General features: G+C 36.0%; 1 pseudogene; it reads right to left on the bottom strand.

Moving 5' to 3' along the window:
• Positions 1 to 2077: 2077 nt before the first annotated feature.
• On the bottom strand, positions 2078 to 2782 carry LOC131748292 (dnaJ homolog subfamily B member 6-like; annotated as a pseudogene).
• Between the last annotated feature and the right edge of the window lie 141397 nt (positions 2783 to 144179).

The following is a 144179-nucleotide window of genomic DNA, read 5'->3' as shown; positions in this document are numbered from 1 at the left end:
AAAAAGTTAGAGGCACCACACTCCCTGACTTTAGACTATACTACAAAGCTAAAGTAATCAAAACAGTATGGTACTGACTCAAAAATAAACACATAGATCAATGAAACAAAATAGAGATCGCAGAAATAAACCCATGTACCTATGGCCAACTACTCTACAACAGAGGAGGCACCAAAATACAATGGGAAAATACAGTCTCTTTAATAAATGGTGTTGGGAAAACTGGACAGCTACATGTAAAAGAATGAAATTAAAACATTTTTATCACACCATATACAAAAATAAACTAAAAATGGATTAAAGACCTAAATGGATTAGAAACCATAAAACTTCTAAAAGAAAACATAGGTAGTACAATCTTTTACATAGGTCTCAGCAATATCTTTTGGATCTGTCTCCTCAGGCAAGGGAAGCAAAAGCAAAAATAAACAAGTGGAACCTAATCAAAGTTAAAAGCTTTTGCACATTGAAGGAAACCATCAACAAAACAAAAGGGCAACCCACCTAATGGGAAAAGATATTTGCTAATGATATGTCTGATAAGGGGTTAACATCCAAAATACATAAATAACTCATATAGTTCAATATTTTTTTAAAAGCTATTTTAAAAGTGGGCAGAGGACCTGAATAGCCATTTTTCCAAAGAAGACATACTGATGGCCAGTAGTCATATTAAAAAATGCTCAGCATCACTAATCATTAGGGAAATGCAAATAAAAACCACAATGAGCTATCACCTCATACCTGTGAGAAGGGCCATCATCAAAAAGATGAGAAATAACAAGTGGTGGCGAGTATGTGGAGAAAAGAAAACCCTAGGACACTGTTGGTGGGAATGTAAATTGCTATAGCCACTATGGAAAACAGTATGGAGGTTCCTCATAAAACTAAAAATATAACTACCATATGACCCAGCAATTCCACTCCTGGGTATATAGCCAAAGAAAATGAAAACCCTCATTTGAAAAGATATACGCACCCTAATATTCATAGCTGAGTTATTTATAATAGCCAAGATGTGGAAGCAACCTAAATGTCCATCAACAGATGAATGGATAAAGAAGGTGTGATATATGCATATATCATCTATATCTATATATAGATTATGTATATACACAATGGAATATTACTCACCCATTAAAAAATGAAAAGTTGCCCTTTGCAACATGGATGGACCTGGAGGGTATTATGCTTAGTGAAATAAGTCAGAGGAAGACAAATACTGCATGTTTTCACTTATATGTGGATTTTAAAAAATAAAACAAAACAAATTTATATAATAAGACAGAAGCAGTCTTATAGATACAGAGAACAAATTAGTGGCTATCAGTGGGGGGAAGGGTAGGGAGAGGGGCAAAAAAGTTGAAGGGGATTAAGAGGTACAAACTAGTAGGTATAAAATACATAAGATACAAGGATGTAATGTATAGTACAAGGTATATAGGCAATATTTTATAATAAATTTATACAAAATATAATTTATAAAATATCAAATCACTATATTTTACATATGAAACATATAATATTGTAAGTCAATTATACTTCAGTAAAATAAACAATTGTCAAAACTTACTAAGTTGCCAGCATTCATGCACACTAGAAAATATCCTCAATTTATATTAATTAAACCAGAAATGCATTACTATTAATGCATTAATATTTTCCACTACTAAATACCGAAAAAATTGAGATTTTTTTGTGGAAGATTCATCCTGGCAATGTTAACTTCACAGCAGGCTGACACTACTTAGCTCACATTTCAAACACAATAGAAAGGCAGGTCTATGCTAGTGTTGGTGTAGGAAAGAGCCACAGGCACACTGGGTTACATTCAATAGAAAACAAAGTGCATGCAGAGATTTACAACAATTTTAAAGACCAAAAAACGGTCCTATTATGTGGTCCCAACAATAAACTCAAAGTTTATGACCAATAGTGGTTTAGATGAGCTGTTTACATATACTTTAGGTACAGTTATACTAAAAGATAGTTCATTTGGCATTTTAAAAAAAAGTTGCTATCAATCTTCAGATGGAGCTTGTTATAGTTAACATTTCTGTTAAGTGCATGCATTGAATTACTTGTTATCCAAGCATAGCAGCTGTTCCTTACCATTTAGCCTTAAGGACTTTAATTGCTCATCTTCAACATCTACTCTTTCTTAATTCTCGACAATTCTCTTTGTAGTGATTTTTCTGCCATTAACAATTTTAGAAGTTGATATAGATTTGAAGTTGCCTATTCCACTACCGCCAAGTGATGTGGAAGAGAATGAAGTGAGGCCCTCGTGATTTAGGGAGGCAAAAGAAGTAAATCCGGTATCAAAAGAACACCCCCCCTCCAAAATATGGAAAGCCACTGAAGGCAGAGAAAAGACTCTGTGCCTCAACTTCTGCTTCCTAGATCCCCCGAAAAGGCCTCAAATGGGTCTTTGAAGAAGTCCAATGAAAACGGACCCCTTCCACCAAAAAATTCCCTGAAGATGTCATCTGGGTTATGGAATGTGAAGCCAAACTGAAAGAGACTGCTAAAATGACTTCCACCTGCACCTTCACCATTTAACCCTTCCTTGCCATATTTGTCATAGATATCCCGTTGTTAAGCATCTGATAACACCTCATAAGCCTCAGCTACTTGTTTGGATTTTCTCTCTGCTTATTCTTTATTCTCAGGATTTTTATCTGGATGCCACTTTAGTGCTAGTTTCCAACATGCCTTTTTTATATCCTTAAAAGGCTGAGTGACGTCTCTGCACGCCTAGAACTTCATAGGAGTCCACCATGTTTTGAAAGACTGTTGAAAGGAGCATGTTTTTCTGTTTTTAAGGTCATCTACATGGGACCTAGGATGTGGGAGCTGGTGGCAGGAAGACAAAGCAATGGGGAGTGGCCCGGGTGTCCCCTCTGTTCATGCACCGCTGAGCTGGTAATGATGGCAGCCTGCTGTTTCTCAGGATTTAGTCTTATATGCCTCTTTGTCTCTGTGCATGATATCCATTCTAGCTGAAAATTGCATCCTCTGAATTTCCCAAACCTCTTAGCCTGGTGTGGTAACCAGACTCTGTGCTGGCCTCCAATAAATCATGACTCCCGAGTATTTATTGATACATACTTGTGTGTTTCCACCCACAGTGACCCATGTGTAACCAATAAATTGTGTTGGACGTTATACTGCCTGATTTGCAAGGCTAAGCTATAAAAAGCCTTGCAGCCTTCACCTTGATCTCTTAGAGCACTCGTTCTTGGAGCCCAGAGTCACCTTGTAAGGATCCACCTACCCTGTTTGATAGATCTTATGGAGAAGCTCTGAAACTTCACAGAGAGAGAGGGAGGGTTCTAGCTGAGACCTGTCTTTAAAGCCATCTCCTCCAAGGTACCAGGCATGTGAGTGAAACTGTCTTGCAGACTACCAACCAGCCCAGCTACTAAGTAGGTACCTAAATTATGAAATAATAAAATATCTGTTGTTTTAAGTTTTAGAGATAGTTTGTTACATTGCAATAGATAAGTGGAACACCTGGTTAATTTTTGCTCTTCCTTCAAGGGTTCGTTTAGGTATTACCTCTAAGAAACGCCCAATTTACCTTTCTAATTCCCCTTCCCAGTTTGAGTTAGGTGTAGGTCTTCTTTGCTCCCATGCCATATGAACACTGATTACACTTCATTCTACATTTCTGGGTTTGTGCTAACTGCCCCACTAGACTGTGTCCTCCTTGACGGTGTGTCTTAATTCTCTCTGTGAAAGGAGCTTGTCCTAGTACTAGGCACATAGTGGCTATTCAAAATAAGTTGACTAAATCACAGAATCTCAGGGTTGGTGGGACTTTAGAAGCCATATAAAACAACCCAAATTGATCTGCCAAGTGTTTGTCCATCCAGCCTGTGTTGGAAGCCTCTCCCATGATGAGAATTTACTACTCCCTGAAGCAGGTTATCACATCTTTAAATAGCTCAGACTGGTAGCACTTGCTTGTCAGCTTAACTCTTGCTCTAATCACTTTTTCATCCCAGCTCTTCTCAGGGCTCATGCACTTGTTAATATGTTTATTTGTGCTCACTTGTGCACTGTCAACATTTTTTCAGCCTTTTAAATGTTTGTGTCATGTGTATCTAATTGTATTACAAGCTTGAAAAAAAGGGGTGTCGTCTTAAATGTATTTAATTGTCCCCTGCTGGAATGTGCTGCATTCAGAAGTAACTCGGTTTATGTTCTTAATGTCCTAGTTAAGGGTATGGGCTCTGGAGTTAGAAGTTGGGTTCAAATACTGACACTACCATGTATTAGTGATTATGTGAAAATAGATAAGTCACTTGATCTAAATAAGTCTGTTTTCCCATCTTAAAAAATAACGTCCTTGAATATTTGTTGTGAAAATTGGTGCACATAAATGGTTCTTAGCTAGAACCTAAAACTATCAGAAGCTCAATAAGTATTTATGACTCATAACTATTATAGAAACACAGTGCCAGTTGACCAAATTAAGCATTCTTTCTCATATTGCGCATTGGATAACTTCATGGTTTTCATTTGTCTTACATGTTTATCTCACCTTTGCCTGGCTTCTTTCCCTATAAAAACTTTACTATAGTGGCATTCAATTTTTAAAGCTTATCTACTCATATGGCAGAAGATTCAAATTTGCAAATAAGCCCGTCTATGCACAAGATGATAGGTGCTTTTGTCAAAACCTTAGCTGAGCTTTGATTGCAAATGGTTTTATGACTGTGTTTCACTTGCAAAAGAAAAAATGTAGCATTGTATAGACAAGTCCATGATCTAATTTCATTGGTAACAACATCCAAACTCATACCATAAAGAATTGAGATGTTATTCTCTTGATTTCAACCTAGTTATGTGACTCCTCTAGATATCAGATTCCTGTTATGTAAAACATGTAAAATAATCATTTCTTATTTACCTAGAGGGCAGATTTTTCCTTCCAGGTGGGAAGACGTCAATTAGTATAACACACATGGCCACACTATTCCTTACTCATCCTTAACTGGGGATGGAAGAGGAATGAATTACTTGATTGGTAACTTTGGATGCAGAAATTATGCACGCATAGTGTAGCACTTTCCTGTCCCCTGCTTCTTGGGAGCAGCTGCCTGCAGGGAGCATGTAGCCTGTTCTGTTCTCCATGGACTGGCTCCATTTTTTTCAGGTCTAATCCTGCTAAATGGTTAAGTCTATAATTACTTCTGGGATTCAGATTATGAAATTCACTTGGCCTTAGAAGTATCATATTCTTGAATATCAGTTTTATGAGGTATGAAGCTAATATTTTGTTATCTAACTTGCTACTATGTGATACATCTCAACTGGCTCAGAACTTGAAAAGAGATTATTTTATTTATGGGGCTGCCTCAAAGACTCCAAAAGCAAGGGACTAGGTTTTTGTCATTTTTCTAGTTCTAGCACTTAGTACAGTGTCTGACACATAGCAGGTACTTAAATTAATGCCTTATAGTTGAAACTCTTGAATAATATAAAGTGCTACATAAATAAATGGTAATATTTATTATTTAATTTATTAAGAAAAACAGAGCTGTGCTAGTAGATTTGTAAATTTCAAATTTCCAAGAGAAGCTATTACCACAACATAGTTGATGCCCCACGAAATTTATATACCATTGTCTTAGTTAGTTCCAGCTGTTATAACAAAATATCACAAACTGGGTGACTTTTAAACAGCAAACATTTCTCATGGTTCTCAAGACTGGAAGACCCAGATCAGAGTGCCAGAATGGTTGGGTGGAGGCCCTCTTCTGGGCTGCAAATTTCTTGTTGTACTCTCACATGGTGGAAGGGGCAAGCTAGCTTTCTGGGGCCTCTTTTATAAGGGAACTAATCCTATTCATGAAGACTTGGCTTGCATGACTTAATCACCTCCCCCAAATCCCTCCTCTTAGTACCATCACCTTGAGCATTAGGTTTTCAACATATGAATTCTGGGTGGGGGGACACAAACGTTCAGACAGCAACCATGAACTATGCTCCAAAAGACTTTTTTTTTTTTTGCGGTACGCGGGCCTCTCACCACTGTGGCCTCTCCCGTTGCGGAGCACAGGCTCTGGACGCGCAGGCTCAGCGGCCATGGCTCACGGAGCCAGCCGCTCCGCGGCATGTGGGATCTTCCCGGACCGGGGCACAAACTCGTGTCCCCTGCATCGGCAGGCGGAATCTCAACCACTGTGCCACCAGGGAAGCCCGCTCCAAAAGATTTTTTTAGGTAGAATGGAGAGCCCAGTCTTCCTGCACATATTACAGACTGGAAATTTTAGGTACATAGCAGCTATACAATTTGCTTACACTCTCGCAGCAAGCTTATAGCCATGTTTGGAGTAGACCTTTATTAGCTAGTCTGGGTTCTTATTTTGAAACTCGATGGAATATACTGAGACCACATCTGTAAGCTTTCAAATCACTATGTGGACACCAGACTTACAAGTCCATTTGAGGATAATAAATAGTTGGATACATTCTGGAATCTTTGGATCACAGTCATTGAAACAGTTTCAATGGAAAAGAGATTATCACAATTAAAGAGAGGTGTGAAATTTTCGATTGTTATCAGGAGAGTAATTACCAGCAAATTGCTACATTTATAGAGACAGCAACAGATGTGTGACAGCTGGGTTAATGGAACGTCTGGTAGGCCTTTTACTTTATAATTCCATGTGCATAGTATGGAAAAGACAGCAGGTGTGACCAGTCAATTGTCAAATGAAAAGAATAAATAGCACCTGGAGAGTGTACTAATCTAAACTTAATGGTTTATTTTTCTTAGCTTGCAAGATAATCTAGCAATCAATTTTTGACAGTGTGGTAGTGAATTTTATACCTAGAGAGCACATGCTATTATAAAAGTATATGGCAAAATTTGCTATAGCATTTCCTATTTTTAGCTTTTATGTGAAGGCTTTGCAAAATAAACATTGAGGGCTTCCCTGGTGGCGCAGTGGTTGAGAATCCGCCTGCCAATGCAGGGGAAATGGGTTCGTGCCCGGTCCGGGAAGATCCCACATGCCGCAGAACCGCTGGGCCCGTGAGCCATGGCCGCTGAGCCTGCGCGTCCGGAGCCTGTGCTCCACAACGGGAGAGGCCACAACAGTGAGAGGCCGACGTACCACAATAAATAAATAAATAAATAAATAAACATTGATATCAATTTCTGAAGCCACACCCCATCACAGCATTACTGTGTATAGAAGTAAGTGGAACTGAAGTCAACCACTGACTTGGGCTGCTAAAATATTCACTAAATCTTTTGTTTTTTGAATTTTATTTTATCTATTTTTTTAATGCAGGTTCTTATTAGTTATCCTTTTAATACATATTAGTGTATACATGTCAATCCCAATCTCCCAGTTCATCACACCCCCACTCCCATCCACACCCCCACCACTTTCCCCCCTTGGTGTCCATCGTTTGTTCTCTACATCTGTGTCTCTATTTCTGCCCTGCAAACCGGTTCATCTGTACCATTTTTCTAGGTTCCACATATATGCGTTAATATACAGTATTTGTTTTTCCTTTCTGACTTACTTCACTCTGTATGACAGTCTCTAGGTCCACCCACATCACAACAAATAACTCAATTTCATTTTTTTATGGCTAAATAATATTCTGTTGTATATATGTACCACATCTTCTTTATCCATTCATCTGTCGATGGACACTTAGGTTGCTTCCATGTCCTGGCTATTGTAAATAGAGTTGCAATGAACATTGTGGTACATGACTCTTTTTGAATTATGATTTTCTCAGGGTATATGCCCAGTAGTGGGATTTCTGGGTCCTACTGTAGTTCTATTTTTAGTTTTTTAAGGAACCTCCATACTGTTCCCCATAGTGGCTGTATCAATTTACATTCCCACCAACAGTGCAAGAGGGTCCCCTTTCCTCCACACCCTCTCCAGCATTTAAAGTTTGTAGATTTTTTGATGATGGCCATTCTGACTGGTGTGAGGAGATACCTCATTGTAGTTTTGATTTGCATTTCTCTAATGATTAGTGATGTTGAGCATTCTTTCATGTGTTTGTTGGCAATCTGTATATCTTCTTTGGAGAAATGTCTATTTAGGTTTTCTGCCCATTTTCGGATTGCGTTGTTTGTTTTATTGATATTGAGCTGCATGAGCTGCTTGTAAATTTTGGAGATTAATCCTTTGTCAGTTGCTTCATTTGAAAATATTTTCTCCCATTCTGAGGGTTGTCTTTTGGTCTTGTTTATGGTTTCCTTTGCTGTGCAAAAGGTTTTAAGTTTCATTAGGTCCCATTTGTTTATTTTTGTTTTTTTTCCATTACTCTAGGAGGTGGATCAAAGATCTTGCTGTGATTGATGTCAAAGAGTGTTCTTCCTTTGTTTTCCTCTAAGAGTTTTATAGTCTCTGGCCTTACATTTAGGTCTTTAATCCATTTTGAGTTTATTTTTGTGTATGGTGTTACAGAGTGTTCTAATTTCATTCTTTTACATGTAGCTGTCCAGCTTCCCCAGCACCACTTATTGAAGAGACTGTCTTTTCTCCATTATATATTCTTGCCTCCTTTGTCAGATTAGTTGACCATAGGTGGGTGGGTTTATCTCTGGGCTTTCTCTTTTATCCCATTGATCTATATTTCTGTTTTTGTGCCAGTACCATATTGTCTTGATTACTGTAGCTTTGTAGGGTAGTCTGAAGTCAGGGAGGCTGATTCCTCCAGCTCCGTTTTTCATTCTCAAGATTGCTTTGGCTATTCAGGGTCTTTTGTGTTTTCATACAAATCGTGAAATTTTTTGTTCTAGTTCTGTGAAAAATGCCACTGGTAATTTGATAGGGATCACATTGAATCTGTTCATTGCTTTGGGTAGTATAGTCATTTTCACAATATTGATTCCTCCAATCCAAGAACATGGTATATGTCTCCACATGTTTGTATCAACTTTAATTTCTTTCATCAGTGTCTATAGTTTTCTGCATTCAGGTCTTTTGTCTCCTTAAGTAGGTTTATTCCTATGTATATTATTCTTTTCATTGCAATGGTAAATGGGAGTGTTTCCTTAATTTCTCTCTTAGATTTTTCATCATTAGTATATAGGAATGCAAGAGATTTCTGTACATTAATTTTGTAGCCTGCAACTTTACGAAATTCATTGATTAGCTCTAGTAGTATTCTGGTGGCATTTTTAGGAGTCTCTACATATAGTATCATGTCATCTGCACACAGTGACACTTTTACTTCTTCTTTTCCAATTTGTATTCCTTTTCTTTTCCTTCTCTGACTGCTGTGGCTAGGACTTCCAAAACTATGTTCAATAACAGTGATGAGAGTGGACATCCTTGTCTTGTCCCTTACCTTGGAGGAAATGCTTTCAATTTTTCACCATTGAGAATGAGGTTTCCTGTGGGTTTGTCATATATGGCCTTTATTATGTTGAAGTAGGTTCTCTCCATGTCCACTTTCTGGAGAGTTTTTATCATAAATGGGTGTTGAATTTTGTCAAAAGATTTTTCTGCATCTATTGAGATGATCATATGGTTTATCTTCTTCAATTTGTTAATATGGTATATCACATTGTTGATTTGTGTATATTGAAGAATCCTTGCATCCGTGGGATAAATCCCACTTGATCATGGTGTATGATCCTTTTAATGTGTTGTCAGATTCTGTTTGCTAGTATTTTGTTGAGGATTTTTGAATCTACGTTCATCAGTGATATTGGTCTGTAATTTTCTTTTTTTGTAGTATCTTTGTTTGGCTTTGGTATATGGGTGATAGTGGCCTCTTAGAATTAGTTTGGGAGTGTTCCTTCCTCTGCAATTTTTTGGAAGAATTCAAGAAGGATGGGTGTTAGCTCTTCTCTAAATGTTTGATAGAATTCACCTGTGAAGCCATCGCATCCTGGACTTATGATTGTGGGAATATTTTAAATCACAGTTTCAATTTCCTTACTTGTGATTGTCCTGTTCATATTTTCTACTTTTTCCTGGTTCAATCTTGGAAGGTTATACCTTTCTACGAATTTGTCTGTTTCTTCCAGGTTGTCCATTTTATTGGCATAGAGTTGCTTGTAGTAGTCTCTTAGGATGCTTTGTATTTCTGTGGTGTCTGTTGTAACTTCTCCTTTTTCATTTCTAATTTTATTGATTTGCGTCCCCTCCCTCTTTTTCTTGATGAGTCTGGCTAATGGTTTATCAATTTTGGTTATCTTCTCAAAGACCCAGTTTTTAGTTTTATTGATCTTTGCTATTGTTTTCTTTGTTTCTATTTCATTTATTTCTGCTTTGATCATTATTATTTCTTTACTTCCAGCTTTGGGTTTTGTTTCTTCTTTTTCTAGTTCCTTTAGGTGTAAGGTTAGATTGTTTATTTGACATTTTTCTTGTTCCTTGAGGTAGGCTTGTATTACTTTAAACTTCCCTCTTAGAACTGCTTTTGCTGCATCCCATAGGTTTTGGATCATCGTGTTTTCATTGTCATTTGTCTCTGATATTTTTTATTTCCTCTGTGATCCTTTGGTTCTTTAGTAATATATTGTTTAGCCTCCATGTGTTTGTGTTTTTTACATTTTCTTCCATGTAATTCATTTCTAATCTAATACTGTTGTGGTCAGAAAAGATGCTTGACATGATTTCAATTTTCTTAAATTTACTGAGGCTTGATTTGTGACCCAGGATGTGATGTATCCTGGAGTATGTTCTGTGTGCACTTGAAAAGAAAGTGTAATCTGCTGTTTTTGGATGGAATGTCCTATAAATATCATTTAAATCTATGTGGTCTGTTTTGTCATTTAAACCTTGTGTTTCGGGCTTCCCTGGTGGTGCAGTGGTTGAGAGTCCGCCTGCTGATGCAGGGGATACGGGTTTGTGCCCCAGTCCGGGAAGATCCTACATGCCGTGGAGCGGCTGGGCCCGTGAGCCATTGCTGCTGAGTCTGCATGTCTGGAGCCTGTGCTCTGCAATGGGAGAGGCCACAGCAGTGAGAGGCCCGTGTACTGCAAAAACAACAACAACAACAACAAACAAACAAGCAAACAAAACACCATGTGTTTCCTTATTAATTTTCCATTTGGATGATCTGTCCATTGGTGCAAGTGAGGTGTTAAAGTCCCCAACTATTATTGTGTTACTGTCCATTTCCTCTTTTATAGCTGTTAGCAGTTGCCTTATGTATTGAGTTCTCCTATGTTGGGTGCATATATGTTTATAATTGTTATATCTTCTTCCTGGATTGATCCTTTGATCATTATGTAGTGTCCTTTCTTGTCTCTTGTAACATTCTTTATTTTACAGTCTATTTTATCTGATGTGAGTATTGCTACTCCAGCTTTCTTTTGATTTCCATTTGCATGGAATATCTTTTTCTATCACCTCACTTTCAGTCTGTATGTATGTGTAGGTCTGAAATGTGTCTCTTGTAGGCAGCATATGGGTCTTGTTTTTGTATCCATTCAACCAATCTATGTCTTTTGCCTGGAGCATTTAATCCATTTATATTTAAGGTAATTATCAATAAGTATGTTCCTATTACCATTTTCTTAATGTTTTGGGTTTGTTTTTGTAGGTCTTTTCCTTCTCCTCTGTTTCCTGCCTGGAGAAGGTCCTTTAGTATTTGTTGTAAAGCTGGTTTTGTTGTGCTGAATTCTCTTAGCTTTTGCTTGTCTGTAAAGGTTTTAATTTCTCCATTGAATGTGAATAAGATCCTTGCTGGGTAGAGTAATCTTGGTTGTGGGTTTTTCCCTTTCATCACTTTAAATATATCATGCCACTCCCTTCTGGCTTGTAGAGTTTCTGCTGAGAAATCAGCTGTTAACCTTATGGGAGTACCCTTGTATGTTATGTGTCATTTTTCTCTTGTTGCTTTCAATACTTGTTTTGTCTTTAATTTTTGTCAATTTGATTACTGTGTGTCTCAGCACATTTCTCCTCGGGTTTATCCTGCCAGGGACTCTCTGCACATCCTCGACTTGGGTGGCTATTTCCTTTCCCTTGTTAGGGAAGTTTTTGACTATAATATCTTCAAATATTTTCTCGGGTCTTTCCTCTCTCTCTTCTCCTTCTGGGACCCGTATATTGCGAATGTTGTTGCGTTTAATGTTGTCCCAGAGGTCTCTTAGGTTGTCTTCCTTTCTTTTCATTCTTTTTCTTTATTGTGTTCTGCAGCAGTGAATTCCACCATTCTGTCTTCCAGGTCACTTATCTGTTCTTCTGCCTCAGTTATTCTGCTATTGATTCCTTCTAGTGTATTTTTCATTTCAGTTATTGTATTGTTCATCTCTGTTCGTTCTTTAATTCTTGTAGTTATTCTTTAATTCTTCTAGGTCTTTGTTTAACATTTCTTGCATCTTCTCGATATTTGCCTCCAGTCTTTTTCTGAAGTCCTGGATCATCTTCACTATCATTTATTCTGAATTCTTTTTTTGGGAAGGTTTCCTATCTCCATGGCATTTAGTTGTTTTTCTGGGGTTTATCTTTTTCCTTCATCTAGTACATAGCCCTCTGCCTTTTCATCTTGTCTATCTTTCTGTTAATGTGGTTTTTGTTCCACATGCTGCAGGATTGTAGTTCTTCTTGCTTCTGCTGTCTGCCTTCTGGTGGATGAGTCTAACTAAGAGGATTGTGCAAGTTTCCTGATGGGAGGGACTGGTGGTGGGTATAGCCGGGTGTTGCCCTGGTGGGCAGAGCTTATTAAAACTTGAATCCACTTGTCTGCTGATGGCTGTGGCTGGCTTCCCTCCCTGTTGGTTGTTTGACCTGAGGCAACCCAATACTGGAGCCTACTAGGCTCTTTGGTGGGGCTAATGGCAGACTCTGGGAGGGCTCACACAAAGGAGTACTTCCCAGAACTTCTGCTGCCAGGGTCCTTGTCCTCACAGTGAGCCACAGCTACCCCCGCCTCTGCAGGAGACCCTCCAACACTAGCAGGTAGGTCTGGTTCAGTCTCCTATGGGGTCACTGCTCCTTCCTGTGGATCCTGATGTGCACACTACTTTGTGTGTGCCCTCCAAGAGTGGAGTCTGTTTCCCCCAGTCCCGCCGAAATCCTGTAATCAAATCCCACTAGCCTTCAAATTCTGTTTCTCTATGGTTCTTCCTCCCATTGCCGGACCCCCAGGTTGGGATGCCTGACGTGGGGCTCAGAACCTTCACTCCAGTGGGTGGACTTCTGTGGTATAAGCATTCTCCAGTTTGTGAGTCACCCACCCAGCACTTATAGGATTTGATTTTATTGTGATTTGCCCCTCCTACTGTCTCATTGTGGCTTCTCCTTTGTATTTGGATGTGGAGTATCATTTTCAGTGAGTTCCAGTGTCTTCCTTTCGATGATTGTTAGTTGTGACTCCGGTGCTCTTGCAAGAGGGAGTGAACACACGTCCTTCTACTCTGCCATCTTGAACCGAAATATTAACTAAATCTTGACACATGTAAGAAAGAGCACAAGACTGACAGGAGACCAGAAATATAGTCACTGGTTGTGTCACTCAATAGTTTAGGGACTAGGAACAAATTAATTGTTGATCTCTCTGGGCTTCATTCATTTCCATGTGTCTAAAATTAGATGATTGGATTAAATCATCATTAAGTTCCATCTGTGGTTCTCTCATTACAGAAAAAAAATTTGTCTTAGCAATTTTTTCATTAATTGTAAGAGATATTTAAGACAACAAATTATAAACACCATTATCCTGTGGTGGCAAATACATCAGAAGTATTAAGTATTTGTTGATGTGCTGGCTGATTATCTTATGTAAACTGTTGAAGATGAAAAGTAAAGTGCCTAATACCAGTCTTTGGGTCCTTTTTGTTTTTCCAAATGTGTATCATCTGTTTTTATATATTTTCTACTGGCTGCTGAATGGGAGGAGGCTACAAGGATTTGTCCAAGTTTAGATAATCACCACATATACATTTCCAGAGTAGTGGATCAGTAGTTTTTATTTATTTATTTTTAACCTGTTTATTGGAGAATAATTGCTTTACAATGGTGTATTAATTTCTGCTTTATAACAAAGGGAATCAGCTATACATATACATATATACCCATAACTCCTCCCTCTTGTTTCTTTCTCCCACCTTCCCTATCCCTCCCCTCTCTTAATCTTTACCAAAATCATCTGGAGAGCTTGCAAGAAATGCAAATTTTGATTAGTAAGACAGGTACCATACTTAGGAAAACTACCATAGATGTTAAAGAAGTTCTTGAGTTCAACCTCTAACTCTGTCACTTATTAGCTCCACATTTAACCTCAACCCTCTTGGATGCCACTGCTAACTACCTGATCTAACTCCTCTGTGTTGTTCATCCCCCATCATAGGCTCAAGATCAACTGAGTTGGTTACCTATTTTGTTCTCCTCTTGGGTAAGGAAAGGCCCCTCAGTGAATGTTATTATCCATTTTCCTTAATACGCAGTTTAAGTTATCCAATGTGCAGCCATTTTGTCTCCTTTTCTCCTCCATTTTCCTCTCCTGTGCAGGCGTGCCTACCATACCTCTGCCTCAAATATAGCTATTATATATGAAAAGATTCAGTGTTAAATAAGTTTTAAATTTACCCTCCTTAGAGCTCTTTTAATTTCCCATTCATGTGCACAAACTCAAGTCTATAACCTCTGTGTACAGAACCCAGAGCCAATCCTACATCTCCATCACTACTGTCCCACTGCCCTATCCCACATAATTCGACATTTCCCTGTATTCTGTCTGTTGTTTGTGGTAATTATGAAATCAGGGGAGACTGCTTGAAAGGAAGCTGTATTTGGGCTGGGCTTTGAGGAAGGGGACAGGATTTCTGCAGAGATGGAGAGAAAGGGCATTCCAGAAAAAAGCAATAGCATAAGAGAATAAAGCATTGGTTCTCAAAGTTTAGTGTGCACAAGAAATGCCTAGGGATTTTGTTAAGAATGCAGATTCCTGGGCCACACCAAGAGAGATTCTGATTAGATTGGTCTGGAATGGAACCCAGGGAGCTGTATTTTAAATAATTACTTAAGGTGATTTTTACATAGTTATTCATGAGCAAGACATTGAGAAATAGTAAACTGATAAAAATATAGTCTATCCAGGGACTCCCCTGGCAGTCCAGTGGTCAAGACTCTGTGCTTCCACTGCAGGGAGGGTGGGTTTGATTCCTGGTCAGGGACCCACATGCCACGCAGTGTGGCCCAAAATTTAAAAAATATATATAGTCTATCCTTATACATATTGGAACATACTGTGGGTTCTATACCCAAAAAACACCATTTGACTCAATTAAGTTGATCAAGTATTTATCAAACCTCTATTATGAGCTGTTTCTCTATATTAAAACAATGGTTCTCAAAGTGTAATCTCTGGACCAGCACCATCAGCATCACTTGAGAATCTGTCAGAAATGCAAATTATGGGGCTTTACCTCAGACCTACTGAGTCAGAAACTCTGAAGTAGGGGTTCAGTGATCTGGTTTAAGCAAGCCTTCTATATGATTTTGATGCCTGAGGAGTTTGAGAACCAGTCCTCTAGACTAGTATGAGCTTTGTGTAACATAGTTGACCTTCACATTTGCTATTATATCCTCTTAGTCCAAACCAGTATTTTAAAAACAGAAGTGGAGACTTACCTCATAATTTAATTTAGCACAATAAAAATAGAGAGCCAATGTGTGTAAAAAGCTGGTGATTTCTTTTTCCACACTGGTTAAAAATAGTAAAGAATTTTGAAATGGTTTTCTTAGAGGACATTACCTAATTTAGTTGTTTAAACCAATGGATATGATGGCATGATTTCATTTTCATATGAATATGTAAATTATACATGTTTGTTACTATTCTTTCAACATAATTGTAATCAACATATAGAAATGCAATTTTATTCTAGCCTAGAGCAGGGTTTTTCACCTTTTGTTGCACAACAGAACCACCTGGGAAACTTAAAAAGTAGATGCCTAGATGTGCCTCCTCCCACCATTCTGATTGAATTGATCTATATTGGTGCATCAGCACTGGATATCTTTTAAGAACTCTCCTGGGGATTGTTATGCGAAGCCAGGTTTGAGAACCACTGGCCTAGACTTTTCTACGTGGCTCTTATCTTGCTTTAGCCTCTAAGCTCTCTGTTTAACAGCAAATGTATCCTTAAAAAATGCAACAATGAAAGATTTCAGATAAAAATAGAATTTTGAAAAAGCAATAATGGTTATCAGGTCAAGAAACTATAATTCAGACCTCTTCCACTGGATGATCAGTGGATTATTTAATATTCTTTGTTGATTGAAATCTGGACTGTAGCTTCCTTGAAATCGGGGAATGTATTTTGTCTTTTTTATATCCTTACTGTCAGGCATACAGAATAGACACTCAAAAGGGTGTGTGGACATGGTGGGGGAAGGGGAGGGTGGGATGAATTGGGAGATTAGGTTTGACATAAATACACTACCATTTGTAAAATAGGTAGTGGGAACCTGCTATATAGTTCAGGGAGCTCAGCTTGGTGCTCTGTGGTGACTTAGGTGGGTGGGATGGGGGTGGGGAGGGAGGTCCAAGAGGGAAGGGATATATGTATACATATAGCTGATTCACTTCATTGTACAGCAGAAACTAATACAACATTGTAAAGCAATTATACTACAATAAAAAGAAGTATTTGTTGAATAAATGAAAGGGAGGGAAGGAGTAAAATGTGAGCGAGCCAATTAACTAGCAATTGTTATCTGTCTTCTCATCTACTGTTTTCAAATATTATTCTAGGATTGTGTTTTTATCTATTTTTTTCACGTATTATTCTAGAATTGTGGGCAAAGAAGCAAATAAATAACAAGTGTGGTTCTTACAGTCTGAGTTTATAATTTCAAGATGTATAGATATGTTTATATTTTAAAATGCAAGGTAGGTTAAAATTTTTATCAAAAATATAAAACTTAAATGATACTGCATTTCATAAGATGAACAGCTTACAATGGGTTGGAGTAACCAGGAAAGATTTCATGGAGGAAGTGGAACTTGAGCAGATGGAAGAAATAGGGAGAATAATCCAATAAGGAAGAACATTATGAGCATAGATGCAGAGGAATTTTGGGAGCTAAACTTGAAAAATTAGGTTTGAGCAAGAGTTTGGAGAGTTTTTGATGCAAATTAAAGTGTTTGAAATTAGAGTGTTTGACCTTTTGAATTTTATCTTATGGATGAAAGAGGCATTTGTGTGTTTTGTGGTTTGCTGGTTTTTAGCAGGGGAGAGACATGACAAAAATAACATTTTAGACATATTATTCTGGTAATAGACTAGCTATCAACAGGCAGATGGAGGTTGGCATTGATGATGGCTGAGTAAATTATGAGGGTGTTGAAAATACAGGCCACTGAGAGTCATGCATGGAATTGTGCCATGACAGTGGGAACATACAGGAAAGGACAGATAGTGAACTTGTAGTCCACAGATGGTTAACTACAACATCCAATTATGTATATATATGTATATATTACTATGTATGTATTAATTATATATATATATATATAATGCCAAATATGTGCCAGGCAATGTACTAGGCATTGAAGGTACATCTAGGGCTGATATACAAGATATTTAAGAATTGGTACAACATGGGCATCCTAGGTTTCCACCAGTCGGAACTCATGAAGTCCATTAGGTTTTACCAGTATTTACTGACTGACTATCAGTCTCAGATAAAGCAGTGAACAAAACAGTCTGTGCCTTCATGGAGCTCTTAAATTTGTAAAGGATATGTTTGGTGCCAGGGTGTCATGAGGGAAAAGACAGCCTGCATAAAGTTGTGACACTAAAAATGTTCTCCTGGACAATAAATATGTGGAATTAATTGGGCCACCTCTTGATTATTTTCTGAATTTCTAATTTTTTTCCTTTCATTCTGTATTAAACTATCCCTTTTGGCATGTCCTCCATGGCTCTTGTGGCCTGCTGTAAAACCTATTCTCTCTGTAAATTGAACCTATTTACTTCTTGTTACTTTCAGTTACAAGCTTTGCATGCTCTAGTTTTAAACACTTCCCAAATCTAAGTTGTGCCACATGTGACAGATCCATCAAAATTTAGTGATATTTGAGGCCATGTCATGGTAATCACTGTATCAAGGTTTTGAGCTTGGTTAAAAGGAGAGAGAGGGAGGGATGGAAAGAGAGGGAAAGAGACTGTTAAAAGCATGCAAAGTTGGTCCAAGTTTACTGGTTGCTAGAGAAGTTTTTTTAGGTCAAGTTGTTTTTTCCAGACCTCTTAATGATTGCACTTTTGCATAATCAATGGGATCACCTTTGCAGTAAATCCTTTCTGCTTGTTAAAATGTCTGAAAACAAGAGACTGACTATTTTTTCAGGCTGTTTCTTAATTACCTTTAATCAGGTATAATTTTTCAAATCATTCATGAAAAGTGCTATCTTTTACACAAAGGACATTCTTTTTTTTTTTTTTTTTTTTTTTAAAGAAGTGGTGTCTTTTTTTATTTTTATTTTTTTTTTTCGGTACGCGGGCCTCTCACTGCTATGGCCTCTTCCTTTGCGGAGCACAGGCTCCGGACGCGCAGGCTCAGCGGCCATGGCTCACGGGCCCAGCCGCTCCGCGGCATGTGGGATCCTCCCGGACCGGGGCACAAACCCGCGTCCCCTGCATCGGCAGGCGGACTGTCAACCACTGCGCCACCAGGGAAGCCCACAAAGGACATTCTTAATCATTAAACACTGGCAAAATGAAGTGTGTTATTGAAACACTAGGGGAGGTCAGTTTTTCAGAGTACCAATATATATATATTTTTGAAGGATCAATTTTTTTAATGTATTTATTTATTTGCCTGCATTGGGTCTTCGTTGCTGCACACGGGCTTTTTCTAGTTTCAGCAAGCTGGGGGCTAATCTTCATTGCGGTACACAGGCCTCTCATTGCAGTAGGTTCTCGCTGCATAGCACTGGTTCTAGGCGCGCGGGCTTCAGTAGTTGTGGCTCTCAGGCTCTAGAGTGCAGGCTCAGTAGTTGTGGCACACAGGCTTAGTTGCTCCGCGGCATGTGGGAGTCTTCCCAGACCAGGGCTCAAACCCATGTCCCACGCATTGGCAGGCAGATTCTTAACCACTGCGCCACCAGCGAAGTCCAGGAGTACCAATATTTAACTTAAGACCATTCTATTGTCTAAGGCTTCTGTTTAAAAATGAAGAAAAAGAACAAAGAAAAAGAACACCTTTATTTTTCTTTTATAAATATAATAGTTTATTGTAAAAAGTACTTTGAAGATACAGAAAAAAATTTAATGTTAACTAGAAGCACTCATATTTGTACAACAAAGACACCAAAAAGGTCTAGTAATTACTTCATTTCAACACTTTTTTCTATGCATAGTACAATACTTTGTATATAATTTTGTATCCTAATAATTTATACACTATTATAGGGTAAGCTTTTCCACGTGTCCCTATATATTTTTCTAAAATATGGTTATAATTGCTATATAATGTTATATCATATGGATGTGTACCATGCTTTAACCCCATAAACAAAACTCACTTTTCTGCACTTCTGATCATATCCCTAGGATAAAAACCTATATTTGTAGTTATTATGCCCCAATATATGAATATCTATAAAGGCCTTTATATATTTTATTATCCAGAAAGATTATACCCATCTACACAACCAGCAGTATATATATATAAGAATATCTTTCTCACTGTATTCTCACCAGAATTGAACAGTATCACATGAAAAAAAAAGCAATCATTTTTGGTTCTAGTAAACTGGCAAACTAGATGCCCATGTTGACTCTCCCATGAAAAACAAACCAAAATGAATAAAAACACTTTATAAATCTTTTTTAATACATCTATAAGCTGAAAAGAAAAGAAGAAATTATTATTCAGTGACCAAATGAAGGCAGAGATCCAAAAGGGCTAAGCAGCTCTCCAAAGCCAACTTTTACTTTAAGAGCATATGCTGAGCCTAACAAACTTTGTTTTTCACAGTCCTGTGGAGTTCAGGGAATAGGAGACAAAGCCCATAATCTACCTAAGATGGAGAATCTAACAGGAGATCCTTCCACAAATCTTGGTCCCCGAAGAGCCATACCTACAGTTTAAGGGTTAACTAGAAATAAATCTGTTATCCAGGAGACTGCAAGGAAAACTGTACTACTTGCTTTGAACCTTGGTAGGAATGTGAGGTAATCTCCTCTTGAGATTTTGAAATAGCAAGCTAGTCTTTACATAGGTTTACAGCCCAAATACCACCTACATAGCCTGGAAAACCTAAAGCTGAGTATTTAGTTTAAAGCAAATCCAGACTGGTGGTTTCTCCAAGTGCCTAACAGAACCAAACTCAAATCCTTTTTTGAGTGAACTCACCTTTATCCCAAGCTCAAAATAATTGCCATAGATAGATATCAAAGGAAAATGAGAAAAAAATAAACTTATGAAGAAGTAACCATGAGTGAGAGCCAGTAGGAACAAAAGAAAATAGAATAAGATCTGATAGGTATTTTTGTACCTATCAGACTCAGGGTATAAAATAAGTTTGTTTTCTATATTTCAATGAATTAAAGAGAGAATTTAAAATATAAGTAGAGGGACTTCCCTGGTGGTGTAAGTAGCTATTAAAATAAATCATACAGAACCCATTGTAATGGAATATATTAAAATTGAAATTGAAAACTTTATGGATGTGTTTAACAATGATTACATACAATTAGAGTTTTAGAGTGCTATAATAAAGAACTGAAATAAATATACAGAACACAACCCAAAGAGATGGGAAATATGAAAGAGGGGTTAACAGACTTGTAAGATAGATTGAGAAGATCTAACACACGTTTATCAGAGATCCAAAAGCAAAAGGAATTGAGATTGAAACAGGGGAAATATTTAAGTTATAATGATTGAACTTTCTGTAAAACTATTAGAAGACATCAATACATGGATTCAAGAAGCCTAACTAATCCCAAACAAGATTTAAAAAAATAAATCATCACCTAGAGACATTATGTTGAAACTCTAGAATACCAAAGACAAAGCGATCTGAAAACACCTGGCAAACTAGAGTTCTATAACCAACAAAAATATCTTTGAGGCAGAAAATATTATCCAAGAAGGAAGATTTGAAAAGCAGGAAGGTGTGCTGAAGAAATAAAATCACAAGTACATGGGTAAACATAAACATACACAGAATATTTAAAATAATAATGATGATGTCTTGAGGGATAAGAAAGATAAAACTAAATACTAGATAATGATAATATATAAGTCAAGAGGAGGTTTGTTAAAATGGATCAGGCTTAGCGTTCTAAGGCTCTTATATTATTCACTTGGAGGGTAAGTATACTGATTAACTTTGAATTTCAAGTGATTGTTATCATATAGGCAACAGTATCTGACCACAAAGTGACTAAGTTAGAAATCAGCAGGTAACTACAAAAGGCCCACATACCTCAAAATGAAGATACACTCTTCAGTAATTACCAAATCAAAGGAGAAACAAAAATGGACCTTATGAAATATTTGGAAATTTAAAAAATGTAACATAAAATTTAGATCCAGCTAAATCAGTAGAGGGAAATTATAATAGCCTTAAATGTGTGTATTTAAAGAAAAGAAAAGTCTGGAAGTTAATGACAAGCATATATATCAAGAATTGCAGAAAAAGAATAGAAAAATAAATGTAAAGAAGTGATAAGTAAGGAAAGAACAAAACTAGAGATTAGTGAAATACAAAATAGAATAGAGAGGAGATCAACACAGCCAACAGTTTTTTAGGAAGAAAAATAAAATGGACAAATCACTGTCAAAAAGTGAGCAAGGGTTAGAAAAGTGAAAGGCATGGTACAAATGTACAGTATTTAGGGAAGCAGAAGGATATATATAAAAAAACTGCACCTGTTCTTAAAAAGATAAGAGGGTATAATGAACAATTTTATGTCAGTACATTTGATACCTTACGTACTTGGAAAGATCTCTAGAAAAACATAGCATATGAAGTGTCTCAAGAAGAAATATAAACTCCTAACTTATCTGTCTATATATATGTATATATATACCACATCTTCTTTATCCATTCATCTGTCGATGGACATTTAGGTTGCTTCCATGTCTTGGCTATTGTAAATAGTGCTGCTATGAACATTGGGGTGAATGTATCTTTTCAAATTAGAATTTTCTCTGGATATATGCCCAGGGGTGGGATTGCTGGATCATATGGCAACTTTAGTTTTAGTTTTCTAAGGAACCTGCATACTGTTTTCCATAGTGGCTGCACCAATTTATGTTCCCTCCAACAATGTAGAAGGATTCCCTTTTCTGCACACCCTCTCCAGCATTTATTATTTGTAGACTTTTTAATGATGGCCATTCTGACTTGTGTGAAGTGATACCTCACTGTAGTTTTGATTTGCATTTCTCTAATAATTGGTGAAGCTGAGCATCATTTCATGTGCCTATTGGCCATCTGTATGTCTTCTTTGGAGAAATGTCTATTTAGGTCTTCTTAATAATCCAAAGAGGATTATTCTTGAGCATTAAAAATCTAGTGGAATTTGCTTTGCTGGTGGAATTTAGACTAGCTTGGAACCATCACCTCTTTCTTCTGTCCTAGTTTTCCCTTTTGTAATGGGAGTGTCTATCCTATAGCCATCCCAACCATTGCATTTTGAAAGTAGATAAGTTGTCTGGGTTCACAGGGCTCCAGATGAAGAAGAATTTTGCATCAGGATGAATCATACCTCAAGTTTCACCCATACCTCATTTAGATGATTATTTAGATGAAACTTTGGACTAAGAGTTGATGCTGGAATGGATTAAGACTTTTGGGCATGTTGGGATAGGGGTGAATGTATTTTGCATGTGGCAAGGACATGAATTTTGAGGATCCAGATGGTGGAGTGTTATGGACTGAAATGGGCCCCCTCCCCAATTCATACGTTGAAGCCCTTATCCCCAGTGTAATTATATTTGGACATAGAACCTTTACAGTGGTAATTAAGGTTAAATGAGGTCATAAGGTTGGGGCCCTAATCCAATATGACTGGTGTCCTTATAAGAACAGGAAGAGATACCATGGATGCCTGTGCATAGATAAAAGGTCATGTTGAGGACACAGTGAGAAGGTGACCTTCTTCAAGGCAAGGAGAGAGGCCTTATGAGAAACCAACTGCCAATACTTAAGTCTTGGACTTAGCCTCCAGAACTGTAGGAAAATTAATTTCTGTTGTTTAAGTCACCCAGTCTGTTGCATTTTATCATGGTAGCCCTAGCAAACTAACATGTTGAGGATGTGGGGAAAATGAAACCCTCATATATTGCTGGTAGGAATGTAAAATGTTGCAGTTATTATGGCAGATAGTTTGGGGGGTTCCTCAAAAAGCCAAGTATAGGAGGATTACTATGTAAATTTGCAGTTCCAATCTAGGGATATATGTAAAGGAACTGAAAGCATGGATCCAAACAAATATTTGTATGTCAGTGTTACTTGCAGCTTTATTTACAATAGCCAAAAGGGATAAACCACCCAAGTGCCCATCAACAGATACATGGAGAAAATAAATTTATATTTATATATTAAATATAAATATCTATTTATATTGTTTAATCCACTCTGTGGTATTTTGTTACAGCAGCACTATCAGACAAAGATATATATTTTTACCTAGCAAGAGAGTCCTAAGATACATGAAGAAAATACTGAAAGAATTGAAGATTTACCAATGATAGTTTTCGACTTTAATACCTCATTTTCAGTAGTAGATAGAACAGTTATGCAGAAGATCAACAAGGAAATAGAGGACATGAATAATACTATAAATCAACTAGACCTAAAAGGTATCTATAGAATATTCTACCTTTCAAACAGTAGAATACACATTCTTCAGTGCACATGGAAGATTGCCCAGGATAGACTGCATGCTATGCCTTAAAATAAGCATCAATACATTAAAAATATTAAAATCATGCAACATATGTTTGTTAATTGCAATGAAATAATATTGGAAACAAGTAAAAGCAATTTTGGAAATTCACAAATATGGGGAAATTTAAAAATATAGTTGTAAATAACCAGTGAGTCAAAAAAATTACAAAGAAAATTAGAAAATCCTTTTGGGAGGAATGAAATTAAGAACACAATGTACAAAAACTTATGGGTTATAGCTAGTGCTCAGGGAAATTTATAATTTTAAATGTCCATATTAAAACACAATAAAGCTCTCAAATCAGTAACCATACCTTCCATCTAAGACACTGGAAAAAAATGTAATCAAACTAAATCCAAAGCAATAAGAATGAAGAAAATAATGGAGATTAGGGAAGAAACTAATGAAATAATAAACAGAAAACTAATAGAGATAATTAAGGTAACCAAAAGTTGGTTCTTTGAAAAAATAAGCAAAATTGACAAACATCTCTAGACTGATCAAAAAAATTTTTGAGAGAAGAATCAAAATCAGAAATAAAAGGGGAGACATCACTATTGGCTTTAGAGAGATAAAAAGGATTATAAGGGAATATGGTAAACAATTTTATGCTAACAAGTAGATAACTAAGATAAAATGTAAAAGTTCCTAGCCAATAAAAATGATTACTTTTGCTTCCTGGTTCAGTAAGGAGCTTGGAAGTCAGCACTCTCATCTTCAAAATAAGAAAAAAGCTGAACAAACAAAATCAGCAACTCTTTTTTAATCCATCAGAGAATTGAGATCATAGATCAAACTGCTGCCCCTCCAAATTGGAGAGAGAGGTGAATACAGAGAGTCACAGTTTACTGGAACAGTAGCCCAGGAGCAGAAATCTCAATCAAAAAATTTCTGGAGGCTTAATGTGAACAAATTTGAGAGTTAAGAACTCCAGGGAATATAAGCATTGGCAGAGTGTGAAGGTTCATATTTTGTGAGTTTTACCTCCAGGAGCCTTACCAGGTTCTCACAGTGAAAACTAGGTAAAAATTCCCTCATGCTTCTGGTAGAAAGAGGGGGAAAAGTAGCCATTTTGAAATATACCCAGAGCATTCTGTTCTTGTTAACAAGGCCTGCCTTCAAGGGGAAACTATCTCCAGAGCTTAATTTACTGGGGTTTTTACCAACCTGGAGAAAGGGAAATCACCAACTCCACCCCATCTAGCCTTCCACCTAGAGGAAGGATAATACCGATACAGCATTCTCTAGCCTTCTGTTTACCTAACCGGGGGAAAAAACTGAGAAGCACTTGTGAAGGTTAAGCCCAGAGGCACAGGTTTATTAAAAGTCTGAAACCTAATTGTCGGACTATAGTACCCTTTCCCTCTCCCCACACATTACCACCATATCAATAGGGCTCCTGTATAACAGAGAAATACAATGGAAAAACTCAACATTTCAGACCTTATTAAGAAGTCTCTATGGAAGTCCAAAGACAACAGAGGAGACAAAAACAAGTAAACCAGAGGAAATTTTAGTCTCTGACATATACAGCTATAGCAAACAGTAAACACAGCCTAACTCCTAGCCAGATAAATATAAAACTTCACATTAAAGGCCTGTTGAGCTCAGTTCCTTTTACCCAGCACATTATGTCTACCAGTCAACAAGATATTAAAAGGCATGCTAAAAGACAGAAACATATAGTTTAGAGAGACAGAGCTACCATCATAACCTAAACTCAGATATCATAGAAATGTTGGAATTATCAGACAAGTAAATTTAAAACAACTATGATGAATTAGCTAAGGGCTCTAATGGGAAAAGTGGAAACATGCAAGAAGAGATGGATAATGTAAGCAGAGAGATGGAAACTCTAAGAATCAAAAGGAAATGCTAGAAATACAGTTGATATACTGAGAGGACAAAAATTAAAATCATATAAAATGCTCAATTAAAACTATATAAGGCAGAAAATAATAGAGACAAAAAAGAAGCAAATGGGAATTCCCTGGTGGTCCAGTGGTTAGGACTCCACTCTCACTGCTGAGAGCCTGGGTTCAATACCTGGTCATCAGGGAACTATTGATAAAATCCCACAAGCTGTATGGTGTGGCAAAATAAATAAATAAATAAATATATAAATTAAAAAACAGGTAAGGAAAAGAAATGAAGAACAAGGGCAAGAAATAAAAACAGTAGCAAATAAAAACAGTTGATTAAGATTTTAGTCTGAGTATGTCAATAATCACTTTAAACATCAATAGTCTAAATACACAAATTAAAAGACAGAGATTACCCGAGTGGATATGAAAACAAGTCTTTATATATTTTCTATAAGAAACTATATGTTGGACTTCCCTGGTGGTGCAGTGGTTAAGAATCTACCTGCCAATGCAGGGGACATGGGTTCAATCCCTGGTCCAGGAAGATCCACATGCCATGGAACAACTAAGCTTGTGTGCCACAACTACTGAAGCCTGCATGCTCTAGAGTCCATACACTGCAACTACTGAAGCCCACGTGCTCTAGGGCCCATGTGATGCAACTACTGAGCCCGCATACCTAGAGCCCAGGCTCTGCAGCAAGAGAAGCCACCACAATGAGAAGCCTGTGCACCACAACGATGAATAGCCCCCACTCACTGCAACTAGAGAAAGCCTGTGTGCAGCAATAGAGACCCAACACAGCCAAAAAAACAAAACAAAACTATACGCTGTCTACAAGAAACCTCCATTAAATATACATACACAGAAAAAAAGTGTAGTGATGGAGAAAGGTAAACTTTTTTTTTTTTTTTTTTTTTTTTTGCTGTACATGGGCCTCTCACTGTTGTGGCCTTTCCTGTTGCGGAGCACAGGCTCTGGACATGCAGGCTCAGCAGCCATGGCTTACGGGCCCAGCCACTCCGCAGCATGTGGGATCTTCCCAGACCGGGGCATGAACCCACATCCCCTGCATTGGCAGGCAGACTCTCAACCACTGCGCCACCAGGGAAGCCCAAACCATTTTAATAATAATCAAAAGAAAAGTAGGGTAGTTAAATTAATATTTATATTATATCCAGACAAAGCAGACTTCAGAGCAAGGAAAAGTGTCAGGGAAACAGAGGGGCATTACATAATGATAAAGGGGTCAATTCTCTGAGAAGGCATAATGATCCTGAATGTGTGTGCACCTAACAACAGAGTATCAACATATGTGAGGCCAAAACAAATAGAACTGCAAGGAGAAATAAATGGATCCACTATTATAGTTGGAGACTTCAACACCCCTCTATCAGTAATTGACTGATCCTGCCAGTACAAAAATAAAAAGGGCATAGTTGAACTGAACAACACCATAAATCAACTGGATCTAATTGACATTTACAAAACACTTCATCCATTGGGAGACTGGGATTGACATATATACACTAATATGTATAAAATAGATAACTAATAAGAACATGCTCTATAAAAAATAAAATAAAATTTTTTAAAAACCCCACTTCATCCAATAGCAACAGAATGAATGTTCTTATCAAGCTCATAGAGCATTTACCAAGATAAACCATGTTCTGGACCATAAAACACAACTTAATAAATTAAAAGATTATTAATCACACAAAATATGCTCTCAGAACACAATGGAATTGAATAAGAAATCAATAATGAAAAGATAGTTGAAAAACGCTAATCCTGGATGTTAAACAACACACTTCTAAATAACACATGGGTCAAAGAAGCCTCAAGAGAAATTTAAAAATATTTTGAGGTAAGTGAAAATGAAAATACAACTTAGCAACTTTGTGGGATGCAGCAAAAACAATGCTTAAAGGTAATTCTGTAACATTTCATGCATATACTAGAAAGGAGGAAAAATCTAAAATTAATAATCTAAGCTTCTACCTTAAGAAACTGGAAAAAGAAGAGCAAATTAAATCTAAGTAAGCAGAAGAAAAGGAATATAAAAATTAGAGAATATCTTTTAGAAGATAACAGAGGGAATACTTCCTAACTCATTCTGTGAAACTAGTAGTACCAAAATCAGGTAAAGTCATTACAGGAAAGGAAAACTATACACCAATATCTGTTATAAACATAAGTACAGAAATATTAGCAAATGAAATCAACAATGTTAAAAAATTGCATAACATGAATAAGTGAGATTAATTCTGTATATGCAGGATGGTTCATCATTTGAAATTAGACTAATATAATCCTTCACATCAGCAGATTAAGGAAGAAAAATCATACATCAATAGATACAGAAAAAATGACAAAATCCAACACCAATTCATAATTTTAAAAATTCTCAGTAAATTATTAATAAAGGGGATCTTCCCCACAGTATCTACAGAAAGCCTTCAGCTAATATCATACTTGGTAAGAAGCCAGATGATTTCCTGCTAATATCAGGAAAAAGGCAATGTTGTCCTCTCTCACCACTCTTAGTCAGCATTGTTCTGGAAGTCTTCACTAATGCAATAAGACAAGAAAAGGAAATTAAAGGTATACGGATTGGGAAGGAAGAAATAAAGCTGTTTTTGTTTGAAAATGACATGATTGTCTATGTAGAAAATTCCAAAGGATTAACAAAAAGACCCTCCTGGAACTAATAAGCATTATAACAAGGTTGTAGTATAAAAGGTTAATATACAATGATAAATTGCTTTACTATATTGCAGCAATGAAAATTGGAATTTGGAATTAAAAACACAACACCATTTACGTATTGCTAGGTTTTCTTTGCTCACATTTTGTTGAGGGTTTTGTGTCTATATTCATAAGAGATATTGGCTGGGAGTTTATTTTCTTGGCATAATTTTGTCTAGTTTTGTCAGAGCATTATAGAATGATGTGAGATGTGTTCTATTTTTGGAAGACTATGTGAGGGATTGGTATTAATTCTGCTTTAAGTATTTGAGATAATTCATCAGTGATGCTATTGAATCTGGATTTTTCTTTCTGGGAAGGTTTTAAATGAACAATTTCATGTTTTTGTTTGTTATAGGTCTATTCAGATTTTCTGTGTCTTACTGAGTCAGTTTCAGAAGTTTTTTAAAAAATTAATATGCTTTATGTTTTAGAACAAATTTAGGTTAACAGAAAGATTGAGTGGATAGTACAGTTTCTATAACCCCGTCACATCCCCTCCTACACAATTTCTCCTATTATTAACACCTTACATTAATATGGTATATTTGTTACAATGATGCACTAATACTGATACATTATTGTTAACTAAAGACCATAGTTTACATTAGGGTTCACTCTCTGTGTTGTATATTCTATGAGTTTTGACAAATGTATAATGACATATATCCACAATTATAGTATCATACATAGTATTTTCATTGCCCTAGAATCTTCTGCACTCTGCCTTGCCATCCATCCCTATTCCCTAGCCCCTGGAAACCACTGATCTTTTTACTATCTCCATAGTTTTGTCTTTTCCAGAATGTCATATGGTTGGAATCATACAGTATGTAGCCTTTTCAGGTTGGCTTCTTTCACTTAAGAATATACATTTAAAATTCCTCCATATCTTTTGTGGCTTAATAACTCATTTCTTTTTTTAATCATTGAATAATATTCCTTTGTATGGATGTTTGACTATTTATCCATTCACTTGGTGAAGTACACCTTGGTTGTTTCCAAGTTTGGGCAATTATGAATAAAGTTGCTTTAAACATTCGTGTGCAGGTTTTATGTAGATATGTTTTCAATTCATTTGGGTAAATATCAGGGAACAAAATTGCTGGATCATGTGATGTCTATGTTTAGTTTTGAAGGAAACTACCAAAGTGTCCTACAAAGTGGCTGTATCATTTTTGCATTCCCACCAGTAATGAATGAGAGTCCCTATTACTCCACATCCTCACCAGCATTTGGTGTTGTCAGTTTTTTTTAATCTTAGCCATTCTAATAGGTGTGTAGTGATGTTTAACTTTTTTAACAGATATTTGTTAGTCATTTACATTTCTTATTCGATGAATCATCTAGCCAGAACCTAAGATTTCACAGGAGACACACATAAAAGCTGGATGTCTGACATTAAGTAAAATTCCTTAATAATGTTTTATTTACAAAAACAAATGTAAAACAGGGCATTTTTTGGACAGAATACATTCTTGGGTGAAAAATATTATCAGCACAGAAAATTTGAAATTAAGAGAAATTCATTTCACCAGGAAAAATACCTTTCAAGTCTTTAGAAAATGATGGGCATTTATTTAAACAAGTTTTATTGAGTAATTCCCCTGGAACTTTGTCTCTTAGTAAGAAGGCACACAACTATAAACACATTCTGTGACTTTATGACCTTAAGTTTATTTCGTCCTTGGTATATGAGTAAAAGAATCTGGTCTGTGTCTAACCCCAGCTGTGTTATACTGATCAAAAGCAATAGATTTGACTAACATTCAATCAAGTATAACAGAATTTTGATTTTCGTTAAAAATTTTGTCAACTCTGTTATCATCCCTGGACCAAGAAATTGCAAATGCATTTACCATTAGTAGGAGTCAAAAGTAGTCACTCCACACTTGGCATCATCTCATTATAAGCAGTTATCAGGAATATACTCCCCAGTATCTATATATTTACATTTACAAGAAGAGTTATCTTCTTTCTGTTACAGTACTGTTCAATCTTTTATTTGCTTTTAACACTGAACTTATCCCTTTTGAAAAATGTAAGGTAAGCCTCATGAACATTTCCATGCACAAGATCTATAAAAGTGAACTACAGTCTTAATTGGCAGCTTTGTAAAAACCATTGATTTGCATAAAGGATAGTAATGGTTCCTGAAAGCTAAAAATGATCTGTAGACAATCTAGCCTACACCTTGCAGGATTACATTTGAATAATTCTCCCACAAGCAGCCCTAACTCATTACCTATCATGCTTTATAGATCTCTGGAGAAGGCTTTTGGGACAACCTTGCAGTGTTAATGTTCCATAAACTATTGTCAGGATAAAATTCTCTTTTCTACCTAACCTGCAGTTTTATCCTTTTTCCATTTAAATTCTCCCCGAAGGTGGCTATTGCTCATCGAGTTCATTTACATTCTGACAACTGTTATTAATAAAGGGCATGGGGCATATGTTTTCAATTCCAATGGTAAATTTTTAGCTGTTATTTACTTGACCTCTCAGCAGCACTGGCACAGATGACTACTACTTCCAAGCTGATATCCTTTATTCACTTGGCTTTCAGTAAACTACATTAATCTATTTTTCCCCTTTTTTCTGTTACCTCATTAGCTGTTCTGTCTTATTTTGTAGATTCTCTTTCTCTACTCCCACCTCCCTAAAATGCTGGAGCACCCTAGGGCTTATCCTTGCTCCTATTTTCTTCTCTATCTACATTTGTTCCATAGGTGATATCATCCCTTGATTTTTAAACATTGTCTGCACACTAATGGCTCCTAAATTTGTATATTCATTCTAGACCTGTTCCGTCGGCTCCAGATTGATACATTCCACTACCCACTTGGCAGCTTAAACCTAACACACTAAAAATTGAGCTCCTGATTCTACCCCCTCCACCCAAACTGTCTTTTCCCAGTGTTTCCCATTGTAGTAAATGACACCAATATTCACCAGTTGTCCAGGCCAGAATCCTTGGAGTCATTCTTGAGTATTTCCTCTCATAACCCACATAAAATTTATTAGCAAATCCTGTGAGCTCTACCTTTAAAATATGTCTAAAATATCACTACCTTTCACCACTACCAACACTTCTACTCATGTCCAAGCCACTATTATCTCTTACCTAGATTATTGCAATAGATTTCTGGCTAGTTCTCTTGTTTCCACTCTTGTTCCCTGAGAGTCTATTCTTCACACAACATCCAGATTAAGCTTTCTGCTATTAACTGTATTGTGTCCTCCTAAAATCCATGTGTTGAAACCCTAACCCCCAATGTGATACTTTAGGAGGTGATCAGGCTTAGATGAGGTCATGAGGATGGGGCCCATATAATGGGATAAGAACTTATAAAAACTGACACCAGAGAGCTTGATTCTTCTTCTTCTTCTTCTCCTTCTCCTTCTCCTTCTTCTTCTTCTTCTTCTTCTTCTTCTTCTTCTCCTTCTCCTTCTCCTTCTCCTTCTCCTTCTCCTTCTCCTTCTCCTTCTCCTTCTCCTTCTCCTTCTCCTTCTCTTTCTTCTTTCTTCTTTCTTCTTTCTTCTTCTTTCTTCTTTCTTCTTTCTTCTTTCTTCTTTCTTCTCCCTCTTCTCCCTCCTTCCTCCTCCTTCCTCCTCCTCCTTCTTCTTCCTCCTTCTTCTTCCTCCTTCTTCTTCCTCCTTCTTCTTCCTCCTTCTTCTTCCCCCTTCTTCTTCCCCCTTCTTCTTCCTTCTTCTTTCTTCTTCCCTCTCTCTCTCTCTCCCTCTACCTGCATGCATTGAGGAAAGGCCATATAAAGACACAATAAGAAGGTGGCTGTCTGAAATCCAAGGAGAGAGCTCTCACTAGACACCTACCCTACTGGCAACTTAATCTTGGATTTCCCATCTCCAGAACTGTGAGAAATAGATTCCTGTTGTTTAAGCCACCCAGTCTATGGTATTTTGTTATGGCAGCCTGAGATAACTAAGATAGTTTCCAAAAATATGTAAATTCTAGAATAAAGTCCAAAGATTTTACCATGACCTATAAGATTCGATATGATCTGGATCCCTGCTACTTCTCTGATATCTCTTACCAGTCTCTCCCTGGCTCACTGCATTCCAGCCGCTCTGGATACTTTGCTGTTACTAGGTTACCACACGTTCTTCCCCCATCCTCAGATTTTGCACTTGCTGACCCTGGCCCTCTTCTTCCCAATAGTGGCATTACTCACTTTCTACCTTTAGATTTTTCTCAAATATAAACTTATTAAAGATGCCTTTTTATCTAAAATAGCCACATCTTTACCCCATTATATTTTAAACTCTTATCTTGATGATTTTTCTTTATAAACTTATTAACTGATATTATCTATCTACCTCTAATTTATTATCTTTTCCTTCACTAGATGATAAGTTTCATGAGGGTAGGGGGGGACTATGTCTGTTTTCCTCACTATTGTAGATTTGTATGTAGCAGATATTTGATAAATAGTCAATGAATAAATAAATGAGTTTGATCTCACAATCACTGCTCACTATCTGGCTCTTTTGTTTAACTCTGAAAGTTAAAGCAAGGAAAGGATGACTTGGAGTGATTTTAAAGGTCAAACAAGAGAAATATATTTGGGAACTCACTTTTAGTATAACAGAATAACAACCATTTAAATTTGCTGTTTCCACACTCAGCTAACAGGTCTGCTCTTTTACCATGTCAAAGTACATGCTAGTGGTTAGGAAGTCCTCATGGTTTATGATGAAGTAACCATCTGATACCCATAGAAATGAATTTGGATCTTGTTTAATTTTCTATTTAGGCTAACCTTGTGCTTTATTCATTTAACAAATACTAAATATTTAGGGGAAACAGGCTTGAAATAAAGACAAATAAGGTCCAGTCCATGCCACTGAGAAACTCATTCTTATGGGGATGGGCACATAATAGGATAATTTCAATACAATGTGATATGTGAAGATGTAATTCAGGTGCAGTGTGGAACCCTAGGGGAAAAGTGTCTACAGCTACCTGAAAAAGTCAGAGAGTGCTTCATAGAGGAGGTAGCATTTGATATGATAGATGAAGGATGAATAAGTCACATTGCCAGACAAAATATGCAGAGAAGTTTTATTGAAGGATGTGGTGCATGAGCTGGGCCATAGAAAAAGGTACGATTGTATAAAAAGGAATCTAGGGAGGAGGACATAGCATGGACAAAGACACAGAGAGACGTGATTTAAAAAAAAAACATGGTTTGTTTGAATGATTGCAAATAATGTGAGTATATTGGGAGAAGTGGAAGATAAGACTAATCTAGCCAATCCAAGCTGATTCTGAGATTACCAGAGTGACTAATTAAAAGAATACATCATTACAAACAGATGGTGGAGTCAAGATGGCTGTGTGGGAAGATCCCGAGTTAGCATCTCCCCACAATTAGGGTGCCTGCTGACCACTGGTGGGGGACGCTGATGCCCAAGGAGACAGGAGGAATCCCCAAGTGAACTGGTAGGACGTGGGGATAACAGAGGGGGGAGGAAAAGTGGAGGCCAGACAGGATGGGCGTCCCTGAGGCCAGGGAGATCAGGAGAGGTAGGTGGGAGGGGCCCTTCAGGAAGAACAGAAGAGGAGTGGAGGGAGATCACCTGGTCCACTCAACCCAGGGAGCCTGCGGAGCTCCCAGGCCAGTACCTGCCCAAACAAAAGCCCAGTACCAGATGGCTTCACAGGCGAATTCTATCAAACATTTAGACAAGAGCTAACACCTATCTTTCTCAAACTCTTCCAAAATATAGCAGAGGGAGGGACACTCCCAAACTCACTCTATGAGGCCACCATCATCCTGATACCAAAACCAGACAAATATGTCACAAAAATGAAAACTACAGGCCAATATCACTGATGAAAATAGATGCAAAATTCCTCAAAAAACCACTAGCAAACAGAATCCAACAGCACATTAAAAGGATCATACACCATGATCAAGTGGGGTTTATCCCAGGAATGCAAGTATTCTTCAATATACACAAATCAATCAATGTGATATACCACATTAACAAATTAAGGAATAAAAACCACATGATAATCTCAATAGATGCAGAAAACTCTTGACAAAATTCAATACCTGTTTATGATAAAAACTCTACAGAAAATGGGCAGAGAGGGAAGCTACCTCAACATAAAGGCCATATAAGACACACCCACAACAAACATCATACTCAATGGTGAAAAACTGAAAGCATTTCCACTAAGATCAGGAACAAGACAAGGATGTCCACTCTTACCACTCTTATTCAACATAGTTTTGGGAGTCCTAGCCATGGCAATCAGAGAAGAAAAAGAAACAAAAGGGGTCCAAATTGGAAAAGAAGAAGTAGAAATGTCACTGTTTGCAGATGACATGATACTATACATAGAAAATACTAAATATGCCACCAGAAAACTATTAGAAGTAATAAATGAATTTGGTAAGGTTTCATGATACAAAATTAATGCACAGAAATCTCTGGCATTCTTATACACCAACAATGAAAAATCTGAAAGAGAAATTAAGAAAACACTCCCATTTACCACTGCAACAAAAAGAATAAAATACCTAGGAATAAGCCTGCCTAAGGTAGTGAAATACTTGTACTCAGAAAACTATAAAACACTGATGAAAGAAATCAAAGATGACATACACAGATGTAGAGATATACCATGTTCTTGGATTGGAAGAATCAATATTGTGAAAATGACTATACTACCTGAAGTGATCTACAGATTCAATGCAATCCCTATCAAACTACCATGGCATTCTTCACAGAATTAGAAAAAAAAAATTTACAATTCATATGGAAACTTAAAAGACCCTGAATAGCCAAAGCAGTCTTTTTTGTTGTTTTTAATTTATTTATTTTATTTATTTTTGTCTGCGTTTGGTCTTTGTTGCTGCTCACAGGCTACTCTTCATTGTGGTGCGTGGGCTTCTCATTGTGGTGGCTTCTCTCATTGTGGAGCATGGGGGCTTCAGTAGTTGTGACTCAAGGACTCTAGAGTGCAGGCTCAGTAGTTGTGGCACACTGGCTTAGTTGCTTTGTGGCACGTGGGATCTTCCTGGATCAGGGATTGAACCTGTGTCCTCTGCATTAGCAGGCAGATTCCTAACCACTGTGCCACTGGGGACACCCACCAAAGCAATCCGGAGAAAGAAAAATGGAGTTGGAGGAATCAGGCTCCCAACTTCAAACTATACCACAAAGCTACAGTAATCAAGACAGTATGGTACTGGCACAAAACCAGAAATATAGATCAATGGTACAGGATAGAATGCAGAGAGATAAAACCACCTACATATGGTCACCTAATTTACAACAAGGGAGGCAAGAACATACAATGGAGAGAGGACAGTCTCTTCAATAAGTGGTGCTGGGAAAACTGGACAGCTACATGTAAAAGAATGAAATTAGAACACCACCTAACACCATGAACAAAAATAAACTCAAAATGGATTAAAGACCTAAATGTAAGGCCAGACACTATAAAACTCTTAGAGGAAAACATAGGAAGAACACTGACATAAACTACAGCAAGATCGTTTTTGACCCACCTCCTAGAGTAACAGAAATAAAAACAAAAGTAAAAAAATGGGATTTAATTAAACTTAAAAGCTTTTGCACAGCAAAGGAAACCATAAACAAGACGAAAAGACAACCCTCAGAATGGGAGAAAATATTTGCAAATGAAACAACAGGCAAAGGATTAATCTCCAAATTATACAAACAGTTCATGGAGCTCAATATCAAAAAAACAAACAATCCAATTAAAAAATGGGTGGAAGACCTAAATAGACATTTCACCAAGGAAGGCATACACATGGCCCAGAGGCACATGAAAAATGCTCAACATCACTAATTATTAGAGTAATGAAAATCAAAACTACAGTGAGGTATCCCCTCACGCCAGTCAGAAGGGCTATTATCAAAAAATCTTGAAACAATAAATGCTGGAAAGGGTGTGGTGAAAAGGGAACCCTCCTGCACTGTTGGTGGGAATGTAAATTGATATAACCACTATGGAAAGCAGTATGGAGGTTTCTTAAAAAACTAAAAATAGAATTACCATATGACCCAGCAATCCCACTACTGGCCATATACCCTGAGAATACCATAATTCAAAAAGAGACATGTACCACAATGTTCATTGCAGCAGTATTTACAATAGCTAGGAAATGGAACCAACCTAAATGCCCATCAACAGAAGAATGGATAAAGAAGATGTGGCATATATATACAATGGAATATTAGCCAAAGAAAGAAACAAAATTGAGTTATTTGTAGTGAGGTGGATGGACCTAGAGTCTGTCATACAAAGAGAAATTAGTCAGAAAGGGAAAAACAAATACCATATTCTAACACATATATATGGAATGTAAAAAAATAAAATGGTAATGATGAACCCAGTTGCAGTGCAGAAATAAAGATATAAACATAGAAAATGGACTTGGCACAGGGAGAGAGGGGGAAGCTGGGGCTAAGTGAGAGTAGCATCGACATATATACACTACCGAATGTAAAATAGTTAGGTAGTGGGAAGCGGCAGCATAGCACAGGGAGATCAGCTAGGTGCTTTGCAATGACCTAGAGGGGTGAGATAGGCAGGATGGGAGGGAGGCTCAAGAGGGAGAGGATATGGGGACATATGTATGCATATGGCTGATAACACTTTGGTGTACAACAGAAACTAACACAGTATTGTGAAGCAGTTATACTCCCAATAAAGATCTATTTAAAAAAAAGGAGAATACAACATTACAAATTCCATTCCCACAATGACAGCTAACTAAGGGAAATTTGATAAACCATTCTAAATTATAGTGTGCATGACTCCTTTGTTATTGCTCTCAGAGACATTTAAATTTTATAGGAGGCTGCCTAGAGAGGAAAATGCATTAGCTAGCAGAATTTTGGCATGGGCAAATAGATCAGACTTCAACTGAAGAGTTCCTAGAAAGCTTTCCTGCCCTTAATATTCATACCATCATGGTCTCTGTCTGCCATGTCTACTCACTGCCCTAGCGGATTTTAAATTCTCCCTGCAGCACTTTGTCTAAAAGGGGCAAGAAAATGAATGAATTTAGTTTTTAAGAATATAAAATAATCATTCCTCCGATTGGAATTCCAAATACCCAGAAGAGATAAAAGAAGTAGTGTGATTTAGAAAATAGTTTAAAAAACAAGAATTGAAGCAGCTGTTCTTTACCTGTCTAAGTAAAGAATAATACATAAAGGGAAAAATGTCCATCTGTTTTGAGTCATGAAATCATCCTCCAGGCTCCAAGAAGAGTTTATATCCAATTGGGAGAGAAAGTCATTCTCCCTATTGAAACTCAATTCTAAAGAACAAAATATTTTCCTCAAGGCTTCTTGGTGGATAGATATTCCTCTTCCATCAGTCCAGATTACTGAGCTACTGATCTTCCTCTTTCATCAGTCCAGGTTACTGACCAAGATATGTGTAAAGGTTAAATTACAGTACCTCAATTGGAGCATTTAAAGCCTGATGGTTGTTCATGCCATATTGAAAAACAGAGCTTTAAAAATAGAACATTAAGAACAGGTTCTTTTTAAAAAGGAAGTAAAATGAAAATGAGTTCAATTTAGAAAAATGAAGCAAGTAAGAGGATCTGGGCATTTAAAAATGGCTATATAACTATGGAAAGGAAAGAAAGTTCTAACAAGCCTGCATTCCCATGTCAAATTAACACTAAATTGACTAAAAAAACCACAGGCTTCTATTTATTGATTATTAATATTAAAATACATATATATCTTGAGCACTGTGTTAAGGGATGTTGGTGATGACAAAAAGATCCTTTGTTCTCTGATTTGAATCTAATTATGGAAGCAAGTCATATACTGAGGGTATAAAGGTATGTGGAAGTCACTTGATACAAATGTACATATCATGCTATAGGCATTTCAAGTAAGGGAATGGTCACTGAGGGATGGGGTTAGACTGGGCAGCTCTATAGAGAAGATTATTCTTTAACTTAGAGCTTTGAGAAAATTGAATTTTGGGTTTTGAATGGTGGAGAGATAAGAGAAGGCATTTTAGATATAGGGAAGAGGAATGAGTGAAGGTATGGAGGCAGGAATGTGCTACGTGATTTTAAGGAGGCCAGTTTGACAGAATTGGGGCCAGTGATCATGTGGGGGATTAGCTGGGGGCTGGATGAATAGGTAGGGTGGAGCCAGTTAATGGAAGATCTGGAATGTCAGGTTGATTAGTTTTGACTTGATCCTACAGGCAAGTGGATGCCCTTGTAGGGAAATGACATGCTGAAAGCAGCACCTTAAGAAGATTAATACAGCCACAGTTTTTTCAGGAAGGATTTGTTTGTCTGTGTGTGGCAAGTGATGGATGGGTGTGGGATCAGTGAAAGAGTTAACTCTTAGTTATTGTATTACGTCTTATCAGAAGCAACTCTTTAAATTCTCTGCTAAGTGATTGGAATAGGGAACAAAGCCACGCTGTTTTCCTTTTTGTTTTTTTTTTGCAATTTCTTTGTTGGCCTTATCATAATTTATTTTAATTCTCCCCTTTTCTAATTCAGCATGCTGCTCAGGGGGAGTTGGAAAGGAGAGACTTTCAGGGTGTTTGTACTGCTCCCCCTACCTTCTTGCCTCCCCCCCGCCCCCCACCCCGCGCCCCATCCATGCTCAGTGGTCAGGAGAGATCTTTAAAACAGACTTGTGATTCATTCTTCCATTCCCTGGGGAAAATGTGAGTCATTCAGCCTGTAATCATCAAAAGCCCCTAAGTCTGGGCTTGGTGCCTTGCTTCAGTCCTCAGCACGAGTGTAAACTGGGTTTCTTTCCATTTTCTTCAAAATCACCTCTTCTTAGTTTGACTTCATTATCTGAAATTATGCAAAGTCCTAATATCTGAGACAGATCCTTATTGAAATGGAAATACAAACACACATCAAAAATGCCAAATAGGGATGAACTGGGGATTATATCGGTTACTGTCTCCTCAATTCAATTGAGATCAGTTCAATGATTATTTATTGAACACACCCATCAGGGATTTATGGTCTGCATAGGCACAAAGCCTTATCCATATGACATAAACATATAAACACAATAAATGAACAAACCATATTGAGCTGTTAAATGAAATATGGGATGTGTATGATTAGGTGCTAAAATAGGTGGCCCAGACAATTGTAAGAATTGACTGAAATAATTACTCAACATTATAAAAGAGAACCCAAAGCCCCATGGTAGTGTGCATGTATGGACATTAAATCAACTTTCTGTATCTTATCTATGAGTTTCTCAGATCTGGTATGAGCACAAATGAGAACTGACAGTTAATGGATTCAATATCAAAATATCATTCCCAAATGGGCTTTTTCTTCCTATTTTTGAGGTCTGCCTTTATGACATTTTTTCCAAGTAGCTGAGCTGTCCTTTCATTAAGTGCCATTTTTTTCCTTACAATTAAGGGGATTTGTTTTTCACTGAAAAATATTATCTGAGTGCATACATACAGCAACTTCATTTTGGTTTGAAGACTAGACTGTAGGGTTATGCAAGAAGTGAATGTGCTTACTCCATCTGTAGATTAATGAGACAGAATTGGAATCTCTCATGGTGCTGCAGTCATATCTGGCGATGAAGTTTGCTTTCTGTGCCAATAAATATGTGCCTATGTTCACAAAAATATCTTGAGGATGCTGAGTTTTTGTTGGCAGATTTGAGAATGGGTGGGATAAATTGGAATAACTTTGTAAAGGGAAACTGTGCTTTGGAATCATTTTTCTGACAGTGAAGGAAATGTGCTGGGATAGAAAGAAGAGCTGGTTCATGAATAGTGTTAAAATACATTAGGTTGTCTGGCCTATCAACCTATAAGTACCCATTAAGATTAGCTCAGTGTATTCTGTGTATGTTTTCTGGCTGAGAGCAAGGGCCTGAGGGAAGAAGATCTAGGGGATGATGAGACTTACAAGACAAGAAAAGGAAATAAAAGAAGAGAGAGAGACAGAGAAAGGAATAATATGAATTAATGACAGAATGGGAGAGAGAGTTGTACATACTTGGGTTTGGATCATTGACAAGGCAATAGAACAATGTATTCTTGGTGTTTCAGGAGAATGATTGTTCAAAGGACAGAGAGTGTGGGTAGAGGACATGAATGACAAATAAAACTGGCTCATCTAGACATAAAATGTTGTTTGATTCTTCAAAGACCTTTCCTCCTTTTCCATGTCTGCCACATATAATTCATTGAAATCACAGGAAAGGAGACTCTTCCAGAGCTGTATTCATTCTTGCTATTGCAAGATTGGAGTAGTTGGATCTACTCAAGGTATGAAAATAGTGTAATCCAAAAACAATTGAATATTTTTGAAAATGTATTGCTTAGTAACTATTATCTATAATGACATAGGCAATTCCTATACTTTCTCTGTAGCAAGATACCTTTAAGGGTAGCTAGGCAATTTGATGCATAAAACACATTCACTTATAACCTAGTTATTAAGTAATAATATTTTGAAAGTATTCTAATTTTGAATAGTTCTGAATACTCTTCCCCCAAACTGTCATTTTCTACCACACCAAATCAAGGCCCCGTCCACATCCTAACGGTAAGCTCTTTTACTGCTTCCTCCAACCATGCTTTGTATGCCAAGTAGACATAGAGAGACTCCATATCGTTAGACTGGCCATCTTGATCTATTTGATAACATTCTTAGCTGTGGCATCATCCTAGAGTGGTTATTTGGAAGCCCCAAATTAAAAACCCTTAGAGTCATATCAGCAGAAATGAGGCCTAGGAGGTCATGCAGGGCACCTGAGGGATATGCAAGGGTAAGTTGTTGATATTGAAAGACTTTCACTTAAATGAATGTGGTAGATCTAAGTAATTTTCTGTCAGCTTTAAAAACTCTTATTTTTCAACATTTCATCATCTCTAGAAAAGAGCTTTCTGCATCTTCCTGTTTTTCCTTTTCTTAATAGTTGTAGTAGGATTGCCAGGATTCACATAGAACTCTGGAACCTCCAGGGACTCTGAAGGCAACCTGGCTATGTGTTTCTCTGTCTTCATAAGAAATCTTCTACACAGCTGAATGTAATGATTTTTGTTACTTCTAAGATGATTTTCCCAAGGATTTAATGAGACATATGGGAGAAATAACATTTTTCAGAGTAGCAGAGGTAAGAGGCTATTCCTATATAACTGTTTCAATAAGACTCAAAATGAAGGAAAAGTTCTGATTTAACCCCAGAAGGAGAGAAGTAACTGACTCCTTGTTGATCGCATTTCATCAGCTGTAATTCTACCTCCTTTACTTCTCAAAGCAGCATTTGTTTAAGGAAGTGTAATAGGTGGTTGTTTGGGGGAGGGAGGGGGCATTGAGTAAATGTAAGCCTCTATTATGAAGAGAGCTTCAGTGTTCCCAGAATTTCAAAGGAATAAGTTTATCTCAGGAAAGGTTTCATTCATTTATCGAGGAAACTATAGTAGAAGTTAAAAAAATTCACAAAAGTACTATGTGTAACACTCTACTTGCCATAGTGAATACTCTCTCAAAAATTCTCACTTGGTGGAATAATATTGAATCAGATTTTGTTAATGGGAATATTCTTTGAAGAATTAAGCAAACTAGAAGAGAATAAAATCTCTTCATTATTCACTGTCCCTTGTAGAACCTGGTAAGAAACTGATTTAACTCTCTTTTCAGGATACCAAGGTGCCTTCAGTGTGATGTTCTACTGGATAATACCTCAGTGATCCGGAAGTGTCAATGAAGTTTGAGGTCAGTTCTCAATCACATAGGTGAGGTTGGCAAAGCTCATCTTTAGAGTTCCCTTACCTTTTCTTTTAATGCTTTTTCCCCATTGTGATACCTTTATGTTAAAGTGTGACTAATATGCATGCAATATTTTTACAATCAATTTAAGTTCACATTCTGATGAGTTTGGTAGTTGTATATGATTCTGTGAGCACCACCACAATCAATGTGTAGAATAGTCAGTCCATCGCCTTAAAAATTTTCTTCATGTCCCTTTATCTTGACCCCCTCTCCCCATCCCTGGCCCCAGGTAACCATTTATCTCTTTTATGTCATTTATAGTTTTCCTTTTCTAGAATTTCATATGAGTAGAATCATACAGTATGTGATATTTTGTGTTTGACTTTTTTTCTCTTAGCACAGGGTTTCTCAACCTTGACGCTATTGGCATTTGGGCTGTATAGTTCTCTGTTGTGGGGTGCTATCTTGTGATTTTTAGTATGCTGAGCAACACTGCTGATCTCTACCTACTAGATGCCAGTTCCATCCCCAGTTGTGACAATCAAAATGTTTCCAGATGTAACCAATTATTCCCTAGGGAACAAAACTCTTTCCTGGTTGACAACTATAGACTTCCCAGAATGTTTCTGAGATTTATTCATGTTGTTATATGTACCAATAGTTCACTCTCTTTTATTGATGAATAGTATTCCAATTTATGGATATTCCACAGTTTATTTTTTATTCAAATGTTGATGAGCATTGGGTTATTTCAAGTTTGGGGATATTACAAATAAACTACTATGAACATTCACGTATATATTTTGTGTGGATAAATGTTTCCCTTTCTCTTGGGTAAATAAGTGGAATTGCTAGGTTATATGGTAACTCTGTGCTTAACCTTTTGAGGAAAAGCCAGACCGTTTTCCAAAGTGGATACACCATTTTACATTCCCACCAGTAATGCTCCAAGTACTCACCAGCACTTGGTATTGACCATCACTTCGATTATAGCCATCCTTGTGGGTGCAGAGTGGTATCTCATTGCAGTTTTGATTTACATTTCCCTAATGACTAATAATGCTGAGTATTTTCATGTACTTATTGGCCATCTGTATATCTTCTTTGGAGAAATGTTTATTGAAATCCTTTGCCTCTTTTTACATTGAGTTATTTGTATTTTTGTTGTTGAGTTGTAAGAGTTCTTTATATAGTCTTGATGCAAGAGTGTTTTGTGAGATACATGTTTTGCAAATACTTACTCTCAGTCTGTGGCTTATTTTTTGGCTTTCTTAATTATGTTTTTCAGAGAGAAAACTTTCTTAATATTAATGAAGTCCATTTCCTCACTGTTTTCTTCTATACTTTGTGTTTTGGTATCCTGTTTAAGAAATTTTACCTAACTTAATGTCACAAAAATTTTCTCCTATGTTTTTCTCTAGGAGTTTAGCAGTTTTGGCTCTTACATTTAGATATATGATCCATTTTGAGTTAATTTTTGTGTTTGGTGTGCAATGAGTCAAGGTTCTTTTTTCCTATACAGTTATATAGTTGTTCCAACATCATTTGTTGAAAAGAGTATCTTTCCTCCATGAAATTACCTTAACACATTTGTCAAATAGCAATTGAATAAAAGTATGGAAAGGTACTATGTGACCTTGAAAGAAATGTGTATTCTGCCATTTTTGTGTGTGTTCTATAAATATCAATTAAATTGAAGTGATGATAGTTTTGTTCACATCTAATTTTTTGCTGAGTTTTTGTCTGGTGGTTCTATCAATTTCTGAGAGAAGAGTGTTAAGATCCCCAACTATGATTGAGGAATGGTCTGTTTTTCCTGTAATTTTGCCATTTTTGTTCATGTATTTTGAAGCTTTGTTATTGGGGGAACACACTTGTGATTGTTTTGTCCTATTGAATTGACACATATTATTATGGTAATAATATTATCATCTCTAGTAATTGTAATACATTTTGTTTTAAAATGTATTTTATTGGATATTAGTATAGGTACTCTAGGCTTCTTAAGCTCACTGTTTGCATGAATCCCACTTCCTAGCTTAATCATATGGCTGTTGGCTAAGGCTCCAGTTCCTTACCATGTGGACCTCTCTATAGGGCTGCTCATGATATGCCAGTTGCCTTCCCCCAGAGTGAGTGATCCAAGAGAAAAAGAGTATGATTGACCAAGATAGATTTCAAAAACCTAAGCTGAAGTGTGACATAACCATAATTTCTGCTATGTTCTGTTGGTCAACCAAATGAACCCTGGTATAATTTGAGACTCTACACGTATGAATGCTAGGAGGTGGTGGTAATTGGGGCTAGCTTGGAGGCTGGATCCTACAAATAATCTTAGAATAACCATCTGAAAAATGAAGTTTATACTTGGAAGTTTTAATTTAAAGAATAGTTTCTTTTCTGCCCAGTGTTCCTCAGGAACCCGGAGTTGTCACGCTCAGTTACATCTCAGAAGATATTTAATGAACAATGAATAATAAAAAAAAAAAACTTCAGGGGCTTCCCTGGTGGCGCAGTGGTTGAGAGTCCGCCTGCCGATGCAGGGGACACGGGTTCGTGCCCCGGTCCGGGAAGACCCCACATGCCGCGGAGCCGCTTGGCCCGTGAGCCATGGCCCCTGAGCCTGCGCGTCCGGAGCCTGTGCTCCGCAGCGGGAGAGGCCACAACAGTGAGAGGCCCGCGTACCACACACACACACAAAAAAAACTTCAGACACTTCTGACATTCTCTGCATTGTGCTAGATCCTATGGTTGGCAGAGAGGGGTGTAAGAAAAGTAACATTCAACATAGTGTTAATTTTCAAATAAATCACTATCAGTTGAGACAATACCAACATTTCTGTCATTACTATTAATCCAGTGTAGGCCTCCATCTTATTTTCCATTGCAATAATGTCTCAACTGATATCCTTGGTTCCAGACATTGTTCCCTTGAATCCATTCTTTATTTTGCTTCCTGAAGTATCCTTTTATAGGTCTGATTATACAACTCCCTTTCATAAAATATTTGATGTTTCTTTATTTCCTATAGAAAAAAAAGTCTAATACCTTTAGAAAGTTTAAGATCTTCAAAATCTCACTGTAGTCTCTGTGACTTACACCCTCACCCCCTTCACAATACAAATTATGTTGTAATCTAATTTTTTTGCAAAGAATTTTCTATAGAACTTTAATTCCATTAGCTCTGGGGAAAATATTTCCATCGTTATATAATTCTGGGAAGTACTGTATAATATATTCTTTTCTTAGAAATGCATGCAATATATTAATATGTTAAAAGCTCTGAAAAAATAATGTAATGAAGAGGGCTATTTAACATTAATCAGTTGTTTCCCAATTTATTTGACGATGGAACCAATTTTGAAGAGCACTTCTTAAAAAGCCTAAAACTCTCTCATAATACAGGTTTTGAGAAATGCTGCTCTGTCATGTGGGACTATTTGCAGTTTCCTGAATAACCACATTTTTCAATTTTTAGCATGGGATGGGGGAGAGTATTCTGGAAGTGGAAACCCTACAAGGCCTTTTCTTTTCTTAGCAACACAGAAATCTTACTTATCCTTCAAACCCAGCTCATGTTTAATCTCCTATAATGCCTTCTCTGTCACACCATTCACTTTTCCCGAAGGCAAAATTAATTGCTTATCTATGTCAGCATAAAACTTTGCTTGTATTACCCTTTAATATTCCTTCTCACATTTTGTGTGTCTGCCTCTTCTCCTGGTAAACTAGGAGCTTCCTTAGGGAAGGGGCCACATCTTATGCACTTTCCTATCATGAATGCCTAGCATAATGCCAGGCATTTTAGGGGTGTATTCAGTTAATGTTCATTGCATTAATACACATGAAATCATTATGCCAATACAAGCTAATATATAAATAAAGCCTGAATTATATATTGCATACTAAGTGCTATAAGATTTCAAAAAATGGTATCAAAGAGGACTGGAATAATAAAGGGAAATTTCATAGAGAAGGTAGGTCTTGAACTAGAATTTGAAAGATAAGTAACATTTGTATAAGGTAAACACTTTAAATGAAGACAGAGCTAAGCATTATCCTGGCATGTTAATGAAATGGTCAGGGGAAATAATGGATGCTGAGGATTAGAAATAACTAAAGTTGGTAGTTAGTGTGGTATCTGATTACAAAAATCTTTGAATGCCAAGTATAATAGTTTAAAGGCTGTTGATTAAAGGATTAAATTAGGATAAAAGCAGGATTTAACAAAGAGTAACAGAAACATACAAAACATATATCGATTTAAATTAAGGTCTCTGTTCATTATTAGAGTCACCAATGTCTGTCAATATTTATTAAATGACCTGTGCAATTCACATTATTAAGGCTCATGTTTGAATTGTATTGACTTTATATTTCCTAACAGAAATTTAGTAATTTATAGATTAAGTATTGTCATGAAAGCAGAATCTTCCTCCTTTCCCCAGTTTTTTTTTCTGATAAAATATTTCTCCATAGAACTGTAAACATGGTCTTCTTAAATTCAAATACTAGAGGTGACCCCTGTTCTTGGCCATTAATCCACGTTTTCTAGTCCTTACATTTCAAAATGTAGAGGGAATACCTTGAACTCATTGGAGGAAAGGTATTCCTCAACAGAGAAGCAAAACTTTTCTTAAATTGACATTCATCTTTCTTTAGCTCTAACTCATTAAAATAGTGTAAAATTAGTTTGTAGGCCATCATATTGGGTTTTTAATGTACCTATTATCAAAAAAGGTTTTTTCTCTTAATGAGATTGTAAACTCCAAGAGAATATTTCAAATCTAATAATTGGATTTTGGATTGTCTTATTCCAGGAATATATTTTCTAAATTTTTTCTGAATGCTATTAAATGAAGGTTCTTAAACTTTTTTGATCTAAGTTTTACTTCATTGGAAGTGATGAATCCAAATCTGCTTTCTTAGTTCTAATTCAAACCTCTACTTTTGATATGATGTATTTAAGGAATATTATTAAGATATATTTTTTAATTTTTATTTTTATTGAGATATAATTAACATATAACATTATATTAGTTTCAGGTGTACAACATAATGATTCAATATTTGTATTTATTGCTAAATGGTCACCACAATAAGTCTAGTTAACATACCTACCCACACGTAGTTACAATTTTTTTCTTGTAATGAGAACTTTTAAGATCTACTCTTGTAACAACTTTCAAATACACAATAGAGGATTATTAATTATAGTTATCATGATTCATTACCTGACCAATTTATTTTTAGTAGTACCTTACCAGTCCTCTCTCTCCCTTTACCCTGGTTTATTTTTCTTCACATCACTTATTACAACCTGGCATATTATATATTTATTTCTTTATTTTTGCCTCTCCTCACTAAAGTTTAACATCTATGAGAGCAAGGACTTTGTTTTGCTTACTGCCACATTCAGAGTTCCTAAAACATTGCCCAGAACATAACAGGTACTTAATAAATACTAGTTGAATGAATGAATGAATAAGTGGATGAATGAATGAAATTATACGCTAAATGCTTTTAGGCCTAAAATGAGTTATTTGAAAGCAGAGCATTTCTTCTTTCAATGAGCAAAAACTTATTGAGCTGTTTCTATATGTAAGATATTGTACTAAGCACCTGGGGCATACAAAATAAATCGTATGTAGCCATGTCATGTCTGCCCTCAAGCAACCATTTAGTGGGGAAGATAATATATGCATAAAAATAACTTTAATACAAGGTAAAAATAAAAAATTCAGAAAAAGGATACATATAAAGTACTATGAGCATTAAAAGGGGGAAAACATTTTTGGCTGATGGCATGAGAGTAGACATCATAGGCAAGAGAGTGTTTGACACATGGTGGGTAAATATTTGGATATGGTTTAGAAGTAAATATATTTCAGACAGGAAAAAGGGTAAACAAAATATGGAGCGTAAAAGTATAGGATATTAGCTCATTGCTATTTTATTTCAATATTCATATGCTGACATTTTACAAAGTGATGGTTGGGTAAGTATGAGTGATAAAATATTGAATTCACAATATATTAAGCTATTTATCACTTTTCTGTCACTTTTACCACAGGTAAACCAAATCATCTCATTTAGTGGTCTCATGGATAGACAGGAGGTGACTAACCAAATATCCTGACATATGACACAAGGTCTTATGTATGAAATATCGCTTCATGCTTTCTCCTCTTTGATCACACACAAAACATCTATGATGGGCATCTTGAAAATTCAAGCAGTGATTTTTGGCAGCTTGATAGATGAAAAGGCTAGAGGACCACTGAAAAAGAGACAGAGATAGTTATCCAGCTTAAATTGTGTTTTTTAAAAAAAGACATATATCTGTCATAACAACAAACTGTAAATTAATAATCTAGAGAATATTTTTAAAAAACAAAAAAGTGAAACATTTTAATTGCAGAATGAAATTTTTATTGCTTCATTGTCTCATCAGTGAATAATTATTGAGGACGTACTATGTGTAAAGCACTGAGCTAGACACTGTGGGATAAAACATTATTAATAGGTATTATTTATCAAAAAAATTTAAAATCCAGTAGGGAGAAAAAGGCATCTCTCCAAAGTGTCATAATACATTAGCTAGAAAGTATAAGTGCCAAAAAAGACGTTGAAGCACATTCATGGAGCTTCAGAGGAAGAGGAATGCATATCTACTGGTGGGGAGATCATTGAGATGATTGCATTGAACCTGGAACTTGAAGGAAGAATAGGATTCAATCTGCAAAAATGAGAGAGGGGATTTAATAAAAATGGCATGCCATGAGCAAAGATATAGTGATGAGGATGTGAGAAGTCTTTTTTATTTTTTATCTTTTTTGAATCTGTGTAATGGTATCTGGATCCAGTAATTAGAAGACAAATGCTTGACATGAATATGACCCATAGCCTGCAAATATTAAGTGAGATTATTATTTTTCTTTCATTAAAGAGGTCCAATAAAATTTCATGAGTGACATATTTAAATCTACTCTTAGTACACTAATAATGCATAATAGTTGAGCATTCAGTTTTAAATGAAGGCTGTGAATTAAGAAAAATGAAATAGCTCATTTCAGATGTGTCCGATGGTCTATGTGATAACAAATAACTGGCTTGACTGAATTTTTGTTTGTCAGTTGATGCTTTCTCATTGCATATGTAGATATGAGAAAGGAGTAAGTGCATGTTTGGAGTACATTTTTTGGACTTTTATACTGATTCCATATTCTTGTTGTCATGACTACCTGTCAGGCATAAAACAGAGCAGATGTTCCTTTATTTGAATACCTACATCAGCTCTCTCTGCACATAACATGTACTAGTCATTAAGTCAAGGGAAGTAGTAGGAGTAACTGAATTTTTATTACTAAAAACTGTCTTTTCCTGTCTACATCCATTCTTTCTCTTCTGAAAAGCTGTTATTACTCTGAAGATAAAAGATCAACTCTCCTTCTAAGTGCAAGCATGTGTCTTTTAAGTGCCTAGACACTGCTTCTATGATGAATGTATATGAGTACAGCTAAATGGTTAAATTCAAGATGATTTTAATTATAAATTCACATTAATAGAATTATGATATGATAATGTTCACATGTGTGAGTAACTCTGAGGAAGAATTGAAAATAATTTCTGCTTGGTTCAAAGGGAAGAAGAAATTTATGACAGAGAGTCATGTTTTCTTTCTCTCATTTAATTTCCTGTTTTTATGCAATGTAATAGGTCGAAAATTCTGGCCATATTAAAATAATACTCATCTACGTGTTTGAAGTCAATAGTTGATACCGATGTTTTATGATATGAGGCTAAATTGTATAATTTAAGCAACCATACAGATGATTCACTCAACACCTCACTCAGTTTGCAGTTAACCACCTTTACTCCACTGAAGCAACCCAATTTAAAGGTCACACCCATCTTTGCCTCCTAAAACAATACTTACAATAATCTTTATAATGAGGGTGGTGGAGGGATAAATTAGGAGCTTGGGACTAACAGATACACACTACTATATATAAAATAGATAAAAAACAAGGTCCTACTGTATAGCACAGGGAACTAGATCTAATATCCTGTGATAAACCATAATGGAAAAGAATATAAAAAGAATATGAAAAAGAATGTATATTTATGTATAACTGAATCACTTTGCTGTACACCAGAAACAGAGCATTGTAAACTATACTTCAACAAAACATAATCTGTAACATTTTAGCAATTATAATAATTTAAAAATAATACTATGTACCAGGTACTGTATTAAGCAATTTATATAACTCATGTATTCTTTCTGATAACACTTGGAGTAAATACTAGTATTATCACTGTCTTCCAAATGTGGAAACTGATGCTAGAGAGGTCAAATAAATTTACCCAAAAGTAACACAGACATGTAGATGAAGAAACTAAAGACATGAACCAAGATTTGACTGATTCCAAAGTCTGTACACTTTAACCACTCTGCTCCAACTCTGCAATTTTAAATTATGACTCCTTGCTTCAATCTTTCTACCTCTTCATCTAAACAGATCCTTAGCTTCACTGAGCACTCCAATCCTTGCTATTCCATATTCTGCCAAAAGATCAGTTACTTTCGATTTCACATTATTCTTTACCTAGTGTTGATACTCCCACCAGCACCCTGTCACTGTGTCTTTTTATCGTTTTCCTCAGCTACCCTACACATTCTCACACCTAGATCAGTCCAATTATCTATTTATTTTGCCTCTCCTCTCAAATTCCCCAGTCTTGGTTGAGTTGCTTTTGATGACTACATTGCATAACAATTTGGCACTATTAAATATGTATTTTTCTCACCTTGATGCAGCTGTCAGTATTGGTTACCAATCTTTTATGATCCCTAGTGACCTTCCTTTTCCAGTCTCCACTGTTGCTGTTTCAAACCATATCACTTTTTTCAGACCCTCCTTTTCTTCCATACATACCACTTCAATATATGCAAATTATTTTAACTCCTGTGCCATAGAAGACAAAGTACCTCAACAATTCTTTCTTCTCTCTTCCAAATTTATATATAGCTTTACCTGTTTATACCTGATTCTTTTCCAAGGCCAATCTATGCCCTTGATTTTATCTTCTCTCCACCATCCAGTCACCCTATCCCTTCTCCAGAATCTTGATCCATCAATTGTCAAATCTCTTTACTTCTCCACCTACTCCCCCTTATTGGCTGCTTTCTTTCAACCAACAAAGAAGTTCAACTTGGCTCGCTCTCCAGGCTCCAACAGCTAAAAGAAACAAACAAAAAAGAAAGATTGGCTTGGCCCAACTTCTTCTATAGACTGCAGCCTTCCCTTCTCTAACATATTTCTTGAGAGAGCATTCTATTCTCACTTCCTCCATTTTATTACCTTTGGTTCATCCCCTAACTTGCTGAAATTTCTTCACTTTGCTACATAGTCTGAAATCATACCAGACTGAGATTTATCTAAATTGCCAAGTGCAAATACTCCTGGTGAGACTGGGAAAATGGGTATTAGATTATTTATTCCCACTTTTAGGTGAATAATTTCAATTGAATCAATTTACTTATAATACTGAGCAGCTGTTTTGAGAACATGGCATTCTTTAATCAGAGATAAGGGATAATTTTGGTAGTGGAGTACTTAGGGAAGGGAGAAAATGTAAGTGAAATTCTGCACTGGTAGTGATGAGATGTCTTTAAAGCACTTAGAATGCAATATGAGGGCAGGAAGTCCTGTATGGTGATTCAAAATGGTCATCAAGAAACGAGAAAGGGACAAATGAAGGCAGATGGGAAGGCCTTAAAGACAAGTTGTTTCCATTTAGCAGTATGCCTCAATCCAATCCAATCCCAATGGACAGGTAAACCAGTGTAGTGTCATAGGATTAAAGGTACTAGGTTTCCGTGCATTTTGTGAGAAATTTTCCCCACGGATTTCTGATGTACTAGGTATAGCAGAGAGGAAAAAGGCAATTGGAGATTAAGGAATAGTTGTCCTGATTCTGTACTTCTGCTCAAAGGTCATGACACTGAATGTTTTTCTTTAGGTAAATTATAAAATACTAGATATGCATGATCAAGAATGTTCTGTTGAGTCTATTTAGGAAAGTTCCCCCAGATAGGGATTTAACACACTTGAACTATAATATTAAATCTTTGCATTAGCAAACAGTAATTGAATTAACACCCAAACTCATTATTTTTGACAGATAGTTAACCATTTATTAGAGATTTTAGAAAAATCCTAAAATGTATAATTCAGCATGAAAGATTAAAATAAGGAATTTAGCATGTCATTTTGATGTATTAAAGTTCTGGCCAAAGTTTGGGCCTCCTTCAATGTTCTTTTTTGCTTTGCTTTGTTTTTAGAAGAGGTGGTAAGAGAGAAGGTAATAGATACAGTAGTTAGAAATGCAGCTAGGTGTATAGAAACAGGTTGAATTAACTCTTTGTGTTGGCTGAGTGCCAGGCCACTGGGCAGAGCATGAGATTATAGAAGCTCCTAGGATATACAGTAAGTCTCCTCTATACGAATGAGTTCCATTCCGAGAGCACGTTTATAAGTCCGATTTGTTCATAAGTCCAACAAAGTTAGCCTAGGTACCCAACTAACACAATCAGCTATATAGTACTGTACTGTAAGAGATTTATAATACTTTTCAGAAAAATAATACATAAAAAACAAACAAACACAAAAATAAACATTTTTAATTTTACAGTACAGTACCTTGAAAAGTACAGTAGTACAGTACAACAGCTGGCATACAGGGGCTGGCACCCAGTGAACAGGCAAGAAGAGTTACTGACTGGAGAAGGGAGAGGAGTTGGGAGATGGTAGAGCTGAAGGATCGTCAGCAACAGGAGACGGAGGGCAAGCTGCAATTTCACTCACACCTGACGTGGATGGCACAGGTTCTGGTTCCTTGCTGGATTCAGTTCTATCTATCCTCTTGAAAAACCGATCCAGTGATGCACGTTTGCATTTTTGAAAGTTCGCAACTTGAAGGTTCATATGTAGGGGACTTACTGTAAATCAAAGGGAAGATTTTTCTTGGGTGAAACTTTGAAATGAATTATTTCATCCCTTTAGAATTTTGAAACTCTTCTTTTGAGAACTCAGAGCATTTCTATGGATGTCAAAGACTTCCTTCTCCTCCTTTGTTCATTCACCTTTTCCTTCTTTCTCTGTAGAGGACCATAGTTATTCACAAAAGCATGATTATCTGAATATACAATAGTGCCCCTTTATCTGTAGTTTCACTTTCTGCAGTTTCAGTTACCTGTGGTCAACTGCAGTCCAAAAATATTAAATGGAAAATTCCAGAAATAAACAATTTATAAGTTTTAAATTGCATGACATTCTGAGTAGTGTGATGAAATCTCACGCTGTCCCATTCTGTTCTGCCCAGGATGTGAATTATCTCTTAGTCCAGCACCCCTTTCCCCCAGTTAGTCACTTAGTAGCCATCTTGGTTATCAGGTTGACTGTTGTGGCATCACAGCACTTAATGTTCAAATAACCCTTGTTTTATTTAATATTGGCCCAAAGCACAGTAGTAGTGATGTTGGCAATTCGGATATTCTCTTACTGTGCCTAATTTAGAAATTATAATAGGTGGGTATGTATAGTAAAAAAAAACAGTATATATAGGCTTCAGTACTATCTGTGGTTTCAGACGTTTACTGGAGGGCTGGGAGTGTATTCTCTGAGGATAAGGGGAGACTATGTATATTGTTTGATATTGTTTAGCATTGTTTCATAAAAAGAATTGCTGTAGTAGTTCATCATTGAATGTCAATAGCTGAGCTAAATTTACAGTTTGACTTTACCCTCTGATCAAAATAGTGTCAATGAACTGAGCTGACTATTAACACTGTGAATGCTTTGCTAAGATATTCCAGTCAATTTCCTTAGTTTTGCTCCTGCCCGCAAGATCATTCAAGCCTCTTGTGTTTCCTATCCTAGGTAATGGATTGGTACTTGTCTTTTTTTCATTGAATATAGTTTGTCTTTTTCCTTCATTTCAGCTTTTTGAGTCAGTAGCAGATGAAGCTTATCTAAGCTAGAGTTTTTTTTTTTAATCTAATAAGAGATTTATTTATTTATCCTTGGTTCACACTTTTCTTAGACTTTTTTTTGACATCTTTATTGGAGTGTAATTGCTTTACAATGTTCTGTTAGTTTCTGCTGTATAGCAAAGTGAATCAGCTATATGTACACATATATCCCCATACCAAGTATAACAACAACAGTAACAAAGATCCACAGATGCAAGAGATTTCTCATTTCTCTGAGAGCTTTCACTTGAGTGAGTTTTTTTACTCTTTAACCAGATCAATTTGTTGGATGCTGTATTTAGGGATTGGTGGGAGGTCTCCCTTGGCTTTTATCATTTAAGAAAGGCCAATGAATGTTCTTCAAATTCGCATGTTTTGTCGATTTAAATTAAAAACGTGTATATATGAAAAATATATTGGATGGAGCAATAGTAAATCAGGGAAAGGTAATATAGAATAGTAATTAAGAGTGTAGATCTGGGTTCATAACCCACTCATTTACTTATCAACTCTGACTGGGCAAATTATCTACTCTAAGTTTTAGTATTTCTATCTTTAGATGAAAACAATGATTATGCCTATGTCATAAGATTGTTATGAGATTTGAGGAGAAAATATTTAAAACACTTAACATATTGTAAATGATCTATGTTTATTGTTGTTTTGTGTTGCTATTAGTTAAAAGATCTTTCTTATCTCAATATATTATGTTTTCTCTTATATTTTTATATTTTCTTTCTTTTTTTAACAATTTCAACCTTTTTAACTCAATGATTCTCAAATCTTTTGATCTCAGGACACCTTTACACTCTTAAAAATTATTGAGGATGCCTAAAATCTTTCATTTATATAGGTTACACCTATAAATATTTACCATATTAGAGATTTTTATTATTATTAAAACTGAGAAATTTAAAAAACTTTTATCTATTCATTTAAAAATAATATTAGTATATAAATTTAATGGAAAAGTACTATCTTTTCTGAAATGAAAATAAACTTAATGAGAAGGATATTATTATTTTACACTTTTGCAAATCTTTATAATGTCCAGCTTAATAGAAGACACATTAGGTAGCCTCTGGAAAACTCCACCATACAGATGAGAGAAAAAGAGTAAAATTGGCAAATAGTGCCTTGGTGTATTTAAGGAAATTGTTTTTAATTTCGTGGACCCTCTGCAATGCTCTCAGTAACCTCCAGTGGTCCTAACCCAATTGTTGTACAACATAAAATATCTATTTTCTAAATAACCTAGATCTATTTATTGATACTCTTTCCTTTTTCCTACCCCAGATTTGAAATGCCACCATTATTTGTTCACAGTAAAACAAAATATTCATATCTGGTCTGTTTCTAAGCTCTCTGTTCTCTTTCATAGTTTTATGTTTTGGTACTAGCACTTTTCTATTTTATATTTATATTTATATTATTTTAATATCAGCAATATAAATTCCACTTTTCATTCTCACTTTAAGTAATTCTAGTAGGATTTTTTTCTCCAGAACTCCACTGAAACAGTTCTTATCAAGGACAGCAATGACTTACATATTGCCACAGCTGGTGGCCAATTCTCTGTCATTTTTTAAATTTTTCTTTTTTATTTATATTTATTTTGGCTTCACCATGCAGCTTGCAGGATCTTAGTCCCCAACCAGAGATCAAACCCAGGCCCCAGCAGTGAGAGTGCCGAGTCCTAACCATTGGCTCACCAGGGAATTCCCTTAACTTTTCAAACGTATTTGCCATTATTGACCATTTCCTCCTTTTTGGAGCATTTTCTTTTCTTGGCTTCCATGACACTACACTTACCTGGTTTCTTTCTACTTCATTAGCTGCATCTTCTGAAGCTGATTCTGGATTATCCTCTCTTATATGACTTCTAACTGTTGAAATGCTTAAGTTATATCTGGGGCCTTCTTCTCTTCTGTATCTACACTCTCTCTTTGGACATTGAAAATAATCATAGAGCATAAAATATCATTTAATGGCCAGTGACTCAAATTTACAATTCCAAGGAATAGCCATGACAATCATAAAAAACAGAAAACAAAGCTAGAGAATTATACTAACTGGATACTAAAACCTATTATAAAGCTGTAGTAATTAAAACAGGTGAAAGGGTAGACAAACCGACTAATGGAAAAGAATGGAGTAGAATAGTCACACACACACACTCTAAGTCATCTGATTCATGGCAAATTTATACCATGGTGCATTAGATGCTTTTTTGAATAAATGGTGCTGGCTCAATCAGATATTCAAGTAGGGAAAATTGTATCTTGACCCTTACCTCACACCATATACAAAAATCAATTCCAGATGTATTGTATGTGAAAGCTAAATTGATAAAAGCTTTTAGAGGAAAACATGGGAAAATATATTTTTACCTTGGAGTAGGCAAAGATTTCATTTTTTTGTTTGTTTTTTGTTTTTTTTAAATTTCTTTATTAATTTTATTCATTGGCTGCAGTTGTCTTGTTACATTCATGCATTCACCAACTTATAGAAATGTGTTAAAATAATCAATAGGTTAGGATGATGGGATAATGACAACTTTTCAGAATCGTCTTTAAGATTATTTTTCAACAGATATTCCAAAAAATAAAATAAAATAAAATGTAAAGAATTTGGGACTTTGTAGATTTTATAACTTAAGAATAGAAAATATGTGCTCTTACATATCTCTCCTTTTAAACTCTGGTTCTAATGTTCTTTTTAACCTTATTTTAAATTCAATAAAATAAGATTAGAGAAGTATTGTCAACTGAATTCCATAAATGTTCCATACACAATGACTAGATATTTTCTCTAATACTTGAGTGTTGTCATCAATTTTAGATACTTAATGAAAATAACAACACATAATTCTATCCCTGAAACTGCATCAAATAAACACTCTTTTATTAAAGGAAAGTCTTGGTCTAGGCTTGGGGGTTGTTGAGGGTCGAGTCCTCTTTTTGGCCTGTGCTTCTTTTTATTAAAGGCTGTAAACTGTGCATGGGGATGTGTTTCTTGCTTTGGCTCCTTCTCTTTATTGTGTACTGCATGGCTCTGAGTCCTTCTGGGGGGTGGTTCTGAGACCACTTTATTTTTAGTTATTTTTTTAACATTATTTTATTTATTTTTTATATAGCATGTTCTTGTTAGTTATCTATTTTATACATATTAGTGTATATATGTCAATCCCAATCTCCCAATTCATCCTACCACCACCACCACCCTGCCCCCCACCCCATTCCCCCCCTTGGTGTCCATACGTTTGTTCTTTACATCTGTGTCTCTATTTCTGCCTTGCAAACCAGTTCATCTGCACCATCTTTCTAGATTCCACATAAATGTGTTAATATATGATATTTGTTCTTCTCTTTCTGACTTACTTCACTCTGTATGACACTCTCTAGGTCCATCCATGTCTCTACAAATGACCCAATTTTGTTCCATTTTATGGCTGAGTAATATTCCATCGTATATATGTACCACATCTTCTTTATCCATTCATCTGTCGATGGGCATTTAGGTTGCTTCCATGACCTGGCTATTGTAAATAGTGCTGCAATGAACATTGGGGTGCATGTGTCATTTTGAATTATGGTTTTCTCTGGGTATATGCCCAGTAGTGGAATTGCTATGTCATATGGTAATTTTACTTTTAGTTTTTAAGGAACCTCCATACTGTTCTCCATAGTGGCTGTATCAATTTACATTCCCACCAACAGTGCAAGAAGGTTCCCTTTTCTACACACCCTCGCTAGCATTTGTTGTTTGTGGATTTTCTGATGATGCACATTCTAACCGGTGAGAGGTGATACCTCATTGCAGTTTTGGTTTGCATTTCTCTAATAATTAGTGATGTTGAGCAGCTTTTCATGTGCCTCTTTGCCATCTGTATGTCTTCTTTGGAGAAATGTCTATTTAGGTCTTCTGCCCATTTTTGTATTGGGTTGTTTGTTTTTTTAATATTGAGCTGCATTGAACTATTTATATATTTTGGAGATTAATCCTTTGTCTGTTGATTCATTTGCAAATATTTTCTCCCATCCTGCAGGTTTTTTCATCTTGTTTAGAGTTTCCTTTGCTGTGCAATAGCTTTAGAGTTTCATTAGGTCACATTTGTTTGTTTTTATTTCCATAACTCTAGGAGACTGACAAAAATATTGCTGAAATTTATGTCAAAAAATGTTCTTCCTATGTTTTCCTCTAAGAGTTTTATAGAGTCAGGTCTTACATGTGGGTCTTTAATCCATTTTTGAGTTTATTTTTGTGTATGGTGTTAAAGAATGTTCTAATTTCATTCTTTTACATGTAGCTGTCCAGTTTTCCCAGCACCATTTATTGAAGAGACTGTCTTTTCTCCATTGTAGAATCTTGCCTCCTTTGTCATAGCTTAATTGACCATAGGTGTGTGGGTTTACAAAGCAAAAAGACAACCCACAGAATGGGAGAAAATATTTGCAAACCATGAGACTGACAAGGGATTAATCTCCAAAATATACAAACAGCTCATACAGCTCAATATATATATATAAAAAGAACCCAATCAAGATATGGGCAGAAGATCTTAATAGACATTTGTCCAAAGAAGACATACAGATGGCCAAGAGGCACATGAAAATATGCTCAACATCACTGATTATTAGAGAAATACAAATCAAAGCTACAATGAGATGTCACCTCACACTGGTCAGAATGGCCATCAACAAAAAGTGTACAAACAATAAATGCTGGAGATGGTGTGGAGAAAAGGGAACTGTCCTACACTACTGGTGGGAATGTAAATTGGTACAACCACTATGGAGAAGAGGATGGAGGTTCCTTAAAAAACTAAAAACAGAGCTACAATATTATCCAGCAATCCCACTCCTGGGCATATATCCAGAGAAAACCATACCTAGAAAGGATACATGCACCACAATGTTCATTGAAGTGCTGTTTGCAATAGCCAAGACATGGAAGCAACCTAAATGTCCATCAACAGAGGAATGGATAAAGATGTGGTACATATATACAAGGGAATATTACTCAGCCATTAGAAAGAATGAAATAATGCCATTTGTAGCAACATGGATTGACCTAGGAATTATCATACTAAGTGAAGTAAGTCAGACAGAGAGAGGCAGATATCATATTATATTGCTTATATGCAGAATCTTAAAAAAATGATACAAATGAACTTATCTAAAAGACAGAAACAGACTCACAGACTTAGAAAACAAACTTACGGTTACCAAAGGGGAAAGGTTGGGGAGAGGGATCAATAGGGAGTTTGGGATTGACATATACACACTACTATATTTAAAATAGATAACAAGCAAGGGCCTACTGTATAGCACAGGGAACTCTGCTAGATATTCTGTAATAACCTAAATGGGAAAATAATTTTAAAAGGAATAGATTACATGTATATGTATAACTGAATCCCTTTGCTGTACACCTGAAACTAACACAACATTGTAAATCAACTCTACTCCAATATAAAACAAAACTTTTTTGAAAAGCAAAAATAAACAAATGGGACCTAATTAAACTTAAAAGCTTTTGTATAACAAAGAAAACCATTGATAAAATGAAAAGACAACCTACTGAATGGAGAAAATATTGCAAATAATATGACTGATAAGGGATTAATATCCAAAATATATAAAAAGTTCATACAACTCAATATCAAAAAACAAAGAGTACAATTAAAAAATGAGCCAAAGACATGACTAAACATTTTTCCAAAGAAGACATACAGATGACCAACAGGCACATGAAAAGGTGCTCAAAATCACTAATCAACAGATAAATGCCAATCAAAACCACAATGAGATATCACCTCATACTTGTCAGAATGGCTATCATCAAATTGTTTACAAATAACAAATGCTGGAGAGGGTGTGGAGAAAAGGGAACCCTCCTACACTGTTGGTGGGAATGTAAATTGGTAAAGCCACTATGAAAAATAGTATGGAGGTTCCTCACAAAATTAAAAATAGAACTACCATATGATCCAGCAATTCCACTCCTGGGTATATATCTGAAGAAAAGGAAAACACTAATTCAAAAAGATTAATGCACCCCAAAGTTCACAGCAGCATTATTTATAATAGCCAAGATATGGAAGCAACCTAAGTGTCCATCAACAGATGAATGGATAAGGAAGATATATACATATACATACATACACACACACACACACAAAATGGAATATTATGCAGATATGCAAGATATCCTAAGTAATGTGGAAACTATGGAAGCAACCTAAGTGTCTATCAATATATGAATGGGTAAAGAAGATGTGGTACACACACCCCACTCCCCCCCCGCAATGGAATATTACTCAGCTGTAAAAAAGAATGAAATTTTCCCATTTTAAACAACATGGATGGACCTGGAGGGTATTGTGCTTAGTGAAATAAGTTAGACAGAGAAAAAAAATACTGGTATGTTATCACATATGTGGAATCTAAAAACTAAAATGAATAAATATAACAAAATAGAAACAGACTCACAGATATAGAGAACAAACTAGTGGTTACCAGAGAGGAGAGAGGAGGGAGGCAGTGGCAAGATAAGGGTAGAGGATTAAGTGGTACAAACTACTATGTATAAAATAAATAAGCTACAAGGATATATTGTACAGCTTAAGAAATGTAGCCAATATTTTTAATAACTTTAAATGGTATATAATCTATAAAAATATTGAATCACTATGTTGTACACCTGAAACTAATATAATATTATAAATAAACTGTACTTCAATTTTAAAATATTCATTATTTTCAGAGATGCATACTAAATTATGTATATACTGGTGAAATAACATGAAGTTTAGAATTTGCTTTAAGTACTTAAGCAAAGAAAAAGAAATAGGACAGATGAAGAAAATATGGCAAAATTTTGATAATTAAATTTGAGTCATGGCCACCTAGAGGGGTGGGATAGGGAGGGTGGGAGGGAGGGAGATGCAAGAGTGAAGAGATATGGGGATATATGTATATGTATAGCTGATTCACTTTGTTATAAAGCAGAAACTTACACACCATTGTAAAGCAATTATACTCCAATAAAGATGTTAAAAAAATTTGAGTCATGGTTAAATGGAGTTTATCATATCATTCTCTCTATTGTATATATGTTTGGAATTTTTCATTAAAAAGCAAACAAATCTCCAATGGCTCCTAAAATCACATATAATAAAATCCAAACCCCTTATAGAGACCTTACAAGATTTACATGATTTGTCTACTTCTCTGACTCATCTCTCTCTACCCTTTCCCCCATTCACTTCCAGCTACTCTGCTGACTGTTTTGTTTTTGAACACACACAGAGCTCTTTTCATTTTCAGAGTATTTGAATTTTTTTTCTTCTGTTTGGAATGCTCTGCCTCCAAATAGTTCCCCTTTTCAACATTGGGGATCCTACTCAAATATTACCTCCTTGGAGCATTTGTCCCCAGCCATCCTAACAAAAGAAGCCTCCATAGTCATACTCTACTGTAATATCCTATGCAGAAGATCAGATGATGGTTCAGCAAACACTTTCTACCACTTCTCTTCCACTGGAGGAGTATATTTTCTTTCTCCAATGTTGTTGGGCTTGGCTAGGTGAATTGTTATGACTAATTTGTCCAGTTGGTTATAAGCAGATATAATCAAGAGGACTTAAAATATGTTTGCACAGTCAGGCACTTTTGCCCTTCCTGATAGAGCCGTGGAAAGAGCTTTCCCCAGGTAGGTGCTGCCCCTTTGTTATTGATCTTGTTACTATTAGCTCTAAAGTACCATACAGATATTTGTTGTAATTGTGAAAATCTATCACAGTGACTGGCAAATACTAGGCGTTCAATAACATTTTATTGAGAAATGAATGAGAGTCAGGCCACGGAGATTTGGAAAAGGCTTGATTTAGGATCCTTTGGCCACCTCTTTTGTCCTCCAATATTAGTGCAGAATCCTATGTTTTGGGAGGTAGGATAATGAAACCTTGTCAACCAAGGGGAAATGTTAGATTTCATGACTTGTCACAGTTTACATTATGAATTTTATTTTCCCTCTAAAAACCTTCCCAAAGCCTTGCTGTGGAGAAATATGCTGTTTCCTTCAACTAAGGCAATTCCTGACCATGCTAGAAAATGGTTGGAAGAGAAAAGATAATGTAGGTATAGTAAGAGTAGGTCTTTCCATGAGATCGTTCTCTTATGATTTGTTTGTATTTTCTATGTTAATGAAAAATTTTGTGACGGTCACAGAACAAATAGCACCATGTGACTTATTTCACAGTTTGCAAAGCTTTCATTTACTTTTGACTTTTTTTTCCTTCTGTAATGTTGAGATATTATATTAAGAAGTCATAGGACCCATGACTTTTGATGCCACTTTTATTTTTGACTCTTAGGATAGTTATATCCAGGAATCAGGTTGTTATTCCACATAGGAATGAATGATGAGAAATTTCCTGCACATCCCATGAATCTCTGGTCATCCCAGAAGGATCCCCTGGGACAGTCAGAGGAGAAAATGGATAATGAGGTTTTACTGCTCTGGTTGAATTGCTTATTAAATCTCACACACCATGGGTAAGTGTGAAAGACAAAGCTTATACCTCACATGTGCTAAATATCAGTTGATCTAGAACAGTTACTATTATGATTATTTAAAAATATAATCCTTAGGGATCGTGCTTTACTTTGAAGTTCAGATTACTATAACCTGTGATTGTGTACATTGACCTATTTCAACCAATTACTAGTAATCATTATTATGCTTTCATGGCATCATAAATCTAGTTTATTAGTTGATTCTAAATGCCATTCAAGAGAAGTCCTCAGTTCTATTTATTCAATATAACTGATGCTTCTCTTACCATTTTACCTTTATACCCTACTCCTTACAAACTCTTTCTCTCCTGAGTCATTATAACTCCAAAATCTAGTGTATACTCCAATCCAACATCCCTGTAGACATGGCTCACTAGAGTCTATTCATTCTAAAAATATTTATTGGGCACCTGTTACGTGCAGAGCACAGTGCTTGATGCTGGATCCTGAGAAAAGAGCATGAGTTTTGGTCTTCCATTACTGAGTCTTTTTCAATATGGCTTTTGGGTCAACACTTTAATGCTTTTCTGGACCAATCACTCATACAGATCTTCTTTTAGCTACTAGAAATTTCCTTGCCGATATTTCTTTTTCAATATGTATATGGTATATGCCAATAATTAATCAACAACCATGAGTCAGGAAAAGAGTTTTAGAGTGTCAGCAGTGTGTCAATTCAGGCCTGCATTGGGGGCTGCAAGGGGGAGGAAGCACAGCTTATTTAAAAATGACCTATAGAAACTGATGAGTATGTAGGTGTGTCCTATGGAGTCTACTACTGGGCTCAGCTGTAGACCTATCCCAAGAACTGTTTCATGGTGTCTTGGCACTGGCAGAAGATCAGCCTTAAGTTGGCTTCAAGGTTTTTAGAGTTTTGAAGAGCTTATAACCATTGATGATGTGTAGGAGAACTATGGCGGTGCTTTCTACGTTGCCAACACTTTCAATTTAACCACCCTCTTTAAAAACAAACCAAAAAATATACTCTAGATTAACTCATATCAAGAGACATTAATTCCATTTCTGACTCTGTCAATAGCTACTTATCTCCTCTTTGGCTATTTCTTCTATAAAATGGGGGATAGTCTCCAATATGTCCTCAAACAATGATATTCTCTGATCCTATGAGTATATATTTAGTGCTAGAAAGATACTAGTTTTTTAATATATTTTCATGGCATTTACAATTAGAACTAAAGAAAACTGAAAATGGAAACCTATGGCTGAAGAAGTAGGACATCATAAGAAGTCAGAAACTTATCATTGTCCTTTGTAGTCATTTCAGTAAATGTCTATCTTCAGTACATGCATATCTCTTTAGTTATACTGCTGCTTTAATAATCAGGCATAAATGCCCTGTGGTAATTAGAGAGCATGCCTCCTACTGCAAAGTTGTAAGGTATGAGAATTGGGATAATTAATTATTGCTAAGGTAATTGAAGAAAGGAATACCCTGATCAGCCTCTTATAATTGTGTCTTATTTTCCTCTTTAAGAAAACAATGAAGAAGAGCTATTATTACAGATAGAAGAGAATGCATATTGAATTTTCAAATCATTCAAAAGGCTTTTAATAAGTGTTATATAACCTTAGAAATGGCAGAAAAAACTTGGTCACAAGGAAATTGAGGTTTTGAATGCTCTAATTACTTAAAAAAATCATCACAATGAAACAGAACTGATCTAAAGTCTGAATGACCAAGCAAAGTGGAAGCTAGGACTGTCTCCCTCAACAAGGGATAAGCAAGTTTCTATGCCAAAAGCTGAAACATTGCCCCTTCCCTTTTCCCTAGCAAAGCATCTGAGGTCCAGAAACATATTTAGTGTTCTCTAGAAGTCCTGCATTGACATTTAGTTTACATAGGATAAAACATACTTTTTCATGCAATTTTTGTGCTTTCAAAAAGACTTAGAGCACAGAAAAATTAAGCTTACTCAACCTATTCTTTAAGGCTCAATTCAAGTCCTATATCCTCTGTGGTGAAACTCTTTCTGATGAATTCTCCCTTCTTTACTCTTTTTTTTTTTTTGCATTTATTGTATATGTTACAAATAAGACCTTATTGTTTAGTTTTGATATCACAGACTTTAGCACTTTATACTTATACATTCTTTATATAGTTTATGAGTGTAAGCCTTGTCTCCTTAGCTGGTTTTCAAGTGCTTCAATAACAGGATTCTCTTTCTCAACTTCCTATGATTCCCCACAATATCTAGCATGCTTCTGGGCATGTAGAAAGTGTTTGATTAAATGATTGATTAATAATGTGGTTTGATGAAAAATGATTCAGAGCGACATGGACCTTATACAAATTTGAGAAAACAAATGTAACACTTGGATGCCTTGAAGAATGTGCCATTCAGATGTCTGATTAATGGATAAACTTTAATTCATCATGTTCTCATCGTTGATAAGCAGACATACAGCATCAATGTTAGTGCAATAGAAAATTTTATTTTCAGAACATAGAAGTGTCAGTAATATATATTTATATTTATATATATTTACATTTATTTATTTATAAAATAAAATGTGATCAAACCTTATCAAACTGAATTTTTTATTGTTAGGATAGGTTTTATTCATTTTTATTTTTATAAAATTTCAAATATCTGTATATTTTTAGTTTCAATATAAGTTCATTTGATCCATTTTAATAATCATTTCTATACAGATATAACAAAACTATCACCTTATGATTATTATCTTACAGATTCTGATAGGGTCTATGATGGTTAATTTTATGTGTCAGCCCTGACTAATATAGGGTATCAGGTATGTTTGGCCTTTATCAGACTTATGTCTGTCCCCGACTTTGCTTCAGGCTGGCTTAGCACAGTATCACATCAGAAGTAGGTAACCCTATTAGAGCCTAATTTGATCTAAATTTCATATACCAGTTCTCACACCCCAGTTCTTTTTTGCTTTCCTGAGACTGACTCACGATTACTGCCTATTTAGTGGTACATATTTTTAACTGCATTAAAGCACTAGGATGAGGGGGGAAATGGAGTCTGGAATGGAGCTCTATTGATTTAAAGGAATTGGAGCTTTTAAATAATTTGCACAAAAGCACTATATGGGCCAGCAGTGGCCCTGGCCTGACTATGGCTCCGTTTTCATGTTTGGTTTAGTTTTGACCTTGGTCACTGTCTATAAACTAAAACTTTCTGTCCCCTTTCAAACTGGCCTCACTTTGCCCATTTAGACAAATCCCCTTTGTTTCACTAACCTCACAGGTTCTTCCTCTATTAGAGGTAAATCTCTTTGGTGCTGGGTGCAGATAAGGTTATGCCACTCTTCAAAAAATGCCCTGTGATTTGGTTTGCTGCCTTCAAATGATATGTATGCTAACAGTTAGTGATTTCCCTAAAACTGAAAATAATTGTTCTGGATTTGAAGTCTCAAGCATAGACTTTTTACATTCATTATACATAAAAAGTAGATCTTTTGAACCAAAATGGTAAGTCTCTGCAAACAGTAAATAAATGTTCAAAAATATAATACTTTTAAAGTGAACTTTTCTTCAAAGTAATGAAATCTTAAGATAAAGGAATATATCTGGGAAAAAGAAAAAATAGCTTTTACTACTACCATCACAGACTGTGAATTTTTATAATTTTAACATAAAATAATATATGTTCCTTGAAAAAATTTAAACAATACATCAGTGTAGATAATAAAAAGTTAAGACCCTTCTTATCCCACTGACTGAGCCAGTCCCATGTTCAAAGTGTAACAACTATAACAAGATTCATGTATTTTCTTCCAGATTTTTTTCAATGCATATTTAAATATATATGTCAATATCTTTTTTTAAAAAAGAGGGTATTTTTATTACAAAAATATGGTTTGTGGTATATGTACTGTTCTACAAATGCCTCTTTTTTATATAACATACTATCAAGGACATACCTTCATATTAGTACCTAGAGAACTTAACTCTGTTAATGACATCATGGCATTTCATTGTCCAAATATACCTAGATTTATTTGACAAATTATTATGTTGCATGTCACATTATTTCTTATCTTTCACTCTTACAAATAATGTTGTCATCAACATTCTTGTATTATACAAATACTTTGTATTAGTTTTCTATTCCTGAATAACAAATTATCACAAACTTAGCAGCTTAAAGCAAGACAAATTCATTATTTTGTGGTTTCCATGGAGTTTTGACTAGGGAAGGATCTGAATCCAAGCCTTTTCAGGTTGATGGCTGAATGACTTTCCTTGTGGCTATATGAATAAGGTTCTTGCTTTTTTACTGGCTGTTGGCCAGGGACCACTCTTAGCACTCTCTGGTCCTTGCCACATGGTGCCCTCCATTGGCCCTTTCACCCTCTGAATCTCTCTGCTGTTGGGAAGGACTCAATCTCTTGGTGGGGCTCACTTAATCAGGACAGAACCATCAGGATAATCTTCATTTTGAGTAACTCCTAAGTCACCTGATTGATAACATAATCACAGGAATGATTCCCATTATATTCACAGGTCCTGCCCACACTCCAGAGAATTATAGAAAGCATGTACACCATGGAGTGGGAATCTTGGAGGTTATCTTAGAATTTTGCTTATCACATACCCTTAGACCGTTTATAGGTTTATATGTAGGAAAGTGTCACAAGTAGAATTGCTAGGCCAAAAGATATGGCTATTAGAAATTTTGATTCACACATAACTTTCTTTTTTCAATAGAAATATAGTTGACTTACAATATTATATTAGTTTCAGGTGTACAACATAGTTGATTTGATATTTTTAAACATTACAAAATGATCACCACTATGAGTCTAGTTACCATCTGTCAACATAAAATGTGTTACAGTATTATTGACTATATTCCTTCTGCTGTACATTACATCCTTGTGACTTATTTATTTTATAACTGGAAGTTTGTACCTCTTAATCCTCTTCACCTATTTCATCCATGCCCCACACCCCTCTCCTCTGGCAAACACTAGTTTGTTCTCTGTGTCTATGAGTCTGTTTCTGTTTTGTCATGTTTGTTATTTTGTTTTGTTTTATTAGATACCACATGCAGGTAAAATCATACAGTATTTGTCTTTCTCTGTCTGATTATTTCACTTAGAATAATAGGTCCATCTGTGTTATTGCAAATGGCAGGGTTTTTACGGATGAGTAATATTCCATTGTATGTATATATATATATATATATATATATATACACACATCATATTTTTTTTATCCATTCATCTTTTGGTTGGCACTTAGGTCGCTTCCATATCTTGGCTATTGTGAATAATGCTGTTATGAACATTGGGGTGCATGTATCTTTTTGAACTAGTGTTTTTGTTTTCTTAGGATAAATACCAAGAAGTAGAGTTGCTGGATCATGTGGTAGTGTATTTTTAATTTTTTGAGGAGCCTCCACATAGTTTTCCATAGTGGCTGTACAAATTTATATTTCCACCAACAGTGTATATGGGTTCCCTTTTCTTCACATCCTCACCAACACTTGCTGTTTCTTGTCTTTTTGATAATTACCATTCGGACAGGTGTGAGATGATATCTCACTGTGGTTTTAATTTGTGCTTTCCTGATGATTAGTGGTGTTGAGCATTTTTTTCATGTGCATGTTCACTATCTATATGTCATCTTTAGAAAAAATGCCTATTCAGACCCTCTGCCCACATAGAGTTGTATGAGTTCTTTATATATTTTGAATATTAACTCCTTATTAGACATATCATTTGCAAATATCTTCTCCCATTCATTAGGTTGCCTTTACATTTTGTTGATGGTTTCCTTTGCTGTACAAAAGCTTTATAGTTTAATGTAGTCCCATTTATTTATTTTTACTTTTTTTTCCCTTGCCTGAGACAGATCCAAAAAAATATTGCTAAGACTGATGTCAAAGTGGTAACTGCCTATCTTCCCTTCTAGGAATTTTGTGATTTCAGGTCTTATATTTCACTCTTTAATCCATTTTGAGTTTATTTTTGTATATGGTACTAGAAAATGGTCTAGTTTATTTTTTTACACATAGCTGTCCAGTTTTCCCAACACCATTTATTAAGAGACTGTTTTTCCTTATTGTACATTCTCATGTCCTTTGTCATAGAGTAATTGACCATGTAGGTATGGGTTTATTTCTGGGCTCTGTATTCTGTTCCCTTGATTGCTGTGCCTGTTTTTCTTTTTTTGGTGTACCATACTGTTTTGATTACTGTAGCTTTGTAGTATAGTCTGAAGTCAGAGACTGTGATACTTCCATCTGTTTTCTTCTTTCCCAAGATTGCTTTGGCTATCTGGGGTCAGTTGTGATTCTTACAATTTTTAGGATTACTTGTTCCAGTTCTGTGAAAAAAGCCATGGGTATTTGGTAGGGATTCTACATATTCTACATATTCACTGAATATGTAGCTTGCTTTGGGTAGTATATTTAAGAATATTAATAATTCTAATTCATGAGCATGGTATATCTTTCCATTTATTTCTGTTACTTTCAATTTCTTTTTTTTTTTTTTTTTTTTTTTTTTTGTGGTACGTGGGCCTCTCACTGTTGTGGCCTCTCCCATTGCAGAGCACAGGCTCCGGACGCGCAGGCTCAGCGGCCACGGCTCACGGGCCCAGCCGCTCTGCGGCATGTGGGATCTTCCCGGACCAGGGCACGAACCCGTGTTTCCTGCATCGGCAGGCGGATTCTCAACCACTGCGCCACCAGGGAAGCCCCATTATCTTCTTTAATAAACTAAGGAAATGAAAATAAAATTATTATTGCCTCTCTAGAATATATCCCACATATCATTGTTTGTGATCTTTTTAATGTAGAGTTGAAGTAAGATTGCTAATATTTTGTTGAAGATTTTTGCATCAATGTTCATCAGGGTTATTAACCTGAATTTTTTTTTTGTAGTGTATTTGCCTCATTTGGGTATCAGTGTAATGCTGTCATCATAGAATTATTTTGGATGTGTTTCTTCCTCTTCCACATTTTGTAACAGTTTGATGATAGTTATTAACTTTTTTTTAGTGATTGGTAGAATTCCCCTGTGAAGCCATCTGGTCCTAGACTTTTGTTTATTGGGAGTTTTTTTTATTACAGATTTAATTTCATTACTGGTGATCAGTTTGTCCAGGTTTTCTATTTCTTCCTGATTCACTCTTGGAAGACTGAATGTCTTTAGGAATTTATGCATTTCTTCTAGGTTGTCCAATTTGTTGACATATAATTGTTCATAGTAGTCCCTTATGATTGTATTTCTGTGTTATCTGTTGTAACTTCTCCTCTTTCATTCCTGATTTTATTCATTTGGGACCTTTATCTTTTTTTGTCTTGGTGAGTCTGCCTAAAGTTTTGTCAATTTTGTTATTTTTTTCAAAGAAGCATCTCTTAGTTTTATCGATCTTTTCTATGACTGTTTAAGACTCTACTTCATTTATTTCCACTCTGGTCTTTATTATTTCCTTCCTTGTGCTAACTTTGGGCTTTGTTTGTTCTTCTTTTTCTAGTTCCTTTAGGTGTAGGGTTAGATTGTTTATTTGAGATTTTTCTTATTTTTTGAGGTAGGCTTCTATTACTATGACTGTCCCTCTTAGACGTGCTTTTGCTGCATCTCATAGATTTGGGATTTATGTGTTCCCACTTTCATTTGTCTCAAGGTATTTTTTGATTTCTTCTTTGATTTCTCCATTAACTCATTGGTTGTTTAGTAGCATGTTGTTTAGCCTCCATGTGTCTGTGTTTTTTCCAGTTTTCTTCCTGTAATTGACTTCCAGTTTTATACCACTGTTGTCAGAAAAAATGCTTGATACAATTCAAACTTCTTAAATTTATTAAGACTATCTTGTGGCCTACCATGTGATCCATCCTGGAGAATGTTTTACGAGCACATGAAAAGAATGTATGTTCTGCTGTTTTGGGATGAAAGGTTCTTTATATATCTATTAATCCTATCTGGTATAATGTGTCATTTAAGGCTGATGTTTCCTTACAGTAAGTCCCCTATATACGAACCTTCAAGTTGCAAAGTTTCAAAGGTGTGAATGTGCATTCGCATGTCCAATCATGTAAGTTAGTTCATGTGACTGGTGTACATAGTCACGTGTGTGCATCCTCTACAAGTGGTTGTGCCTTTGTGTACTTTACTTTATAGTACTGTATAGATAAAATAGTACAGTATTTTTATTTGAAGCCCAGGATGTCTGGAAGCAAGAATAAAAGCAGCGGTGATGTAGCTGGTACTGCTAAGAAGCACCAAGAGATAATGATGGAAACAAAAGTGAAAATAATTGAGAGAGTGGAACAAGAAGAAGAAGAAGAAGAAGAAGAAGAAATAACTGAAGAACTGAAGAGATTCACAATGCAGGAAATGGCAAGAGGATTTTCTTTATTTGAGGAAGAACTGTTAGTTTTTGAGGCAGAGGACCTGAACGTATAACAGTACATGAAGGTTGCAGCAGCTGTTCAGATTGCAATCTAGTGCTACCATGTCATTTATGATGAGAAGAAGAGAGCTGCTACCCAGCCATCACTGGATCATTTTTTCAAGAGGGTAGATAGAATTGAATCCAGCAAGGAACCAGAACCTGTGCCATCAATGTCAGGCATGAGTGAAATTGCAGCTTGCCCTCCATCTCCTACTGATGACAGTCCTTCAGCTCTACCATGTCCCACCTCCTCTCCCTCCTCCAGTCATTAACTCTCCTTGCCTGTTCACTCATTGCCAGCCCCTGTATGCCAGCTGTTGTACTGTACTATAAATTTAAAATGTTTTCTTTATTCCTGTGTTTTTTTTTTTTTTTTTTTTTGTGGTATGCGGGCCTCTCACTGTTGTGGCCTCTCCCGTTGCGGGGCACAGGCTCCGGATGCGCAGGCTCAGCGGCCATGGCTCACGGGCCCAGCTGCTCCGCGGCATGTGGGATCTTCCCGGACCAGGGCACGAACCCGTATCCCCTGCATCGGCAGGCGGATTCTCAACCACTGCGCCACCAGGGAAGCCCTATTCCTGTGTTTTTTAATGTATTATTTGTGTGAAAAGTATTATAAACCTATTATAACACAGTACTATATAGCCGATTGTGTTAGTTGGGTACCTAGGCTAACTTTGTTGGACTTATGAATGCACTCTTGGAATGGAACTCTTTCATATGTAGGGGACTTGCTGTATTGATTTTCTGTCTGGATGACTTATCCATTGGTGTAAGTAGGATATTAAAAGTCCCCTGATATTATTGTATTACTGTCAATTTCTCCCTTTATATTGGTAATATTTGCTTTATATATTTAGGTATTCCTATGTAGATGCACAAATATTTAAGAAGGCCATATATCCTTGTTGGATTGACCCCTTTATCATTATGTAATTCCCTTCTTTGTCTTTTGTTGTAGTCTTTGTTTAAGGTCTGTTTTGTCTGACAGGAGTATTGTTGACCCAGCATTCTTTTTGTTCCCATTTGCATGTAATATCTTTTTCCATCCTTTCATTTTCAGTCTGTGTGAGTCTTTAGATCTAAAGTGAGTCTCTTGTAGGCAGCATATATGTGGGTCTTATTTTTTTAAATCCTTTCAGCCACTCGATGTCTTTTGATTGGAACATTTATTCCATTTACATTTAAAGGGTTTATTGATGAGTATGTATTTATTGCCATTTTGTTAATTGTTTTCTGGTTATTTTTGTAGTTCTTCTCTGTTTGTTTATTCTCTTTGTCTCTTCCCTTGTGTTAGATGATTTCTTTAGCCTTATACTTGTGTTTCTGGGTTCCTTTCCCTCTCTCTCTTGCTCTCTCTTTTTCTTGGCTGCACCATTCAGCCTGTGGAATCTTAGTTCCCTGACCAGGGATTGAACCTGTGCCCTCAGCAGTGAAGGCATAGAGTCCTAACCACTGGACCACCAGGGAATTCCCTCCTTTCTCTTTTCTTTTGTGTGTGTCTATTGCAGGTTTTTGGTTTGTGATTGCCATGAGCTTCAAATATATCACTATATGTGTGTGTGTGTGTGTGTGTGTGTATGTGTGTATGCACCTGTTTAAGCTGATAGCTGCTTAAGTTTGAATGCATTTTAAAAACACTACATTTTACTCCCCCACTCACATTTCTGTTTTTGGTATCACATTTTACGACTTTTTACTTTATGTACCTCTTAACTACTTATTGTAGTTAATGTTGATTTTATGAATTTTGTCTTTTAACATATTTAAGTGGTTGATATACAGACTTTACTATATATTTGCCTTTACCAGTGAGATTTCTTTCTTTCATTATTTTCTTATTTTTAGTTATGTCCTTTTGTTTTTCACTTAAGGAAGACCTATTAATATTTTTTGTAAGGATTGTTCAGTGGTGATGAACTCTTATTTTTTGCTTATCTGGAAAACTCTAGTTATACTTACATTCTGAATGACAGCCTTGCTAGGTAGAGTATTCTTGGTTGTGAATTTTTTCCTTTCAGCACTTTAAATACATCTTACCACTGCCTTCTGACCTGCAATGTTTCTGATAAAAAAAAATTACTCATAGCCTTATGGGGGGGTCCCGTTTTATGTGACTTGTTTTTCTCTTGCTGCCTTTAAAATTCTTTTTATTTTTAACCTTTGCCATTTAAATTATGATATGCCTTTGGGTTCATCTTGCTTGGGACTCTATGCTTCTTTGACCTGGATATTTGTTTCCTTCCACAGGTTAGGAAAGTTTTCAGCCATTATTTCTTCATATAAGTTTTATATCACTTTCTCTTCTGCTTCTGGGACCCCTATAATGCAACTTATTGGTTGAATAAATAAGAAACATGGGTGGAAGGCTATATATATAGCCTTGGAAGGCTTATAATATAAGAGCTACAATTTAGATAGACTCAAGTGCCTCTCCCATGTGTAACTGATACTCACAGTATGTAGAATTGTGTTGATGTGGCCTATTAACATTTTTTCATCAATAGGGACAGCTACACATGCAGGCAAAGTAGGCCACTGCTTTTGTCATATGATATAGGTGTTAAGGGTAGAGAGTCCTGTTGTCTCCTTAAATACTTCTCTTACCCTCCCATTGTTTGATAACTGAAATTCAGTAGTAGAGCTGAAAGCTTTGATTCTTTTTAAAATGTAAATATAGATGATCCCCAATTTTCTGATAATTTGTGTTTCTGGAAACTGTGGTAAAGCCGATCACATCTAGCAGCTGCTTTCCCCTTTAGCATTTTGATTCCCTAATTTGTGGCACGCTATTTGGAAAGTATGTGCCAAGTATTTATTTGTTGGTTGGTTTATTTAACTACTAATAAAATACTGGCACATTGAATAATTTTACTTAATTTTTTCATTACAGATTCAAACTTTAGGTAATCAGTCCCTCTATCACTCACCTTATTAGGGTAAATTTAAAGCTGCTTTAGTAAAGGGACTGCCCCAATTCAGTGGCTTACAGAAAAAAGAAAATTATCATATAACAACAAATCCAGATACCAGTGGTCCAGACTGACTGGTGGACATTCAAGGACTTTGAGGTTCCTTTCATCTTGTTGCTCTACCATCGCGTAGAGCAGGGATCAGGAAATTATAGCCAGTGGGTCAAATCTGGCCTGCCAGCCATCTGGTTGTGCTCATTTGTGTATGTATCATCTACTGTTCCTTTGATGCTACAATTAACAGAGTGGAGTAGTTGCAACAAAGGCCCTATGTGGCCCACCAAACCTAAAATATTTACTGTTTGACCCTTTACAGTAAAAGTTTGCCTGCCTTTACCCAAAATAATCGTCCTGATAAGCATGATCAAGACTGCGTCTCAAGCATTTCATGTTCAACTTTAAGGGAAAGTGAAAGTTTAAGGTTGTTGATGTTGCTGTTTAATCTATTTGAGATCACACAAAAGTTACATATATTACATTAATTCACATCCTATTGACCAGAATTACCATATGGCCCCAGATAACTGCAAGACAGTTTTGGAAATGTAATGTCTAGCTGTTCTTCTTCTTCCTATTCCTCTGGAAAAATAGGGTGATCTTATTGGACAACTAGCAGACCCTGTCATACTTGTATTTCTGAACACTTTCTTATGTAAGAAAGAAAGAGGTGAAATAACAGGTCCTGAATCACAGTGTCAATGGGAGTGTGGCCATTTGTGAACTTGATCTATTGGGTGATTTACAATGGAAAAGAAAAGGGTTGAAAAAGTTTTGTGTACAATATACATTGCTTTGTTTTATACCTGCAGTTACACTGGCTGTTGAGTGGTGTTGTGTTGAATATGTACACTGATAGGAGGTGGGGAAGGAATAAACCCCAAAGAATAAGCAAAGCTCTTGAGAAGTGCAGGGCAGGTTTACTGTGAATAGCAGGATAAAATGTAGGGGATTAGAAAATGGATCCAGGAATCTGAAAGACCTCATCTTGATTCTGGCTTTACCAGTTACTAGCTGTGGCAAGCTCCGAGTTTCAGTTTCCTCATCTGTAAAATGGGGATAATGATAATAAGACCCAGTTTGTATGGTGGTTGTGATAATTAAATAAGGTAATGCATATATAAATATGCTAATCAGGAGGGCTGGCAAGAGTTAGCATTCTTTAACAGTATGAGTTAATATTATTAGGCAGACTTGACTTTCAAGGAAGGTAAATCAAAGCTGCCAAAAGGAAAATCTGCAATTATTAATCACCTACTTTATGTCAGGAATTGTGATAGGCAGTTTACATGTGTTATATCAATGAATATACTATCCCCTGGGAATATATGTGTGTGTATCACTTTTAAATTCTTTTCAGTCATTTATGTCTCAGTGTGAATGAGCATCAGAAAATATTTTAATGGGACAAGTGTGGAAATTAGAGCACACAGTAAGAGAACAAGCATGGGGGAAGTGAAGAAGAGCGATCAGATGGGGAGGGGAGAGTCAATTACATTATTTTACCAAAGGCCACAACCGATCTATTACTTTAAAAATGTGGATGGGGCTTCCCTGGTGGCGCAGTGGTTTAGAGTCTGCCTGCCGATGCAGGGGACACGGTTTCGTGCGCTGGTCCAGGAAGATCCCACATGCCGTGGAGTGGCTGGGCCCGTGAGCCATGGCCGCTGAGCCTGTGCATCCTGAGCCTGTGCTCCGCAACCGGAGAGGCCACAAGAGTGAGAGGCCCACATACCGCAAAAAAAATAATAATAATAAAAATAAAATAAAAATAAAAATGTGGACGAACTCAGGAACAAATTTGAAATATGCAATGGTTAATACTGAAGACAAAATAAACTTTACATTAAAATAAAAGTCAAACTTAAAAAATAAGTACCAGCATTTTCTTAAATTAGATGGCATCTTGGAAATAAGAGAGGGTTTTTTGTTTGTTTTATAAGGAAAGTATTGATCTTCTCACTTGATTTTAGTTATTCTCATTATCATTATCTGAGTAAGGAACTTCATTTTTATATTATGATTAAAATCATCCTTTGCAATTATTTTAATATATTGTGGTAGTTCATCAAAAACTTGGCATTAAGAATATTGACATTTCACATTTTACTTTCATCATCTATGAAAATGTTTATGCTAATAAAAATTCCTAATTGATTTTTACTTTTGAAGGCTTAACCCTATATAACTGTCTGATTGTATTTCCAGAAAGGGAAGGCTGCCATCAAACATTCATTCTTAGACTATAATAAAGTATAGCTAGAGGAAATAATTTTTCTATAGAAAGAGTCAAATATTATGTAGTGGAAAACATAGAGCTATATTTAAAATATTTTACTGAAGTTTAATTTTTTGAAAGATAACACTCTAAGACTATGCAAAATTTTTCTAATAGCTAAATATAATTTATTAAGTAAGTTGGTGTGATGCATCATTAACAAAATCGATGACTCCTCAAATTTGTATTAATGCTAACTCAGACAGTGAGTGATAATTACTTATGCTTGGAAAAATATCATATTTACATTAAAACTTACCTGAAGAGTGTGAACATTTAATAAATATTGTGATAGCCAGCTTAAAAATGTCCCCCAACAATGATCGCTGCTTCCTGCTATTCACACACTTGTGTAGTCTCCTCTCATACTGCACAACAGTTAGACTTTGTGACCAACAGCTTATGGCAGATGTGATGTTACGCCACTTCAGGGATTAAGTTATACAAAACTGTGGCTTCTATTTTTGGTGTTCTCTCTGTCTGTCTCTATCTTGGATCACGTGCTCTGGGGAAAGCCATGTCATGAGCAGGCCTGTGTAGAAGCCCACATGGCAAGGAACTGATGTTTCCTGCCCACAGTTACATAAATGTGATTGTTAAGTGGATACTTTAACCCATTTAGAACTTGTATTCCTAGTCATAGCTTAACTGCCACTTTAAGGGAAACCCTGAGTCAGAACTACCCAGCTACACAGATCCCAGGTTCCTGATTCTCAAAAACTGTGTGAGATAATAAATGTTTGTTGTTTTAAGCTGTTGAATTTTAGAGTAATTTGTTACATAGCAATAAATGATTAATACAAATGATGGCGTCACACATTTCAAAGACTTTCTCTGGAAAAGGAAGAAAGCATTTGACACATATTTGAACACATGACATTTATATCTCATATTTTCCTCGTCTACCAGGCAAACCTTATATGTTGGCAATTATTAAAGTAATAATAGTACCTGACATTTATTTCTTACTATGTGTCAAACAATATACTAAACATTTCTATACATTATCCCACTTAATTATTATACAAATCTTATGCATTACCATATTCAATTTATTGATAAGGTAAATGTGGCTAAGAGAGTTTAAGCAACTTACCAATAATCACATGCCTGAATGGTACAGCTGGAACTCAAAACCTGTTCTCTTTGACTCCAAAGTCTGCTCCTAACAAATATACAAAAGAAGACTACTATATTGGGTGGCTACAATATTATTGGGGAAGAACCTCCTGTACTCCAAATCCTTACCTAATCATCTACTCCAGTGTTTTTGAAGCTTGTTTTTACTAAGGGCCCTGGTAAAATACAGTTTATATCATGTGCAACACACACACACACATGTACACACATGCACATCTGAAATAAACACTTGACAGAATAATACCCTTATGTAGTCTGATCTGTTCTATTCTAGTCTATTTTAATTAGCTTAATTATAGCATTGCTGGTCACAATTTCCTAAATATCAAACTCTCATTTTGAAAAGCCCATTTCTGGCTGATTCTTGGAAACTTTCCTTCAAGTATAAAATTCTTATGTTTAAGAATTGCTTTTTGTAAAAGTGCAAGTATGACACAAGCCTACATAAAGGCTATCCTTGTATTACAAGTTAAATTCATTCATTTGTTCATTAGAAAAGTAAGTACATTTGCTGATACAATGTGGAAAAATTTTTAAAAATATAAATACCTTAAGGTTAAAATACTTTTACTATAAAACCTCAAGGTGAGGTCTGTATTCTCTAGTTTATCACAGGCTCCACAAAACCTATTGCTTAGCATCAATACATTACCCACATTTCTATGATTTCTTATGTACCCAAAGGAACTTAATGTTGTAGCCCTGATTATCTTCTTTCGGAGCAGTGGTTATCCAAGTGGGCAGTACCATTCCTAGGGGGTGTTTTAGAAATGGAGGGGGTGGCATTTTCTTTTGGTTGTCACAATGCATGGAGGTAGTACTGGCATTTAATCGGTGGGGGCCAGGGATACTATATGACCTGCAATACATGGGACAAGCACATGGGGTGAAGATTTTCCCTGTATTCTATATGGCTTTATATATATATTTTAATTTTGACATTAAAAAAATTAAAGTAGAGTTGATTTAAAATATTATGATAGGGCTTCCCTGGTGGCGCAGTGGTTGAGAGTCTGCCTGCCGATGCAGGGAACATGGGTTTGTGCCCCCGTCCGGGAGGATCCCACATGCCGCGGAGTGGCTGGGCCCGTGAGCCATGGCCGCTGAGCCTATGCGTCTGGAGCCTGTGCCGCACAAAGGGAGAGGCCACAACAGTGAGAGGCCCGTGTACCACACACACACACAAAAATTATGATAGTTTCAGGTGTATAGCATAGTGATTTAATATTTTTATAGATTATACTCAAAGTCATTATAAAACATTGGCTTTATTCCCTGTTCTGTACAATATATCCTTGTAACTTACTGACTTTATACATAATACTTTGTAACTTTTAATCCCCTACCCCTATCTTGCCCCTCCTCCTTCCTTCTCCCCACTGCTAATAACTAGTTTGGTCTCTATATCTGTCAGTCTGTTTCTGTTTTGTTATATTCATTCATTTGTTTTATAGATTCCACATATAAGTGATAACATATGTTGTCTTTCTCTATCTCACTAAGCATAGTACCATCTAGGTCCATCCATGATGCTGCAAATGGCAAAATTTCATTTTTTTATGGCTGAGTAATAATTCATCTTTTTGAGTTAGTGTTTTCATTTTCTTCAGATATATATCCAGGAGTGGAATTGCTAGATCATATTACCATATGATAGTTCTATTTTTAGTTTTTTGAGAAACTCCCATAATGTTTTCCACAGTAGCTGCACCAATTTACACTTTCACCAATGGTGTACAAGGGTTCCCTTTCTCCACATCCTCATCAGTATTTGTTATTTGTGTTCTTTTTGATGATAGCCATTCTGACAGGTGTGAGGTGATATTGTGGTTTTGCTTTGCATTACTCTGAAGACTAGTGATGTTGGTATCTTTTCATGTGCCTGTTGGTCATCTGTATATTTTCTTTGGAAACAGGTCTTCTGCCCATTTTTTAATTGAGTTGTTCTTTTTTTAACATGTTGAGTTGTATGAGCTGTTTATATATTTTGGATATTAACCCCTTATTGGTTATATCATTTGTAAATATTTTCTCCCACTCAGTGCATTGTATTTTCGTTTTGTTGATAGTTTTCTTTGCTGTGCACAAACTTTTAAGTTTAATTAGGTCTCTTTTGTTTATTATTGCTTTTGTTTCCTTTGCCTTAGGAGACAGATCCAAAAAATATGGCTACAACTTATGTCAGAGTGTTCTGCCTGTGTTTTCTTCTAGACGTTTTATGTTTCAGGTCTAACATTAAGTCTTTAATCCATTTTGAGTCTATTTTTGTATATGGTCTAAGAAAATGTTCTATTTTCATTCTTTTATGTGTAACTGTCCAGATTTTCCAGCACCACTTATTGAAGAGACTGTCCTTTCCTCACTGTATATTCTTGCCCCATTTGTCCTAGATTAATTGACCATATGTGTGTGGGATTATTTCTGGGCTCTTTATTCTGTTCCATTGGTCTATGTGTCTCTTTTTGTGGCATTACCATACTGCTTTGATTACTGTAGCTTTGTAGTATAGTCTGAAGTCAGGGAAGTGTGATAATTCCAGCATTGTTCTTTTTTGTCAAGATTGCTTTGGCTATTCAGGGTCTTTTGTGGCTCCCCATATGGCTTTCAAATGCCTCCCTCAGAAATTCATGTAGGCAAAAACTAAAATTATCTGGGCCTAGAATATAATTCTATTATTCATATAAATACAAATTACATTTGTATAATTTTATTAAAAATTTTTTTAGCATCTTTACTGGAGTATCATTGCTTTACAATGTTGTGTTAGTTTCTGCTGTATAACAAAGTGAATCAGCTATATATATATATATACATATTTCATATATTCCCATAACCCCTCCCTCTTGCATCTCCCTCCCAACCTCCCTATCCACCCCTCTAGGTGGTCACAAAGCACCGAGCGGATCTCCCTGTGCTATACAGCTGCTTCCCACAAGTATCTATTTTAGATTTGGTAGTGTATATATGTAAATGCCACTCTCTCACTTCGTCCCAGCTTACCTTCCCACTCCCTGTGTCCTCAAGTCCATTCTTTACATCTGTGTCTTTATTCCTGTCTTGTCCATAGGTTCATCAGAACCATTTTTTTTAGATTCCATATATATGTGTTAGCGTACGGTATTTGTTTTTCTCCTTCTGACTTATTTCACTCTGTATGACAGACTCTAAGTCCATCCACCTCACTACAAATAATTCAATTTCATTTCTTTTTATGGCTGAGTAATATTCCATTGTATATATGTGCCACATCTTCTTTATCTACTGCAATTTGAAAAACTGTATCTATAAAAATACCTATGGCATTGATTTTGTACACTGCTACTTTATCAAATTCATTGATTAGCTCTAGTAGTTTTCTGGTAGCACCTTTAGGATACTCTATGTATAGTATCATTTCCTCTGCAGACAGTGACAGTTTTACTTCTTCTTTTCCAGTACGTATTCCTTTTATTTCTTTTATTCTCTGGTTACTGTGAATAAGACTTCCAAAACTATGTTGAATAATAGTGGTGAGAGTGGGCAACCTTGTCTTGTTTCTGATCTTAGAGGAAATGGTTTCAGTTTTTCACCATTGAGAACGATGTTGGCTGTGGGTTTGTCATATATGGTCTTTATTATGTTGAGGTAGTTTCCCTCTGTGCTTACTTTCTGGAGAGTTTTTCTCATAAATGGGTGTTGAATTTTGTCAAAAGCTGTTTCTGCATCTATTGAGATGATCATATGGTTTTCATCCTTCAATTTGTTAATATGGTGTATCACATTGATTGATTTGCATATATTGAAGAATCCTTGCATTCCTGGGATAAACCGCATTTGATCATGTTGTATGATCCTTTTAAAGTGCTGCTGGATTCTGTTTGCTAGTATTTTGTTGAGGATTTTTGCATCGATGTTCATCATTGTTATTGGCCTGTAGTTTTCTTTCTTTGTGACATCTTGGTCTAGTTTTCGTATCAAGGTGCTGGTGGCCTCGTAGAATGAGTTTGGGAGTGTTCCTCCCTCTGCTATATTTTGGAAGAGTTTGAGAAGATTAGGTCTTAGCTCTTCTCTAAATATTTGATAGAATTCACCTGTGAAGCAATCTGGTCCTGGGCTTTTGTTTGTTGGAAGATTTTAAATCACAGTTTCAATTTCAGTGCTGTGATTGGTTTGTTTATATTTTCTATTTCTTCCTGGTTCAGTCTCAGAAGGTTGTTTTATCTAAGAATTTGTCCATTTCTTCCAGGTTGACCATTTTGTTGGCATATAGTTGCTTGTAGTGACCTCCCATGATCCTTTGTATTTCCACAGTGTCAGTTGTTACTTCTTTTTCATTTCTAATTCTGTTGATTTGACTGTTCTCCCTTTTTTCCTTGATGAGTCTCACTAATGGTTTCTCAAATTTATTTATTTTTTCAAAGAACCAGCTCTTAGTTTTATTGTTCTTTGCTATTGTTTGCTCCATTTCTTTTTCATTTACTTTTTTTCAAGAGATTTATTGGAGTATAATTGCTTTACAATGGTGAGTTAGTTTCTGCTGTATAACAGAGTGAATCAGCTATATGTGTACATATATATCCATATATCTTCCCTCTTGCATCTCCCTCCCACACTCCCTATCCCACCCCTCTAGGTGGAAAAAAAGCACTGAGCTGATCTCCCTGTGATTTGATCTTTATGATTTCTTTCCTTCTACTCGCTTTGGGGATTTTTTGTTCTTTCTCTAATTGCTTTAGGTGTAAGTTTTGGCTGTTTATTTGAGATGTTTCTTGTTTCTTGAGGTAGGATTGTATTGCTACAAACTTCCCTCTTAGAACTGTTTTGTTGCATCCCATAGGTTTTGGGTTATTGTGTTTTCACTGTCATTTGTTTCCAGGTATTTTTAAATTTCCTCTTTGATTTCTTCAGTGATCTCTTGGTTGTTTAGTAGTGTAATGTTTAGCCTCCATGTGTTTGTATCTTTTACAGATTTTTTTCCTGTAATGGATATCTAGTCTCATAGTGTTGTGGTAGGGAAAGATACTTTATACGATTTCAGTTTTCTTAAATTTACCAAGGCTTGATTTGTGACCCAAGATATGATCTATCCTGGAGAATGTTCCATGAGCACTTGAGAAGAAAGGGTATTCTGTTGTTTTTGGGTGGAATGTCCTATAAATATCAATTAAGTCCATCTTGTTTAATGTATCATTTAAAGCTTATGTTTCCTTATTTATTTTCATTTTGGATGATCTTTCCATTGGTGAAAGTGGGGTGTTAGAGTCCCCTACTATGATTGTGTTACTGTCAATTTCCCCTTTTATGGCTGTTAGCATTTGCCTTATATATTGAGGGGCTCCTATGTTGGGTGCATATATATTTAAAATTGTTATATCTTCTTCTTGGATTGATCCCTTGATCATTATGTAGTGTCATTCTTTGTCTCTTGTAATAGTCGTTATTTTAAAGTCAATTTTGTCTGATATGAGAATTGCTACTCCAGCTTTCTTTTGGTTTCCATTTGCATGGAATATCTTTTTCCATCCCCTCACTTTAGGTCTGTATGTGTCCCTAGGTCTGAAGTGGGTCTCTTGTAGACAGCATATATATGGGTCTTGTTTTTGTATCCATTCAGCCAGTCTATGTCTTTTGGTTGGAGCATTTAATCCATTTATAGTTAAGGTAATTATCAATATGTATCTTCCTATTACCATTTTCTTAATTGTTTTGGATTTGTTTTTGTAGGTCTTTTCCTTCTCTTGTGTTTCCTGCCTAGAGAAACTCCTTTAACATTTGTTTGTAAAGCTGGTTTGGTGGTGCTGAATTCTCTTAACTTTTGCTTGTCTGTAAATGTTTTAATTTCTCTGTCATATCTGAATGAGATCCTTGCACATTGCAGTTATCTTTGTTATAAGTTTTTCCCTTTCATCACTTTAAATGTGTCCTGCCACTCCCTCTGGCTTGCAGAGTTTCTGCTGAAAGATCAGCTGTTAATCTTATGGAGATTCCCTTGTGTGTTATTTGTTCTTTTTCCCTTGATGCTTTTAATATCTTTTCTTTGTATTTAATTTTTGATAGTTTGATTAATATGTGTCTCAGTGTGTTTCTCCTTGGATTTATCCTGCATGGGATTTTCTGCATTTCCTGGACTTGATTGACTATGTCCTTTCCCATGTTAGGGAAGTTTTTGACTCTAATCTCTTCAAATATTTTCTCAGATCTTTCTTTTTATCTTATTCTGGGACCCCTACAATTTGCATGTTGCTCCATTTAATATTGTCCCAGAAATCTCTGAGACTGTCCTCAATTCTTTTCATTCTTTTTTCTTTATTCTGCTCTGCAGTAGATTTTTCCACTATTTTATCTTCCAGATCACTTATCCGTTCTGGCTCAGTTATTCTGCCACTGATTCCTTCTAGAGAATTTTTAATGTCATCTATTGTGTTGTTTATCATTGTTTTCTCTTTAGTTATTTTGGTTCTTGAAAAACATTTCTTGTTTTTTCTCCATTCTATTTCCAAGATTTTGGATCATCTTTACTATCATTACTCTGAATTCTTTTTCAGGTAGACTGCCTATTTCCTCTTCATTTGTTTGGTCTGGTGGGTTTTTACCTTGCTCCTTCATCTGCTGCATATATCGGTGCCTTCTCAATTTGTTTAACTTACTGTGTTTGGGGTCTCTTTTTCTCAGGCTGCATGTTTGCAGTTCCCGTTGTTTTTGGTGTCTACCTCCAGTGTGTGAGGTTGGTTCAGTGGCTTGTGTAGGCTTCCTGGTGGAGGAGACTGGTGCCTGTGTTCTGGTGGGTGGGTCTGGATTTTCTTTCTGGTGGGCAGGACCACGTCTGGTGGTGTGTTTTGGGGTGTCTGTGAACTTAGTATGACTTTAGGCAGCCTCTCCTGCTAATGGGTGTGGTTGTGTTCCTGTCTTGCTAGTTGTTTGGCATGGGGCATCCATCACTGGAGCTTGCTGGCCGTTGGGTAGAGCTGGGTCTTAGCGTTGAGATGGGTATCTCTGGGAGAGCTCTTGCTGATTGATATTATGTGCAGCTGGGAGGTCTCTGGTGGTCCCATGTCCTGAACTTGGCTCTCCCACCTCAGAGGTTCAGGGCTGACACCAGGCCAGAACACCAAGAACCTGTCAGCCACATGGCTCAGAAGAAAAGGGAGAAAAAAGAAAAGAAAAATAAATTTAAAAAATAATAAATAAAAATTATTAAAATAAAAAAATAATAATAATAAAAAGAGGAGGGCAGCCAAACCAGTAAACAAATCCACCAATGATAAGTGCTAAATATTAAACTCAGAGAAACATAAAAATCAGAAAAAAGTCAGTCTGAGACAGCAAACCCTAAGTCTACAGTTGCTCCCAAAATCCACCACCTCAATTTTGAGGTGATTCATTGTCTATTCAGGTATTCCACAGATGCAGGGTACAAATTGATTGTTGGGATTTAATCCACTGCTCCTGAGGCTGCATGGAGAGATTTCCCTTTCTTCCCTTTGTTCGCACAGCTACTGGGGTTCAGCTTTGGTTTGGGCCTGACTTCTGGGTGTAGACGCCCTCAGGTATCTGATTTCTGCCCAGACAGGAAGGGGTTAAAACAGTGGCTGATTAGGGTGCTCTTGCTCACTCAGCCTGGGGGGAGGAAGGGGTACGGTAGTCATAATTGGAATAGAGGGCGAGCCTGCGGTGGCAGATGTTGGCATGACTTTCCCATGGCCTGAGGCGCACCGTGTGTTCTCCTGGGGAAATTGTCCCTGGATCACGAGACCCTGGCAGTCATGGGCTGCATAGGCTCCCAGGAGGGCAGGTGTGTAGAGTGACCTGTGCTTGCACACAGCATTCTTGTTGGCTGCAGCAGCAGCGTTAGTGTTTCATGCCTATCTCTGTGGTCCGAGCTGATAGCCATGGCTCATGCCCATCTCTGGAACTCATTTAGTTGGTGCTCTGCCTTCTGTGGGCAGATCAGGAAGGAATCCCCTCTCCTCGTGCACTCCAAATCAATGGTCTCTTGCCTTTTCATCAGGTCCAGACTCCCTTCCAGCTAGCTGTATCTCACTAGCCCCCTCAGGCTGTCTTCACTAGCCAACCCCAGTCCTCTCCCTGGGATCTGACCTCCAAAGCCCAAACCTCAGCTCCCAGCCCCCACCTGCCCCAGCAGGTGAGCAGAGAAGTCTCCCAGGCTGGTGAGTGCTGGTCAGCACCTATCCCCTGTGCGAGAATCTCTATGCTTTGCCCTCTGCACCCCTGTTGCTGTGCCTTCCTCCTTGGCTTTGAAGCTTCCCACCCTCCCAACCCCTGTTTCCACCTGTGAAGGGACCTCCTAGTGTTTGGAAAATTTTCCTCCTTCACAGCTCCCTCCCAGAAGTGCATGTCCCTCCTCTATTCTTTTGTCTCTGTTTTTTCTTTTGCCCTACCCAGGTATGTGGGGATTTTCTTGCCTTTTGGGAAGTTTGATGTCTTCTTCTAGCATTCAGAAGGTGTTCTGTAGGAGTTCTTCCACGTGTAGATGTATTTTTTGATGTATTTGTGGGGAGGAAGGTGATCGCCATGTCTTACTCCTCTGCCATCTTGAAAATTCTCCCCTTGTAAAATTTTAATATCATCTGACTTTTCCAGAAATGCAACTACTGTGTAAATCAATGGAAATCTTACTTTATTTTGCTTAGTATTTCATATAGAGTGGTTTACTATTTCCAAAAATCATGTCATCTCTGCCAGTGCCCACTTGTGGTATTTGAGTCGTCAATAGAATACCCCTGTATTAATCAGCATTTGTAGTTTATACATTTATAGCAATTCTGTCACATTCAGGGTAATTCTATGGATATATTTCTATAGCTTTTAAAAATTTTATTAATTTTAATTTTTTATGAAATTTTTAAAGGTTATACTGCATTTACAGTTATTATAAAATATTGGCTATATTCCACATATTGTACCATATGTCCTTGTAGCCAATCTTACACCCAATAGCTTGTAAATTATACTCTCCCACCCCTATATTGCTTCTCCCCTCCATCTTACCTCTGGTAATCACTAGTTTGTTCTCTATATCTCTGAGTCTGCTTCTTTTATGTTGTATTCACTAGTTTGTTGAATTTTTTTTTAGACTCCGCATATAAGTGATATCATACAGTATTTGTCTTTCTCTGTCTGGCTTATTTCACTTAACATTATGCCCTCCAAGTCCATCCATTTTGCTGCAAATTATAGCCCTTATTTTGAAATATCAAATATAAATAAAAAGTTGTGAAAATATTCAGTTCAGTGTTGTCTTATTTATCTTAAATCAAGGCTTTTTCATTTTAAGTGGGTACAAGCATCTGACTACTCCATTATGTGTTCCAGTATATTCATGCTGAAACATTTACATATTGAAATATGTAATACATTATATTTATGTATTACCATATTATGAAACCCTTTTTTGGTATTTCTCTTTTATGCTTTCAACTCTTACATTGATATTTCGTATGTAGATGAGTTCTATTATTTATGATTTTCAGAAAGAGGGTATTGCAAAATATTTGTTAAGACGAGGTGGCAATGGTCTGATAGAAGTGAGGACCACTGCTCTACAGCTATTCAAATGTTGCTTGAGCAGCTATTTAAATATACAGGTTTTTAGTCACAACTAAGGCCTACTGAATTAGAATCTGTGGGGAGCATAAGCACAAGAATCCATCTTTTAAAAAATTCCTGGGATGTTTCTGATGCTTTGTAGAATCAGTTCATGAACTGGAATTTGGAAAACATTGATCTTAATGTCATCATCATCAGCCTTTATATTCTTGTGATCTTAGTCCTATCCTCATCTCTTCTTAGGAAAGAAATAAATGATTTCTTCCATCTTTTATTTTGAATACATCTCTCCTCTAATTCCTTTATCTCTGTCTATACCTGTGCCTAAAGAGTCAGTGACTTAAAGGAGTCCTTATTTGACCCAGTTTTCTTCCTAAAACTGTGCTTTATCATTTATATTTTCTTCCTGAATAAATGTCTTAAAAGAGTTGTATAATTATATCTTATCTCCACTAATATTTCTTTATTCTCAATGACTTGTTATATGTCTGCTGCCCTCACCACTATAATGAAACTACTCTTTCAAACTGTTCTGACAATTCAATGACATCTTCTCAGTTCTCATCTTGCTCAATTCCTTTGCAGCATTATACACTTTTGAATATCTTTTCCTGCTGGAAAATTTTCTTTTCCTTGGTTTCTAGAACAGTGAGCTCTCCTGAGTCTCCTTATACTTTTCTGATAAACATGGGTAAAATTTCCTTCCCTTAAACATATTCTTCTATCTACTCCTTAAAGTTACTTTCAAAGATTAATCCCCAGACCAATTTTCTGTATAAATATATATTCCCCAAATTGTGTCAATAGCCATTTTTGAAGGATTCAGGCCTATATTTTCATTTGCCTTCTGGGCATTTATTTATACACAATATATCCTGAGGGTATCTCAATTTTATACATCTAAAACTGAACTCCTTTTTTCTCATAAACCACCCACAGTTCCTTTTTCCTAGTTAGTAAATATCTACCTCCAAATTACTCAGGCTTGAAACCTCAGTCAACTCAATCAACTTTCTCATCCTTCATATATAGTCAGTTATCAACTTCTACTGACTCTTCTTCTGCAAAATCTGCTATAAATCTTTTAAATTCATACTGCACCTATCATCATTTCAAGCACTCATTACCTTCCACTTTAACTCTGGCCTCCTAACTGGTGTCCTTTCTACTAAGCTCTCTTATTTCTTAACATTTCGGCAGTTAACTACTTGGCCTCTGGAGCCAGGCTGTCAGTGTTTGACTTTATCACTTACTGCATGACCTTGAACAAGTTCCTTAGTCTCTTTCTGTGCTTTAGTTTCCCCATCTATAAAATAAAGCTACAGGATTATCTACCAAGTAAGATTGCTTTGGTGATGATAGCAGATGTTATATGTATAGTGCTTCAAAAGGTGCCTGAAACAGGGTAAGCACTCAACAACTGTCAACTGTCATTAACTCTTTTATTTACTAGCATTTTTACCCAGGTTTCTATTTTTCCATTCAGAGTTTCCTTGTGTTCTCTACTCTTAGAAGTCTTTGCAATTGTTAAGTAGACTCAATTATTTAGGCTCATTTGATTTGATGTTTTACATAAATTAAGCATGAAGGAATGGATTTCCTTTCACTTTGCTCCCTTTGTAGTATTTTAATAAACTATACCATAATAATAATTACTCTCTGTCCAGGTCAGATATGATTAAATGTTTTTATCTTATAGTAGTATTTCCATTTATTGGATCACTTATAGCTCATCTGTGAAATCTGATTGATTGGTGTGGCCTCACATTTCTGAGTAAGGAACAGAGTACTTCCTGAAGTCAATTACTATTTCTTTGATGTATACATTGAGTTATGCCTCAGATGCAATTTTTTATTGAAGTATAGTTGATTTACAATGTTGTGTTAGTTTCAGGTGTACAGCAAAGCGATACAGAACACTTTTTCAGATTCTTTTCCATTACAGGTTATTACAATATATTGAATATAATTTCCTGTGCTATACAGTAGGTCCTTGTTTATCTATTTTATATATAGCAGTGTGTATCTGTTAATCTGACTTACTTCACTTAGTATGATAATCTCTAGGTCCATCCATGTTGCTGCAAGTGGCATTATTTCATTTCTTTTTTATGGTTGAGTAATATTCCATTGCATATATATATACCATATCTTCTTTATCCATTCATTTGTTGATGGACACGTAGGTTGTCCATGTCTTGGCTATTGTAAACAGTGCTGCAATGAACACTGCGGTGCATGTATCTTTTCAAGTTAGAGTTAGATGCTATACTTTTTGCTTTCAGCTAACAAAGTTGCTTCTTGGGAGGCAAAGGAAAAAAATCTAACTATAATTCAGAACTGTGGTACTAGCTTTGAGAACAATGTTCCTTGAAATAGTCCTATATTCAGTAGACTAAAGAAATCTTTTTTGGGGAGGTGAATATTTACATAAGCTCTTTATAGTATGCTTCTCTTCTGTATTTCTTTCTGTGACCATTTTATATATATATGTACTTTATACAGTGCATGTTGAACATTTCAGGATAAGCCAATCTCTTTTCTCTGATTAGATTTGACTTTTATAATCATGGTGATAGATTCCCACCTCTACCCTCACTTAGCCTGGACAAACTATGTGAGATTTGAGTAGATGGATGTTGAATAAAAGTTCAGAGAGCTCATGCACAATACAGTTCACCCCAAGTGATCAAACTTGGCCATGGGCAAGAGGCAGAATACAATGCATTTGCCTTGCAGGTCTGAAATGGAGTCCCTTATACTAAGCCCCATGTCACCAAACCTAGATTTAACTTAATTACAGTTTTGGCTCTCCCAGAAATGGAACCTCAAACAAGTGAATCAGGAACCTCCTGATCAGCACTAGTTAGGTCATCTGCCTGATAGAACCCTACCATCAACTAAAGGAACATAACCTTACAATAACCAACCCACATTTTGGGCAACTACACCTTGTCTTTGCTCCCATCAGCCTATAAAAGTCTTTCATTTTTTACAGCTCCTTGGAGCTCCTTTCTATTTGCTAGATTGGATGATGCTCAATTCATGAATCACTGAATAAATCCAAGAAGATCTTTAAAATATACTCGGTTAAATTTTATTAGCAACAGTTTTAAGACTGTTTTCACAAACAGGTCAACAGGGTGGTAGAAAAAACTGCAGAGTTAAGGAGAGAATTGGAAGGGAAAAGGGTAGGAGAGAAATCAGCAGGTTGAGAAGACAGCAATAGTATGTTGGAGAAGAAATTTCTCAGCCTCCTCACCTGTCTCCTGAAAGTTCTCCTATGGTCTTATCTGTCCCTGTACAAGAGAGTGTGATCAAACCCTGGGTTTAGGCTCCCTTCAACCACTGAGGGCAGCTTTGAAAAACAATTAACTTCTTTTTAAAATTGAAGTATAGTTGATTAAAATATTATATTAATTTCATGTGTACAGCATAGTGATTCAGTATTTTTGTAGATTATACTCTGTTATAAATTATTATAAGATAATGGCTATAATTCCCTGTGCTGTACCATATATTCTTGTTGCTTATCTATTTTAATTATACATACTAGCTTGTGTCTGTTAATCCCATACCCATAATTTGTCCCTTCTCTCTCCCTCTCCCCTTTGGTAACCACTAGTTTGTTTTCTGTATCTATGAGTCTGGTTCTCTTTTGCTATATACATTCATTTGCTTTTTGTTTTTTAGATTCCACATATAAATGATATCATACAATATTTGTCTTCCTCTGTCTGACTTATTTCACTGAGCATAATGTTCTCTAGGTCCATTCATGTTGCTGTATTTGGCAGAATTTTATTCTTTTTATGGCTGAGTAATATTCCAGTGAGGTGGTCACAAGAAACCGGGAAGCCACTAGGGCAGACCTCTCTCTGCACGTGCACATTCCTCATGGGTGGAGTCCAGCCTTTCTATCTGTTTCAGTGGTTCTCCAGCCAGTCAAGGGAGCTTGTCTTCTATGCATAGAATCCCAGGCCTGGAGTGCCCAATCTGTGGCTTTCACTGCTCACTTCCTGGGGTGGATCTTTTCCCATGAATTCTCCCTTTTCCTCTGAGTCCTCTCCTGGGGCACAGTTCCCAACCCTGTCACTCTTCTTCCCTTTTTACCAAATTACATGTGTCATTCCTATAGCCTCGTTTGTACAGCAGTCCTTCTGCCAGTTTCCAGTTAATTTTCAATGAGAATTGTTCCACATGTAGATGTATTTTGGATGTGTTCATGGGGGAAGGTGAGCTCCACATCCTCTTACTCTGCCATCTTAATTTCAGATCAGCGATTAATTTAATGCAGTGTAAGAGATCAGTAAAATCCCTCTACCCTTAACTTTTTCAAATGCCCCAGTTACCTCATACTCCCTTATACTTTCCAGTCTTCTCTCTTTAACTGGAATCCTTTCCCCCAGATTGCATATTCCTTACACCTCCTTCCCCTTCAGTCCCTTTTTTCTTATTGTTACTCACTCCCTTAAAGCAATAGACAGTGAAGCAACAGGGTAAAAGCTTGCCTATATGGTGCAAAGAGGTCAAATATGAATTTCCATGGAGAAAAATGCTGATAGACTAGTAAATGAGAATGGAGTGTTGTCACTTATTTATTAAAAGTGTAAGAATAAGACTTCCCTATACATCATATTCCTTGTGCAGATTTTTTGATTCCTTTCTCATTCCTCATTAGACTGCTTCACTTCCTACTCCTATTCTTCTTCTTTATTGCCTACAGAGCCTTTCCTTTGCATAATCATAGCATGAAAAATATACTTTATATCAATTAAGCTAGTTAAAAAGCAGAATAATTGTGTTGTCTTTGATTGATGGGGATGTCATATTAGTTAAATCAAATCTGCAAGTAGGCAAAGTGCTGCAGCATTTGTTTTAAAAGGGATATGTAGAACACTGCATTCTATGGAGTGCCTCACTCATTGTATCATGCTCACAGCAGCTCCTGCAAAAGCTGAAGACATGGCTTCTGATCTCAAAAAGTTGATCATCTACTTGGTGCAATCAAACATACACAATTGGAAACATTTTAAAAGCAAAATATCAACAAATACAGGTTGATTTTGTAATAAATTGTGCCCCTAGTCAAGGTGGGCCACTCTTCTGGGGGCAATCAAGGAAGGGATCTGACGTGTGCCAGTTAGACTTTCAAGAGGTATTACAAGGAAGTAGATGAATGTTGAGGAATACAAACAGAGAGGTTAGGACTGATCCATGGTGCCTTCCAAAAGTCAGTGGGTAAATTCAGATTTGGATCCAACACCATTTAGTAATTAGTCACTGTGTGCTAGGATTGGTGTTTTTACATATGTGATCTTGTAATTATCATAACAGCTTTGTAGTGATACTAATGCTCAGAATATTTATATAAATAAACCAAAATCAATTCTAATACTTGATTTTTGATTCTAAATCCGGTGCTTTTTTGATTGTACTCCATAAATAAAAAGGGAAATCTGAGGAAAAGACAGAGAAATAAAGTCTTGAAAAGTAGACATGATAATACAACTGAGAATTAAACAATCTGAAAGGGAAACCATTGGATTTAGCTAAGCAGTGAAGAATCCACATGGAAGCAAGCTAACCTGTTTGTGCTAACTCTCACATGGGGAGAGTATTCTCTTGAAACTTCAGGACAACGTTTATATTATTTGCATTAAGAAGGATTAAGTAGGAAAGATTCAGGCTACAGTGTTTTCTTTGGTAAGTTATGATTAGTGTCTTTCTCCAATAAAGATGTATGCAAATTGAATTCACAGTAATGTGATTTCTATTTGTAGTGTACATTGCCACTGTATTCTGACAACTTGAGATCTGTCATGAAGAAATAAATAAAATAATTAGCAATCAACAGTGGGAGTTTAATTCTCCAGCTGTTGTGCAAAACGTTTTTGTACATGTAGATTCAATTAGTCATAAAGTAGGGAATCAGTATAATGCAGCTATATTATACAGACTTTGAACATGCACTGTTGGTAGAAATTGATATATTCTTTAGTTTACTGTCACTATTTAAAGGGAATGCAGACATCAGAAATATTTCAAACTAAGGGTTCTTAATATTGACAAGGAAGCATTAAGAGAAGACACAGGGACAGAGTAGAACCACAGAATATATTGAATGTATAATATATAAATTGAGATAATAATTACAAAGGAATTATTGTAATTTGACTATTTGCAACTTAAAAATAAATACAGTTGAAACATTTGTCTATCTAAATGAAATATAAACACAATTTAATGACAAATGACAATCTGAGGTAAAATTTTTGCAAATATATGCAGAGGTAGGGCCAATGCATTTGATGTGTAAAGAAAATTATGCAGATCAGTGACAATTAAAAAATACACACATAGTAGCATCCCAGTAAAAAATGGGCAAAAGCTATGAACGAAAAATTCAAAAAAGGAGAAGTATGAATACAAATAAATGTGTAAAAAGGTATGTCCTTACTAGTAAAAATGTAGTAGGAAAAAATGCACAATGAGTTTATAATCTTCCCTTTTTCCCACATGAGACACACAAAAACGTTAATAATAAAATAAAATTAGAAAGACATGATGAAGTTAAAAATGATAAACTATTGTGTGAAACAGAAATAGAGATATACTTAGTGTTGAAACCACAGGCACAACTGAGTTCCAGTTTTAAGTACAGGCAGAAGTCACTGAAAATCTTACTTATATGTAATAAAGGATCCTTAAGCATTGCATACATGGAAGGGCAGAGATAAATTCACAGTGTGAAATCAAGAGCGTTGATGAAGCTCTCTTGATCATGAAAAGAAAAAAATAAAACTTGGACAACTGCCTGGGGCTGTTCTCTTTTTAAAGCTGCATATCTTTTTTTTTTTTGCGGTACGTGGGCCTCTCACTGTTGTGACCTCTCCCGTTGTGGAGCACAGGATCTGGACGTGCAGGCTCAGCAGCCATGGCTCATGGGCCTAGCCACTCCTCAGCATATGGGATCATCCTGGACCAGCACACAAACCCGTGTCCCCTGCATCGGCAGGCAGACTCTCAACCACTGCACCACCAGGGAAGCCCTAAAGCTGCATAACTTATAGTTTTCTCAGCACAGGTCTTTTACCTACTTAGGTAGGTTTATTCCTAAGTATTTTATTCTTTTTGATATGATAGTAAATGGGATTCTTTCCTTAATTTCTCTTTCTGATAGTTCATTGTTAGTGTATAGAAATGCAACAGATTTCAGGGATGAAAGAAATTGGAGGTAACACAAACATATTGAAAGATATACTGTGTTCATGGAATGGAATAATTAATATTGTTAAAATGACCATACAACCCAAGGCAATATACAGACTCAATGCAATACCTTATCAAAATACTAAGGGCATTTTTCAAAGTACTGGAACAAATAATTTAAAAATTTGTGTGGAAACACAAAAGACCCAAATAACCACAACAATCTTGAGAAAGAGGGACAGAGGTAGAGGAATCATGCACTCTGACTTCAGACTATACTACAAAGCTACAGTAATCAAAGCAGTATGGTACTGGCACAAAAACAGACACATAGATGAATGGAACAGAATAGAAAGCCCAGAAATAAACCCAAACACTTATGGTCAATTAATCTATGACAAAGGAGTTAAGAATATACAATGTAGAAAAGACAGTCTCTTCCATAAGCAGTGCTGGAACAAACTGGACAGCTACATGTAAAAGAATGAAGTTAGAACATTCTCTAACACCCTATACAAAAATGAACTCAAAATAGATTAAAGACCTTAATATAAGACCTGAAACTGTAAAACTCATATAAGAAAACTTAGGCAGAACACTCTTTGACATAAACTGTATCAATATTTTTTGAATCTGTCTCCTAAAGCAAAGGAAACAAAAGCAAAAATTAGCAAATGGGACCTAATTAAACTTAAAAGCTTTTGCACAGCAAAGGAAACCATTGACAAAATGAAAAGACAACCCACTGAATGGGAGAAAATATTTGTAAATCCTATATTGGATAAGGGGTTAATATCCAAAATATATAAACAGCTCATACAATTCAACATGAAAAAAACAATCAGCACAATTAAAAAATGGGCAGAGGAACTCAATAGACAGTTTTCCAAAGGAGACATACAGATGGCCAACAGGCATATGAAAAGATGCTCAACATCATTCATCATCAGAGAAATGCAAATCAAAACCACAATGAGATATCACCTCACATCTGTCAAATGGCTATCATCAAAAATAACACAAATAACAAATGTTGGTGAGGATGTAGAGAAAAGGAAACTCTCTTACACTGTTGGAAATGTAAATCGCTGCAGCCACTATGGAAAACAGTATGGGGGTTTCTCAAACAACTAAAATTAAAACTACCATATGCCCAAGCAATTCCACTACTGGGTATGTATTCAAAAACAACAACAACAAAAATGAAAACATTAATCGAAAAGATACATGCACCCCAATGTTCATAGCAGCATTATATACAATTGCCGAGATATACAAGCAACCTAAGAATCCATCAACAGATGAATGGATAAAGATGTGGTATATATGTATATATATATATGGTACACACACACACACACACACACAATCGAATACTATTTAGCCAAAAAAAGAATGAAACTTTGCCATTTGCAACTTCACGGATGGACTTGGAGGGTATTATGCTTAGTGAAATAAGTCAGACAGAGAAAGACAAATACTGCATATAATCACCTATATGTAGAATCTAAAAAACAAAACAAACTCATGAATATAAAAGAAAGAAACAGACTCACAGATATAGAGAACAAACTAGTGGTTATTAGTGGGAAGAGGGAAGGGGGAGGGGCAAGATAGGAGTAGGGGATTAAGAGGTACAAACTACTATTTATAAAATAAAGATGCTCCAAAGATATGTTGTATAACACAGAGAATATAGCCAGTAGTTTATAATACTATAAATGGAATATAGCCTTTAAAAATTGTGAATCACTGTTGTACACCTGTAACATATAATATTGTACATCAACTATACCTCAATTTTTAAAAAGCTGCATATCTCTCAGATCCACCTTTCTCCTTGCCTTCCAAACCATCACAGATATGAGTAAAGAGGGAGTCGCTGAGCTCTCTTTGCTCCTGGTAACTTACATCGCTCCCTCACCTCCATCAAGAGAGGGCCTCAGCTTTAGGAGCTCTTGGCAAGACCTCTATTCTATCTTTCCATGATCACACGTACACTGAAAGCCAGGCCTAACCCTAAACATGCAGGGTCCAGAGCAACTGTACCAACAGAAGCATGTGTATCATATTTACACCTATTGAAATTTTGAAGATAGAGCTAACAAAATATTAAATAAATTAATATTCTATCTTCTACCTTGATGGCTATACCTTTATATTGATAAAATCAAAACATTATAAATATGGTTTTTATATGCTGAAAATTAGTAAAATGTCAAAAACTACTGAATTATTATTTTACATAGATGACTTTCTGTTTAAAGTTTGGTAGTGTTTGTAGGAGTAATAAAATAAATACATAATTCATAAGTTAGTACATATTTGTTCCATTAACTCTATTTTTCTTGCTTTCATTGCAAAAAGATCATTATAAGGTTGTTAGAATCAAGATTTTCACATAATCTATGTTCTGATTTGAAGGATTAAAGTTAATATATATTCAAAATTTATAAAATTTGAATGTATTATATATAAAACATAAATTTAAAATAACATTAATTTTTGTTTTTTAAGTTATTTTTCTTATGAAATAAAATCAATAAAATTAAAAAGTAAAATTAATATCATATTTTAAAATAAAATTATGTACAATTTAAGTATTTTATTTAATTTTTTTAAAAGATAATAAACCATATTAAATATTTATATAAAGTTAAAGATTAAAATAAAGATATAGATAAATGGACAACATGGAAGAAATGGACAAATTCTTAGAAATGCACAACCAGCCAAGACTGAACCAGGAAGAAATAGAAAGCATGAACAGACCAATCACAAGCACTGAAACTGTGATTAAACATCTTCCAACAAACAAAAGCCCAGGACCAGATGGATTCACAGGCGAATTCTATCAATCATTTAGAGAAGAGCTAACACCTATCCTTCTCAAACTCTTCCAAAAGATAGCAGAGGGAGGAACACTCCCAAACTCATTCTACAGGGCCATCATCACCCTGATACCAAAGCCAGACAAGGATGTCACAAAGAAAGAAAACTACAGACAAATATCACTGATGAACTTAGATGCAAAAATACTCAAAAAATACTAGCAAACAGAATCCAACAGCACAATAAAAGGATCATACACCATGATCAAGTGGGTTTATTCCAGGAATGCAAGGATTCTTCAATATATGCAAATCAATCAACGTGATACACCATATTAACAAATTGAAGGAGAAAAACCATATGATCATCTCATCAGATGCAGAGAAAGCTTTTGACAAAATTCAACACCAATTTATGATAAAAACCCTACAGAAAGTAGGCATAGAGGAACTTTCCTCAATATAATAAGGGCCATATATGACAAACCCACAGCCAACATCGTCCTCAATGGTGAAAAACTGAAACCATTTCCACTAAGATCAGGAACAAGACAGGGTTGCCCACTCTCACCACTCTTATTCAACATAGTCTTGGAAGTTTTAGCCACAGCAATCAGAGAAGAAAAGGGAATAAAAGGAACCCAAATCTGAAAAGAGAAGTAAAGCTGTCACTGTTTGCAGTTGACATGATACTATACATAGAGAATCCTAAAGATACTACCAGAAAACTACTAGGACTAATCAATGAATTTGGTAAAGTAGCTGGATACAAAATTAATGCACAGAAATCTCTGGCATTCCTATACACTAATGATGAAAAATCTGAAAGTGAAATTAAGAAAACACTCCCATTTACCATTGCAACAAAAAGAATAAAATATCTAAGAATAAACCTACGTAAGGAGACAAAAGACTTGTATGCAGAAAACTATAAGACACTGATGAATGAAATTAAAGATGATACCGATAGATGAAGAGATATACCATGTTATTGGATTGGAAAAATCAACATTGTGAAAATGACTCTACTACCCAAAGCAATCTACAGATTCAATGCAATCCCTATCAAAATACCACTGGCAGTTTTCACAGAACTAGAGCAAAAAATTTCACAATTTGTGTGGAAACACAAAAGACCCCGAATAGCCGAAGCAATCTTGAGAATGAAAAACAGAGTTGGAGGAATCAGGCTCCCTGACTTCAGACTATACTACAAAGCTACACTAATCAAGACAGTATGGTGCTGGCACAAAAACAGAAATATAGATCAATGGACCATGATAGAAAGCCCAGAGATAAACCCATGCACATATGGTCACCTTATCTTTGATAAAGGAGGCAAGAATGTACAGTGGAGAAAGGACAGCCTCTTCAATAAGTGGTGCTGGGAAAACTGGACTGGTACATGTAAAAGTATGAGATTAGAACACTCCCTAACACCATACACAAAAATAAGCTCAAAATGGATTAAAGACCTAAATGTAAGGCCAGAAACAATCAAACTCTTAGAGGAAAACATAGGCAGAACACTCTATGACATAAATCACAGCAAGATACTTTTTGACCCACCTCCTAGAGAAATGGAAATAAAAACAAAAATAAACAAATGGGACCTAATGAAACTTAAAAAGCTTTTGCACAGCAAAGGAAACCATAAACAAGACCAAAAGACAGCCCTCAGAATGGGAGAAAGTATTTGCAAATGAAGCAACTGACAAAGGATTAATTTCCAAAATTTCCAAGCAGCTCATACAGCTCAATAACACCAAAAAAAAAAACAACCCAATCCAAAAATGGGCAGAAGACTTAAGTAGACATTTCTCCAAAGAAGATATACAGATTGCCAACAAACACATGAAAGAATGCTCAATATCATTAATCATTAGAGAAATGCAAATCAAAACTACAATGAGATATCATCTCACAGCAGTCAGAATGGCCATCATTAAAAAATCTAGAAATAATAAATGCTGGAGAGGGTGTGGAGAAAAGGGAACACTCTTCCAGTGTTGTTGGGAATGTGAATTGGTACAGCCACTATGGAGAACAGTATGGAGGTTCCTTAAAAAACTACAAACAGAACTACCATACGACCCAGCAATCCCACTACTGGGCATATACCCTGAGAAAGCCATAATTCAAAAAGAGTCATGTACCAAAATGTTCATTGCAGCTCTATTTACAATAGCGAGGAGATGGAAGCAACCTAAGTGTCCATCATTGGATGAATGGATAAAGAAGATGTGGCACATATGTACAATGGAATATTACTCAGCCATAAAAAGAAATGAAATGGAGTTATTTGTAGTGAGGTGGATGGACCTAGAGTCTGTCATACAGAGTGAAGTCATACAGAGAAAGACAAATACCGTATGCTAACACATATATATGTGTTATATAAGAAAAAAAATGTCTAAGAAAAAAAAAATGTCATGAAGAACCTAGGGGTAAGATGGGAATAAAGACACAGACCTACTATAGAATGGACTTGAGGATATTGGGAGGGGGAAGGGTAAGCTGGGACAAAGTGAGAGAGTGGCATGGACATATATACACTATGAAACGTAAAATAGATAGCTAGTGGGAAGCAGCCACATAGCACAGGGAGATCAGCTCCACGGTTTGTGACCACCTAGAGATGTGGGATAGGGAAGGTGGGAGGGAGGCAGATGCGAGAGGGAAGAGATATGGGAACATATGTATATGTATAACTGATTCACTTTGTTGTAAAGCAGAAACTAACACACCATTGTAAAGCAATTATACTCCAATAAAGATGTAAAAAATAAAAATTAAAAAATTTAAAAGATTTTCATGTAATCTATGTTCTGATTTGAAGTATTAAAGTTAATATATATTCAAAATTTTTAAAATTTGTATGTATTTTATATAAAACATAAATTTAAATAAATTTAAAATAAAATTGAATTTTTAAAAGTTATATTTCTTTTAAAGTTAAATCAATAAAATTAAAAAGCAAAATTAATATACTTTTAAATCAAAATTATGTACAGTTTAAGTATTTAATTTTTAAAAAAGATAAACCATATTAAATATTTGTATAAAATGAGATTATTCACAAATTTTTCATTGACATGCATTAGTAATCAAAGAAAATAATTGGTATTATATTTTACACATGTCATACCTTGACAGATGTAGATGCACCTTTAAGAATAATATGAATTGTTTAACAAAGCAAAATATTTCTCAGCTAATGTGCAGGTGCTGGATTTGTGAGTTTCTCAGGAACCATGAATTGTATCAGGAAGAGAAGCAGAAAATGGATGCTAAGCACTATTCTGAGATGAAACTTTGTTATGCAACAATCCATTGCATTCAAATAATATGAGTTGAAGGGTTTGACAAGTTAGTCTTTTCTACTACTAAAGTGATTCTGCTGCTCAGTCTCTCCTCACACTCTAATGCACTGTCTATCTCTGACTAAACAGCAGTGCAAACCACAAATCTTCATCACATGTGTTAGTTTAGATTCTTTGAGAAGCAGATGCCAAAACAGGATTAGACATGTATGAGATTTATTAGGGAAAATGCCTATGAAAGACAAAGGGAAGGGATTTGTGGGCAGGGAGCATCTTCAGACAGTGGTACAAGTCTGACCCCTGTAGGAGAAGGGAAAGAAAGGAGAGATAAACGATCGCAGAAGAATCTCAGACTGCAGTGCTGTTCTTAGAAAGTTTTGGGAAAGTCAGTAGGTATTCTTTGATCCAAAGTTGCCCATTAGAGAAGACCCATGTCCTGCAAGAAAAAACCCTGTTCATGTTTCCCTGCAGTACTTAAATTTTGGCTAGGAGCCTGGGAAGTGTGGTCTTTACAGAAATATGGTAGTGGACCCAGAGGACCCACAGCTGAGGCTGTTGGTCAGCTAAGCTCCATGAAGCAGATTTAGGCAGCACATTTCTTGGTGACCAACGTTCATGGGTAGGGTTCAAGATTGTTAAGATATCAGTTCTTCAGAAATTCACTTACAGAGTCAACTCAATGCTTATCAAAATCCTAGCAGGTTTCTCCTGTATAAATTTATAAACTGATTCTCAAATTCATATGACAATGCAAAGGACCTAGAGTAGTCAAAATGACTTTTGTAAACAAGAACAAAAGTTGTAAGACTAATATTACCTCTTTTCAAGACTTATTTAAAATTATAGTAATCAAAGTAGTGTGGTATTGGTGTGAAGATACACAAATAGATCAACAGAACAAAATAAAGAGTTCAGAAATAGACTCATACACCTGTATAAAAATGATTTTCAACAATGGTGCAAGGACAGTTCAGTCAGCGGGAAAAGGAGAGTCTTTTCAACAAATGGTGCTGGGACAAATGAATATCTGTATGAAAAAATAAACTTCAATCTATACATAATAATGCATTAAAAATTTATTTGAAATGGTTCATAGACCTAAATGTAAAGATTTCTTAGATTAAGGACTGGCAAACAACAGTTTGCAGGCCATTTCCAGCTCACCATATGTTTTTGTAAATAAAAATTTATTGGATCATATTCTTGCCTATTAATTATGTATTGTCTATGGCTACTCTTGTACTACAAAGGCAGAGTTGGATAGTCATGAAAGAAACCATATGGTCTGAAAAGCCCCAAATATTCACTATCTAGTCCTTTAGAGAAAAGATTTTTACTGACCTCTGTATAAGATATAACAAAAGCACGATCCATAAAAGCAAAAAATGATAAATTGCACTCAGCAAAATTAGAAATTTCTCCATAAGTCTTCACAAGACACTGTTAGGAGATCGAAAAGACAGGTCATAGACTAGGAGAAAATATTAGCAAATCATATATCAGACAAGGAACTTATATCCAGAATATATAAAGAACTCTTAAAACTCAACAATGAAAAATACAAACAACCTAATAATAAAATGGGCAGAAGACTTGAACAAGTGCTTCACCAAAGAAGATATATACATAGCAAATATGCACATGAAAAAATACTCAGCGTTATTCGTCATTAAGGAAATGTGTATTAAAACCACAATGAGATACCACTAAATACCTATTAGAATGGCTAAACTTCAAAAGACTCACCATACCAAGTACTGGCAAGTTTGTGGAGGAACTGGAACTTTGTACAGTGCTGATGAGAATGTAATATTGTACAGCCACTTGGGAAAACAGTTTGCCATTCTCTTAAAGTTAAATGTTCACCTATCATGATCCAGCCATTCTACTCACAATGATTTACACAAGAGAACAAAAAGCATATGCCCCTGCAATTACCTGTATATGAAAATATTCATAGCGGGTTTATTTATAATTCTCAAAAACTGGACACAAATGTTCATCAGCAGGTGAATGAATGAACAAACTGTGGTATATTCACCATTGATACATGCAACAACATGAATAAATCTCTAATTATGCCAAATGAATAAAGTCAAAAAAAGAGGAGCTCATACTATATGATTTGCATTTATATAAATTTCTAGAAAATTAAAAATTTATAGTTGCAGAACACAGATTATTGGTTGCTTGCTGGGGAGTGTTAAGAGGGGCAGGAGAAAGGGACTGCAAAGAGGTACAAGGAAAGTTGAGGGAAGTAAATGTGTTCATTAGGTTTATTGGAGTGATGGTTTCATGATTCTGTAGATATATCAAAGCTTATCAAATTGTACACTTTAAACATGCCAATTATACTTCAATATAGCTGTTTTTAAAAGTTAATAAAAGTGTTCACTGACAAGAGTTTACTCTCTTTAGGGACCAGGACCCCAAACCATGCAGAACGTAGGATTGTGAAGAGGTGAGTTCCTCCTCGTTGGAAGTGATGGTAAGAGGACCACTCCAACTTTGACCCCCTGGTTGCTGGACTCATGTAGTCTTCCTCTTGGGGATACAATGCCATATAGAGATCTTTAATACATTTACTGCTTGTTGGAGGATGGCACCCTTTCTCTGCAAAGCATTGCATCTGAACTTTTGCTTTAGTTGTGCCCTTGAAAAGCTATTCCAGTGATCTTTGAAACCAGTTGCTTCTGGAGGGTGCAGTGTGATACCAACTGTGGATACCATGGCCATGAGGCCATTTCTGCACCTTCTTTGTTTGAAAGTGTACCTTGGTGGGATGTTGGATGCTACATTGTATAGGATTCCATCCTCATGGGTCGAGCCTTTCTAAGCCCCTGGATGGTATTGTTGGTTGAGGCTCTTCATACAGGAGAGGCAAATCCATACCTGGAATAAACATATGTCCCTGTGAGGACAAAACACTGACCTTTCTCAGACATATGGGACTTTATGTATACGACTTTCCACGAAGTGGCTGACTGGTCTCCATGAGGCATAGAGCCATAGCAGGAGCTCAGCATTGGTCTCTACTGCTGACAGGTTAGAGATTCAGAGGCAGCACCAGCTAAACTAGTCTTGGAAGGTAGAAGTCCATGCTTAGGCCTATATATAACCTCCATCTTTGCCACCCTGGTCACTCTGTTCATGTGTCTGTTGTACTATTGCCAGGGTAGTCCATGACAAAAGCTAGCTAATGATAACTGGCTGAGTTTTGTCTATTCTTTTAAGTACCTCTTCCATGGTGGATGCCTTCTGCTGGGCATTAATGTATAATATTTAAAAAGTCTTTACATTTAGTGCATACTCCCATATGTTCATATGCCTCTACTCCAGACATCTTTGTCTCTAATTTCCCAGTCCTTTTTCCTTCCAGGCTCTAGACCAGATGGCCAGAAATTTATAATTTCCTTTATACATTTTTTCATGCTCCTTCTAACAATTTAGAAGGAAATGCACTCTATTTCCATTCCTTTAGAAGTTACCATTAAAAGTTTAAGATGCATACTTGATAGAGGCTAAAGTTACTATTTCTAGGCTTCTCTTGAACAATCTAAGGATTTAGAAGGCTTTGACTCTGATTACTCTATCTCAATATTACATGTTACAACTGTCCTGTATTTTAGTTTTATCTTTTCTTTATACTCCCCTAATAAGACACAGTTATTTTTTATTCAATTAGTATTTATTTATATTTATGCATAACCTCTTACTCTTTTCTCATCATTTCCCCTTGCATTTTAAGCCTTCCTTTTCGAAGGCTTCCTTTTCCTTATTCCTGAAGTATATCCTTTAAAATTCCTTTCAGTGAAGGTATATTTTATGTAAATTCCCTCCATTTTTGTTTTCCAGAAAAGTGAATTTTGAATGAGAGCTGATATATTTTCTCAGCATTTTGAAGTTATTATTACACTGTCATGTTTTCTGGTACTACTCTCGAGAAGTCTACTGTGAGTTTAATAGTTATTACTTTAAACGTATTTTGTCTTTACTCTCTGTTTTTATCAATTTTTTGTTTTGCTGTCTTTCAGTTTCATTATGACATGTCAGATGTGGACTTCTTTTGATTTATCCTGCTTGTGATTCATTGTGTTTCTTCAACCTGAAGGCATCAGTTGTTACCTCTTTGACTCTGGACTCTCCACCATTCTCATAATTATCTTTCTCCAGGACTCCTATCATATACTCATTGGACCTTCTCATTCTATTTTCATGTTTCTAAACTTCTCTTTGAATATTTTCCATCTCTTTGTCTTTCTGGACTGCATCTTTGAGTAAGTTTTTCAGATCTAACAGTTTACAGATCTTTGCTTTATTAAGTAAAATATTTTATTTTTTGATATTAGTAAATCTCTTCTGAGATGCTGCAACTTCATAATCAGCTTTTCTTATTTCCACCTCTCTCTCTCTCTATTTCTGTCTTTTGCTCCCACTCTTTCTCCTTCCTCCAATCTCTCTCTCTCCCTTCCTTCCTGGTTCAAAAATTTTCTCTCTTTTTTTTTTTTGGTCTCATATGTGAATATTTTAAACTTTATATTTTGATCAGCTATGAATTTAACAGCATTCTTATTGTATTTTATCCAGAATTTCTTAGAGTTTTAATGGATTTTTCTCAAGATGTTTAATCTGCCTTATTTCTAGGAACCAAAGTTGACATACATGACCTTTTAAAATAAAAAGTAATAAAATTAATTAACCGCATATATACTAACTCAAGATTATGAGTTAAGGAAACTTTTCTTGGCTTCAATCTATATGGTAATAATACCAGGCAGTAACAGAGGACACGAAACATTTTCAAAGCACTTTTTATATTTTATCTAATTTTACCCTCTCAAAACATTTGTAAAGTTGAATGTCTTTACCAGAGAGGTGAAGGTACTTGTCAAGCTCACATAGCAAGTTAGGAGGAACTCACACCATTAGACACAAAGACCAATACACTCTTTACTATTAATTGTTCATAAAGTAATATATTTGTCTCTCTGCCTGAGAAAGCCCTCTTTTGATTGTAAGAAATCCAGAGAGCTACAATGTACATTTTCTTCCTATTTGAAAGAATGTCTTGGACTCCAAAGTTTGTGCTTTGGTATTAGAATATAAAAAAGACTCTATGCTAGAAGCCCTAGTTACAGTTTCCTCTGGGTTATGAAGGCAGAACAGTTTTATACTTATCTTTTGAAAGGCATCATGACATATTCTATATTATCATTACTTATATAAACAAAATAAAACTTGAAAGTGTCAAAAAGCACTGTGCTTCTGTCCCTAAGAAGTATTTAATCAACAAAATTACCAGGGTTTAGCCTTGTGTCCCCTGCTTTTCAACATGTAAAGGCCTTTAGGCCTCCTCTCAGTCACAGTGGTATTCTGCACCCATCCTGACATTCAGATGGATATCTCTTTGAATATAATCCAGAAGGAATGATGTTTCTTTTTTACCTGAAAATTTAACCTCCTTGGAAGTTAAGCTGATTCAAACACAGCTGGGCAAGACCAAAGATATTTTTTTTGTAGGTAAATAGTATGAGTTGGTTGCAAGCTAAACAAACCTATGTAGGTGGCCTCTATAAGCTTATTTGCTTGAGACTTGTCAGCTTATCTTGTCAGCGCTTGTAGGATATGCATAGGAACAGAATCCTCCCTTTAGAAATGGATGAGGTGATTGGAGGATATTCCTGAAGTTAAGTGGGAGGGAGAGGACTGGGAAAGTTGTAGGGAAGGAAGGAACAAAGGCTAAACTATGATGTTTTTATTTTCCTTTACTTTACTGAAATGGGAATAGAGGTAAAAAGTCTTATAAAGTAAGTTTATTTCCCTTAATTGGGAAGCCATTGAATAGGGAAAAGTGGCAAATATGGATTGTGTTCCTATATGGTTTCGGTGGTATGTTTTCTGGACCTTAAATACTGAATTTTGGAAAAAGTCTGAGTCATATATATTGAGCAATAATAATAATATAGAAACAACTAGTATTTATTGAGCATGTATGATGTGATAGGCACTGTTATAAGTCATTTACATATGTTAATTAAATTAATTTTTAGAACTATTAGGTAATACTGGTATCCATATTGACATCCATATTTCAAAGATGAAGAAACTGAGTCTCAGAGATGTTAAGTAACTTGTCAAGATTACAAATCTAGAAAATGAAGCTAGAATTTTAACTCAGATACCTGGCTTCTGTGCTCTCTGCTATCTTTATTTCTTCAGAATTCTTATCTTAACCTTTTCCTTTCTCTTACATGAAACCCCTGCTACTTCTGGGGATAGAGGTGCTATGGTGCCCATTTAATGGGGGTTAACATTAAAACTGTCATTAGGAAGCTATTGAGAAGTGTCATTAAGCAAAAAAGAGTTTCAAATTCCAGGTGAAAATTTTAGCTATTCATCAAGAAATCTATCAAAAATAGCTAAGAATTACAGATTCTGGGGGTGGGGGGTGACACTTGTGTAGTGAGTCTGATGTAAGTTATCTCAGTTCGATTGACCTTTGTCTGTATTTGCCTCAAAGAAGAGGACCACAGAGAGCATGAACAATTTTCCAGTGCAAGGCCCTGAGTTTAGGAAATTTTTTCATCATTTAGACCTTTCACTTGATCCTCATTCTGAAAATACTGTGCTAGGCACTGAAGGTATTTTGATGAGCAGAGACATGCCTGTCATCCTCTCATAGAATTTGTAGTCTAACAGGGGAGGAAGAGAAGCTAGGAGTCCCACAAACAAATGTGTAATTACAAACTGAGGCATGAGTTGTGAAGGAGAGCCATTTGGGACCATAGTAGGGAGAGTAGCATGGGAAGAATATGGTCTCATTCAGATGATTAGAAAACACTTCTCTGAGGAAATGACATTCCAGGTAGAGGAAGCAGCATATAAAGGCCCCGTGACCCTTGTTCTTAAAGTCTAGAATGAGAAATAGATTAATTGCTTATTTATGGAACAACTACTTTGCTTATAACTTTGTGTACTGTTCATAATTTTCAAAGAGTTGTTTAGACACGCTCTTTCACCTTCTTGTTGACCAAAGAAATAAAAAAATAACTTTCTTCTGGTAAGATCACTTCTGTTTTTGCTGAGATCCTTAGATTAAGGAAAACTGATTTATCCATCAGGCTATCTTCTTAAGCATTTTCTTTCCACTCTCCTTTCCTCTTACTCTTACACAAAGATTTATTGAATGCCTATAATATGCCAAGTATTAGTATTCTCTTCACAACCAAATTCTTGTTAGAGTAGTCTATACTTGATGCCTCCATTTTCTCACATTCTTAACCCATTGCGTTCTGCTTTCTATCCCCATCATTTCCCTGAAACTGCCAAATCCAGAATTGTTTTTCAGTTCCTCATTGTACTTGGTTTCTCTGCAGCATTTAACCCTGTTGTTCAAGCAAACAAACAAACCACAAAAACCTCTTCTCTTGCCTTCTATGACAGAGTTCTCTCTTGCTTCTTCTACCTCTCTCATTAGTTCTTCATCATTTTTGCTGGCTCCTCTTTACCTAATACTAGAATGTTGTTGCTTTCCAAGTCATCACTCTCATCATTTATTTTTTCCTTGCATGCATAGTCTCTCTAGGTAATCCTATATACTTCAGTGGAATACATAGGACTTTGTATCTCCATTAGCCTCCTTTCTCCTAAGCTCTAAATTATTGTACCCAACTGTGCACTAAATATCCCTCCCTGATATCCTGCATATATTTCATATTTAACATGTTTTAGAGTGAAATCATTCTCCCTCCCTTCAATGCAGTCTCTAACCTGAAGCCACAGTGACCCTGTAAAATACAAATATGATTGTTATCATTGCCTCTGCTTGAAAGTCTTCAATGGTTTCACATTGCCATCCTGAGTATCTTGTAGTCATACTATAGTTTGATCTCCACTCCTTCTCCACATCAAACTACTAGCCAACCACAAAACATATCTGGGGCCTTTGCATGTGTTGATCTCTTTACCTGAAATACCCCTTTCCCATTTTCCCTTTTTCTGCTTAAATCTCACCTTTTAAATTAACTTCTACCTGGCTACTGTAGAGGGAAATAGTTGGTTTATTTCTCATATCTTTGGGCTTTCATGTCATGTAGATATACTTCCACTGTGGCACTTAGACATAAATATATGTCTATACATGTTATATAAATATGTAAATGTAACATGAGATTTCTTAGAGTAGACTGTGTGCTCAAATGTAGGAATAGAATCTTACATACAATGTGCAAAATAAAGTGGTATTTAATACATATTTAATGTATAAATGAATCTGGGGATTCCAGGAAAGGCCATATATAAAGAATTAGTTAATTGTCATAGGTGGATACTTGAGAATTTTGTTTTACTCAGTTACTTAGTTAGATACTTAACTCATCTGATGATGAGAAAAAAGTTAACCATAATTGTATGAAGTATGTTTTCAACTTCACCTCATAGATTATCCATTGTTCCTGATTAATGGATTTTACTATCTATAATTAATAAAAATAGCCCATCATTCAAAGTGATTTCTTTTTTTTTTTTGTGGTACGCGGGCCTCTCACCACTGTGGCCTCTCCCACTGCAGAGCACAGGCTCCAGACATGCGGCCCAGCGACCACAGCTCACAGGCCCAGCCACTCCATGGCACACGGGATCCTCCCAGACCAGGGCATGAACCCGCGCCCCCTGCATCGGCAGGTGGACTCCCAACCACTGCACCACCAGGGAAGCCCCAAAGTGATTTCTTGAATCACATATTTTTCTTTTGTCTGAAGTCAAATGAGAGGTAATCTGCAGTAGAGTACAGTGCTGTTGATTTTCTCAGACACACTTTGCCAGTTTATTAGTGAGTTAAAAGCCTGTAAGGACTGCAGCTTCTTTGGGGTTCATGGGAAAGAGTAGAGTTCTTTTTTCCAGGAAACAAAAACATAAACTTTTTGAATGTAACTATTAATTGACATATTCTTGAATATTTCTATCAAGGGAATGAAATGAAAAGTATTTTAAATAAAGTATTTTAATTAAAATTAAATTTATTATAAAAGGCAATTTGGTGTCTAAATTATAAAGTGATCAGATATTTGCAGAAAATATAGAAATTTAAATCTGCATTTGTACTAAATTTAGCTTAATGGAATATACCTGAAAGTTTCATTTAAAAGGCCCAAATGCCACAGTAAAAAGAAAAATGGATGTTGCATATATTGAATTGAACCTGTCATATAAAACAGGTGTTGAAGAATACAACCAATACTTATCTTAAGATTATTTTATTTGAAAGAACTTCCCCTCACCCCGTATGTTGTTCTGTTTTGAATGAGGTATTATAATCCTCAATGTATCTTAAACTACATTTGGTAAAATCTATGTTACTTGACAACAATTTAAAAACTTTTGACTACATTTTGGTAATGCTTAATCTAAATATAAAAATAAATATAAAGTAGAAAGTTTTCTGGCAAAAAGAATCTAAATACTAACCAGACTACAATGGATTGGTGTGTAATATTTACATTTTTCCCCTCTTATTTTGGGAGGTAATGAAGGTAATTTTTGTCTGACATGGCTTTGGTAAGCACTGGTGATTTTGGCATGCTTAAATAACTGCCTTACATGCATTCATTCTAAAAAGAAAGATCAGTGGGGAAATAAAGGCAAATCAACCTGGTGAATATTTCTTAAACATTGTTGCATATTAGAATCACCGGGAGAAGTTGTTGACAATGAGATCACTAAAGTCTTCCCTAAGATTCTGATTCTATAGTTCTGGAATAGGACACAGAAATATGGATTTTGTATGTATGTATGGATACATTTTGGATACTGTCCTATGACAATATTCAAGTCCATCTGAATAGCAGTCAGATACAATGTAAACTAGTTTACACAGGGTCTGATGGTTTACACATGACAGAGTTAGGGCTCATGAGGCATCTTGGAAGAATTTCATTGAGAATTTTCTCTATAGAGAGGGCATATCAAGAGTAAAAGTCAGTAAGTAATTTTATTTTTTTTTTATTAAAAATTTTTTTTGGCTGCATTGGGTCTTTGTTGCTGCATGCAGGCTTTCTCAAGTTGCAGCTAGTGGAGGCTACTCTTTATTGTGGTGCATGGGCTTCTCATTGTGGTGGCTTCTTTTGTTGTGGAACATGGGATCTAAGCACTTTGGGCTTCAGTAGTTGCAGCACACAGGCTCAGTAGTTGTGGCATGTGGGCTTAGTTGCACTGCGGCATGAGAGATCTTCCCAGACCAGGGATCGAACCCATGCCCTCTGCACTGGAAGGTGGATTCTTAAACACTTTGCCACCAGGGAAGTTCCAGTAATTAGTTTTAAAAAGTGAAAAAATTTCTCATTGTCATTTTAGATTTTCTAGTAAATGTTATTTCTATATCAGCAATTTTTAATTATATATTAAAAATTAGAACTTCTGATCCTAACTAAAATTGAGTAACAAAGGCCCTGTTTATCCTATGTGTAGCAAGTAAAAGCAAACAAAGAAACAGAAAAATGAAACAACAGTTTTTGAGATAATGAACATCAGGTAATGAATGGCAGTAATCCCAGAGAGATGGGAAACAAATGAAGTCAGCACTATGATGGCTCCAACTTAATGTGCTGAGAGAGTATCCAGGTATACCACAGCGAGGTGGACTGACGTGGAGCAAAGGCATTCAGTGGAGAAAGGATACTCTCCAACAAATAGTGTTGGAATAACTGGATATCCATATGCAAAAAAACCCTTCAAACCATATCTCACACTATATATAAAAAGTAATGCAAAATAGGTCATAGTCCCAAGTATATAACCTAAAACTATAAACCTTTTAGAAGAAGACATAGGAAAACATATTTCTGACTTTGGATTAGACAAAATTTTTTTAGTTATGATAGTAAGAGCATCAATACAAAAATAAGATCTATAAAATGTACTTTATCAAAAGGTAATCTTCCCTACAAAAGACACAATTAAGAGACTGAAAAGACTATCCAGAGAGAGGAGAAAAATCTGTGCCCAGAATACAAAAGGCTTTCATTCAGAGTTCATATTAATCAAACTATCAAAAATTAAATACAAAGAAAAAATATTAAAATCAGCAAGGGAAAAACAACAAATTACACACAAGGGAATTCCCATAAGGTTAATAGCTGAACTTTCAGCAGAAACTCTGCAAGTCAGAAGGGAGTGACAGGACAGATTTAACGTGATGAAGGGGAAAAACCTAAAACCAAGATTACTCAACCCAGCAAGGATCTCTATCAGATTTGACAGAGAAATTAAATCCTTTACAGACAAGCAAAAGTTAAGAGAATTCAGCACCACCAAACCAGCCTTACAATAAATGCTAAAGGAACTTCTCTAGTCAGGAAACACAAGAGAAGGAAAAGACCTACAATAAAAAACCCAAAACAATTAAGAAAATGGTAATAGGAACATACATATCAATAATTACCTTAAATGTAAATGGATTAAATGCTCCAACCAAAAGACATAGACTGGCTGAATGGATATAAAAACAAGACCCATATATATGCTGTCTACAAGAGACCCACTTCAGACTTAGGGACACATACAGACTGAAAGTGAGGGGATGGAAAAAGATATTCCATGCAAATGGAAATCAAAAGAAAGCTGGAGTAGCAATTCTCATATCAGACAAAATAGACTTGAAAACAAAGAGTATTACAAGAGACAAAGAAGGACACTACATAATGAATAAGGGATCAATCCAAGAAGAAGATATAACAATTTTAAATATTTATGCACCCAACATAGGAGCATGTCAATACATAAGGCAAATACTAACAGCCAGAAAAGGGTAAATCGAGAGTAACACAATTATAGTAGGGGACTCTAACACACCACTTTCACCAATGGACGGATCATCCAAAATGAAAATAAATAAGGAAACACAAGCTTTAAATGATACATTAAACAAGATGGACTTAATTGATATTTATAGGACATTCCATCCAAAAACAACAGAATACACTTTCTTCTCAACTGCTCATGGAACATTCTCCAGGATAGATAATATCTCAGGTCACAAATCAAGCCTTGGTAAATTTAAGAAAATTGAAATCATATCAAACATCTTTTCCGACAACAATGCTATGAGACTACATATCATTTACAGGAAAAAAATCTGTAAAAAATACAAACACATGGAGGCTAAACAATACACTACTTAATAACCAAGAGATTACTGAAGAAATCAAAGAGGAAATCAAAAAATACCTAGAAAAAATGACAATGAAAACATGATGACCGAAAACCTATGGGATGCAGCAAAAGCAGTTCTAAGAGGGAAGTTTAGAGCAATACAGTCCTACCTTAAGAAACAAGAAACATCTCAAATAAACAACCTAACCTTACACCTAAAGCAGTTAGAGAAAGGAGAACAAAAAACTCAAAGTAAGCAAAAGGAAAGAAATCATAAAGATCATATCAGAAATAAATGAAAAAGAAATAAAGGAAGTGATAGCAAAGATCAATAAAACTAAAAGCTGGTTCTTTGAGAAGATAAAGAAAATTGATAAACCATTAGCCAGACTCATCAAGAAAAAGAGGGAAAGAACTCAAATCAATAAAGTTAGAAATGAAAAAGGAGAAGTAACAACAGACACTGCAGAAGAAAAACGATCATGAGAGACTACTACAAGCAAATATATGCCAATAAAATGGACAACCTGGAAGAAATGGAAAAATTCTTAGAAATGCACAGCTTTCCAAGCCTGGATCAGGAAGAAATAGAAAATATGAACAGACCAATCAGAATCACTGAAATTGAAACCATGATTAAAAATCTTCTAACAAACAAAAGCCTAGGACAAGACGGCTTCACAGTTGAATTCTATCAAACATTTAGAGAAGAGCTAACACCTATCCTTCTCAAACTCTTCCAAACATAACAGATGGAGGAACACTCCCAAACTCATTCTACAGTGCCACTATCAGCCTGATACCAAAACCAGATAAAGATGCCACAAAGAAAGAAAACTACAGGCCTATATCACTGATGAACATAGATGCAAAACTCCTCAACAAAATATTAGCAGACAAAATCCAGCAGCACATTAAAAGGATCATACACCATGATCAAGTGGGGTTTATCCCAGGAATGCAAGGATGCTTTAATATACATAAATCAATCAATGTGATACAGCATATTACAAAATTGAAGGAGAAAAAAACATATGACCATCTCAATAGATGCAGAGAAAGCTTCCGACAAAATTCAACACCTATTTATGATAAACACCCTCCAGAATGTAGGTATAGAGGGAACTTACCTCAGCATAATTAAGGTCATATATCTCAAACCCACAGCAAACATTGTCCTCAATGGTGAAAAACAGAAACCATTTCCACTAAGATCAGGAACAACACAAGTTTGCCCACTCTCACCACTATTATTCAACATAGTTTAGGAAGTTTTAGCCACCGCAATCAGAGAAGAAAAAGAAATAAAAGAAATCCAAATTGAAAATGAAGAAGTAAAGCTGTCACTGTTTGCAGTTGACATAATACTATACATAGAAAATCCTAAAGATGCTACCAGAAAACTACTCGACCTAATCAATGAATTTGGTAAAGTAGCAGGATACAGAGTTAAGGTACAGAAATCTCTTGCAATTCTATACACTAATGATGAAAAATCTGAAAGTTAAGAAAACACTCCCATTTACCATTGCAACAAAAAGAATAAAATATCTAAGGATAAACCTACCTAAGAAGACAAAAGACCTGTATGCAGAAAATTATAAGACACTGATGAAAGAAATTAAAGATGATACAAACAGATGGAGAGATATATCATCTTCTTGGATCAGAGGAATCAACATTGTGAAAATGACTCTACTACCCAAAGCAATCTACAGATTCAATGCAATCCCTATCAAACTACCACTGGCAGTTTTCACAGAGCTAGAACAAAAATTTCACAATTTGTATCAAAACACAAAAGACCCCAAATAACCAAAGCAACCTTGAGAAAGAAAAACAGAGCTGCAGGAATCAGGCTCCCTGACTTCATACGATACTTCAAAGCTACAGTAATCAAGACAATATGGTACTGGCACAAAAACAGAAATATAGATCAATGGAACAGGATAGAAAGCCCAGAGATAAACCCATGCACATATGGTCACCTTATCTTTGAAAAAGGAGGCAAGAATATCCAGTGCAGAAAAGACAGCCTCTTCAATAAGTGGTGCTGGGAAAACTGGACTGGTACATGTAAAAGTATGAGATTAGAACACTCCCTAACACCATACACAAAAATAAACTCAATATGGATTAAAGACCTAAATGTAAGGCCAGATGCTATCAAACTCTTAGAGGAAAACATAGGCAGAACACTCTATGACATAAATCACAGCAAGATACTTTTTGACCCACCTCCTAGAGAAATGGAAATAAAAACAAAAATAAACAAATGGGATCTAATGAAAATAAAAAGCTTTTGCACAACAAAGGAAACCATAAACAAGACCAAAAGACAACCCTCAGAATGGGAGAAAAGATTTGCAAATGAAGAAACAGACAAAGGATTAATCTACAAAATTTATAAGCAGCTTATGCAGCTCAATAACAAAAAGAACAAACAACCCATTCCAAAAATGGGCAGAAGACCTAAATAGACATTTCTCCAAAGAAGATATACAGATAGCCAACAAACACATGAAAGAATGCTCAACATCATTAATCATTAGAGAAATGCAAATCAAAACTACAATGAGATATCATGTCACACTGTTCAGAATGGCCATCATCAAAAAATCTACAAACAATAAATTTCGGAGCAGGTTTGGAGCAAAGGGAACACTCTTGCACTGTTGGTGGGAATGTAATTTGATACAGCCACTATGGAGAACAGTATAGAGGTTCCTTAAAAAACTACAAACAGAACTACCATATGACCCAGCAATCCCACTACTGGGCATATACCCTGAGAAAGCCATAATTCAAAAAGAATCATGTACCAAAATGTTCATTGCAGCTCTATTTACAATAGCCAGGACATGGGAGCAACCTAAGTGTCCATCATCGGATGAATGTATAAAGAAGATGTGGCACATATATACAATGGAATATTACTCAGCCATAAAAAGAAATGAAATTGAGTTATTTGTAGTGAGGTGGATGGACCTAGAGTCTGTCATACAGAGTGAAGTAAGTCAGAAAGAGAAAAATAAATACTGTATGCTGACATATATATGTGGAATCTAAGAAAAAAAAAAGGTCATGAAGAACTTAGGGGAAGATGGGAATAAAGACACAGACCTACTAGAGAATGGACTTGAGGACACGGGGATGGGGAAGGGTAAGCTGTGACAAAGTGAGAGAGTGGCATGGACATATATACACTATGAAACGTAAAATAGATAGCTGGTGGGAAGCAGCCACATAGCACAGGGAGATCAGCTCCACGGTTTGTGACCACCTAGAGATGTGGGATAGGGAGGGTGGGAGGGAGGCAGATGCGAGAGGGAAGAGATATGGGAACATATGTATATGTATAACTGATTCACTTTGTTATAAAGCAGAAACTAACACACTAGTGTAAAGCAATTATACTCCAGTAAAGATGTTAAAATAGAAAAAATAAAAGTAAAACAGAACTACCGTATGACCCAGCAATCCCACTACTGGGCATATACCCTGAGGAAACCATAATTCATAAGGGTCATGTACCACAGTGTTCATTGCTGCTCTATTTACAATAGCCAGTACATGGAAGCAAACTAAGTGTCCATCAACAGATGAATGGATAAAAAAGATGTGGCACATATATACAATGGAATATTTCTCAGCCATAAAAAGAAATGAAATTGAGTCATTTCTAGTCTTGTGGATGGACCTAGAGTCTGTCAAACAGAGTGAAGTAAGTCAGAAAGAGAAAAACAGATACTATATGCTAACACATATATATGGAATCTAAAAAACAAAGCAAAATATGGTCATGAAGAACCTAGGGGCAAGACAGGAATAAGGACACAGTCCTACTAGGGAATGGACTTGAGGATACGGGGAGGGGGAAGGGAAAGCGGGGACAAAGTGAGAGAGTGGCATGGACATATATATACTACCAAATGTAAAATAGATATCTAGTGGGAAGCAGCTGCATAGCACAGGGAGGTCAGCTCCGTGCTTTGTGACCACCTAGAATGATGTGATAGTGAGGGTGGAGGGAGGGAGATGCAAGAGGGAAGAGATATGGGGATATATGTATATGTATAACTGATTCACTTTTTTATAAAGCAGAAACTACACACCATTGTAAAACAACTATACTCCAATAAAGATGTTAAAAAAAAGAAGCAGTATGCAGTGTGAATTAGAGTAGAGATAGGCATGTACTATCAAACACCCATTTCTTAGCCCCCTTTGTAGGATGTGATGATAGGCATGAAGAATGACTATTGAAAACAAGATATGGCTAAAAAAAGAGAACGAGAACAATGGGTCATAACAGAAGGTCAAGTTATGTCTCATTTAACCAGTTAGAACTCTTGGTATCATAGGTGCCTTTTGTGAGAAAACATGTCTGTCAGTTATAAACACATTTTTAACATTAACTGGTTATTTAACCTATAAGCTTAAAATAAAGTGGGTTCCCAGAGGTGAATCAGTGAATGCTTCTGAAAAAAATTAAGAACGTGGCACACGGGGAGGGAGAAGGGTAAGCTGGGTCGAAGTGAGAGAGTAGCACTGACATATACACACTACCAAATGTAAAACAGATAGCTAGTTGGAAGCAGCCGCATAGCACAAGGAGATCAGCTCCGTGCTTTGTGACCACCTAGAGAGGTGGCATAGGGAGGGTGGGAGGGAGACGCAGAAAGGAGGGGATATGGGGATATATGTATATATATAGCTGATTCACTTTGTTATACAGCAGAAACTAATGCAGCGTTGTAAAGCAATTATACTCCAATAAAGATGTTAAAATTTTTTTTAATTAAAAAAAATTAAAAATGAAAAGAAACAACCCAATTAAAAGTGTGCAAAATATTTTAACAGATACTTTACCAAATAATATATACAGTTGGCTAATAGAAACATAAAAATATGTTCAACATCATCAGTTATTAGGGAAATGCAAATCAAAATCACAACATAATACCATAACAATCTATTAGAATGACTAAAATTAAAAAGTCTGAACATATCAAATATTGGTTCAACTGGGACTTTCGCATATTGCTGGTGTGAATATAAAATTGCCCAATCACTTTGGAAAACAGTTTGGTAGTTTCTTAAAAATTAAGCATACATCTATCATGATCCAGCCATTCCACTCTTAGGGGTTTACCCAAGAGGAAAGGAAGAATATGTCTACATACAGACTCTACACAAATGTTTACACAAATGTTTAGCTTTATTTGTAGTAGCCTTAAACTTGAAACAACTCGAATGTCCCTCAAAAGGTGAGTGGATAAACAAATTTTGCTATATTCACAAAATGGAATACTACTCATCAACAAAATGAATAAACTACTGATACCATAATATCAATATATACCATATATATACATACTGCAATATACTATTCATACTAATATGAATAATCTCATAATAAGTTTGATAAGTGCAAGAAGCCAGAAAACTAAGAGTATCTAGTTTATTGTTCCATTTCTATAAAATTCCAAAGAATGCAATCTAATCTCTAGTGACAGGAAGAAAATGAGTGGTTGCTTGAGGGGGGGTGGAAGAGAGGGCTTATTAGTGCTATAAGTAGAATCATAGGGGTGATGGATATGCTTACTGTTTTGCTTGTGTTATTGGTTTCACATGAGTATAGATATCAGAACTAACCAAATTGTACACATAAAAATATGCAGTTTATATTTTATCATTTATACATCAATAAAACTTTTTAAATGCATTGGGCCTTTTTCTTCAAATAAACTCTATTTGGAAGCCCAATAAATAAAACCAAAAACAGGGCAGAAGCCTCTTACCATCTTATTTCTGAAGAGATCCAAGGAACTCTCATTTGAAAACCTCTAATATAGAACGTCTGACTTCCAGAAATATATTTGGCTGTATAGATAGATATATGATATTTTACTTTAGCTCCTATCTTTCTTTATTGACTTGTAGTAGCTATATATTTTGGATGCTGATCCTTTGTCTATTATTTATTCAGCAGATACATTCTCCAATTATATCATGTTTTCTCTAATTTATAATAGTTACTTTCATTATATAAATTATTTTAATTTGGGGGAAGAAAGATCAGTACAATTACTATCCACTTAGAAAAAATAATAGGCCTTCCTTTATTTCAACCCATATGCAAAAAACATCCAGATGGATTAAAGGGTTAAACAGGTAATTACAAGACTGTAAATTTTTAGACATTATCTTAGAGGAAGGAATGATGTGCCACATCATCTTTATTCATTCATCAGTCAATGGACACTTAGGTTACTTCCATGTGCTGGCTATTGTAAATAGTGCTGCAATGAACATTTTGGTGCATTACTGTTTTTGAATTATGGTTTTCTCAGGATACATGCCCAGTAGTGGGATTGCTGGGTTGTATGGTAGTTATATTTTTAGTTTTTTAGGAACCTCCATACTGTTCTCCATAGTGGCTGTATCAATTTACATTCCCACCAATAGTGTAAGAGGGTTCCCTTTTCTCCACACCCTCTCCAGCATTTATTGTTTGTAGATTTTTTAATGATGGCCATTCTGACCGGTGTGTGAGATGATATCTCATTGTAGTTTTGATTTGCATTCTTTAATGACTAGTGATGTTGAGCATCCTTTCATGTGTTTGTTGGCAATCTGTATATCTTCTTTGGAGAAATGTCTATTTAGGTCTTCTGCCCATTTTTGGATTGGGTTGTTTGTTTGATATTGAGCTGCATGAGCTGCTTGTATATTTTGGAGATTAATTCTTTTATAGTTGCTTCATTTGCAAATATTTTCTCCCATTCAGAGGGTTGTCTTTATGTCTTGTTTAAGGTTTCCTTTGCTGTGCAAAAGGTTTTATGTTTCATTAGGTCCCATTTGTTTATTTTTGTTTTTATTTCCGTTTCTCTAGGAGATGGGTCAAAAATCATCTTGCTGTGATTTCTGTCATAGAGTGTCTTGTCTACGTTTTCCTCTAAGCGTTTTAGAGTGTCTCATCTTACATTTCAGTCTTTAATACATTTTGAGTTTATTTTTGTGTATGGTGTTAGGGAATGTTCTAATTTCATTCCTTTGAGTGTAGCTGTCCAGTTTTCCAGCATCACTTATTGAAAAGGCTGTCTTTTCTCTGTATATTCTTGCCTCCTTTATCAAACAAAAGGTGACCATATGTGTGTGGGTTTATATCTGGGCTTTCTATCGTGGTCCATGGGTCTATATTTCTGTTTTTGTGACAGTACCGTACTGTCTTGATTACTGTATCTTTGTAGTATAGTCTGAAGTCAGGGAGCCTGATTCCTCCAGCTCCGTTTTTCTTTCTCACAATTGCTTTGGCTATTCGGGGTCTTTTCTGTTTCATACAAACTGAAATTTTTTGTTCTAGTTCTGTAAAAATGCCATTGGTAGTTTGATAGGGATTGCACTGAATCTGTAGATTGCTTTGGGTAGTAGAGTCATTTTCACAATGTTGATTCTTCCAATCCAAGAACATGGTATATCTCTCCATCTGTTTGTATCACATTTAATTTCTTTCATTAGTGTCTTATAGTTTTCTGCATACAGGTTTTTTTTTGTCTCCTTAGGTAGGTTTATTCCTAGATATTTTATTCTTTTTGTTGCAGTGGTAAATAGGAGTGTTTGTAAAATTCCTCTTTCAGATTTTCGTCATTAGTATACAGGTATGCAAGAGATTTTAGTGCATTAATTTTGTGTTCTGCTACTTTACCAAATTCATTGATTACTCCTAGTAGTTTTCTGGTAGCATCTTTAGGATTCTCTATGTATAGTATCATGTCATCTGCAATCAGTGACAGTTTATTTCTTTACCGATTTGGATTCTTTTATTTCTTTTTCATCTCTGATTGTTGTGGCTAAAACTTTGAAAACTATGTTGAATAATAGTGGTGAGAGTGGGTAACCTTGTCTTTTTCCTGTTCTTAGTGGAAATGCTTTCAGTTTATCACCATTGAGAACAATATTGGCTGTGGGTTTGTCATATATGGCCTTTATTATGTTGAAGTAAGTTCCCTCTGTGCCTACTTTCTGGAGAGTTTTCACCATATATGGGTGTTGAATTTTGTCAAAAGGTTTTTCTGCATCAATTTAGATGATCATATGGTTTTTCTCCTTCAATTTGTTAATATGGTTTATCACATTGATTTATTTGCATATATTGAAAAATCCTTGTGTTCCTGGGATAAAACCCACTTGATCATGATCTACGATCCTTTCAATGTGCTGCTGGATTCTGTTTGCTAGTATTTTGTTGAGGATTTTTGCATCTATATTCATCAGTGATATTGGCCTGTAGTTTTCTTGCTATGTGACATCTTTGTCTGGATTTGGTATCAGGGTGATGGTGGCCTCATAGAAGGAGTTTGGGAGTGTTGCTCCCTCTGCTGTATTTTGGAAGAGTTTGAGAAGGAAATGTGTTAGATCTTCTCTAAATGTTTGATGGAATTAACCTGTGAAGCCATCTGGTCCCAGGCTTTTGTTTGCTGGAAGATTTTTAATCACAGTCTCCATTTCAGTGCTTGTGATTTGTCTGTTTATATTTTCTACTTCTACCTGGCTCAGTCTCAGAAGGTTGTGCTTTTCTAAGAATTTACCATTTTTTCCAGGTTGTTCATTTTATTGGCATATAGTTGCTTGTGGTAATCTCTCATGATGCTTTGTATTTCTGCAGTTTCAGTTGTTACTTCTCCTTTTTCATTTCTAATTCTACTGATTTGAGTCTTTTCCCTTTTTGTTTTGATGAGCTGGCTAATTGTTTATCAATTTTATTTATCTACTTAAAGACCGACCTTTTAGCTTTATTTATCTTTGCTATCATTTCCTTCATTTCATTTTGATCTGATCTTTATGATTTCTTTCCTTCTGCTAACTTTGGGGGGGCGGTTTGTTCTTCTTTCTCTAATTGCTTTAGGTATAATGTTCGGTTGTTTGAAATTTTTCTTGTTTCTTGAGGTAGTATTGTATTGCTATAAACTTGCTTCTTAGAACTGCTTTTTCTGCATCACATAAGTTTTGTGTCATCGTGTTTTTATTGTCATTTGTTGCTAGGTATTTTTTGATTTCCTCTTTGATCTCTTCAGTGATCTCTTGGTTATTTAGTAGTGTATTGTTTAGCCTCATGTGTTTGTATTTTTTTACCTTTTTTTCCTGTAATTGATGGTCAGAAAAGATACTTGATTACATTTCAATTTTCTTAAATTTACCAAGGCTTGATTTTTTTACCCAATATATGATCTATCCTGGAGAATGTTCCATGAGCACTTGAGAAGAAAGTGTATTCTGTTGTTTTTGGAAGGAATGTCCTATAAATATCAATGAAATCCATCTTGCTTAATGTATAATTTAAAGCTTCTGTTTCCTTATTTATTTTCATTTTGGATGATCTGTCCATTGGTGAAAGTGGTGTGTTAAGAGTCCCCAATATGATTGTTTTACTGTCGATTTCCCCTTTTGTGGCTGTTAGCATTTGCCTTATGTATTGAGATGCTCCTATGTTGGGTGCATAAATATTTACAATTGTTATATCTTCTTTTTGTATTGATCCCTTTTTCAGTATATAGTGTCCTTCTTTGTCTCTTGTAATAGTCTTTATTTTAACGTTGATTTTGTCTGATATGAGAATTGCTACTCCAGCTTTCTTTTGATTTCCATTTGCATTGAATATATTTTTCCTATCCCCTCACTTTCAGTCTGTTTGTGTTCCTAGTTCTGAAGTGGGTCTCTTGTAGACAGCATATATATGGGTCTTGTTTTTGTATCCATTCAGCCAGTCTGTGACTTTGGGTGGGAGCATTTAATCCGTTTACATTTAAGGTAATCAATATGTATGTTCCTATTACCATTTCCTTAATGCTTTGGGTTTGTTATTGCAGTTCTTTTCCTTCTCTTATGTTTCCTGCCTAGAGAAGTTCCTTTAGCATTTGTTGTAAAGCTCATTTGGTAGTGCAGAAATCCCTTAGCTTTTGCTTGTCTATAAAGCTTTTAATTTCTCCATCGAATCTGAATGAGATCCTTGCTGTGTAGAGTAATTTTGATTGTAGGTTTTTCCCTTTCATCACTTTAAATATATCTTGCCACTCCCTTCTGGCTTGTAGAGTTTCTGCCGAAAAATCAGCTCTTAACCTTATGGGGATTCTCTTGTATGTTATTTTTCCCTTGATGGTTTTAATATTTTTTCTTTGTATTTAAGTTTTCACAGTTTAATTAGTATGTGTCTTGGCATGTTTATCCTTGGTTTTATCCTGTATGGGACTCTCTGTGCTTCCTTAGCTTGATTGAACATTTCCTTTCCCATATTAGGGAAGTTTTCAACTATGATCTCTTCAAATATTTTCTCTGCCCCTTTCTTTTTCTGTTCTTCTTCTGCAACCCCTATAAGTCGAATGTTGGTGACTTAAATGTTGTCCCAGAGGTCTCTGAGAGTGTCCTCAGTTCTTTTCATTCTTTTTTCTTTATTCTGCTCTGTGGTAATTATTTCCACTATTTTATATTCCAGGTCACTTTTTCGTTCTTCTACATCAGTTATTTTGCTCTTGATCCCTCTAGAGAGTTTTTAACTTCATTTATTGTGTTGTTCATCCTTGTTTGCTTGCTCTTTAGTTCTTCTAGGTCCTTGTTAAACGTTTCTTATATTTTCTCCATTCTATTTCCAAGATTTTGGATCATCTTTACTATCATTATTCTGAATTCTTTTTTCAGGTAGACTGCCTATTTCCTCTTCATTTTGTCTGGTGGGTTTTTACCTTGTTCCTTCATCTGCTGCATATTTCTCTGTCTTCTCCTTTTGCTTAACTTTCTGTGTTTGGGGTCTCCTTTTCACAGGCTGCATGTTCGTGGTTCCCATGTGTGTCTGCCCCTAGTGGTTTAGGCTTGTTCAGTGAGTTGTGTAGGCTTCCTGGTGCCTTTGTTATGGTGGATGAGGCTGGATCTTGTCTTTCTGGTAGCCAGGACTGCATCTGTTGGTGTGTTTTGGGGTGTCTGTTAGCTTATTATGATTTTAGGCAGCCTCTCTGCTAATAGGTGGGGTTGTGTTCCTGTCTTGCTAGTTGTTTGTCATGGGGTGTTCAGCACTGGATCTTGCTGGTCATTGAGTGGAGCTGGGTCTTAGCGTTGAGATGGAGATCTCTGGGAGAACTCTCACTGATTGATCTTATGATGGGCCAGGGTGTCTCTGGTGGACCAATGTCTTGAACTCGACTCTCCCACCTCAAAGGCTGAGGCCTCACACCTGCCTGGAGCACCAACACCCTGTGAGTCACATGGCCATCTGGTCATCACATTGTGGCCTAACATCTTGGCAACATATGACTCTCTATTTACTTTCTTTATAGTGACCTTTGACTTGCAAAAGCTTTTAATTTTGATGAAATTAACTTCGCTATATTTCCTTTTATTGCTTGTGCTTTTGATGTTGTATTTAGGTATTTACTGACTTATCAAATGTTACAAGTATTTAAGTCTATGTTTGCCTCTAAGAATTCTGTGGATTTTGGTCTCACTTTAAATCTTTGATCCAATTTGAGTTAATGTTTGTAAACAGTTAGGCAGGTTTCCAAATTAATTATTTTGCCTGTGGATATCCTGTTGTTTCTACACCATCTGGTGAAAAGACTATTCTTTTCCATTTAATTGTCTTGACACTGTTGTTGAAAATCAATTGACCATTAATATGAGAGTTCAGTTCTGAATTCTTGATTCTATTCATTCATTCTGTCTATCTATCATCAATCTATCATCTATCTATCATCATATATATATATATATCTTATATATAAATATATATATACACATCAATATACTATATATCTGTGTGTGCATGTGTGTTTATCTTTTGCCAGAACCATATTGCTTTGATTATTTCGCCTTTGTAACAATTTTTGAAATTGAGAAGTATTAGTTCTCTACCTTTTTTCTTCTTTTTTTATCATTGTTTTGGCTATGTGGGGTCCCTGGCAATTACATCTGACTTTTCTTATCAGATTTCCATTTCTGAAAAAAAAAGCTATTGGAATTTTGATAGGAACAAGGAGTGTGTAGATCAATTTGAAAGAATTGGTGTCTTAACATGTTAACTTTTCTAATTCATGAACATGGAATATCTTTGTATCTATTTAATTTATCATTAATTTATTTTATCAACTTTGTAATTTCCAGTATAGAAGTCTTGCACTTACTTGGTTAAATTTATTTCTAAGTATTTTATTTTATTGATTCCAATGTAAATGAAATGGTTTTCTTAATTCATTTTCAGATTGTTCATTTCTATTATAAAAATACAACTGAATTTTGCATGATGATCTTATATCATGCAGCTCTGGTGAACTTGTTTATTATTTCTAATATGATTTTGTGAATTGTTTAGAAGTTTTATACAGATCATGAAGTCAGCAAATAGAGGCAGTTTTACTTCTTCCTTTCTAATCTGGACATCTTTAATTTACTTTTTCTTGTGTAATTACCCTGGCAAGAATTTCCAATACAATGTTGAATAAAAGTGGTGAGAGAAGGCATCTTGTACTGTTCCTGCTCTTGTGGGGGTATGCTTTCAATCCTTCACCATTAATTATGATATTAGCAGTGGGTTTTTCATAGATGTCCATTGTTAGGATGAGGAAATTCCCATTTATTTCTAGATTTTTTCTTTTTATATTCCTTTTTTTTTTAAACAGTAGGTCCTTGTGGTTATCTATTTCAAATATAGTAGTGTGTGCATGTCAATCCCAAACTCCCAATCTATCCCTCTCCCCACCCTTTCCCCCAGTAACCATAAATTCATTCTCTAAGTCTGTGAGTCTGTTTCTGTTTTGTAAATAAGTTCATATTTATCATTTTTTAAGATTTCACATAAAAGTGATATCATATGATATTTGCCTTTCTCTGTCTGACTTACTTCACTTAGTATGATAATCTCCAGGTACACCCATGTTTGCCGCAAATGGCATTATTTTGTTCTTTTTATGGCTGAGTAATATTCCATTGTATATATGAACCACATCTTTACACATTCATCTGCCAATGGACACTTACGTTGCTTCCATGTCTTGGCTATTGTAAATAGTGCTGCAATAAACATTGGGGTGCATGTATCCTTTCAAAGCATGTTTTTCTCCAGATATATGCCCAGGAGTGGGATTGCTGGATCATATGGTACCTCTATTTTTAGTTTTTTAAGGAAACTCCATACTGTTCTCCATGGTGGCTGTACCAATTTACATTCCTACCAACAGTGTAGGAAGGTTCCGTTTTCTCCACATTCTCTCCAGCATTTATTATTTGTTGACTTTTTGCTGATGGCCATTCTGACTGGTGTGAGGTGATACCTCATTGTAGTTTTGATTTTCATTTCTCTAATAATTAGTGATGTTGCACATTTTTTCATGTGCTCTTTGGCCATCTGTATGTCTTTTTTGGAGAACTGTCTATTTAGATCTTCTGACCATTTTTTTTTTTTTTTTTTTTTTTTTTTTGCGTTATGCGGGCCTCTCACTGTTGTGGCCTCTCCTGTTGCAGAGCACAGGCTTCGGACACGCAGGCTCAGCAGCTATGGCTCACGGGCCCAGCCGCTCTGCGGCATGCGGGATCTTCCCAGACTGGGGCACGAACCCGTGTCCCCTGCATCGGCGGGCGGACTCTCAACCACTGCGCCACCAGGGAAGCCCCTGACCATTTTTTGATTGGATTATTTGCTTTTTTTGGATATTGAGCTGTATGAGGTATTTATTTTGGAGATTAATCCCTTGTCAGCCTGCAAATATTTATATGCAAATATTTTCTCCCATTCTGTGGGTTTTCTTTTCGTTTTGTTTATGGTTTTCTTTGCTGTGCAAAAGTTTTTAAGTTTAATTAGGTCCCATTTGTTTTTCTTTTTTGGTTTTTCTTTTCATTACTGTAGGCAGTGGATTGAAAAATATCTTGATGTGATTTATGTCAGAGAGTGTTCTACTTATGTTTTCTTCTAAGCGTTTTGTAGTATCCAGCCTTATATATAGGTCTATAATCCATTTTGAGTTTATTTTTGTATATGGTATTAAGGAGTGTTCTAATTTCATTCTTTTACATGTAGCTGTCCAGTTTTTCCAGCACCACTTATTGAATAGCCTCTCTTTTCTCCATTGTGTATAGACATACTTGTGTGTGTGTGTATTGCAGTTATTTTCTTGTTGTTGAGAACTGTAAATTTTGAATAGTATAATGTGACTGCTCTGGATATGGAACCCCCTGGCTTTGTTGTCATTAGTGTTTGTTGTTGCTCTTGTACCTTGTTGATGTTTAGTAACTTTCCTGAACTAATTCAATAAAGTCTGTATTTTTTTTCAAGTATGGCTACTGAAATCTCTGCTTGGTTAGCTTAATAGTCAGTAATGATTAGACAGGTATTTAGTTAATTCTTTGGAATGAATAGTTTTCCCAGTTTTTGCCAGGAGGCTTTGTGTATGTGTGTTGGGGCACACCAATGATCTGGCAGGCAGTTGGCAATCCCACCTTTATCCTTCACTGCCTGATTGTGCATAACCTCAAAGTTAGCCATATTTGAGTGCTTAGTGCTTTCTCAGTTCTTTCCTGAGCATACACACAGCCTTTCATATGTACATGGACTTCTAGATTCCCAAGAATTTCTTTAAACTTTTCAACACCCTTATAAAAATAATCCCTATCCTTTCTTTTTAAGATTTTTGGTTAGCTTTTTGTTTGCTCCAATTGTTATCAGCACGACAGGCAGTTGTGAAATTAAACAATCACCACTGGTTGTCTTTCACAGACATTCCCAGGAAAAAAGCTGCTTTCCACTGGGTGACCTCTGGGTCAGGTCAAATAAAAGCCTTGTGAGTGAGATTTTTCAGTGAATTGCCAGACCAATCCAATCATATCAACTAACTGGAAATTGGCCTTTGGAGGAGGTCCTACCCTATTCTGCCCCCTCCAGAGTCTACTAGACTGCTGGTTTTCACCATGATTGTGGAGTAATGGTTTTCAAGTCTATCTCAGGGCTGAGAAGAGGGGGACAGGAGTAGGGCAGGTTAAGACACCTAAAGATTCACCATTTTTACTGAAATTCAGCTTCTTCTCTTGAATAAACACTCTCCCGATTTTTACAAGGCTTTCATTAATTTCCTAAACTATTGAAAATGTTGATTTTGATAGTTTTTTTTTTTTTGCAGATTTTTCTTGTTTTTCTAAGGTGAGCACTATTAGGGGTCCTTACTGTGGCATTCCTGCTGCTATCACTCCTATTTCTTGGTTTCTTTTATTTGTTTATTTATTTATGTGCAGTTTACAATTATATGTTGATTTCTAACTCAAGATGTTTGCAGTCATAGAACTTACTCTTTATGCTTTTGATTCTTCTAAATAGCATCTCTAGCAACGCTATTTCTCTCAAAGTGTACTTTGTCTGATATCCACCTAGCACACTAGCTTTCTTATTTTTAATGTTTCATACTATGACATTTTCCACACTTTGACTCTCATCCTATCTGTGTTTTTATATTTAAATGTGTTTCTATAAACTCCATATAGTTATGGTTTACTTTTTTAGTGAATCTCATGATCACTTTTTAATTCATTTATACTTAATGTAATCATCTGTGTTTCAGTCTATTACCCTGGTATTTAATTTTTATTCAATCTGTCTATTCTTTCTCTTTCCTTTCCTATCTTCCTTCTTTAGCATTTCCCATGTGTTTAAATAACATATTATTTTACCTTCTCTATTTACTTAATTTTATGATTTCATATTATTTTACTGGTTGTTAGAGAAATTACGATATCTATCTTGAACTTATTACAAGATACCTTCAAATAATTTATGCCATTTTATGAAAAATGAAGTAACTTACAACAGGATAATTCCATTTAGAACTTCCTTCCCTTTGTGTCATCAGAACCATATATTTTGCTATTTTATTTTTTATGTTATTTTAATAAACCCCTAATAGATAGTTGCTTTTTCATTTTTAGTTAATTATCTTTTAAAAATATAATACACACTTATATAATTTAGGAAACAATTAAAAACTTTTTGTCATTACTCACCTGTTAACCCTTTCTTCTGTTTTTCATTCCTTCCTGCAGATCTGGATTTTCATCAGGTTTCATTTTCATTTAGCCTGAAGAGCTATTTTTCAGAATTTATCTTATTGTATGTCTGGTAAAGATGAATTAACTCAGCTTTCGTCTGTCTAAAATATATTTACTTTGCTGTCATATGTGAAGGACGTTTTTGCTGAATATAGAATTCTTGATTGGCAGCTTTTTTCCCTTAGGACTTTACAAAAACTTTGCTCTATTTTGTTCTGTGCTTGCTCATTTGTATCAATAAGTCAGCCAGCATTCTTGTCATTATATCCTTTTATATAATTTGTCTTTTTTCCCCACTCTGATGGCTGTTAAGAACTTTTTAATCTTTGGTTTTAAGTAGTCTAGCTGTTAAGTGCTTTAAGTGTGGGCTCCTTTTATTTATCTTTTATGAATTTAGCTGGGATTCTTAGTTCTGTGGTTTGATACCATTTATCATTTTAATTTGTCATTATCAATTTAAAAACTTTTTAGCTGCTTTCTCTTCAAATATTTCTTCTGCCTCATGCTCTCTCTACTTCTTTCTGGGGCTCTAATTACACATATGTTATAACATCCCACAGATCCTATTTGCTTGGCTTGCTTTTGTTTCACCTTTCTTAAAATTCAATAATATTTTTCTCTGTTGTGTTCAGCCTACTGTTCAGTCCATCAAATTTATTTTTCATCTCTGATATGGTCATTTTCACTGTTAACATTCCCATTTGTTTTCATTATTTTCTTTTATTTTTTGTTTACAATTTCCATTTTTCTAATAAAATTCTCTCTCTGTTAATACTTGTGGTCTACCTCTTCCACTATATCCTTTAACATAATATTTATTTTAGAGGTGCCTTTTGTTAATTTCAGCACCTTAGCCATATTTTGATCTGATTCTTTTAACTATTTTGGCTTTGTTTCAGTAGATTCCGCTTACTAGTGATTTAATTGTTTTCAGGATGGGGCTATGTTTTTCTCTACAGAATTTCTGGAAATCTGAGTAATGGTGTGACTCTTGTGTTCTCTTAATGCTTTACAGCTTTGCTGACAGTATTTTGGGTCAACGGGAAGTTCTCTTTTCTTTACAGTATTCTCCCTTGTGTTCAGCACTATGGGGGATCTCAATCTGGCTGATCTGCTGTCAGCTTTCAGGGAGCCAGTGCAGTGCACTCTATGAAGACCAGAGTGTACCAGCAAAGTTTATCTCAACAATCTGGCCTTGCCCCTGCCTTTAGCATACTTCTTCTTTGCTATCAGTGAAGGCCCATGGCAAAGAGTTTGTGGGTGGGTATGTTGCTCCTTGTAAGACATGCTGATCTATCAGTCTGCCTATGTTTTGCCATTAAAAATTTTAAAAACTCTTGCTGAATTCTCCTTACCAGTCTATGTCTGATTCTGTTTGCCTCCTCCTGCCTGCTAAGGATAAAAGTAGCTATGTTTTTTTTTCTCTACTTGGAAGTACTTATCACTTTCTGAAGATTATTGAGTTTAGTTTTATTTGTATTCTCAACTCTCTAATGAATTTTAAAGTTATGATTTCAGAGCTTATTTGGATTGTTCCCATTGTTAAGGTGGAATCATGGCTTTTTGCAGTTTTCTAGAGTGTAAGTGTAAATCCAATATATTTTAATAAGGGATGTATTACATTTAAATTTATTAAAATTTATAAATATATTAAATTTATTATTTATTGCTTCTCTAACTTGTGAAGTCTGTGGCATCTGTAAAAAACACATATGGTGTAAACCCAAGGATTACACTAGGCAGACCTACTCTCAAGCCCAGCCTTATATATTGTAATTTATTTCCTAGATTGTGAATAAAGTACAGTATGCTAAGTGAATTTTTCATAATCTTTACATAACTCCAAAATTATGGTTAAATGCATTAAAAAGTTTTGTTAAAGTTCCAACTTTCTAAATTGATGTCAGAGCTTTGCCATTACAATGAATTTTGAATGAGATTCAGCTTATAACTACTCTCAAGAATTGAAACAAATGCCAGCTGTGTCCTCCAAAGTAGACTTTTGTGATGTGAGTGGAATCATATCTCTTTTCTCACTGTGAGAAGCAACAGGATGGCAGAGCTTGTATTAATCATCCTTACAAAGAGAAAAAAAAGATTGCAATTTTTTTTCCTAAGAAGCTCCTTATAGCTAATTAGCAAACAAATCTGAAACAAATCTGTTATTCTTTTATTTTTAATTTGTAAATGAATACATACCTGTCTTTTGTTTACTTCCATTTGATTGTTTGCAAAAATTTAGGAGACAACTAGCAGAGATCTCATTGTCTATTGAACATACAGTTTTACTTTCTGCCTCTCTCTTTATTCACATCTTACCTGTCTCTCAGGATTCAGTTGACCCTACCACATATGGATTTCTTTATCACTAGTGAACTACTCAAACATGTATCACTAATTCTTTCATGAGGCATATTTTCACATTCCAAAAATATTTCTTCCTTAAAAATGGAGACCTTGTGTTTTTTTTTGATCTGGCCCAGCCACCCCTCTTTGTACACATGTACACATGCACACACACACACACATACACACACACAACACACGCACACATAACTCAAATGCTTACTTATTTTACATGGCAGAGTCATATATTTAAGGTATAAGAATTTATGAAAGTAGGAGCTTCAAGATGGCAGAAGAGTAAGATGTGGAGATCACCTTCCTCTCCACAAATACATTAGAAATATGTCTACATGTGGAATAACTCCTACAGAATACCCACTGAATGCTGGCAGAAGACCTCAGACCTCCCTAAAGGCAAGAAACTCCCCACGTACATGGGTAGAGCAAAAGAAAAAACAAAAAACAGACACAAAAGAATAGGGATGGGACATGCGCCAGTGGGAGGGAGCTGTGAAGGAGGAAAGGTTTCCACACACTAGGAAGCCCCTTCACAGGTGGAGACTGTGGGTGGCAGAGGGGGGAAGCTTTGGAGCCATGGAGAAGAGTGCAACAACAGGGATGTGGAGGGCAAAGTGGAGAGATTCCAGCACAAAGGATTGGTGCCAACCAGTGCTCACCAGCCTGAGATGCTTGTCTGCTCACCTGTCAGGGTGAGCAGGGGCTGAGAACTGAGGCTAGGGCTTTGGAGGTCAGATCCCAGGGAGAGGAATGGGGTTGGCTGCATGGAAACAGCCGGAAGGGGGCTAGTGCGCCACAGCTAGCTGGAAGAGAGTCCTGGAAAAGGTCTGGAGCTGCTGAAGAGGCAAGAGACTTCTTCTTGCCTCTTTGTTTCCTGGTGTGCGAGGAGAGGGGATTAAGAGCACCGTTTAAAGGAGGTCCAGAGATGGGCACGAGCTGCAGCTATCAGAGCGGACATGAAAGATGGGCATGAGACGCTAAGTCTGCTACTGCAGCCACCAAGAAGCCTGTGTACAAGCACAGATCACTATCCACACCTCCCCTCCTGGGACCCTGTGAAGCCTGCCACTGCCAGGGTCCTGTGATCCAGGGACAACTTCCCTGGGAGAACACAAAGCATGCCTCAGGCTGGTGCAACATCATGCCGACCTCTGCCACTGCAGGCTCACCCCACACTCCGTACTCCTCCCTTTACCAGGCCTGAGTGAGGCAGAGCCTCCGAATCAGCTGCTCCTTTAACCCCATCCTCTCTGAGCAAAGAACACAAACCCTCAGGCAACCTACACACAGAGGCAGGGCCAAATCCAAAGCTGAACCCCAGGAGCTGTGCGAACAAAGAAGATAAGGGAAATTTGACCCAGTAGCAACAGGAGCAGAGGATTAAATCTCCACAATCAACTTGAAGTAGCCTGCATCTGTGGAATACCTGAATAGAAAATGAATCATCCCAAATTGAGGAGGTGGACTTTGGGAGCAATGATATATATATATATATATATATATTATTTTTTTTTTTTCTTTTTCTCTTTTTGTGAGTGTGTATGTGTATGCTTCTGTGTTTGATTTTGTCTGTATAGCTTTGCTTTCACCATTTTTCCCAGGGTTCTGTCTGTCCGTTTTTGTTTTATTTAGTTTAGTTTAGTTTAGTATAGTTTTAGCACTTGTTATTGTTGGTGGATTGTTTCTTTGGTTTTGTTGCTCTCTTCTTTTTTTCTTTTATTACTTTAAAAAATTATAATTATTTTTTTATTTTAATAACTTTCTTTTATTTTTTCTTCTTTCTTTCTTTCTTTCTTTCTTTCTTTCTTTCTTTCTTTCTTTCTTTCTTTCTTTCTTTCTTTCTTTCTTTCTATTTCTTTCTCCCTTTTATTCTGACCCATGTGAATGACAGGCTCTGGTGTTCCAGCCAGACATCAGGGCTGTGCTTCTGAGGTGGGAGAGCCAAGTTCAGGACACTGGTCCACAAGAAACCTCCCAGCTCCACATAATATTGAATGCAAAAGTCTCCCAGAGATCTCCATCTCAACACCAAGACCCAGCTCCACTCAAGAATCAGCAAGCTACAATGCTGGACACCCTCTTCCAGACAACTAGCAAGACAGGAACACAACCCCATCCATTAGCACAAAGGATGCCTAAAATCATAATAAGGCCACAGACACTGCAAAACACACCACCAGACATAGACTTGCCAACGAGAAAGACAAGATCCAGCCTCACCCATCAGAATGCAGGCATGAGTCCCCTATACCAGGAAACCTACACAATCCACTGAACCAACCTTAGCCACTGTGGACAAACAGCAAAAACAATGGGAACTACGAACCTGCAGCCTGTGAAAAGGAGACCCCAAACACAGTAAGTTAAGCAAAATGAAAAGATAGAGAAACACACAGCAGATGAAGGAGCAAGGCAAAAACCCATCAGACCTAACAATGAGGAAATAGGCAGACTACCTGAAAAAGGATTCTGAATAATGGTAGTAAAGATGATCCAAAATATTGGAAATAGAATGGAGAAAATACAAGAAACGTTTAGCAAGGACCTAGAGGAACTAAAGAGCAAACAAACAGTGATGAACAACACAATAAATGAAATGAAAAATTCTATAGAAGGGATCAGTAGCAGAATAACTGAGGCACAAGAACGGATAGTTGACCTGGAAGACAAAATAGTGGTAATAACTACTACAGAGCAGAATAAAGAAAAAAAGAATGGAAGCAATTGAGTACAGTCTCAGAGACTTCTGGAACAACATTAAAAGCACCAATATCTGAAATATAGGGGTCCCAGAATAAGAAGAGAAAAAGAAAGGGACTGACAAAATATGTGAAGAGATTATAGTTGAAAACTTCCCTAATATGGGAAAGGAAATAGGTAATCAAGTCCAGGAAACACAGAGAGTAACATAGAGGATAAATCGAAGGAGAAACATGCAAGGACACATATTAATCAAATTATCAAAAATTAAATACAAAGAAAACATATTAAAAGCAGCAAGGGAAAAACAACAAATAACAAACAAGGGAATCCCCATAAGGTTAACAGCAGATCTTTCAACAGAAACTCTGCAAGCCAGAAGAGAGTGGCAGGACATATTTAAAGTAATGAAGGAGAAAAACCTACAACAAAGATTACTCTACCCAGCAAGGATCTTGTTCAGATTTTACGGAGAAATTAAAACCTTTACAGAAAAGCAAAATCTAAGAAAATTCAGAACCACCAAACCAGCTTTACAACAAATGCTAAAGGAACTTCTCTACACAGGAAACATAAGAGAACGATAAGACCTACAATAACAAACCTGAAACAATTGAGAAAATGGTAGTAGGAAAATACATATCGACAATTACCTTAAATGTAAATGGATTAAATGCTCCAACCAAAAGACATGACTGGCTGAATGGATACAAAAACAAGACCCATATATATGCTGTCTACAAGGACCCACTTCAGATGTAGGGGCACATGCAGACTGAAAGTGAGGGAAAGGAAAATGATATTCCATGTAAGTGGAAATGAAAAGAAAGCTGGAGTTGAAATTCTCATATCATATAAAATAGACTTTGAAACTAAGACTATTACAAGAGACAAAGAAGGACATTACATAACGATCAAGGGATCAATCCAAGAGGAAGATATAACAATTGTAAATATTTATGCACCCAACATAGGAGCACCTTAATACATAAGGCAAATACTAACAGCCATAAAAGGGGAAATTGACAGTAACACAATCATAGTAGGGGTCTTTAACACCCCCCTTTCACCAATGGATAGATAATCCAACCAATGGACAGATCATCCAAAATGAAAATATATAAGGAAACACAAGCTTTAAATGATACATTAAACAAGATGGACTTAATTGATATTTATAGGACATTCCATCCAAAAACAACAGAATACGCTTTCTTCTCAACTGCTCATGAAACATTCTCCAGCATAGATCATACCTTGGGTCACAAATCAAGCCTTGGTAAATTTAAGAAAATTGAACTCATATTGAGTATCTTTTTCGACAACAACACTATGAGTGTAGATATCAATTACAGGAAAACATCTGTAAAAAATACAAACACATGGAGGCTAAACAACACACTACTTAATAACCAAGAGATCACTGAAGAAATCAAAGAGGAAATCAAAAAATACCTAGAAAGAAATGACAATGAAAACACGATGACCCAAGTCCTATGGGATGCGGCAAAAGCAGTTCTAAGGGGGAAGTTTATATCAATACAATCCTACCTTAAGAAACAAGAAACATCTCAAATAAACAACCTAATCTTATATTTAAAGCAATTAGAGAAAGAAGAACAAAAAACCCCAAAGTTAGCAGAAGGAAAGAAATCACAAAGATCAGATCAGAAATAAATGAAAAAGAAATGAAGGAAACAATAGTGAAGATCAATAAAACTAAAAGCTGGCTCTTTGAGAAGATAAAGAAAATTGATACAACATTAGCCAGACTCATCAACAAAGAAAATAAGAAGACTCAAATCGATAGAATTAGAAATGAAATAGGAGAAGTAACAACTCACACTGGAGAAATAAAAAGGATCATGATAGATTACTACAAGCAACTATATGCCAGTAAAATTGACAACCTGGAAGAAATGGACAAATTCTTAGAAATGCACAACCTTCCAAGACTGAACCAGGAAGAAATCGAAAATATGAAAAGACCAATCACAAGCACTGAAATTGAAACTGTGATAAAACTGTTCCAACAAAAAAAAGCCAAGGACCAGATGGCTTCACAGGTGAATTCTACCAAACATTTAGAGAAGAGCTAACACCTGTCCTTCTCAATCTCTTCCAACATATGGCAGAGGGAGGAAAACTCCAAAACTCATTCAACAAGGCCACCATCACCCTGATACCAAAACTGTACGACGATGTCACAAAGAAAAACTACAGGCCAATATCACTGATCAATGTAGATAAAAAATCCTCAACAAAATACTAGCAAACAGAATCCAACAGCACATTAAAAGGATCATACACCATGATCAAGTGAGGTTTATCACAGGAATGCAAGGATTCTTCAGTATATGCAAATCAATCAATGTGATATCCCATATTAAAAAATTGAGAGAAAAATGATATGCTCATCTCAATAGATGCAGGGAAAGCTTTCAACAAAATTCAACACCCATTTATGATAAAAACATTCCAGAAAGTATGCATAGAAGGAACTTTCCTCAACATAATATCGGCCATATATGACAAACCCACACCCAACATCGTCCTCAATGGTGAAAAACTGAAACCATTTCCACTAAGATCAGGAACAAGACAAGGTTGCCCACTCTCACCACTCTTATTCAACATAGTTTTGGAAGTTTTAGCTACAGCAATCAGAGAAGAAAAAGAAATAAAAGGAATCCAAATAGGAAAAGAAGAAGTAAAGCTGTCACTGTTTTGTAGATGACATGATTCTGTACATAGACAATCGCAAAGATACTACCAGAAAACTACTTGACCTAATCAATGAATTTAGTAAAGTAGCAGGATACAAAAGTAATGCATAGAAATCTCTTACATTCCTATACACCAATGATGAAAAATCTGAAAGAGAAATTAAGAAAACACTCCCATTTACCATTGCAACAAAAAGAATAAAATATCTAGGAATAAACCTACCTAAGGAGATCAAAGAGCTGTATGCAGAAAATTATAAGACCCTGATGAAAGAAATTAAAGATTATACAAATAGATGGAGAGGTACATCATGCTCTTGGATTGGAAGAATCAATATTGTGAAAATGACTATTCTACCCAAAGCAATCTACAGATTCAATGCAATCACTATCAAACTACCACTGACCTTTTTCACAGAACTAAAACAAAAAAATTCACAATTTGTATGGAAACACAGAAGACCCCGAAAAGCCAAAACAATCTTGAGAAAGAAAAATGGAGCTGGATGCATCAGGCTCCCTGACTTCAGACTATACTACAAAGCTACAGTAATCAAGACAGTATGGTACTGACACAAAAACAGAAACATAGATAAATGGAACAGGACAGAAAGTGCAGAGATATACCCACACACATACAGTCACCTTATCTTTGATATAGGAGGCAAGAATATACAGTGGAGTAAAGACAGCATCTTCAACAATTGGTGCTGGGAAAACTGGACAGCTACATGGAAAAGAATGAAATGAGAACACTCCCTAACAGCATACAAAAAAATAAACTCAAAATAGATAAAAAACCTAAATGTAAGGCCAGACACTATCAATCTCTTAGAGGAAAACATAAGCAGAACACTCTGTGACATAAATCACAACAAGATCCTTTTTGACCCACCTCCTAGATAAATGAAAATAAAAACAAAAATAAACAAATGGGACCTAATGAAACTTAAAAGCTTTTGCACAGCAAAGGGAACCATAAACAAGACCAAAAGGCAACCCTCAGAATCAGGGAAGATATTTGCAAATGAAACAACTGACAAAGGTTTAATCTCCAAAATTTATAAGCAGCTCATGCAGCTCAATATCAAACAACAAACAACCAATTCCAAAAATGGGCAGAAGACCTAAATAGATATTTCTCCAAAGAAGATATGCAGATTGCCAACAAACACGTGAAAGAATGCTCAACATCATTAATCATTAGAGAAATGCAAATCAAAACTACAATGAGATATCATCTCACACCGGTCAGAATGGCCATCATCAAAAAATCTACAAACAATAAATGTTGGAGCAGGTGTGGAGCAAAGGGAACCCTCTTGCACTGTTGGTTGGAATGTAAATTGATACAGCCACTATGGAGAACAGTATGGAAGTTCCTTAAAAAACTAAAAATAGAACTACCATATGACCCAGCAATCCCACTACTGGGCATTTACCCTGTGAAAACCAAAATTTAAAGAGTCATGTACCACAATGTTCATTGCAGCTCTATTTACAATAGCCAGCACATAGAAGCAACCTAAGTGTCCATCAACAGATGAATGGATAAGGAAGATGTGGTATATATATACAATGGAATCTTACTCAGCCATAAAAGAAATGAAATTGAGTTATTTGTAGTGAGGTGGATGGACCTAGAGTCTGTCATACAGAGTGAAGTAAGTCAGAAAGAGAAAGACAAATACCGTATGCTAACACACATATATATGGAAATTTACAAAGTTCAGAAGAACCTTGGGGCAAGATGGAATAAAGACACAGACTTACTAGGGAATGGACTTGAGGATACATGGAGGGGAAAGGGTAAGGTGGGACAAAGTGAGAGAGTGGCATGGACATATATACACTACCAAATGTAAAATACATAGGTAGTGGGAAGCAGCCACATAGCACAGGAGGATCAGCTCGGTGCTTTGTGATCACCTAGAGGGGTGAGAAAGGGAATGTGGGTGGGAGGGAGATGCAACAGGGAAGAGATATGGGGACATATGTATATGTATAACTGATTCACTTTGTTATAAAGCAGAAACTAACACACCATTGTAAAGCAATTGTAGTCCAATAAAGATGTGTAAAAAATTCAAAATAAAGACTTCCAGATAGACAAAAAAAAATTATGAGACTCCATGAACTTAGTATGCATTCATTATAGTAATGATAATATGAAATTCTTTAAGTTTATCATTCACATTAACTAAACATATCCTTTATAGTAAAACATCAAGATTATGTTAGAAATTTCATCTGTTTTATTTATAATTTTCTCTAAGCTACAACTGTTATAGTTTAAATAACCATTAGATAGATTCTCAGTATAAATATATAAAATTATCTTGTCTTTTATTAACTTGAACATTGAAATGGGCTTTTTTGTTGCATATTTTAGATTTTAAACAAACAGATGTAGACACAATGATGAGATGTGGTTACAGTTTTCTTTTAATCATTTTCAGAATTAATATTTGCTTTCACAAGTTCTTTATACATTTTTCTTTCTTATCTTGACATTATGACCTTGCATGGCTTGTGTTTTGCTTGGTTGGTATAGAATTAGAAAGTATAATCAAACTCTTGTGTTTATTTATGCATTTGGTTTGAAAGAAAAGGGCTGAAAGCAGTTCTTCTGGTTGTGTTAGGACAAGATGTTAGGTTTGTACATCACTTTAACACAGTCACCCCAGACATTGGTTGTGCTTCCATAAATGAAAAGTACGTGGTGGCTGCTGCTAATAATGGGATTCTGGTTGCTCTAAGCAGAGAAGAATGGGTCGGTAGTTGCTTAAAAATTTAGACTGTGGGACTTCCCTGGTGGCACAGTGATTGAGAATCCGCCTGCAGATGCAGGAAACACGGGTTCGTGCCCTGGTCCTGGAAGATCCCACATGCCACAGAGTGGCTGGGCCTGTGAGCCATGGCCGCTGAGCCTGCACATCCAGAGCCTGTGCTCTTCAACGGGAGAGGCCACAACAGTGAGAGGCCCACGTACCACAAAAAATAAAAAATAAAATTAAAAAAATAATAAAAATAAAAAGAGATAAGGGGGGCTTCCCTGGTGGTGCAGTGGTTGGAAGTCTGCCTACCGATGCAGGGGATGTGGGTTCGTGCCCCAGTCCGGGAGGATCCCGCATACTGTGGAGCGGCTGGGCCCGTGAGCCATGGCCGCTGAGCCTGAGCATCCGGAGCCTGTGCTCCACAATGGGAGAGGCCACAACAGTGAGAGGCCCACGTACCACAAAAAAAAAAAAAAAAGTTTAGACTGTGAAAATCAGGAGACTTTTTGTTTCCCTGAAGAACAATAAAGTTATTTTTACAGAAACTGGTTGGGAGGAAAATGAAAGGTGAATTATATTAAAGTGGCCAATATGGTTGTAATTATTTGAATTTATTCTGGTAGTCAGTTAGTACTGGGTTGTTTTCAAAATGGCCAGTTGTTGGATGGAATTTATCTAGCTATAGATAAGATCAGTCTCAAGATTCATTTGGCTCCTGGTACCCATGAGGTTTGTTTTAGCTCAATACAGGCAAGGTGAATTCACTACTTCTTGAGTGTCTCTGGGAATTTCTGTAAACTAGGGGTTAGGGTGGGAATTAGCTTTATCTTTTATAAAGAGATATAATTTGACAAGGCCAACCAGCTCTATCACAAAGATTATTAGAATTAATTAGAAAAGACACCAACCTTAGCTAACTTCTTATATTTTTATGATATGAGAAGCAATTTAGGAATAACAGAATATTGAGAGAAGCCTTAGGAAACCCTCCCTTGATATAAAGTAGATCAATTAAGTTAGCTTTGTTTCAGATTCTTTTATTCCCCCACTGGACTTCCTTTCATTTAGTCTTATAAAAAGGTATAGAAAAATCTAGTGATTTTCTAGAATTAAACACATGGAGGGCTTACATTATAGCTCTATTCCTAGATATGATTTTCACACTCCTGCTTTTTTTACTCCATAGTTAGTTGAGTGGTAAATTGACTGAGTTTTAAACGTTATCAACACTGGAAACTCTAGCTTTGAGTATACATATTTTCTCCTACAGTATCTGAATGGTCCTAAAATTAAGTCACTTCCCTGCCCTTATTGATTTCTAGAGCTAGAACTTTAACTTGGAAGTCCTTGAAGAAGCTGGGATCAGGAATTTTAGGTGTAGAGGCTCCAGCCTTCCTAAGAAGGGTGACCAAGGAAAGGGAACCATCTGAAATGACTGTGCAGAATGATATGCAAATGCCTGCAGCTGCTGAAAATGACCAGGACAGGCCTGAAAATGTAGTATTTATATGAAATATATTTACTAGAGGAATGAAAAGAAGTATTTTATGAAGATAACAGTGGGCTTGGGCTCCTGCAGAATTAAGAAGACATAGACGAATTCTTAATTCTTGTAGCTGACTTGGCTGGCTTTGGTGCTTGACAAGCCTGAACCAATTTTCTGCAGAGAGTATTTTACTGGTGCTATCATAAGGTAAGAACATGTAATAAAAAGGCCAGGGAGGGTGAAACTTCCTTGAGGAAGAAGTGCCCAGTGGATCTGCATGAGTGTGCTAGACAAGTGTATGGGTATGCATAGTTTAAACAAATATTAAAAAACTATTTGTTAGAGTAACTTTTCTCTCTGAATCTTGGGATAATCATCTCCCATTTAAAGTTGAATGTAATGACAACATTGTTTCATTTGTCTTTGGGGGTGGGGAGGAGGAGGCCAGCTAAAGGAATCTGTGCATAAACATTCTCATTCCTCATTTGGGTAATAAAACTAACAGAAAAGGAAAGTTGGATTCTCAAAGCTCAAATAAAATTTTAGAGGCAAAATAAATAAAAGAGTAGGTTTTTTTTCAGTGCCTTAAAAATATCACTAAGCATCCTTTAGCAAAGACTCTCTAGGCAAACTAAGACAATTAAGAAGGTTGCTAACCAAATACAAAGCACATGTCTTCTTTTATAGCCAAGAAGAAATGCCTAAAAGATCTGACTTACAGGCTGCGGACCTCAGGAGGCAGTCCCAAGAGTTTCATAAACAGAGAGGTTTTGTTCCTTAAACCAGGGATTGGCAAACTTTTTCTTTTTCTTTTTTTTTTTTAACATCTTTCTTGGAGTATAATTGCTTTACAATGGTGTGTTAGTTTCTGCTTTACAACAAAGTGAATCAGTTATACATATACATATGTTCCCATATCTCTTCCCTCTTGCATCTCCCTCCCTCTCACCCTCCCTATCCCACCACTCTAGGTGGTCACAAACCACCTAGCTGATCTCCCTGTGCCATGCGGCTGCTTCCCACTAGCTATCCACCCTACGTTTGGAAGTGTATATATGTCCATACCACTCTCTCACTTCATCACAGCTTACCCCTTCCCCCTCCCCATATCCTCAGGTCCATGCACTAGTAGGTCTCTGTTTTATTCCAGTCCAACTCCTAGGCTCTAAATCACATTTTTTTCTTAGATTCCATATATATGTGTTAGCATACAATATTTGTTTTTCTCCTTCTGACTTACTTCACTCTGTATGACAGACTCCAGGTCCATCCACCTCACTACAAATAACTCAATTTCGTTTCTCTTTATGGCTGAGTAATATTCCATTGTATATATGTGCCACATCTTCTTTATCCATACATCTGTTGATGGACACTTAGGTTGCTTCCATGTCCTGGCTATTGTAAACAGAGCTGCAATGAATATTTTGGTACATTACTCTTTTTGAATTATGGTTTTCTCAGGGTATATGCCCAGTAGTGGGATTGCTGGGTCGTATGGTAGTTCTATTTGTAGTTTTTTAAGGAACCTCCATACTGTCCTCCATAGTGGCTGTATAAATTTACATTCCCACCAACAGTGCGAGAGGGTTCCCTTTTCTCCACACCCTCTCCAGCATTTATTGTTTCTAGATTTTTTGATGATGGCCATTCTGACCGGTGTGAGATGATATCTCATTGTAGTTTTGATTTGCATTTCTCTAATGATTAATGATGTTGAACATTCTTTCATGTATTTGTTGGCAATCTGTATATCTTCTTTGGAGAAATGTCTATTTAGGCTCTCTGCCCAGTTTTGGATTGGGATATTTGTTTTTATGTTATTCAGCTGCATGACTTGCTTGTAAATTTGGGAGATTAATCCTTTGTCAGTTGCTTCATCAGCAAATATTTTCTCCCAATCTGAGGGTTGTCTTTTGGTCTTGTTTATGGTATCTTTTACTGTGCAAAAGCTTTTAAGTTTCATCAGGTCCCATTTGTTTACTTTTGTTTTTATTTCCATTTCTCTAGGAGGTGTGTCAAAAAGGATCTTGCTGTGATTTATGTCATAGAGTGTTCTGCCTATGTTTTCCTCTAAGAGTTTGATAGTGTCAGGCCTTACATTTAGATCCTTAACACGTTTTGAGTTTATTTTTGTGTATGGTGTTAGGGAGTGTTCTAATTTCATACTTTTACATGTACCAGTCCAGTTTTCCCAGCACCACTTATTGAAGAGGCTGTCTTTCTGCACTGGATATTCTTGCCTCCTTTATCAAAGATAAGGTGACCGTATGTGTCTGGGTTTATCTCTGAGCTTTCTATTCTATTCCATTGAGCTATATTTCTGGTTTTGTGCCAGTACCATATTGTCTTAATTACTGTAACCTTGTAGTATAGTCTGAAGTCAGGGAGCCTGATTCCTCCAGCTCCATTTTTCGTTCTCAACATTGCTTTGACTATTCTGGGTCTTTTGTGTTTCCATAAAAATTGTGAAATATTTTTTGTAGTTCTGTATAAAATACCAGTGGTAGTTTGATAGGGATTTCATTGAAGCTGTAAATTGATTTAGGTAGTAGAGTCATTTTCAGAATGTTGATTCTTCCAATCCAAGAGCATGGTATATCTCTCCACGTATTTGTATCATCTTTCATTTCTTTCAACAACGTCTTATAATTTTCTGCCTACAGGTCCTTTGTCTCCGTAGGTAGGTTTATTCCTAGATATTTTATTCTTTTTGTTGCAGTGGTAAATGGGACTGTTTTCTTTATTTCACTCTCAGATTTCTCATCATTAGTGTGTAAGAATGCCAGAGATTTCTGTGCATTAATTTTGTATCCTGCTACTTTACCAGATTCATTGATTAGCTCTAGGAGTTTTCTGGTAGCATCTGTAGGATTCTCTCTATATAGTGTCATGTCACCTGACCTGCAAACAGGGACAGCTTTACTTCTTCTTTTCCGATTTGGATTCCTTTTATTTCTTTTTCTTCTCTGATTGCTATGGCTAGGAATTCCAAAATTATGTTGAATAAGAGTGGTAAGAGTGGGCAAGCTTGTCTTGTTCCTGATCTTAGTGGAAATGGTTTCAGTTTTTCACCTTGGAGGACAATGTTGGCTGTGGGTTAGTCATATATGGTCTTTATTATTTTGACCAAATTTCCCTCTGTGCCTACTGTCAGAAGGGATTTTATCATAAATGGGTGTTGAATTTTGTCAAAAGCTTTCTCTGCATCTATTGAGATGATTATATGGGTTTTCTCCTTCAGTTTGTTGATATGGTGTATCATGTTGATTGATTTCTATATATTGAAGAATCCTTGCATTCCTGGAATAAACCCCACTTGATCATGGTGTATGATC

This window comes from Kogia breviceps, chromosome X, assembly GCF_026419965.1.
Source record: "Kogia breviceps isolate mKogBre1 chromosome X, mKogBre1 haplotype 1, whole genome shotgun sequence".
Classification (NCBI taxonomy): domain Eukaryota; kingdom Metazoa; phylum Chordata; class Mammalia; order Artiodactyla; family Physeteridae; genus Kogia; species Kogia breviceps.
Note: the sequence above shows the minus strand (reverse complement) of the source record. Positions and strands in the feature narration are given on the sequence as shown.